Below are 107846 nucleotides of genomic sequence, written 5' to 3'. Positions count from 1 at the left end.
AACCACTGGATGGATTTTGTTGATTGATGTACCAAATTAAAGATAAATAAAATAGAAGAGTAACCACGGGAACCAAGGTCAAGCGGTAATCAAAAGAATGTAATCCAGGGACAATGACATGGAAAACAGACAAACACAACAAAGAACATAAAGTAACTAAAATCATACATACAAAGTAACAAAAGCATATGAGCAACTCGGACTCCACTAAAAACTGGGAGCATGGACCAGGTGCAAAATGGCAACATGTATTTTTTTTTTTTTATTAATTGTAAATATGAGGAAGAAAGTTAATGTTTTACTGTTCATATTTAGGACTTTTTCGACATATGACAATAGAAATTCAGTTTTTTAAAGGTTCATAACGGTTAATTTGTCTCATTGAGTGTTTGTGAAAACTATTGCATCTATTGAAATAAAATTAATATCACAGAAAAAGAAAAATTCAGCTGACCGACCATGGCTTTTTTAATGAATTAGCTAAGACAATTTGTAAAATAATGATAAAATAAATGTACTTGTGTCCAGAAAAAGGACAAGATTAAAATTTACGTTTTAAAATCAGCTGTTAACAATTGTTTCTTCCTGTTGGTTTAACATTTTGAACTTACTACCAACTTATAGATAAAAAAAATCTTCTTTGAAAATTACTTATTTTTTTTACATAATTGTGCGCTTCCTCAGCATTTTCATCATTACTTTTCATTTTTGCTTTATTTTTTCTATATGTGATATAACTAAACGCCTAAACATATCTTTTTGGTATGCTCAAAATTAAACACATCGACATGTCAGTAAAGTGTTACTCAAGACTATCATCAAGCTCTATTTGAATAACCGTTATTTTACTGTAGATAACTGGATATTTATATATATAAAAAAACATTTTAATAAAATGTTAGAAAATTGAGGTTTAACAAATATGGTCATTTACAGTAAGCATAACTTACAGTTGCGATCACTTCTAACCTCTCTTCGGTTCTGTCAGGTTTGCTGCAATAGAACAGTTCTAAACTGTCAGAAACTGCTCTGACCCACGACATATCTTGTCGGCGTCGGTCAGGGCTTTGGACAAACTCTGTCATAATCTGTCATGTGTCCTGACACCCACCTAACAGGAACTGTTCTAGGTAGAACAGATACGTGGATTTGAGGAGTTCCTTACATATTCTGACATTTTCGTGATTCCGAAAAAAAATGCACAGCACCTGAATCCCGATTCGTACGACGGGAAGAAATCCTTGCTTTGTTTAAACTTGATTTTTTTCCCCAACTTTTATGTATGGCATGCAGTAAAAAAAGCTTTTCGTATTTTCTTTTTACGACCTAGGACAGTTTCTGTCAGGAATGTCAGAATCTGTCAGGATTTCTGTTCTGCATGTATGGCATGCAGTACCAACAAAAACCATTGCCTGGCGTACGTGCTAAACCCCGACTTTAAAGAACATGGACAGAATTCTTTTGGTTGCAGATCTAGATACCGGTATGATACAGAGTACCTTATATATTGAAAATTTGAAACAGTTTACACAGAAATTTTAGATCTTAATGAAACTTTAAAGTGTTTACACTCATACATGTACACTTTGGAAGAATATGACATTTCTGAAGAATTTTGACTGATGTATATATATATACATTTTTGAATTGTAACTTAAATATATAAGTCACCCACATCAGGGGTATGACAGCTAAAAAAACTTTTCGTATTTTCTTTTTTACGACCCAGGACAATTTCTGTCAGGACTGTCAGGATCTGTCAGGATTTCTGTTCTATCTGTTTTCGTAGAATAGTTTTCCTGACAGATTCTGACACAAGTTAAGAGAGGTTAGAAGTGATGGTAACTGTATGTTATGGATGCTTTGACTTTACTTCGTAGTTCTAACTTGTTATGACATTCAAGGAAAGGCTGAAGTATGTTTTTTTCGATGCAAATTTGGTCGCTCTTTTAGCTCATAATATATAATTTATAAATTAACTTTATTTTCAATTTTGTTAACAAACGTAATGATGTCCAAGTCAAAAATACAATAGTGATAAAAAAAAATGTCCATGTATTTGTAAAGAAAAATTCTTAGGGTTTTAAGCAAGAAGTGTGTTACTTCTGAAGTTTAATTTTTATGAACATAATCATTACAATATACACATTATCATAACTTAGGAAAATAAAAGAGCGAGCAAACATGAAACAAACACGAAACAATACAAAAAAGAAAAAAAATGCATAACCAAAAATGATAAAAAAAATAAAACTAAAATAATTTTTCTAACAACAAAGCCCAACAATCCTTGTCTATATTTTTTCTCATTGCTAACACTTAATGAACGCTTTCAAAAAATGTATATTGAACCAGTTTTCAAACATTGTTATTCCTAGTTTAAAAAATCACTATTGTTGTGAGATGAAAACTGAAATCAAAATATGGATTCTTTTCTTTAATTTGCAAAACTTTTTTTGTTATCATTACCAGAAAGTAAACCGTTTGTTTGTTTCAATCCTTGTTATTATTTGTTCAGATTTGCTTTTCTAACTTGGTCACATAGAACATTTATGACATTGTCGTTCATATTTAGGATACAAAAGTATTACAGCATATGTAATACGTTATACAGTTCAATCATCTTAAGAAAAAATTAACAGGTTGTTATAAAGTAAGAATATTTAACATTGTCATTGGTGGTTAATCGGTCTCATTTACATTGTTCTAAGCTAATTTATGTTTTATACTATAACGCTATCACTACATATTAAAAAAACACCGGTTCAGGTACACAACACTCACTAGTCCAAGCTGTTTAAAGCAAATATTAAATTAGTCGAATTCACCAAACCCCGTGATTTTTTTATCGTCTGTAACGTTTATAAGATTCTACCATTTATCTTCTAAGACACATTAAAACTAGTGTTTTGTTTCCATATCGAACAAAGAAATTTAATGAAAAAAAAATCAGATGGCATGTATAACCTTCAATTTGTTAGATTTTTTAGTGTTATCTTTTTTTTCAAAAAAACTTTGTATGTTAACATGAACCACCAGAAGTTGTTAATTCCTGGCTTAATGTGTTTGTACTAGAAGTGTTTATCCTTATATGTTAAAATAATGCTTTTGTATAACAATAAACGATTTCCAGAGAGGAAAAAGATTGCTGTTGACGTTGATGACCGGTGATAATCGTTTAGTTGGTAAAAAATAACTTCTACGAATTCTTAAGACACAAAATCTATGGTTTAAAATGTATCAAATAATTACAAAACATCATCATGATTTATAAAATTAGTTTCCTTTTCTAATTAGAAGTCTATATTGAAGCAATTGATTGAATAATAAAAAGAAAACATTAATTTTTAGCAATCAATTCTAGCGTCTCATTGTTGAACGGACAGACATACATATATTTTATATTCATAAACCATAAATACAATGGTACAGAGACATTGCATAAACAAACAATACAAACAAACAAACAAACAAACAAGACAAGACAAGTCAATACAAGACACACACACACACACACACACTCCCACTTTACTTCACATACTCATTTACTTCTTAAGGTAGTTAAAATGTAAGCCTGAAAAAAAAATGTTTTTGTGATGCATTTTATAAATCTATATAGTTTTGCCGAGCCTTTTCTTTTTTGGGAAGACATAATTTGTTAGTATTTTAAGATGTAGGTCGTGTTGACAGGACTTATTTCGATTTGCAATTTGTGTTTCTGAAAGAGCAAAGAGTGAATAAAGCCATGTTTTCAAGAATTGTCAAATAATTTTCAAATTTGAATTTTGTTTTAAATAACATATAATTTACCGCTTAAGGGGAATTTCTGACCATAGCATCACACTCTTGAGTAAATTGGTCTTTCACATATATGAGTAATTAGCATCGTCCAATGCCTTCTTTACATGTTTTAACCAGGAAAACTCATGTTTTACATATATGATTTAAATCAGACTTCAATAGAAAATACCCGAAACTTTATCTTCTTCCATTTAATAGACGCGCCCAAAAGGATGCCATTTTTACTTTTTTATCAACATTATGCCAAGTTCATCCTGTATCATGTAGTTGGGTGCTGATGACTTTAATTTGAGTAAGAGTGTGCAAAACCTTTGTTGAATCTTTTCTAGGCATGATATTGATTTGCTAAAACTCAATATTTCAGCTTCATATATTAAAATAGGTTTAACAATTTATTTTGAAAAGGTTGAATTTAGACGCAAGTGGCAAATTATGCGTTCAGCCTCGTTTTGGAACTCATACATTGCTTTTCTATCCGTTTTTTCCTGCTTTTAATAGCTTTATTGAAGTTTCCCTTCCTGTTTAATAAAGGTCCATTGAAAATGAACTTATTCACAATTTCCAAATCTGTTCCATTCAAATGTTTAGATTCTTGACTCGGTCTACTGCATAAGAAAATCGTATTTTTGTTTTTTTATATTCACTGTTAGCCTCCAGTTTTCACGTTTCCTGTAAGCCTGTGGTGGACTCTGTCATCAGGACAGTATTGTCGGCATACAAGAGAAAAATAAGTTTAAGAACATATCTAGTTTGTCGTTAAGGTAATTTGAAATAGTATCTAGGCATGATAAATGTGCATGTTTCAAGAAGGTTGAGAAAATGTGCAAACATTTTCACCTTTTCTGACACCAATATTACACTGGAAATAATCACTAGCCATTGTTACATATAATAGAAGATTTTACATTTGTATATATTGAGAATAACATTATACATTTTACCATTTGTATGGCTAAGTTATATCTGGTACCAAAGTACATCTCTCCATACCGTATCGAAAGCCTTTTTCAAAATATATAAAGGCATAAAATCTGTTTTTTTTCCTTTTTGCTTGAAGAATTTCAAAAATGGAAAAAATGAATAAACTGTTTATAGTTGAGTATGATTTTCTGAATTTTTATATCCATCCTGGTTTCCATTTGATTTTCGTACAAAATATTGTTTTTGTTTGAGATAGTGTATTTTATCGTTCCACAACAGAAAAATGATGGTATTTTGTGATGTTAACGTTACATTGTAGATTGTTCTGATTATTTGATCCACGACGATAAGTATGCTGATTAAATCAATCGTTGTGTCCATTGTCTGTTGTAGATTGCTTCCATTTACAGCAAAGCTCGATCAGTTCTTTATGCTTCAATTATTATTTGTACCTTATATACAAATGTTGTATTTTTCTTTAAACTGAAGTCAATATATATATATAAACTGATTCATGCTACAATTCAGAAGTTATATTTTCTATTTAAAATCATAATCAATTATGGGACTATCCAAGAATGTTATCTAACGTTGGAAATAATGAATTTTAAAACTGGATCATTTTGCATGCTTCGTCGTAAGAAGGGGGCGGTGGCTCGAGATTATCATACAAAGGTGCATCATTATTTCTTGATAAATTGCGATTTTCTCTCACATCATAACTATATGCTTGAGATCCACGATGTTGAGTCAAATGAGTATTCATTCTAATACCTGAACCTAATGCATGCATATTGCTTGGGTGCATAGTATCAGTGTTTCGCGAGCTGGTGTGCATCGATGTGTTAGTTCTCACGTTTGTCTGACTGTTTTGTGATGAGTAATAAGGTTCTGTTCGAGAGGTGCTATATGGCAAAAGTATCCTTGTTTGGTACTGCTCCACAGAGGAAGATCTAAATGGGACATCTTGATGGTGAGTTGTTATCGGCTCTGATTCTAGCTCTCGTTCTTCTAAAAAAAAGGTATATCTAAGTGAACTATTAAAGATTAAAACTAATTGACCAAAGTAGATTATAGGTGTCTTATTCATATAAAAAATAATGAGAAAAAACAAACAACAAAAAACCACAAAAAACACAATCTTAATAATGGTCGTGATAAATTTCCAAATGTTTTCCATAACTCTACTTAAAACGCATGTTATATTTGACACACGCTTGCATAACCCAAAAACAGGTGCATTACACACAGTGAGCAACGCTATGTGTATTATTGAGATCTCAGTAAAAGTTGCTGAAGCGGGAATCATTTGAATATTTTATTTGTTTGAAGACATACCAGTAGCACAAACAAACCTTTTGAATTCTACTTGCACTTTTTACGACCTTTCATCAAATTATGTTTGATATGTATATCAATATATAACAATTGTTTAATTCCTTAAATCATTTGCATAATTTGTGAAATGCGTAACGGGTAATTGTAAATATTCATTGGGAGTAGAACACGAAGGCTAGGCGCAGGGGAAAGGAGATGGGGCAAACGGCAATTTGGCGTGGCGAATGGGGTAAAGGAGGTGGGGGAAACGGGCAATGAAGGCCTTGGAATATGGCAATGGAGTTTGGAAATAATGGAAGTCAGGATAGGCAGAGACATATTTTCGTTAATTTGTCCTTAGGATAAGACAATTGAGGTGGTGGAATTTTGTTCACAATTTTGTTCTTTGCGTATGATAGTAAATAAAAATCAAATTAGGCATTTTACCTTACAATATTATAAGAAGATATTCCGCGGGGTATAGCTTGTTAGACCATTCTTTTGGAAGAGTAATCAAGGGAACCAAGGTTACAGCGGTAATCAAAAGAATGTAATCCAGGGACAAAGACCAGACATGGAAAACAGACATACACAACAAAGAACATAAAGTAACTAAAATCATACATACAAAGTAACGAAAGTAAATGAGCAACTTGGACTCCACTAAAAACTGGGAGCATGGACCAGGTGCACCGGTAGGGTAAGCGTCCTCTGCTTTTCTAGAAACACCCGCCGAGTTTGGAGGCATGTTTGGGCACAATATTAAAGCTTGATGCATCTCGCCCTGATTCAAAATTGTAAATAATTGTTTTAGAAAGCGTAGACTATAAACAAACATCAAAACACTTGAACAATAAATATGTTGTTCTACTCATGATCAATTTAATAATTCAAGTAATAAATTCATGTAAATGTAACTGCAATAAAATACTTTTCAGTATTGAAGCATTTTACAAGCAACATCATAAGATGGTGGAGGTAGTTCATGTGTTTGATTGGTTGCTACGGCATCCCTCTCACTGTCTGTTGGTTCTAAATGAGAAATACTAATATTAGACCTATAGCCTCCTTGGTTTTGACTACCCCTTGTCATAATGGGAATATCAATCATGTCTCTTGAACTTGAACCATGATTTGATGAGTAAATTCTATCTGTATTCAAACTTAGTGAGAGTTCAACTGAATTTGGCGATAATCTCCTGTAATAACCTCCGCTGCTTCTACAATTACGGTCACGATTATTTCGTACATTCAGTGATAAATTAAGTGATGTCGGGGATTGATGTCCATAGTAACGGTTGGCATGTGATGGAGAGTTGTAATGAGCATGATTATTTTGTAAACGTCTTGTTGAATGGTCATCCGCGTTTCTGGCATCATTATTTTGTTGGCGTTGGGGGTACCCCTCATTTTCTGATTCATCTACAATATGAAAATATATTTACGTCCCCTCTTTTTTTACATTCATATATTTATTTTATTTGAAAAAAGGTAAAAACTTTACCAGCGAGAGAATGTAGTCTCTACGTAATCGGCTAAATTAATTGTAATTTGAGAAAATAACATCAAATAGGTCAATCGCCATCGAAACATTTCTTTAAAATGATAGTTAACGCAAATTCCTTTTCAGATATAATGTAAAAATATAAAGCCTCCATAGCAAAAAAAATTAGGATTATGCGAAATCTACTTTTATCATTTGATAATGATTTAAAAAGTTTGAGTAGACAATGCAGACATTTGCTTATTGTTCATGAGTATGTATTTTAAAAAAACCAATGATATTAAGTTCTCTACACATGTTGAGGTAAAAACAATATACTTTGCCTTTCAACAAATTCTAATGAAAATGTAATCTTTTAGGATTTTAAGAAATCTACTTTTATCATTTTATAACGATTTAAAAAGTATAAGTAGACAATGCAGACATTTGTTTACTATCGTCAACTCTTCATATAACCAATACAGTTATGACCCCCCCCCGGATGAAAATAATCTAATAAACAAACAAACAAACACCTTCCACCCCCAACCATCTTAAAGTTAAAACAAAATTTGTTCTAGAAAGAGTTTTCGTCCATGGAATGTAAAAAATAACAATCGACTAAACATACAAACAAAAAAAAAAACAAAAAACAAAGAAATAAATGAAACCGCTTTTCCCGGTGATTTTCTTTAGTTCTAAAACAATGTGGTGATTTTTTGATAAGCATGCAATACATCGATTTCGTAGCCAGCAATATTTTTATCGACATTAATCGTTAACTTTAATCAAATGTGTATTGAAAGCAATTTTCATTAAATGCTGTATTAGCTAGAAAACGATATCGTGCTTATCAAAATGTCATATGTCATCAACACGTGCCAGGTTAGAAAACTAATCTTCTGGTTACAGACTGATTGATAAAATTACATTAAAGATGAATTTTCAGTTCTTAAAAGTACTGTATATAAAAGCTTCTCCTAGCATGACATTGCCCGTATGCAGGTTGTAAATACATCATAGATACATTGCTGGATGACAAAAAATAAGATTCAATATAACTATTCAGCATTGACGATTGTGAATACAAATTTAAATAAATTAATCTATACCTATATTATGTGAGTTGCCAGTACAGAGACAATAGCAAACAGCACAAACACCAATTACTACAGCTACAGTTACAAACAATGGAATAAGTCCTCTCTGCAGAGTTTCATGTAATGAATAATCATTAGACATTATATCGTAGGCATCTTATTCTGGTTTTCTGCTGTAACAACATGTCCACAAGTATACATTTTTCATGTTTATTTTTTTACTCTGAATAAAGAAGAAAAATAAAGTATAGGTATTATTATATATAGTGTAATTGCATATGTTAAAAACTATACTAATAAAACGAGTACGTGAAGTAAATATTAAGAAAATATGATGCAGGATGACAATAAGTAGTTTAACAAATTGAAGGAAAATAAAAAACAAAACAAGACAAAAAAAAAAAAAAAAAAAAAAAACAACAAAAAAAAACAACAAAAAAACAACAACAAAAAACAACAAAAAAACAAAAACAAAAACAAAAAACATGATAAGTAGCCGTGGCTAACAATTAATGAAGTGTTAAGAAATATTTTTTATTGAACCAAATAAACGAGTGCATGAAGTAAATGTCGCGAAAATAAAATCAGGATGACAATATGTAGTTTAACATATTGAAGGTAAATGAAATAAATTCTTAAATTTATCAGGTTCTTGTCTGAATACAAAAAGGCAAACATTCCTTATTGACAAATTTTGACACCTAATATCAAAGGTTTTCGTGACAAAGTTTTTTTTTTTCATTACCCTAATTGCTATATTAAAAAATAATTTGTTGAAGAGTAATCAAGGGAACCAAGATTATAGAGGTAATCAAAAGAATGTAATCCAGGGACAAAGACCCGACATAGAAAACAGACATACACAACAAAGAACATAAAATAAATAAAATCATACATACAAAGTAACAAAAGCAAATGAGCAACTCGGACTCTACTGAAAACTGGGAGCATGGACCAGGTGCATCGGCAGGGTAAGCGTCCTCTGCTTTTCTAGAAACACCCACCGAGTTGCTCGTCAAAAGTCAAGTCCGGGGTAGACAAACGAGGAAAGGAAAACTATGACCCGTTGAATAAATCAGTTTTCATGGTGCAGATGGATACACCATAACGATCCACGAGTTCATGATGACGACCATATAACTTCTGTAGTGATGACTTCAATCTTGTAGCAACATAACCCTGTTACAGAAGCCTATTTGTTAGAGTTCTAGTGCGATACAAAAAGTCTGCGTAGTTTCGGCAAGCTCTGGTATAACGTACGAGTTTTGATATGAACACTCCATACGCAGGTGCTAAAAGGATGTTGCCACAGAAGAAAGTTGACAATTCTGAATGAAAAGTCATCACGTTTGCCGTAAAGTTTGGTCAATAGTTTTCCTTTACCATCGATTTCTAAGTGTAGGTCAAGATATGATGCTGACTTCACAGTGTCTGTAGTATCCTTTATCTCAAGTTCTTTTGGGTAGATGCGATGTATCAAATCCCCGAAATTAGGATTGTTTAAAGATAATACGTCATCTATATAGCGGAAACTGAGATTAAAGATCTATCCAAACGATATTCTTTCTTTCTGATCAGATCAGCTATATGTGAGCAGAATTAATAGCCATATCATAAGACATACCCAATACTAAAAATAAAAGATTACACGGGACACACCTAGGTAAGACAAACTTCTTCCTTTAGTAGTATGTATGAACAAAACATTAAAACTTGATAAAACCTGTTCTGATTGTAGTGTGTTAATGATTATTTGGCACAGCGTTGGCTTTTTATTTAGAATAAATTACCACAGAAAACTTGGACTTTCTTATCTATCCTTATCTCCTTCATATGCTCACATAATTACCCGGAAACGAGATAGTATTAAACATTATGCGACCATAAATAATACCTTATTTTAGTTCTTGTGTTTAAATTACATAATTGCACCTGAAAAGCACAGTTAATCTAGCCATGATTTGTCTGGTTACATGCATTACTTATACATCATATTTTATTTTAATCATCGACAGACCTTTTAAAAAAATATTGCAATAGGTAATAGCTTTAAAGTATGAATACACGCACTTGTTTTGTGTTCAACTATATCACTCTCTTTACACCCACACGAACTCTCTTGACATAAGCGTACATTATTCTCAGCTTCATTAACATATGGACCGAAGACATAGTGCTGTACTCTTAACTTTTATAAATAAGTTGACCAAGATGTATGTTACAACAATATGTGTCGCGAGTATGCTGACCTTCACAGGATAAATCCTTATTACAAAATCAATATAGTAAAACACTACTCACCTCGATCTGTCTGTTTAGTGTATGATAAACATGAGAATCAATACGTATTTCTGAATTAAAGAAAGGGCAGATAATCATAGTCTGGTAGAGGTTTTAAAAACAAATTCTGACATAGTTCCACAGTATGAGTTACATACTTAATTTGTGGACCAAGTGTGAAATATATATATTGTAATTATCAATATTGTGGTTTTTTTATGTGTACTGTATTTGTGAAAACATGTTATAAATGTGTTCTCTGTAAAGACAAAAAAATAAGGGAAAAAATTACTGTATTTAACTGTGTGAAGTATTTCTGGAATGTAAACGTGCTACAATATAAGTTTTTTGTTATTTTTTTAACCCCGTTGCCATGGTAATTATCAAATAAATTAAGTGTCATTCCATGCCTTTATAAGTTCTGTTACAAATGAAACCATTGATGAATTGAAAAATAGTGAAAACTTTTAATCTTCAAATGCTATAACATTTCCATTTTGTAATTGTTCTGTCTACGTAGAAACCATTTATGAATTTACTTATACTTAACTTCTCTAAAAATCAGTGGTCAAAGAGAGTCCATAAGTAACTTTAAAAAAATTGGCATGTTTTTTGCACTTCATGGCTGCTATTTTAATTGAATATTAATTAGTAAGTAAACGCAAACTGTAAGCGTAAATAAGTAATTCGCTTAAATGTTTTAAAATATATAAATATTAACTTTATAAAATAAGAGTATGGAAGGGGAAATCCGCCATAAATATGTTCACGCGTTTCTTTTAACTATGTTACTTGCTTATTTGTCCTCTGTATTTTATTTCTTTGTTAATCGAAGATTGTTTAAAAGTTAATTCGTGAAATGCATTTTTTAGCACTGTAACTTGCAGTTTGTATGTATCTTTCTTTGCTGTATGTCGTTTCTTTTTCTGTAACGTTTTTCTGCTACATTTCAACAGTTATAAATTTTTAAAATACTTCTTCGACACAGTTACAAAGAACGCACTAACATTTGACGAATAAACATGTTATTCATGAGTGATTTTTCACCGAAAGATCGAGGGATTGGTATAAACACAGGACAGGCCATTTCCGGTACATTTTTGTCTATAACTTTTGTTTTATTTAATGGCATTCAAGAATTGGAAATGATATCTGAAGAAGAGTAAAAGTGTTTTTTTGGTATTTCAAATTGATTTACAGTTAAATTCAAAATCTTGACACGACTAAATTTTCATTAATCAACATAATTAGGCTTAAAACTTTAATATATATATTTTATGAAGATTAATGTAGATAAAATAGAATTTGGAGGTATTTTTCTATATAGAATCTTAATCAGTCTCACAACAGTAGTTTTTTGAGCGGAAATCTTGTCAGGTCGAACTACATATAAATGTTCTTTGTAATCTGACTAAATTGGATTCACGAACTCTAATCACCACTAACTGGCTCGTAAAACTTTCACACCTTGTTAATCTGATTCATAATTAATCATGCAAGTAAATCGATTTTGGACCAATTCGATGGACTCTATGATCCATACTATGGTATAACAAAAAAAATTATCAGAGAGCTATAATGTTGTTTTGAAACAAGAGTATGGATGGCAGGAACCTGCCTGTTAATTTGCTTGTTCTCGGTTACCACTTTTTATAAAACTTTGAAAACTATGAGATTCTTAGAGGCTTATCTAGCACAGGTAAATACATGTATCACCTAAAACGAGTTTTCTAGAGCAGCTATTTCGAGTGACGAATTAGTTATTCCTAAAAGAAATATTGCACCTGCGACATAATAGAATACATAAAAAAGAGCCTCAAATCTATGAATGGTCTTCATTAAATCAAGCGAAGCATGAGTTGGGGGATGCAAAATGGCATATAAGGCTGAGGAAAATTTATCAGACACATCGCACGTACAGGAAAAAGTTGTCTCTCCTCCCAGAATCATCAATTCCCTCTAGCAGTAAGTAGTCAACATGCACATGCAAGGTATGTAATAGACAATAACCTAATCACTCATGTACCCACTCAGTGTGCCTTTATTGTTCAAGGTAGAAGTGGTAAGTATTGTGTCACAACAGTTCCCAATGAATCATGTCATCTACAATAACATGCTTCCATATCCTAAAAGCGGAACTCCGCAGAGGGTATGAACCTGTTGAAAAAATAACCGTTGTTAGTCTTCACTCACCAGCAAATACAGTAGAAAGAGAACACATAAATCTACTCCGGTATCAAGAAAAAAATTACAATTTAATTTAGAGACAATCCAAGATGATGACACTCTGAATGAAACACGTACATGTATAGATGTCAGTCCAGAATTACCACATTCTTAACGTAACCTACATATGAAAGAAGAAAATTCGATTACAACGAAAAACATATCCAGGCAGACATTTTAACACAAAGCATACCTTGAGTAGGAACTTTAAGACATGTATTCAATTTCAACAAAACAGTTTCCACAGAAATCGGGTACTTAAGACACTTGCCTGGCACTAATGTTTGCCTTGAAAAACAAAAGTGGTCATCGCACAGAAAATTTGAAAAAGTGTCAAGCAAATCAGCTCAAATGCATTATACAGGTAAGCACCATTGGGTAACATTAGTCCAAACAGATAACGAGAAAAAACTGGTTTATGTTTTAGATAGTTTATTTGATAAATTGACAGTTTCTCAGGAAATCCAGTTATCACAACATGAAGACAAATATATGAGAGACCATTTGATTGCATGTTTGGAAAAGAAAGAGTTATGGATGTTTCCTGAATCACCAATGGGTCAAGTAGGTATAGTAAAATCAAAAACTGCAACTGTAGAAATGAATTGTAATTGTGGTAAGGCCCATGGTATTTAGTACATGGTAAGTTGTGACTATAAAAAATGGAGTTAAGAGGTGTAGTGTTTGGAGACACAAATCTTGTGCAGATCAATGCTATGTATATATATCTATATACATAAATTTAGAGAACTACCATTGAGACAACATCTTTGTAATTTGTCGCCTAAGTTTACATAAATTACTATAAACAGAAGGTGGTGAGCTATTCATCAAAGCTTTAAATTTAATGATATTTGGTCTTTTAACAAATTTTTCAGCGAGGAGGATTTCTTGTGTCACTATCAAACGTTGTGCACTTAAACAAATAATGGAACTTATCCCCTAATATCTCCCGAATTACATAAATGAAATTTTCTATTTTCTCTACTAATATTTTGCAAACGCCTACTTTCAATGGGAAGGTTCTAAATCTACAAAGAGTAATAATATTTTTTTCATCTAAAATTCTGAAATAATTTTCAATTCCTAAATCTTCTTTGTACAATCTATAATTTAGAGATTCAGGTGAGTTTTTCACTTTTGGACTCCATGACTGTTGAAATTGGTCTAAAAGGCTTTGCTTAATTGTCAAAAATATCCAAGATTCATTATATTCGTGTTGTTTATTCCAAACAAAAGACAAACCACACTCATCCAGTATTGATTTAATCTTTTCCGGAATATTCTATCGCCATATTTTTAAGAGCAAAGTTAAATAAAGTTGCAGGTAGCTTTTCAGATTTTCCAGTAACTGGTTTATGCCAAAAGTTAATGACCCTCGGTTTAATTTTTATTCCAATGGATATCTGCCTAGTATATGGTTCGATTTGCCTTTTCTACGTTTGCCTTTTTCGCTTTTGAAAAGCTACCTGTTATGACAACAATATTCTTAAATAATAGAAACTATCAACCGCATCAAGAGATACATCATTGAACATTAAAACTTTAGACTTCTTGCCTTTTGACAAAAAAAATTATTTTGCTAACATTAACTTTAAGTTTCCACAATGTGCAGTAGTCATAAAGTGCATCAAGTTGTTTTTGTAGATCGGATTCTGATTCTGATAATAACACCATGTCGTCGGAAAATAATACAGTGAAAAGATGTTAAAACTTAGAGAGTTCAGTTTCAATTTCTTCTGTTAAAAGATTCAGTCCATGAATGTTACGGTTCTTGAAAAAGTCTTCTAAATCATTGACATATATTGAAAAGAGTACAGGGATAAGTATTCTTCTTGTCTGACTCATATGTTACAAGGAAAGAAATCGGAATATTCGTTCCCATTAATCAAATACTCTAGACTTTATATTATTGATGCTGAACCTGAAAAAAAAAAACCGGTATAGCACTTACTTAAATAGCAGTTCGCCTAAAGATCATGCAGTCAGTGATTTATCGATGTCCGATGTTTTATCCAAATTGACTTTAAATCAGTTGGAAAAACACTAAATGAAAAAAATGTCACCAAGACATCACAATTTGAATGTTATTTTATGTATCTAATGGTGTAAATTTGTCAAACTACATAATTATATTAGTGAAGTATGTCTTAAAGAAAACAATTTACAATAAAGTACAAAGCAATTTTACTGGTTTAGATCTGGTTACCATAGCAACCAAAATTCTTAATTTTTGACATTTTGAAATATACGAAAATAGGCTTTGTTCAGACCCGTTTGCCAGCACTAGATAGGAGATATTATCCAAATGTTTGCAAGAATGTGTAACAAGACCTCTCCACTGAAACTTATCAAAAATAAAAATATGTAACTTATCTGCTCATCTGTACCCAAAATCACCACCCATAAAGACTTTTATTCTTCTTAACGCTTTTCATACTAACATTGCCCAGACCACAATTTTTTTTGTCTTTTGACCTAGACTTCTAATATTTGGTCTGTTGGTATATCCTTTCAGGGCAGAGTGTAGCGTACCAGAGAAGGTGACATTTGACCTTGACCTTTAACCTGAAGGTCAAATCACATTCCAATTTTGGAATTTTACGATACATAATTTTCTCTGTGCCAATACTTTTTTGGTCTTTGATATATGATCTTTGGCATTTAAGTATATCATACCAAGGCAGAGAGTAATGTTTTAGGTAGATGACCTTTTACCTTGATATCTGACCCAAATGTCAAATAACATAAAAATTATGGCAAAATACCATACAAATGTTTGTCTTGGCCATAACGTTTTTTTTTGTCTTTTTACCCAGATTTATGATATTTAGTATGTCAGTAAATCTCAGTAAGGTACAGAGTAATGTTTTCGATAGGAAGACCTTTGACCTTGACTTCTGACTCCAAGGTCAAATGACAAACAAAAGTTTGGCTAAATACCATACAAAATTTTGTCTAGGTCAGAATTATTTTGTCTTTTTACTTAGACATTTGATATTTGGTATAGGGCTATATTTTATTAAGGCGAGGCGTCACGTACTACAGTGGTTGACATTTGAACTTGACCTTTGACCTCATGGACAAATAACATACCAAATTTTAACTAAGTGTTAATGAGGACGAATGTCGCATGACTGATACTAATTTTTTTTAATTTCTGTATGTTGACAGAATTCAATTAGACCCCAGAAAAATATTTCTTGTTTTTATTGATCTTCTCTTGACATGATATCCCATTTCCATTTTTTGAGCTCATGTATTACTGAAATGCATATCTCCTTATCAAAATGTCCCAGCTAAAAAAATGAACATGTAGATTCTTTTTTTATAGAACATTTCAAAATCTTTTATAATTGTGTTATTTAAACATATTGTCAAAATACTGTGACTTACTCAACATGGCATTTGGTGGCAGACATTTAGATAAGAACTATTGGAAATTCAATATTTATAACTATATTATAGAAATATTATAAATGGATAACGAGAGGCTCAAGAGAGACTGAATCGCTCACCTGGTTTCCATTTGCTTATTAGAAAATATTGACAAAAAGACAGGCTAAGTTAAAATTAACTGAATAGTCAAATGCAGGAAATGCTTTTAGTAGCATTTTATGACCTGAACCAGAATTTTGCTGCAGGCAACTGTTTTTGAATTATTTTCACAAAACTGTCTTCCGACCCCTGTGTTCTGATTTTTTAGTATACACAGCCATAAATATTTAAGGATTAAAAATATCAAGTCATTTCGATCACAAATACACGAAAGAACTCGTATGCTTTATTTCCATTAAATGATCTTAAATGGTTTTAGAGAAGAAGATTTTCAAAGTTGTATATGTACATGCGAAAAAAAAAAAAGAATTGTTTCAGGAACCATAACTCTTATATTAATATACGAAGGAGTAATCAAGGAAACCAAGGTTATAGCGGTAATCAAAAGAAGGTAATCCAGGGACAAAGACCCGACATGGAAAACAGACATACATAACAAAGAACATAAAGTTACTAAAATCATACATACAAAGTAACAAAAGTAAATGAGCAACTCGGACTCCACTAAAAACTGGGAGCATGGACCAGGCGCACCGGCAGGGTAAACGTCATTTCGAAAATTTTGGAATTGGTCTGTCTTATGATGCTGAACAATATTACCGTACAAATTTTAAGTTATTTGCAAAAACTGCCTTCTAACTCGTATGTTCTACTTTTAGTAACGGCGGCCATGTTTTTCACGGATTAAAAGTACCAACAGTCATATTGTGTGGGATACCCTAAGTAACAAATACATCAAACAATAAACAGACACTGTTTATGTTCCGTTAATCTTTTATAACATGATGTCACTTTGATTAATTGGTAACACAAATTACCTCAATAACAAAAAGGAATGCATATATGTATATTAATGCTATAGGTCTAATTATGTCGATAAGATGTTTTACCCCGAAAAAAGTTCGTCCTGTCAAGATTATGGATTTATCTCTATATTAATTTCAAATTTCTATACATTAAAATGAGTAGCACAATTAAAAGCTTTAAGACAGACTTCATTAAATTTCAAATATTTTATATTTTGTTACCATACCCCCTAAAAAATGCACAAATTACGTAAGAGAATATATTTCCCCTTTAACCTTCTCAAAATTAAATATTTTTTATATCAAAATATACCGTTTAATACAGGCTTTACGAATATGTAAAACTTTTTTGACAAACAATTATCACTTAGAGAAAAAATAACATTGTTTGTTCCCACATCCGATACCAAATTGAAGATTTCCTGAAAAAAATTGCGATGAAAAGGGGGACATGTTCATTATTCATAAAATGTGTCATTTAAGTCAAATAATGTTTGCTTGTTCTTAAAGTTTATACTAACAAGTACATTTTGATATAACATTTAAATCATTTAAAAGCACTTTTATTCTCCTTTAATTTCTTTTTATTGTCATTAAATAAAACAAAAGCCAAAGAATGTAACGGAAAATGCCTGTCTGTTTTTTTAACCAACTCCTCGATCTTTCGGTAATAAATCACTCATGAGTAACATGTTTATTCTTCATTCGTCAAATGTTAGTGCGTTCTTTGTAACTGTGTCGATCGTGTCGATTTTAAATGAAACGTGTTTTAATTTATATATAACCTGTATAAATCATTGATTTAAGACTTTCAACAAAGAAAGATATTGAAAAACTCCGACTTTCAGGGTTAGAAGAAGTATTTTACAAATTACTAATTGTAGAAATGTAAAAGAAAGATGTTACAGAAAAAGAAACAACATTAAGCAAAGAAAGATACTTACAAACTGCAAGTTACAGCGCTAAAAAATACATTTCACGAATTGACATTTAAGAAATCTTCGATTAACAAAGAGAGAAAATACAGAGAACAAATGAGCAAGTAACAAAGTTAAAAGAAAGGCGTGAACATATTTATGGCGGGTATCCCCTTCCATATAAGAGAAAATAAGTCAAATGGTATTTTTCCATTTTTGAGAAAAAAACGACATTGAATATAATAAACCACGAAAAAAGACAAATAAAAAAAAACCCAAACAAACAAACAAACAATAAAAAAAAGACAAAACAAACACAAAAAAACAAAACAAAAACAAAAGAAAAAACCGAAAGTATAAATTTTTAAATTTTAAATTTTTAATCTATGCCCCAAACTTTTAATCTTTAAATAATATTTCATTTTAATCAAAAGATAAATTGTAAGTATAAAGACGGAATATACATATAAATACAAAGCAAATAAATTTCTTGGTGAAAGTCAAGGTCAGTTCACGATGAAATTGCATGTTTATAAAAACGTAATTTATGACATACACCTTTTGACCTTTTATGTGCAATTCGATGGGTGTTTCTAGAAAAGCAGAGGACGGTTACCTTACCGGTGCACCTGGTCCATGCTCCCAGTTTTTATTGGAGTCCGAGTTGCTCATTTGCTTTTTTACTTTGTATGTATGATATTAGTTACGTTATGTTCTTTGTTGTGTATGTCTGTTTTCCATGTCTGGTCTTTGTTCCATGATTACTTTGTTTTGATTACCCTTATAACCTTGGTTCTCTTGATTACTCTTTGGAATGACCTTGAAAATGAAAATCTAGTTTTTTTATGTTCTTTTGAATTATTCTGCAGTTAAATTTTTATCCGTCAACCTAAAATGTTCATGAGTATAAATGAAATAACCTTTTGAAGAAAAACACCTGAAATTGTTGTTTTCAAGAAAACAAATTACCATGGTTAGCATAGTTTTCTCCTCTTATTTTTTTCAAAATAAAAAGAATAACACATCTCTAGTTTTTTAATTTACTTCTATTGTGCAGGCACAGTTCTTCTAACCACTTTGAAAGAATACCATTTGTACGGGTACAATTTTGTACTGTTTGATATTGAAAATTACATAAAACAAGATTTTGAAAATGAAGAAAGGGACTTTATTTGGATACTATAGTAAATACTTTCAATTCTCTGTGAAAATATTGACACGACTACATATAAAGACTGGCTATATCATTATTATGGAGATGCCAAAATCTCTAGAAGATACGTTTATAATGTTATTTAATTAATAAATTAATTGAATATTATATTATTAAATTCCTACAAAAATTGTTATTGTTTAATATACAATATTAAAAATAGCCTGGAACGGAACGCAATTGCAACAATACTGCATACAAAGTTTACAAATAAAGAAAAATATACATTCTATAAAAAATACTCAAGTTAAACACCCCACTAATGAAAACAGAACCATCATTCTGTATGAGACTGTCCGTCATTCGTTATTACATCGAATCAGAAATATTGCCAATCAGAATCAGACGTGGAGTCTCTCATCAGCAATTGATATCATTGAGCAATTAAAAAAAAACCATTTAGTTATAAAGATTTATTTTGTCGTCACATACACAGCTATAGATTATTTATATAATATAATTATTAATCGCATAAAAAAACCAAATAGCAACAATTACATTTTCAGGAAAATAGATTACATTTTAAATCACTTCAACCGGAAAGAGGAGTGTTCATACGTTCATATGGGAAATAATAAGTTGTACTAAACCATATGCAGATACTTCAAAGTTATATACTGATAATCATATAGCTGAGAGACGTCTAGTTTGTTACCCCGAGATGATGAACAACAACATAGAAATGATTGGGTACAGAATCGTAGTAATTTTGGCATTACAACTACAAATATATATATATATACATCAGCTGAGTTTCATAAATCTATTAGACATGTGATAGAGCAGAATATTACCCTATTATTGAACCAATCAAAATTCCGCAAATTGACATTAAGTATAGTACATCTAATACCATACATTCATCACAGAAAATACAGGTCTCATGCCAAAGAGAAAAGAGAATAATTATAAATTGTATAGGTAACAATGCTACCGGTGCACCTGGTCCATGCTCCCAGATTTTAGTGGAGTCCGAGTTGCTCATTTGCTTCTGTTACTTTGTATGTATGATTGTAGTTACTTTATGTTCTTTGTTGTGTATGTCTGTTTACCATGTCGGGTCTATGTCCCTGGATTACATTCTTTTGATCAACGCTATAACCTTGGTTTCCTTGATTACTCTTTCCTACAGGCTGAATAGATATTTGTCTACCTATATGCCTATCTTCTTTCATTTGTCTCACGGAAAAAAGTAATCATGTAAAGGAGTGAAATCTATTTCTCTGTGCTTTTGACGTTTATCTGCTTAGAGATGGCTAGATGTAACGCAATTTCACACCATGGACGAACATGTTGTGATTGGTTGTTGCGTGATAATGACGTATTGTGTGTTATGATTTGACGAAAGCGACACGTGTATTATGTTGTTCACTTGTGTATAAAACTTCTGCTAAATACGAGCGGGCTGTGATCCGTAGTTGGGGGAAAATCGTGCGCACAAACCTTTGGACAAACGGAAGGAAGTTCAGACCATGCTCACAATATTCCTTGTGATATGAAAGTAGAGTATGTGGTATAACAAAAGCAAAAGACTGATGAATAATTACATACTTGAAAACTTATTTAGAATATACAATGACCAAACGTTAAAAGAAATTAATCATTTAGACCGATCGTTTTCGTGTTTTTGTAAATACAGATAGTTTCTCATTTCACCCTCACTGCTTGCGTGCATGTAGAATCTTATTCTACATGTACGAACAATTCAAAATGTTTTTTTCTTCAGTTGAGACATATATTTGTTTAGAAAAGTCGAAGCTTTTCTGAACTAATGTTATACATTCCTGTAAAAAGTAATAGTAAACTGTTCATCGCAAAATGAAAATTTAATATGGGGCATCATTTTTATTCTGAAAGCGCCCTTCCTTGCATGACACAAAGGAACGTGTATTCATAGTATTTAAAATAAAAACAACAAACATTGAAACAAACAAATAAATACATAAACAAACCAAACCGGTGAAATCGGTGAAAATATAATGTCCAATTCTATGGAATCGTTATTAAAACATATGATGTTGAAACATAACTTGAATAATATGTTTATAATGAGATGATTTCTGTATCAATAACTCATTGTTACGCGGTAATGTGGTTTTCGTATTGAAGTAAGTATTAACTCTGTGGGACATATCCAATCATGAATATGTCATTCAACCTTAGTGTCTTCCTTATATTCATATAATTGAAAGTGGCTCTCGTTACTCCCAAAATGTTACCCTTATCTTGGTGTCATGTATAATATATTAATTTGTGCATACTTCGTCATATGATGGCAGTGGATGACACAAATTTCTATAAGTATCTTCTCCTTGTAATACTGTACCTGTCTTTGTATTATCATTTATTGAAGTTAATTGCGAATTTTTATTGTTCTGTCATGTTTGTGTGGTAACTAGGGTATAAGGAGGAGTAGCAGATAGTACATTTGTACTGTCGTTTGAGACTTGTAGAAACTCTATTGATTGTGATCTTGTCTCCTCTCGTAGTGTTCGTAATCTGCGTGTCCCTCTCTGTTGAAAATTATTTCGTTCCTCTGAAAAAGTATGAAATAATAGCTGGAGAAATGAAAAGAAGATTTGGAAAATACACTGATATATACAAAATATTCAGCTTCAGAAATGTTTTATACACACTATCGTAGATAGAATAGTAACGTATACTTAATTCGAAAACAATTGCTGTGTTATTTCATTTCAATCATAATCAAAAATCATAAACTTGTGTTTAGACACCTACTATTAGATCGTTTAATAACGAGCAGAAATGCAAGGTATTGTACCTACAATGGCGGCCATCATATAAACCACGGTCAAATTTGTTTCCGTGTTTTCAGAGTCATAATCATTGCTACTGAACCAGATAGACCAATTGAAATTCCAATCTAAAATGATAAATAAAGAGTTGCTTTCTTCTGCTTGAAACAAAGCATACAAACAAAAATGAAAACAACAAATAAAAACTGCTCTATCAGCTTCACGCCAATATGCACTTTATATAATGTAATTTATCAGTCGAAGTAAAAAAATAGAAACAAAAAATCTTTTTTATGATGCGAATTGTAAGATTTTTTTTTAAATTCTATTTCAATCAAATGCGATTAGCAGTGTTACTAAAGAATGTTTTTTTTTTTTTTTGTCTTAGCCTTTTATCGAATATTTTCATTTGTCCAAGAGTAATCAAGGGAACCAAGAATCTGGCTGAAATTAAATAATGTAATCCTGGGACAAAGACCAGACATGGAAAGTAGACATACACAACAAAGAACATAAAATAACCAAAATAATACGTACAAGTGTGTTAAATAGACATTAATCATTAATTAGATAAATACATTCATTGATTGCAGAATCGTTGTTTAATATCTTGTGGCAGATATTTTATGTACTTCCGGAAGGTGTGATCAACTGAACGGCCTCTGTTGTAATTTGACAAGCAGAGCTCATGTAATACAGTAGTGGATTCTAATTATGCTATAATGAAGAAATAGAAGTCATATATTTGTTGCACAAAAATCGGAATCTTTCAAAAATCCAAATTTATACTGACAAGGCCCTTACCTTGAGTAGTTGTGGCTTTATTTCGTTGTGGGCAAACATTTGAATAATCCTGTGTCCCATTCGTTATTATACAGAACATCTGTGAACACTGGTCATACTTATATAATTCCAATCATCATTAATGCCAAAAATGAATTTTACTTTGCGTCCTACTACTTCTCAAGGAAGACACAATAATCTGTAATTACATTCTGTTTTGTCTGAAAAGAAATAAATCAATACAGTTTTGATAAGTGTTCCCTTTACTTTACTTTGCGCTTGTTGTTTTTTTTATGAATCCTTTAAATGTTGCTTTAAATTAATATTCAGCCGTTGACGTTAGGATTTAAAACATTGAATGTTTATAGGGTTCATTTGGTTAGTATGCCCAAAAATCAATAAACATATAGATCTAGGTCAAACTCACGTTTGGTTTTCGTGAGTTCAAGTAGTAAATGTAGCTATTTGCCGATTAAAAAGAAGAGGTAGATATACGAGAAAGGATATAGTGAACTTAGCAAAATGCAGAGTTATGATTTAAGTGTGAATATCAATCACTTAACATGCTAAGTTCCATCTTCTGTGAAAGGGTTTGACCATACAATAGTTATACATGCATTTTATTTACCAATACTCTATGATTGTCATTGTCAACAGAAACTTGACAGTTTTCAGGATACGTGTCTAACCTACGATTTGTTTTAACACATAACTGTAAAGACTCCCTTATTTCAAATTCAATGATCGGCACTTAAGACATCGGTTTATAATTATGTATGTATGTATATATATATATATATATATATATATATATATATATATATATATATATATATATATATATATATATATATATATATATGTGTGTATATATATATATATATATATATACAACGTCTCAGAATGTGACGACTCTATTCGCTACACTGCTCCATCGGATCAAATTGATAAAGGGTAGATAATGTAAACGTATAGAAATGTCTGAAAAATCGATGTTGGAACTGCCATATTTGCAAATGTTAGTCGTTCCCTCGGCGGGATTCGAACTCGTACCGCTGTATATATACTATACTAACCATTACTCTACGTTGTTCAATGTCAACAGCAACTTGACAGTTTTCTGTATATCTATATCCAAACGGGTCAAACATACGATGCGTTTTAATACATAACTGAGCAGACGTCTTCACATTAAATTCTTTGGGCATTTGTAAATGTCCATTTCGTTGGTGAAATTCATGTTTTCATTGTCACATACTGTTTCAGCGGAAAAATGATTCTACTAAAATAGATTATGATCTAGTGTACATTGTCATTCGATTTTATATGGACTCATCTAGTGGTTAGATATAGTGTATCTTGTATGACTAATTCTCGATTAGATGTTTTTGTTTTTTCACTTGTTGCTGTATTAGGTAAACACATTCGCAAACTTACAAATATTTATTTATAAATAAATAGACATCTTTCTTAGTTCAAATATTCTCATTTTACCGGAAGCGCCACATGTTATGTTGCATTTGCTTTTATAAGTTTTCTCTTAGTTCAGCAAGTTCATCGCATTTTAAGTGATACAACAACATGTTGATGTAACATATGAATATTACATAAGGACGAAAACATAAGGACTTACAGGACGGCTTTTTTCCTAAGTAGTATCCATGATTTTGTTTAAAGCAGAAGTGACATTTCTTGTACCACAAATGAACTGAAACATTTCTCTCCATAACATTGTCACTTTTTAACCCATTAGTATTCCCCTTAAGTCTGAATTGTAGAAAAAATGTGTCCAGAGGCATCATACCTCTCCATGATAGTTTGGTCCGACAAGAAAGAGTCTGAAATTTATTAACCATATATTATATGTTACGTGTATCATATTACAGCTACAATCAAATATCTTTTGGGCTGTACATAATTTATTACCAGAATACGAATATCGCAATACACATCAAATTAAATAGCACGAAGCAAGCTATTCAGTCGATGTAAAAATGCCCTCTTTACCATGATAATAGATATGATTCCGGTTGTCACCCTACCGGTGCACCTGGTCCATGCTCCCAATTGTTAGTGGAGTAAGAGTTGCTCGTTTGCTTTTGTTACTTTGTATGTATGCTTTTAGTAACTTTATGTTCTTTGTTGTGTATGTCTGTTTTCCATGTCTGGTCTATGTCCCTAGATTACTTTCTTTTGATTACCGCTATAACCTTGGTTCCCTTGATAACTGATTACTATATCACTAAGTTTTTGTCATGTTATAAATTTGTTTGTTAAACCTCCCCTTTTTACATGCACTAACGCTTTGATCTACTTCAATGAACATTTACTTTAACACTGTCGTTTTTATTTGTTTTTATTGTTTCCTTTATTAGTTTATTTTCACTTGGTGGACCACTATGTATATCTAAATCAATGTCACATGAGTCCTGGCCATCATCCTCTAGTTTTACTATCATATCATTTTTCCTGTTACTGATATAGGTACCAGCTTTGTTTTTAGTGCAAAATGAAGTAAACGTTTACCTTTGTGATCTTCTATTGAACTGGTTGATAAAACAACTCGAAACGCTTGTTCGCTTGGTAAGGTTTTCACGCAGTCAAAGCAGCTGATTGGAAAGTATTGTAAAACTAAAACATATTGAAAAATACAAAAGAAATTACATTTGTTTACTAATATGCTTATCTGCTAAGGTATTAAGCAGGAGTCTTTATAACAGTCAGACGGTTGGTGATTTATGCATATCAATACCACCTAAGTCACTTGTATTTCTAATTCAGAAACAGTTGCATACCACAGATCCAATCTAAGTTTTTTATTCGGTTGTTGCGAAATAAAATATCTTGCTCAATAAATATATATTTTAGTCAGAGGTGAATGTGAAGTTTGCAAATGTCTAACGAAAGAAGTCGCAGTAATACCGAAAGTACAAACAAAAGGACAAAATAAAGCCGAGAAAATCCATAGGACCTTAGACAAATAAGATCTTTTAAATATATACATACACAATCATGAAAGCATTTTGGGAGTTGATCGAAAATATGCCACTACGTATAGAGTTTCTCAGGGTAACATTATGCAATGATTCAACCAACACCTTTATGAAATAAAAGCAATGTAACTACCTAAATACTTCAAATCCTATAAATTTGAGATTTAGTGATTAAACTAGTGTTGTACAGTTATTATTTATTAAGATACCAATACAACAATACAAATATGTCGACACGACAATAAATAGATTACTGGAAATCAATCATACCTTGTAGTTTCATTATAGACCGAACGTATAAGCGAAGCATATCAAGAGGTTATCGACACAATATTAAAAACTTAATGTCATGTTATATGACATCACTTAATCTTTAATAGAATTTACGGAAGCAGTAATGGCAACCATCACCATCAAATTAATATTAGCCTGAAAACAAATATATAAAATAATTTAATTAATCGTCCATCATATTGTTTGTTTGATGTGAATGGTCAAATATGTTTTTGTATGGTCATTTGAGTTATATTTTCCATATTGTTTGTTTGATGTGAATAGTCAAATATGTTTTTGTTTGTACTTTTTAGTTACCTTTTTCATATTGTTTGACCTAATGTTGCAATAGAAGGTGACTTTTTTCATTATTAATTTAACCTCAAGACCACCTGATAAACGGTATACAATATGGTGGAAATAATTTCACGATGATTGTATCAAAAAGAGGGTTGTGCATTTTTCAGTTCATTTTGGCTACTCTAGACAAGGTCCAAATTTATTCATAAGCTGACCACATCTGACCAGCTGAATTTATATAAGTTTTTTTCCTGATATTTAAAAAAATACTAACTTACTATCGAAATATTCGGAAATTGTCAAAAATGATTTTAAAAAATTGTTAGCATCAACCAATGTTTCAATTTCTGTTTCCACCACGCTTGTATAATCTATGTATTCATTGCTTAACCTAGTGCTGCGTTATTATTGGAACAGTCATGACTGCTTAGAACTCGTATTTATATATGTATATTAGCGTAAATAACAAATCGAGCTTTGTTAGAGGATTTAGTTTGAGATGTGTTTTGCTACTGTCAAATGTTCTTTTTTTTTTAATTAAAATAAAATTTCTTTTTGCCAAGTTGTTTGTTTATTTCTGTTTGCTTTGTTGTTTGTTTTAAAAACATGTGTCGCCAAGTTCAAGTAGTACCGGGTAGACCCACATTTCATTCAAGAGAAACATATTTGGAGTTATATCTTATATTATTCGTATCGCAACGTATCGATTTTCTCCATTGCCACTCATTTTGATGTGATTCAAATGAAAAAAAAACATCGTTTCGCCAAATCCTTTGATCTTAATTTCTGCTATATAGATGACGTATTATTTGTCAACAATCCTGGTTTCGGGGATTATTTTAATCGCATCTATCCCAAAGAGCTTGAAATAAAGGTCACTGCAGACATTATGAAGTCAGCATCATATCATATCCAATATTTAGATATCGATGGCAAAGTAAAACATATTATAAAACCATATGTAAATTCGATGACTTTTCATTCTCGATGACTTATTTCAATTCCCCTTTCATCTGTTGTAGCATCCTTTCAGTACCTGTGTATTGTGTTATCATATTTTAACTCATACGTTATGCCAGAACTTAACATAACCATGCAAACTATTTGTACCGTGCTCAACTTCTTACACATAGGCATATAGAACAGAGACAGTTTCCTGCAAGATTGAAGTAATCACCACAAAAGTTTTATAGTCGTCACCGCGTACTCGTGGATCGTTACAACTGATCAAACTGCACCATGAGAACCGATTTTTTTCTCGGTGTCATAGTTTTCATTTCCTCTTTCTACTACTCTGAATTTGACATTTTATGAGCAAACATGGCGAGCACCGAGGACACTTACCATACCGATGCACATGATCCTTGCTTTTAGTTTTTAGTTAAGTCAGAGTTGCTTATTTTGCTTTATTTGTACGTTTTATTTAGGTTATTTCTTGGTCTCTGTTAGGTGCATCTGTTTTCCATGTCTGCTTTTTATCCTTAGATTATAGTCTTTTGGTTCCCTTGATTACTCTTCAAGACTCCCTTGATAACAGCTGCTGACTCCGTTGAGAAATATACAGTGCTTCGAGAATCTGAATGAATGTTTTTGATGTATATTTGATTGCTTTCAATTAAGGTTGTGTTGTCATCTTGCCATCTAGTTTATTTATATATCAAAGTTAGCATACTTTAAAACATGGTCTATTCTACATTTTGGCATATCCTTGCCGGACTTGGTCTGATCTCAATTTTTGCGTGGAAAGGTCAGAATATAGAATTGGCCCGGCATGGAAATTTTAATAACTATTTTTCTTTTGCTATTCATAAACGGTGATTTTTAGACAGAAATTAAATCCTGTTGGGCATCAATTGTTACGCTATTTATACTTTTTTATGTTCTATTTTAATGTTTCATGTCAAAATTAACACCTATGTGAACTAAGTATTTGATTGGTATGCATAAGTTTGTTTTAATTGCCGGAAAACAAAACTTTAAAAGTTTCGAAATGTGTTTTGGTTGTTCTAGCAAGTTTAATTGTATTTTATCATATTTTCCCTTTGAACCGAGTTATTGGCAATTTAATTTGTTCTACAGACATCTGTCGGCACTAAGTTCAGTTACAATTATAATTCTACCCTTAACCTTATCCAGACTTATGAGTAACTCTATGACATATCAAATAGGTCATTACAAAACTAAATAGTTATAACTTTCAATTATTCAATGATAAGATCAAAATATAATAAAATGACCGTAAGAAGTGAAAAGTACTCAAGTCAAAAATAGCATCTACTGAGAGAATTTTAATACGGCTATGCTAAAATTGAGGCGTAACCAAGCAAATTCAGGGCCACACTCAAGGCAAACCAAAATCGAAGCCAGATTATGTTTTAGAGTATGACATTAGAGTTCTGATATTTTATCATGATGTACACATCTTGTGTGATTATAGTTTCAATACATTTGTTTGTTGTGTTAAAGTAATGTGTACGTATGTGAATGGACACGGCTGATGTAAGGGATTCCATATGGTTAGCTGGTGTGTTGAAAAACAAGTAATTTAACCAATTTAGACAGCCATTTATTGCCAATACATGGTTTGTCCTATATTTGTATGAAATTAATAAAAAATTGTATGTTTTCAAAAGCATTTTGACCTTGATAAAACATTTTAAAGTTACTGGGTGGAATGTTTTGTGGCCTGTATGGAAATGATGATTCGATTGTTTTTTTAAGAAACAAGTCATAGAATTTGGATCTTCATATGTATTTTCTAATCTTGATACTGAGAAATAATACAGCATACAGAAATTCTAAATATTTTAAATGATTGATATATTATGATTTTGTGCTTAGAGTCTTCAATAATAAAAATTTAATTTCCTTTATATAATTCATACAATGCTATCATGAAGCTTAGTTGTTGGAATATACTCATACCTGTTATGTTTCAAACAATACACGGCACTTATTAGAAAATCATTAATGAATAACATTAGCGAAGTAACTCAGTATAAGCAAACACATTACCGTGATGTTCCGTGGTTAGCGTAAGTGTAGTCGGTTGATGATATAGCACCAGATGTCACTCAAATTCTGATTGTGAAATGCACATAATACTGTGTACATGATTGATTTTATCGATTATCATTATATGAATATATATATCACAATGAACTCGGCTAATAAAATTGATCGCTGTTTCGATGGCAAATTGCGAATGAACTGGATGCATTGTAAGTTTTTTTCCACTATGCGAGGTTTAATTAAGTATGATTCATAATTATATTCTATAAAAAACATCCTGTAGGATATTTTTACTCTTCGAAAAGCTACTTGTCTATTTGTTTACGAATGTAAACCTAAAACTCGGTTATGAAATAAATTTCACTTTTGTTTAATTTACGAGTTGAAGAATTGGATACCACACATTGAATAATGATTTTAGTTACTGTATGTTCTTTGTTGTGTATGTCTGTGGTCCATGTCTGGTCTTTGTCCCTGGGTTACATTCTTTTGATTACCGCTATAATTTTGGTTCCCTTGATTACTTTTTCACATTTTTAAAATTATTATCATTAACACTCCCGAGAAATAAATGTTTTTCCCAAACGTGGAACCGTTGTGGAAGGTTCTTTAGTGGTAAGATAGTTTGTAACATCAACGTGTTTATGATGCTTAGCATAGTCAAGTGGAGAAGGCTGCAATCCATGAGATGGAGTATAATTGGTAGATAGATGCATTTCCTCTACTAAATATTTCACGACTGACAAATTTCCATATCCAGCGGCAAAATGTAAAGGTGATAATTGTCCTGGTATTTTTTTTATAAATGCTTGTGGACATTTTTTACATACTATATCTAAAAGTTCACACAAGCCTAATCTGCATAACCAATGTACTGGAGACGAAAACTGAAGACAAACGTCTAGTGATGACGAATTAGCAAATGAAGTAGTCGGTATTTTTTCCATTAATGTCATTACTTGTTCTGAATCGAGTTTGTCAAGTTCCTTGCCAAATGTGCTAACAAATTTATGATCTTCAAATGACGGATTTTTAAAAACATCTGATATCTTTCCATCTCTGAGATCGTCAATTAATCTTTTGGCAAATTTTTCTTTGTAGTTGTTTGTTACCACAATGACACTCGCATTAGTTGGGTCTTTTGAAGACACACTTCTAACAAATTCTGCTATAAATGTAGAGCTTGCATATTCTAAAATAATATTTAGGTTTTTTGGACCATAAAATCTAACAACTGATTTGGTAATTACGTCATTCAGAATACTATACTCAGATTCCGTTGGATACATTTTGAAATAAGTTCCAACTAGTTCAGCAAAACTTTTTTGATGTTTATTGATGTCATAAGAATCACATTTTAGGCCACAAGAATTCAGTATTGCAATAATCATTCTCTTACTTCTCTTTTTCTCTTCTACTAATAAACACGGTTCCTCTAAACACACGGATGATAGTTCGTTGATATCAAATATGCCGTCGAACAATACGGTTAAGATTAAGCAGCTGTACTGATAATTGAAATCGTTGCGTAGAGCCTGTATTCCTTTTCTATATAAATCATTCAGATCAGTTTCTTCTTTCATCTCTTTCATTATATCATCTGTTTGTTTGTTTGCTATAAGATTACACCAAATGAGAAAATGTGGTAGAACACTTTCATTCATTATTTTTTCATCAAAACTTTCGTCATCTTTGATCTGACCCTTATTTTTATGTTTTTGGAGAATATGTTTCTTATCGTCTGGTGAAAGGTTATACTCTTCATTTGATAGATCAACCACGCTTCGTTTATCTCCAAACATTGTTTGGCAAAGTCTGATTTCAAACATTTTGTACAGACGTGTACTTAAAGTCATTATAAATTTTGTGTTGTTATTTTTAAACGTCGACTCTATACTTTTTGAAAGCTGTTCCCACTGCTCTAAATCCTTTTCGATGTCTTGGTTTCCTAATGGTTTATCTATAACAAACACTTGTCTACGAGATACCTTCAATCTTTCATTTACTTCATTAGAGAGATTTAAGAAAAACAGTTCATAACCTTGTTGTTCAAATTTGAAACCAATGTGTGCAGCAGTAACAGATTTTCCACAACTTTGAGGTCCAAATATCAAAAGCGAAACAAAGTCTTGTTTTTCGATTTCCTTCCATATCTCTTTGCTACTGGTAGTTTCATGGTAAAGCGCCGTATCAATATCTAACCAATGCTTTCTTCTGTTCTCCTGCCGACCTAAAATGCAAACAAAAACAAATAACAAAACAAAAACAGAAACAGAAACAGAAAACAAAAAACACACACAAAAAAATCTCATGTTTTTCAACTAAACTGTCTTTCGGTTTCTTTATTGGGACAATAGATATGTTTGCTTTTCATAATTCGAAGAGAAAGCCTTGCAATTCGATTAAAACTGAAATTGATTTTAATGCATTCTTATTTCATACACGCGACTAACTTGATGACATATAAAAGAGTAATCAAGAGAATCAAGGTTATAGCCGTTATAAAAAGAATATAATCCATAGACAAAGACCAGACATGGAAAACAGACATACACAATAAAGAACATAAAGTAACTAAAAACATATATACAAAGTAAAACAAGCAAATGAGCAACACGGACTCCACTAAAAATGGGAGCATGGACCAGGTGCTGCGGTAGGGTAAGCGAAAAACGAAGTACCAATAATTTCGAAGTATCTTTTTTCAAAGGACCTTTCCATCAAATATACAATGCCGGTCGCGATTAACAGGGATTAAAACACCAACAAAAATCATTAAAGGCAAATGGAAGTAGTATTTACATGAACAAGTTAGGTATTCTCCATGTAAAACGTTTATAGATCAAACTATTTATTACTTATCTCACATAACAAAATACGTGTTATATAAAAATCCATTGAACTTTAACATGAACTATTCAGAATTTCAATCTATTTTTTTTTACAAAGAAACCAAAAATAAAACAATATACATATATATTTTTTAGTAAAGCAACGATTTGTCCTCTTGAACATCTGTATGTCCAAAGTATTGTCTAATTATTAAGTGAAAAAGAAAAAAAATGTAAGCATTTAAAGTCAACAAAACACTTACGCCGAAATTCGGGTAACTCCGTTTGATGTTTCGATGATGTATCTAAAGGAATAACGAAAAGGAGATAACAACAAACATTAAATAATAAAATTCGCTAATATATTATTAAATTACAGAAAATCAAAACTCATATCTTACTAGGTCTATCAAAAATACAATTTATGATTTTTGGGGGGGAGGGCTGGCTTAGAACGACATAACAGGTAAGATATTACCCATTTATAAATGTCTCCGACCTATGAAGCACACATGTTGGGAACATCTATAATTTATTATCCATTTACTAACCGATGATGTCAATTGCCAACCCGTCTCAATAACAACATATCTTTATTTAATTCAGTACAGACAAATTACCTTTGAAAACATCTGTATTTTACGTCCTACACAACGGAGTAGTTGTACTAAATAAGATGACGAGTACACTTACCACCCGATATGGTCCAATTCTTGTTGGCTTTTTTTACCTTTAAGTCCACTATATCTATAAATAAATTATAAAGTGGTATTATTTTGACCAAGTAGACACTTTGAAAAATTACATCGGAAGCAAAAGAAGAAATTCTTCTTAAATTATTGCCAGAATGATAGCGGTCCTCTGATAAAAATAGAATTATCCCCGCAATGGCCCTAAATATTTAAATATAATATCACGGAAAACTGGCACAAGCAACTCCTTAAAACGTTGTGGTTAAGGAGAAAAGCTAATAGAAATCAAAGGGATGCCAGGAGTTTGAATCACTAACCTGGTTCATGTTGTGCCTTTAATGGCTTCCAACAAGGAGTCCTTTTACAATTTTGACCCTTAAAGCCTTTTGTGAACCTTATCATAAAGATCATTTCATCAATTGAAAATTTTTCTCATCTAATATCGTTTTTTAAGAATTTAAGAATTATCAAGGAAACCAAGGTGCTTGCGAAAATCAAAAGAATGTAATCTAGGGACAAAAACCAAACATCAAAGAACATAAAATTACAAAAATAATACGAACATACAACAAATGTCATGAACCAGGTGCTTTTCAAGGGAAATAACTCTAACAATGAGTTGTCTGACAATTTTTAGTCCAAAACAAACCTTAATAGGCTTAATCATAAGGAACATTATTAGTTGAAAGTTTTTCCTATCTCTTGCAGTTTTTAGATTTTGGCCAAAAATTGCAATAAAGTCATAGTTCGCCTTTAAAGGACAATAACTATGATAAGGAGTCATACGACAATTTAGACCCAATGTAGGAATTATCATTTCATCAATTGAAAGTTGCTTTTATCTATTATAGTTTTCAACACATTGGCCGAAAATTGCAAAAAAAACAAAAACAAAACAAAACCCAATTTGGACTTTCGAGAGCAATACCTCTAACAAGGAATCGTCTTATAATTTTGACCCAATACAGACTTTTGCAGACCTTATAATCAGGATTATTTCATCATTGAAGTTTTTTTTCTATCTATCTATCTATCTATCTATCTATCTATCTATCTATCTATCTATCTATCTATCTATCTATCTATCTACTAACTCTAGACAACTAAGCAACATCCGACAACTTTGACCCGAAATGAGACTTCTGTAGAACTTGTCAAGCTGATTTTTTTTCCAAATATCTCTTATATTTGTTTTAGATATATGTAGAAATTTGTGACTTGCCCACTGTGGTCTATAAATATCAACGGCGTCCATGTTTTATGCTTGATCTTTATAATCTGTAGAATTTTGTGACCATGTTTGGTAATAATCCACTTAACCACCGAGTGATTTCAGTGAGGAAGATTTTTAAAGAAAACGTAATGACGGACAGACGACGTACGATGACCACGGAGACTACGGCGCTACCCCGACGACGACGACGACGGTGGCCTAATAATGACATGACCTCAGATGACCATTCAGGTCAGGTGATCCAGAAAGTACAGGTAAAAGATAATTTTAGAACAAATAGGACAGTCTTCTGTCTTGTGCATACAATGTCGTATTTGGAAACGAGAAATTTTTTATATGAAAAGTTACGATTGTTATTTTGGCACACAGCTATTAAAATCTATTCATTTTTTGCATGCACTAAGATGATGTTTTCAATTTATGCTTGAACCAAGGAAAGTTTTACTGCTAGCTCTACTGTAAATTCTTTTTAACAACAATATATAAAAGTGAAAATACACAACATTATGATTTTTTACCAATGATGTAAATTCTTATTTCAAACTTGTCTATTCTCGTCATCGATGTTTAATATAAAACAATAATTTGACCGCTCTTAATATAATAAACAAAAATGGTTCATACTGGTCTCCGTTAACTTGAAGATTTCCTAGTTTAGCCAATTTTGACAATTAAATGAAACAATAAGTTTTGATGTAATGATATAGTCAAAATATCTTAACGAATGTTTTATTTTTCATGTTCTTTGGATCGATTAGTTATAATCTCAGTTAGTATTTCTTTTTAAAAGAAAGTATTTTAATTAAAAATGTCATACAGTAGAATGCTCTACTAAACGGTGAGTTCACAGGGAAGAATTTATAGTTATCGATAAATGAATATCGTATCGAAGCATCAAATTAGGAGAACAAATAAGACAGAACATTTCCTGGTTATTAACAAAAACCATGAACACCGGAGACAGACGATCAGCATGCACACTGTAGTATACTAAAGAGATGAAATATAAAACATATCACAAAAAGCATTTGCAATATGAACTGCAACACATATTTGGGAATATCACCAAGTGCTCTGGACGTGTCAGTATATCACCTAAAACTAGATAAACATGTCTTCTACTTCCCTGTTGTTTTGTATAGAAGCATTGGTGAGTTACATCACGCAAAATTGTCTTTAGCATATCCTGTCTTATTTGACAGGATTCTCGTTCACTATTAATATCAGTTCATTATTCACACGCACGACATTAACGTATTACACGCGAGTTGTACTCTATAGACTGGAGATATTAGTATTTCGCCAATAGAGAGTTGGGCGTTAACAATTGTACAGATTGTAGAGTAAAGGTCATCCTGCTAGCCGTTGAGTTTCGGTTCAAAAGGTCCCGTGTCATAAGCATATAGGTTAAGGTCGAGGTAAGAAGTAAGAAACAGAAGAAGGTGGTAAGTGTAACAGACAATAAAACTCTTGTAGTTCTTTGAATTAATTAGAATTTACATCTGATTCACGCCTTTGTAGAATAAGTACCTCTTAAGTCCATCTGAACTTTGAGTCCTAAGTTTACAAAGAGATTTAGTTGTGCATCTGATAGACCCAGCAATATACCCCTGTTTGTAAGGACATTTTGTTGAATTATGTAATCGAATTTATCATGCAGAACAATCTTTAGCATGCCATGTGGAAGAAGACATATCCACACTTTTTACACTGTTTTAAAGGGCAAGGCAAACACATACTCTTTAAGGTATTTATGAATCTTGAGCTGTAGACTCTCACAGTATCAATTGTGTCAATCTTTCACTGCTGTGAGTATAGTAGCAAGGGTATTATACAGGTATTTATTCGTGCATTTGGAAGATCTTGAAATAGACTTGGGTTTATTCCGGCACTTTTATACAAATTATAGACGCGAGAGTCATATTTTAATCCTCTAATGTAACGCCAACTATGCTTGTCTTAGGAAAAGTCTTAGCAAACATGTTGCTTGCCAAGAGAATGTTCAAGACCCATTTCCATTTATATTACTTTTATTGCTTCCCTCCTCTTCTTCCTTTTCTGAACAATATTTCATGTCTCTATTTTTTTTCGAATATTTGTAAAATATGAATCATTTATAAATTTCAAAAACCAGAAAATGCTTATCCTTTCGACCCATTTGGGATCATCACCGATTTTACGTAAGAATCATGTTGCTCGTTTTGTAGTGTGTCCTCCTCAGGTTTTCACGTGTAGCTCATTTTGTTCAACTGGGTTCTTATTTTTAAATTTCGGGTGTTGTCTAGCCCGAAAATTTCTATCCCCGATAGCGCCTTTGTTACTAAGATTTCTTATTTATTATAATTTCTTCTTAAAACCTTTGTGAAAAGAAAGTTTATACATACGTAACGTACATTTTGACGATAGCCCGAGTAGGGAATACAGTTGTCGTGATGATGCTTTTTTTTACAATATTCCTCACTTATACACCTCGGGCACTCTTTGCATCCGCTGGAGTATAAATTCAGTAAGATGCATACTCAGATAAAAAAAAAGGATCAAAGGAAAAGATACTTTCATTGATACATACAATATTTACACACAAACCTTTATAGAGTTCCTCATTTTCATTCCTCTTTTCAACTTCAATAGTGTTATCTAATAAAAATACGAGTTTACCTTTACGTAATAGGAAGTATTTCAAATATATATTATAATGCAATTAAGGCAAATAAAATGGGTATTCAATCTAAATTTTGAAAAAAATGTACAAAAAACACCACTATTCCACTGTTATGATGCGATGACTTTGTCAGTTAGTAAGGCAATATTATTTTTAAAAATATGTTATTCCTAATTTTGTTTCGAAACCCATTAAAATATGGAGTTGTTAACACCAGAACATATTAATAACACAAGTTTGTTGTTCTTAATATGTAACTATATTTTCTTACTCGATAGATAACTGATAATTGGTACTTTTATTGAGTTTGTCATCTCAGTGACTGGTTAGAAGTGATCTATATTTTACAGCTGGACACTAGCTATCACTTAGCACAAATGAGTCATAATCAACTGTAAAATGCAAGTCACATTTCACTGGAAAACTAGCTGAGGATCAATTAAGGGAACAATTGAAACCCCGGCTATCCTCATGCAGGATTAGGAAACCGCGACCAAAACATATATATAAAGTCTCTAATTTGGCGATGCTTCGATAAAGAACGATAACGTCTCGCCCTTTGATGACTTATACTTTCCCATCTTGCAATCTCACAGAAATCAGATGTTGTAAAGGAAATCGAAATATAAATAGGCGTCATAGAAAACAGAACGCAATATTATTAAATGTAATAGGAATGACTCTACATATTGTTTTACAGAGTATAGAAGTAAGTTGCAGATGGCTTGCTGTGTAAATGATGCCTCTTTATAGATATCCGACATTAAAGAACTTACCATTTCCAGAATTAGTTTCTGAACAAGGTACAGGATTTGTAAATTTACGATTTGTGCGTGCAACGTGAGGATCTCCTATAAAGTAGATTGATTGCATGAGAGCACAAATTCAAAAACAAAGAGGTAAAAACATGATCACGTGTATGACAAAAATTATAACTTGCAATCACATGGAAGAGAATAAAAACATGAATATGCCTCATTCATTGCTAATCCTAACTGACTTAGATCGACTCTATTATGTTTGGAATTTACTTCCTTTATTTATATTTTAGCCGTGTTAAGTCTCGGTGTCTATGTCATTCAGTTCCCTGTTAGCTAGCTTCCAGGTGCTATGACATGGTAGATAAATCACTTTTGTCTTGAAGATTTCCATCTATGTTTTTAATTCTGTGATAGATAAAGGTATGAGAAAGTCGATGATGAATAATGATCTCTATTTGAATCATGCTGTATCATTACCTGAACACTTTCCTACAGTAACATGCACAAGAACACATTTCAGTGATAAGGGTATGTTTTATATTACACCTTTTCAGTCATTACAACATGAAAGTAATGTATGCAGTGCATATAATTCTCATGTATTGTTTCTATTGGAATGTAAACCAATGTTTCATCATAACATTTGACTTCACATTTATAGAGAGAGAAAAAAAAAACGACCACAGGAGCCTTTGGCCCACAATGCATACTAGATCTTCTGGAAGAGCAAAAACAGCAGAGCTAATCTCCTCTTTAGATTTACATATTTTCCTTGAATGTATATTACCATACCATCCATTGTTGTTCCACGGTTATTTGATTTCCTTGTTTCCACTTCTAGTGTTTCACTTATAGAGTCCGAGTCTTTATATCTTAGTTGTCCTATAAAGAGTAATCAAGGGAACCAAGATTATAGCGGTAATCAAACGAATGCAATCCAGGGACAAAGACTAGACATGGAAAACTGACATACACAGCAAAGAACATTAAGTAACTAAAATCATACATACAAAGTAACAAAAGTAAATGAGCAACTCGGACTCCACTAAAAACTGGGAGCATGGACCAGGTGCACCGGTAGGGTAAGCGTCCTCTGCTATTCTAGAAACACCCGCCGAGTTGCTCATAAAAAGTCAAGTCCGGGGTAGACAAACGAGGAAAGAAAAACTATGACCCATTGAATAAATCAGTTTTCATGATGCTGATGGATACACCATAACGATCCATGAGTTCATGATGACGACCATAAAACTTCTGTAGTCTTGTAGCAACATAACTCTGTTCCAGAAGCCTATTTGTTAGAGTTCTAGCGCGATATAAAAAGTCTTCATTTTTTTCAACCTTATGTACAATTCTATCGTAAAACACAGAACATAAAGTAACTAAAATCATACATACAAAATAAAAAAAAAGCAAATGAGCAAAAAATATCTTAATCTTAGAGTCAAGTATATTCACCGTTTTTGACATTCGTTGCTCCTTCTTTATCTGTCTTTATGGTTTCATTCGTTATTTCTTTGTCATCTGTCTTTATGGTTTCATTCGCTATTTCTTCCTCATATGTCTGCATAGTTTCATTCTCTGCTCCGTCCTCATATATCTGTATGGTTTCATTCGTTGCCCCTTTCTCATCTCTCTGTGTGGTTTCATTCGTTGCTCCTTCCTCATTTGTCTGTAAGGTTATATTCGTTGCTCCTTCCTCATCTGTCTGTGTGGTTTCATTTGTTGCTCCTTCCCCATCTGTCTGTAGGATTTTAACTAAAATCATACATACAAAGTAACAAAAGCAAATGAGCAAAAAATATTTTAATCTTAGAGTCAAGTATATTCACCGTTTTTGACATTCGTTGCTCCTTCTTTATCTGTCTTTATGGTTTCATTCGTTATTTCTTTGTCATCTGTCTTTATGGTTTCATTCGCTATTTCTTCCTCATATGTCTGCATAGTTTCATTCTCTGCTCCGTCCTCATATATCTGTATGGTTTCATTCGTTGCCCCTTTCTCATCAATCTGTATAGTTTCATACGTTGATCCTTCCTCATTTGTCTGTAAGGTTATATTCGTTGCTCCTTCCTCATCTGTCTGTGTGGTTTCATTTGTTGCTCCTTCCCCATCTGTCTGTAGGATTTTATTCGTTGCCCCTTCCTCATTTCTCTGTATGGTTTCATTTGTTGCTCCTTCCTCATCTGTCTGTATGGGTTCATTTGTTGCTCCTTCCCCATCTGTCTGTAGGATGTTATTCGTTGCCCCTTCCTCATTTCTCTGTATGGTTTCATTTGTTGCTTCGTCCTCATATATCTGTATGGTTTCATTCGTTGCCCCTTTCTCATCTCTCTGTGTGGTTTCATTCGTTGCTCCTTCATCCTCAATCTGTATAGTTTCATACGTTGATCCTTCCTCATTTGTCTGTGTGGTTTCATTTGTTGCTCCTTCCCCATCTGTATTACAAAATCGGAAATCGCTAAATTCCTTTTATTTCTCCTATCAGAACATGCCGGTGCCAGATTTCGGCGTCCCATATCAATAGTTGTAGTTTTGAGGACTGCTTGTATATTTTTAGGCTTGAATTTAGATGTTCTATGTATTTGAATATAATGCTATTGATAATAGGTTACACCTATAAACATGAGTACAGCATAGCGGAGATTTCAAGAGTGGTATTGTTGTATTTATGTCTGATCATTATTTGACAAGCTTCGTTTTACTGTGACGGGCACGTGTTAATGAAATAAAATGCTCTATCTGCCTCAGTCTAAGTTTTTACATAGGGACCGAGATAGCATGAGACTTGTGTTCTGTTTAAATCTAAAGTAAAAATGATGTTTATTGTAGCAATCAGATAAACTTGTTTGCCTTACTTCAATTTTATATAATACTTTGTTTCTCACTTCCAAATTATCCCAATTCCTTGAATTTCATAAATACACAGTGCATCTTAATAAGTTTTGGAATAGAAATTAATACTTGAAAATTAAATTATTTATCGAAAAATCCTAATTTTCATCGATTAAAACTTAAGTATAAACACTTGAATTATTTAATTGAAGATGAAACATGCATTGCACATAAAGCAGTTTTAAGTAATGTGAATTTCTATGACGAAATAAAACCTCGGGAAGGAATGTGTTTCTAAACGCAATATATTTTACGATACGATATTTGATATGTAAACGCTTCTTGTCACTAGAAAAAAAAAGAAACATTTTAGAAGGTTAACAGTGTCAGTTTGGCTTAAAAGTATATATATATATATATATATATATATATATATATATATATATATATATATATATATATATATATATTCATGTATTGCAAATCATTATAAATATTGACTTACCAAACCTTGTAAGAATTAATCAATACAGGAATGCGGTTAAATATCAGCCAGGCTGAAGGTGTTATTGCATTATTTACAACATCAGAATTAAGAAATAAAGACATGATTTCCATTTTTGTGTTTGTTTGGTTATATAAGCTACAATCGTATTCAAACTGAATAACTCTGCCATAGTTATCATCAGTATAACATTTAATAATATAATTCTAAATATCTCCGGTTAAATTCCGGTTTCCCATTTTGATTTGAAAGTTTAGTATTATTCGTTTAGCATGCATAAGAAAAGTAATAAAAGTTAATCATTAAAACATTGACAGAACATTTACAGAATAGATATACTGGATCTTGAATCTGTGAATATTCTTCTTAAAACATAGAGCACTGACAGTTTTTTTGTTCTGAACACTATTGAGGTAGAAATATATAAAATGTATTTAACACTCCATTCTCCCTTTTGTTCTGATAACCTTTCTGATCAGCCAGTCAGAACTCATCTTTCATGACTATGAAAGCATAATTCATTGGGACAAACAAGGATTTTAAAAAAGTAGAATGAAGTGTTGTAGGATGATACATGCAGTGGCTGAATGGAACAATTTACAGATCTAGTTAAATACGAATGAATAACTTCTTAATCTTACATTTATAATCTTTTATTTCTTTTTTCCAAAACAGTACCAGGATGAAAGTCATTATACCTAAAACTAATAGATACAATTAAGTAAATAACAGGTTTTGCTTTACGTTATATAAACTTGAATGTAATTTCATGATTATAATATAATTTCATTAAGATGAAATACATTGACACTTTATTGTTTAATATCCTGCAAAAGTTTTGAGATTTACTACTGTCATATTTTGGATGTTTGTCATGTGGCAATCATTGTTAAGTATAAAGTAGTGTAATCGATTTGATCCATCGTTTTTCGCTTGAATCCAGTGAATCAATTTTTATAATAGACATGTCAACTTTAACCAAAACGATATACTTTAAATTCAAAATATTTTTTACGTTATTTTATTAATTCATTTGTATCAAAAACATCAGAATGTGAATTGTATTGATATACCGATGTAACAATTTCGAATAAATAATTATACGTTTTCTATGTACCGTTATTTTGTACTTTTTGATGAAAAATACAGTGATTCTTTAGTCACGGAACTGTCAATTATTCTCTTAAATTACTTCAAATGTTTCTTATTGCATAACGATAAATGGTGATCCATTTGCTTATTAAAAAAATAACAGGAAAGTTTTACCTATAAAGAATAATATTGTAACAACAAGACCCGCGTTGTACACATAATGGGTAATTCTCTGAGTTGCTGAGTCTGAAAACAAAAGCGTCATATGCAAAATAAAGTAATGAAAGTTGTGAAGTAGTCTAAATACCCGTGTGTATAAATAATAAAAAAAGTAAAATAAATAGTCACACTAAAAACTGAAACTCAATATAATGCAGATAAAACGTGTTGATAACGGATATGAGTCTTAATTCTTAATTACTAACGACATTAACAGTGTACTTAATTACCAAATGATTCTCTGGAAAGGTATTACCTGTCTACTTAATTACTAAATGATTCTCAAGTAAGGCATTATCTGTCTAGTTAATTATTTCAAAGAGCTGCTGCTTTAGTAATTAATGTCATTAAAAAGTTAATATTTCTTAGTATTATCTTGAGTAGATAATGATGTATTTAATCTATTTTTAATTGTGAATATTGTATCAATAAACCTTCCCCGTGATACTTCAAGTAACATTATACAATTTGCTTTATTTGACTTACTATGTTGATGTAGACGGGTAATGTTAGGTCGTTCGACAGCTTTGTTGATGTCTTCAAATATGGAATAGATTAAATAGCGTAAGTGTGCAAAATTACAGAGTAATTCTAATTTATTTTAGTGAATACTATTTCAGCAGATATCCCGGCGGAGGATAATATTCCGCATTCTACTATGTGCAAAAGTTCCTATATAGTAACGGATATGTCCTACTGTGCATATATGAGTTAACACAAAGGAACCAAGATTCCAGCGAAAAGCAAATTAATTTATACCAAAGATTAAGACTTGACAGGGAAATTAGAAACATACAATTAAGAACAAGAAATAATCAAAATAACACATATTTATAGTAGTAAATGAGCAACCAAAACTCCACGAAAAAGGATGGAGCATGGAGCTAGTTTTCTGATGGGATAAAGGTCCTTTTTTTTAGAAACACCCGCCGAGTTGCACATAAAATTTCACGTTTGGGGAAGACGAAAGAGAGAAGGAAAACTGCGCATAAATGGAAAACTTTGCACGATGATTAGATCGGTTCTCAGGATGTAGATGGGTACACTATCACGATCCACGGCTTTATGATGACAACCATAACACATCTTCAGTGATGACTATGACATTACAGCAAAATAAGTCTGTTCCAGAAGCATAATTGTAAGACGTCCAGTAAGGTACAAAGCCAAGGTTGGGCGAAAAGATGAATAGAGTACATAATTCTTACTCTGCTAGTACATAGCCTTTAAATTACCAAGACTTTTACAGTGCCTCCCCGTGATAATGCACGTTAACTAAAATATCCCACGACTACATGTTAAACATGTAAGAGATCTGGGTGTAGCAAGGACCCAGAGTTGCAGTGTGTAGGACCAGCGGCTGGTGGACACACTCTGGTTTTCACTTACCTTGGCCCAGCTTCGGGTCAAATAAACTCACTGCCTTGTGAAAGAGTTTGGATCATCAAATGCTATAGAAGTAAATCTAAACAGAAAACCCGGGTAGAAGAACCTTGTTAGCAGTGGCTGTCTTTCCAAGGACGGGAAGGATTTACCTTGGGAATAAAAGCAGGTCCTCCGAACTCAGGGGGTTAAACATAGGGCTAACGACCGTATCTCGGAAAAATATATATGTTACAGAAAAAGAAGCAGTCAACAAAATTAAAATGGTGACCGCACGTCAAAGAAGTAGTCCAGCTAGGCAATTGACGCTGTATGGTGAAATCCAATCCTAGAAGAAGCAGAGCTGTATGTCCTTTGACACGGAAGCCAAATTAAGAGGGAACATGGAGCGTATGAACAATGAGCGAATCAGGAAAATGTGCCAACTAAAGATACTGGTTATATCGAGACAGGATTGACAGGTTACACAACGCTTTCAACAGTCAAAATCAGCTCATATAATCTGAAAACAGAGGTCAGAATACGCATATAGAAGATGTGTAGGGGTTATTATGACACCAAAACGCACAAAAATTATAATGACCAAATCATCTTAGCAATCCGGACAAAAGTGGTAAATTAACATTAACTGCATCAAGAACGAGGATGTCATGAAGGAAGAATGTATTGTAGAAAAGCACGAGCGAGAAAAGAGCAGAGAAAATTTGTTATTCTGATAGTTGACGTCAATGCTAATATCGGAAATGTTAACACACAATGAGTATAAAAACAAGATAAGCCATCATGAAGTTGGAACTAAGTTATCGGTGGGACAGTTTATTCCTACAAAGAGATCCACAAAACAACATGGGCATCTCCTGTCAAGGTGATCAAAACCAGATTGACCATATCTACTTCAACACCAAGTTTAGTAACATGTAGTAAAACATGACACATATGCTGCTTCAGACCGCTGTTTGGATGTTGGAAAGTTTCAGATTAAGCTTAGAAAACATGACGAAGACATAGTGAGGCTGAATTCAATGTGGATCTATTACAGATAAGGCTACATTACAAAATAATTAACAGAGGTTCATTGCTACACCTTTGATCGTAAGGCAGATAGGTATAGTTCTATAGAAGACAAATGAAATATGACAAAGGAGACTTTCATGACACCTTTGAAGGAAAGTATTGGAAGAAAGAAGAAAAAAAACAAGCCATGAATAAAACAATCGACACTAGAAACAATGTTATTTGTCCGTTAAAGATCAGAGATAGATTTAGTGGAGGGTACATGGAAATGCATTAAGCGGTCAATAGGCTTGATTTTAAGAAGGCGTTCATTGGTATAGACAGAGGCTATAGAAGATCAAAATGAATTATGGAATATCAGACAAGTTTATCCCAGTTGTCAAGGCCACCTTTGATGGAATGATATTCAGAGTATTACATGGAGGATAGGTGACAGAATATTTTTAATTCCTGGTCATTACAAGAGTTAGACAAGACTACATATTGTCATATTCGTGAACATCGATATGGCGGTGGGTGATCTTTTGTACGGTGAGTACTTCTGCACCTTGTTTCATACGTTATGCCAGAGCTTGCCGAAACTACGCAGACTCTTTGTATCGCGCTAGAACTCTGACAAATAGGCTTCTGGAACAGGGTTATGTTGCTGTCATCACTACAGAAGTTTTATGGTCGTCATCATGAACTCGTGGACCGTTATGGTGTATCCATCTGCACCATGAAAACTGATGTATTCAACGGGTCATAGTTTTCCTTTCCTCGTTTGTCTACTGCGAACTTGACTTTTTATGGGCAACTCGGCGGGTGTTTCTAGAAAAGCAGAGGACGCTTACCCTACCGGTGCACCTGGTCCATGCTCCCAGTTTTTAGTGGAGTTCGAGTTGCTCATTTGCTTTTGTTACTTTGTATGTATGATTTCAGTTACTGTATGTTCTTTGTTGTATATGTCGGTCTTCCATGTCTGGTCTTTGTCCCTGGATTAAATTCATTTAATTACCGCTTTAAACTTGGTTCCCTTCATTATTCTTTCACCTCTATCATTTGCAGTGATTGAATGTGAATTTGTTTGAAGATGAATGCTATACCTATTCATAAAAATGATACAGTATTATTACCAAATTTGCATTATATTGCTTACCAATTTGAATTGTTTCATTTGCAAAGCAAGTGCAATCTTCCTCTGAAGGTGTACAATATATTGTATTCATTGGCTTATAAAGCAACTGAAAACCTTTCGTACTATCACAGATGCACGTAACATCTTTAGATCCTGTTCCGTTTCCATACTTAATCTGCCCTTCGTCATTACATTTTGACTTAATATTCACACAGGTACTACTTCCATTTGTCCAAAAGTTAAACGGTTGGAATCGATCTTCACGACAGTAATCAGCATCGATATCGCCGTGCCATATAAGCTTTAAACCTGGAAATTTATTGGATAACTGAACAAAATCAAATGGATTATGATATATATATATATATCAAAACATGATATTTTTTGCATTCTAATAGACTTCTACAAACAAAATTTGTAATTTATTACAGACAAGAAACTAGAGGTTTTCTATATATATATACACACACACACACATACATATATATATATATATATATATATATATATAAATATAATATATATATATATATATATATATGGTCTAAAGGAATCTGCCAACCAGCAAAGTTAATGGGTATCGGATCGTCCAGTCATCACGATGCAGCACAAACAAAAATAATTATATAAGTCTAAAGGGTTGTACAACGATACCGATAAAGATGTTAACACACTATAATAAAGTATATAATGGGCAAAATATTCCTGTATCAATTTGATCCGATGGAGCAGTGTAGCGTTTGGAGTCGTCACATTCTGAGACGTTCTATAATATTGATTTGTTGTGACATGTATCATTAATTTGATCCTCTATCCTATATAATAACACCTAGATGAACTGTCCCGTACTACCATACATCGTGTACTAAGTTATAGCCCTAGATTAATCCTACGAAGAGGAATGACCCAGCCAGCGAAAGCTATATTTTTATATAGCCTAGCCGGCCGAGTGGTCTAGGGCGTTGGACTTAGTGCAGGCCGTGTTGCCATAGATGTCACAGCAGTACGAGTTCGAGTCCCGCTTCGCAAATTTGACAGTTCTAACATCGTTGGGAATTTTTCAGACCCTTCTATAAGTTTACCCTATCTTCCCTGTATCAATTTGATCCGATGGAGCAGTGTAGCGATTGGAGTCGTCACATTCTGAGACGTTATATATGTATATATATATATATATATATATATATATATATATATATATATAAATTTACAGTATTTCGAAAAACTAAAACAGTGAGGCTTCATTCCTTGTATTACACGTGGTAATATCTCTCAGTGACAGACTTGGCTGCCTATTTTCGTTAGTTTCAGTTTTAAGTACTTTATAGTACTTCAAGTATATAACATTTTATTGAACTGAGTTCTTATATATTTGATTGTAATTGCCGCTGATGAAATCTTACTCCTTTAAACGCGGGCTCAGCATATCGAAATATTGTAGTATATGTAATTGTATGGTACTTGTTTCGGTATTTCAATACCCATCATATTAATTTGTATCCACATAAGCATATTTATTGCATTAATGCACTAAAATAAAGTACCTTTCCGATAAACCACTGGTTTGCGGCATAGTTCAGTATTTGACGTGGATGACTCATTAAATAGACACATGTAGTGATCTCCCAAATTACAATTGTTGAAACTATCTGATCTTAGACGCCATTGAGATGGAGAGGGGCATATCAATGGATATGATTCTACTGTGTTGAACAGGTAAATCTGAAATCATAAAAAAACACTCAAGATAACTTTCGTTATCTTCAAAACATTATACAATGTATGACAATACACAAATGATGTATGTTTTCAGTATAGTTTCAAAGGCAAGCCCTAAGTTGTAAGACGTGTAGAAGTAAACGAAATTTCTTTAAACTGATGATTAATTATTTATTATTTGTTGAATTGCTTATTAAAATGGTGTGTCAGATAAAAACGTTTAGTTCTGTGCTCCGAGGATTCCACTACAGTCTAGGGCATTTCCGATTGTAATGTTTTCAGTTATAATTTTATCTGTCGCTCTTTTCCAACTTTCCTAACTGCATTTTAACATGTCTAGTGTTAAGAAATGATTTTAAACTTGTGTTCCATAAAACAGGAAATTAAGTTTTAACAGTATATGTAAATGCCGTGAGGTCTTTAATTTTGAAACAAATGAATGTTTTAAGTAGGTCAAAGAGTAATCAAGGGAACCAAGGTTATAGCGGTAATCAAAAGAATGCAGTCCAGGGACAAAGACCAGACATGGAAAACAGACATACACAACAAAGAACACAAAGCAACTAAAATCATACATACAAAATAAAGAGTGCCAAACCTACATCAGTTTTAAAAGACAATGATGTAGTAAAAATATTGTCTACTATACATGACAAATATGTTGTCGTACCAGCAGAAAACATTGTTTTTGTCTGTAAAACGTTTTACATCCAATGTTTATTATCAGAGGTAGACGTATGAGCTAATAGCAGTAATAGGACCTATACTGCTACCACACTCTCCAAAGAAGAAATTGTGGAAAACCATAAATCAGTGCTATCCTCTTTTGGTCTCTCTACCAAGGACGATGACTGTGATTTACCGTCTATGTACTGGATTCCTAAACTCCACAAGAATCTAAACAAACAACGTTTCATAGCTGGATCTGCGAAATGTACCACCAAACCTCTTTCAAAACTTTTAACTTCTATATGCACAGCTGTCAAAGAGGGGTTGCAGTCCTTCAACAACTCTTGATACTCCCGTAGTGGTATTATTTCATGTGGATCCTACGAAATTCAACAGATTGTTTGGAGACAATCAGTTCAAGACTATTATCAGAACATAATAACATTAAACCCTATGATTTTTCAACACTGTATACTTCTATTCCACATACTCAGTTAAAATCCCGACTGATAAAAACATACATCGTTGTTTTTTCCAAAAAAGATGGTACACCTAGATATAAATATGTAGTTCTTGGTAGAGATATCGTATACTTTGTAAGAAATACATCCTAATCATCTTCCATTTATACAGAAGAAAATGTTTATAAAATGTTGGAATTTTTAATCGATAACATATTTGTCCAATGTGGTGGACGCGTTTTTCAACAGACGGTCGACATTCCAATGGGAACAAACTGTGCTCCTCTACTTGCTGACCTATTCCTTCAATCATATGAGGATGACTTTATAGCTGATCTGATCCGAAAGAAAAAACATCGTTTAGCTAGATCCTTTAATTTCAGTTTCCGTTATATAGATGGCGTATTATCTTTAAACAATCCTAGTGTTGGGGATGTTATACATCGCATCTACTCCAAAGAACTTGAAATAAAGGATAATACAGACACTGTGAGGTCAGCCTCATACCTTGACCTACACTTAGAAATCGATAGTAAAGAAAAACTATTGACCAAACTTTACGACAAACGTGATGACTTTTCATTCAAAATTGTCAACTTTCCTTTAATTTGTAGCAACATCCCTTCAGCACCTGCGTATGGAGTGGTTATAACACAACTCATACATTATTCCAGAGCTTGCGGAGACTACGCATACTTTTTGTATCGCGCTAGAACTCTAACAAATAGGCTTCTGGAGCAGTGTTATGTTGCTATAAGATTGAAGTCATCACTACAAAAGTTTTATGGTCATCGTCATGAACTCGTGGATAGTTACGGTGTATCCATCTGTGCAATGAAGACTGTTTTGTTCAATGTGTCATAGTTTTCCATTCCTCTTTCGTCTACCTCGAACTTGACTTTTTATGTGCAACTCGGCGGATGTTTCTTGAAAAGGAGAGGACGCTTACCCTACCGGTGCACCTGGTCCATGCGTCAAGTTTTAGTGGATTCCAAGTTGCTCATTTGCTTTTGTTACTTTGTATGTATGATTTTTGTTACTTTATGTTCTCCGTTTTGTATGTCGGTTTTCCATGTCTAGTCTTTATCCGTGGATTACATTCTTTTGATTACCGCTATAACCTTGGCTCCCTTAATTACTCTTATTTAATAGTTATATAGGCAAATGTGAAAACCTAGATTTAAAGTTTGAAAATCATTTGTTCTTGAAATATTTATGTTTTGATTACAATCTTGTTATTGGTTACAAATTGTTTACAAATTAGTGGGATTTGCCCTGTATTAGATATGTTAGCTTCATAATATATGCATTTGTAAACAATAACACATCCTTGAAAAGCAATAGATTGGCATATGAAATTTAATGTTTTTTATTTATCCTTTGTAAAATATAAGTGTTTCACTAAGTGTTGTCACATGTAGAATCCTGTATTCAAAAGTAGTGAGAAAAGTATCAGAGATTTAACAAGTGCATTATTCCTATAATGACTCAAACATAAAACCAAATGATAAGTTAATAAAATGTCCTTTTTTTTTTTTACCTGAACGGAATCTTATTATTTTTTTTGTTATAATGTTAATATTAGCTTCTGAAAATTGATAACTGAAGCTACCAATTTAAATCAGTATGTTTTTAATAGTTAAATATGTCAACTTACCCGAATCAGAAAAATAGTTTTGATTCCAAACATCTTCAACTATGTTATGAAGCTGCAATTACAATAACGACATGATTTAGGTGGATGTTTGTACGAGTTTAATGGAATCATTCACTGATAACTGCTATTTATTTAATCAAAAAATCTGAATAAGGAAGTAAAATAATACAGTGCCTTTTGATTTATTTTTATCATGTTTTATTTAGACGACGTATTGGGGTTTCTATTTGTTTTTTATGTTTGTTGGTATCATTTGTATTTAATTTTGTTTTAATTTGATTTTTATAATTTTTTATCACTGTTTCGAATAATTTTCAGTACACATTATTTGTCCGATATAAATTTGCCCACGTGGCACCTGTCATGATTTATTTTACAGTAAGTACATGTATTTATTGTTATCAGTTGAGTATATGTGCACCGTTCTCCCAACTGTAACTACTGTACTAAATGTTTACGTGTATATGTTAAAAAACAAGTGAAAACAACAACGTGTAACTCTACCATGGTTTATGATCGATAATGTATCAGTGAATGTAGTAGTAAATGAAAAGATAAATGATACACAATGGTTATAGAAATTCATCTAAAAAATTACCGTCATTTGTAACAAATAAATCTCATGTTAAAATCCATTTCAATCCATGTGTATAAACATTCATTCTAAATTTAAACAAATTTGACACACTTCCGGTGGATGATCAACGTAAAAGTGTTTCTTAATAGGCCAAAGTACGACAAGTGATATATAAATTAGACCCATCAAACTATAGAAGGAAATCAATTACCTCTAATCTAGGCAAACTTTTTAATAAAATTATTCATGAAAGATTGTATCAATTTATTGAATCCAATAAACTGATCGATAAAATCAAATTGGATTCAAACCGAAACCAAGAACTACTGACCACATTTTTACCTTAAAATCAATAATAGATAACTACAAAAGAAAGAAAAAGAAAGTCTTTGTCGCCTTTATAGGCTTTAAAAAGGCGTTTCGTACGATTCGGCGAGAGGGCTTCTTCTATATATTATCAAAACTTAAAGTCCGAATAAAAGTTTTGATATCATTTATTCTATGTATCAAAACACAAAATGCCAAATTAAATTCCCAAACGATTTCAGTCAATATTTACCCTCTAGTTGTAGAGCTAAACAAGATGATGTCCTCAGTCCGACCCTTTTTAATCTGTTTATAAATGGTATTTTTGATCAGCTTAAGAATGGGAACGCTGAACCAATATTAATTGGTAATTTAAAAATTGCATCAGTGATGTATGCAGATGATATTATTCTGCTGTCAGAAACAGAAAAAGGCCTGCAAAATGCACTTAACATTCTTAATGATTTTTGCATATCATGGAAACTCGAAGTAAACACACAAAAAAATCAGAAATAAAAATATTCAATTCAAATGGTAAAAGTTTTCTTAACCACTTCAGTATTGATAAAAATATGCTAGGAACAGTAAAATCTCACTGTTACCTGGGGATTACATTTAACTACAATGGTAATTTGAATCTATCAAAAATAACCTAATAGAGAAGGGAAGAAAGGCCTGGTTTAAAATAAAAAAAAAGTCATATCTATAGATGTTCCTTGTAATTTACTTAAAAAGTTATTTGACACTTTGGTAATATGGAAGTGAGGGCTGAGGAGCTAGAAAAACTTTCAGTGACTCTGACCCATATGAACACTTACATTTGAAATTCACAAAAAAAATCTTTGGAGTAAATACTAAAACTACAAACATTGTATGCTTATCAGACCTGAACAGAACATCTCTACATATAAACCATATCCTTAACTCCTCTGATACACTAGTCTACGAAATGTTCAGAGAAGTAAAAAAAACAAACTTGTGGATGCCCAATGTAAAAAATATACTAAATAAATTAGGGTTCTGTCATCTTAACTTACAACTTAATAACCTTCAATTTTATATCAAAAGAATCGAACAAAGACTACACGATCAGTTGAAGCAAACTATAATAGGCTCTCTAGCTACGAGTGTCATTTTCCCCTAAAATATTTATTCCGTCTAAAAGTCCCCCATATATTGATTTATGTAAATCTAAAATAAAAAGATCTATCATCAGTAAATTCACTAGAAATTGAAAAAGGTCGGTACAAAAACATAGAGAGAAAAAAACCTATTTGTAAATCATGCGATAGTGGGAACATAGAGGATGAATATCATTTCCTCTCGGTGTGCACCCACTACACACCGCAAATAAATCAATACAGAATGAAATTGGACAACCATAATTTTATTTCTTCATCAAAACCTCACCTCACACCAAGAGATATAGCATATATATTGAACAGTAGCTCTATAAAAATATTAAAAATAACTATCAAATTCATGATTGAATGTTTGAATTGAAGGTTAATTTAATTTAACAGAAATTATATTAATATAGAACGTTAAAACTATAGATCAATCTGTTTTGATCAGATTTACACCACTGACGCACCATGGTCATAAATTTAGTTTACATGTAATGTATATTACATTGTTCTGTTTTGCCATAACCGTTCACTGTAAATGTGTTTGTGCAAATTCAATTGTCTATTGTCTATTGTCTATATACTTTTATCATGAATTTTTAAATTTGTTTACTTATCTCGATGAGGTATTACTCTTTACCGTTTGACTCCTTTTCCCTTAGTAACTCTTTGTTGACACTTAAGGTCTATTAATAATAAATTTGTTACAGGGGTTTTTGTTTGTTGGGGTTTAACGTCCGAGCAGCAATATTTCAGCTATATTCAGACGATGAACATGGAAAGGATGATAAAATGAACATGAAATGATGATGAAATGAAAAAAAGGATGGGACACAAGGACAATAGGGTCGACAAATTTTGATTACCACTAGAAAAAGGGAGGGATGGGCAGCGTCGGGTAATTTAGCCTCCTGTGGCGGAGCGCAAAGGTTACCACTCTTATCGAAAACCACAGCAGGGTTCTTTAACGTGCGAGGAACGTGACATCTTTCCCAACTCGGTGCACCACTATAGTTTGCGGTCAGGTTTTCCGTATTATAGCCTGACAACCCCAACATGCAACATGCCCATTCCACCACCTGGGGCACACATCCCAGTTGCTCTTTGGGCAGAGCGCCTAACCCCCGTCTAGGTTTCTGAGCACTATTTAGTCGCCTTTTAAGACAAGCTTAGTGCTGCTGCAGGCCTATTCTTTTAACACCCGGACCTGCACGGGGCAATTTTTACAATAATACACTGGCTTATTTTTCTACAGTAATACACTGGCTTATTTTTCCAAAACTAATGTACCGTACCAAAATTTCCGAATTTGCCCTTATTTTCAATTACCATTGTGCTTTTGAATTAATACATTTTTTTACGATCGCGCTGTGCCATACCCCAACAGTAAGTACCACAAACCGACAAAACAATCCTCCTGTTATTTTCCCGACATTTGTTTTTGTTTTGCTTATGGTCCCTATTCCTATCTCTCGCTCTTTGAATTCTGAATTAGCTTTTGAGATATTTTTTTTCAATTTGAAGGCTTTTGAATTCGAAAATGAAAACCAGTTCGTATTTCGTTGAACTAGTCACCTATTCAATGCATTTGTCATTATATAATATCGTGGAAGTGCTTAAGGTATTACATGGTAATACAATAATATGATTTTATTAGTTGCATTATTTTTATGATGTCCGCACACAACGCTTTGTTATTTACTTTTTTTTAAAATATACATCAGAGGTTAAATGATGCTTTATTTAAGATGTGTTTCATCATTTTGTTCTTCTTTATATTAGATTCTGTCATTTAAAAAAATTATACATTTTTTAGATTTTTATATCTATTCTTTTCGTATAAGAATTTGAAGTATTTAAAGTGGGAGGCTCATTTTTAGATTTTGTTTTCTTTTAGTTGACTTTTTTTTAATTTTTCGTGAGACCAAGAATTATTCTTTTTAAAAATGACTAATCTATGATTTATTTTAGTTGTCTATTCATTGACACGTTTAGTTTACATTAACTTAGAAACGAAACAAAATATCAAAATATAAACTCTCTTCTTGAGACTGGACCCTCAGTTCAGTTCGCTACAAGGTCTGTATTGATTCTGCTTCAAGTTTGTAATGTTTCTTATCCGACTTTATATAAGAATAGTTTCATAAACGATCTATCTGTCACATTCACTCATTTTTTTAAAGTTCAGAAGTGACGTAACGATATTTTCTGATTAAAAAAAAATATACATTGTTAGCCTTTTGAAAATAATCTGTAAGAAGTTAGAATTGAATTGATGCTTCATTCATTAATTGTGTTGAACAAAAGGTCGCATCAAAATATTGAACAAAAGATACACATAAATTAATGTCTATAACATGAGACAAAACAGGTAGCAGGAAAGACACAAGGCAGGTTGTAAATTATTCCAATGTCTCTAGAATGATTATTTCAAGACTGAATACTCGTCACAGAGATACTGACTCTACACATGATTATCTCTGAAGTTTGTAACCACAGCAGAAGATGTTACGTCAAGACAGGTATAATTAATCAATGCATCTCCGAAAACAATTAGTAGATGCATCACAAGCAGCAAAACATTTTCAAGGAAGAAATAACAAACAATATATGTCCAAACAGTTCAAACCGATTGATTCAACAAACACTGAAAGCATGTCGGTCACTAAATATCGGCACAAATACTTAAACGTACTATTATGGACAATTCAAATATGTCAAAATCCGAAAATGTGAGATATTTCCTCGCTAGAGTTTATTTTTGAAAACGAGTATAGAAAAAGAGATATTTTCATTGGATGAAATATTCCATGTGACAAGGCATACAAAAATCTCTATTAGATCATGTTGTAACTCATTGTTTAAATTATTTGACGTGAAAGACGATAATTATATTTTTTGTCAGCTTTTTGCCTATATTTTGATGCCTATAGATAGAAATACATTTTCAATTGATGAGCCCCGTGCAGGTCCGGGTGTCAAAAGAATAGGCCTGTAGCAACGCTACGCTTGTTGTTAAAGGCGAATACTAAGTACTCAGAGTCCTGACCGGGGGCTAAAATGCTCTGCCCACAAAGCAACTTGGTTATGTGCCCGGGGTTTTCAGGTTATAATACGGAAGACCTGACCGCAAACCATAGTGGTGCACCGTGTTGGGAAAGATGCCACGCTCTTTGCACGTTAAAGAACCATGCTGTGGTATTCGATAGGAGTAGGAACCTTTGCGTTCCGCCACAGGAGGCTTAATTGCCCGACCATACCCATCCCTCCTTTTTTCTTGTGTCATTCAAAATTTGTCGACCATATTACATGTATCCTTGTGTCTCATCCCCTTTTTCATTGCATCATCATCATCATTTCATGTTCATTTCATCATCCATTTCATGTTCAATGCCTGAATATAGCTAAAATATTGCTACTCGTGCGTTGATCTCACACAATCAATCAATCAGTCAGTTGGTGAAATAATTATTAAGTTAAGTTTATAACCTTCACATGCAGAAATGCCGTTTTAAGCCAATATTGTACCGAGATGGATGTAGAAAGTGCAAACAGTAACAACACTTATTATTGTAGTACACTTTCAAAAGAAGAGATATGTAACAAACAATATTTTTCCTATCTATAAAAAATGGTGATCTTCTGTCCATGTATTGGATTCAAAATTCTACAAGAAATAAAAAAAATGAGGCTTCATATAGCTGGGTCTGCCAAAACGTACTGACTTTCCTCTTTCAAAACTACTATTTACCATACTAACATCAGTCAAAGATGATGTCCAGTCTCTTCACGACTCTTGTAGTAAATACTGTATTAAATCAGTCTCTTGACCTTTTATTGTAGTGTAAAAAAAGTCATTGGTATTGTATGTAATTTCAATTTGTATTATTTTCTAATGAAATCCAAATCTAAGTTAATACACAAGAAATCCTGGCAAGTATTGTACCAAGTTTTTACATAGTCAGAATGACGCATTTACCACTTCCAACTTTGGTTTTGATAAACGATTTAGTTAATTGTTTGCTATTAAACATTATATAAAGGCAATTGAATCATTTGATAAGTAATTATAGTTTCCTGAATGATGAGAAACTCTTCCCTAAATGAAACTACTAAGTGAAAACAATAAAGCAATGAAAATTGTATCTTTGTGTTATATCTTTACAACGCATTTCTTTACCGCAGGAGGAGCAGGATTGGACTGTCGCAACAGTGACAAGTATGTTTATCTAGATTTTTATAGGCCTTGAAATCATCATTTTATTACTCTAGAGTAAGGCTCCATGGGCATAATATCAAACGAGAAACATATACTTGTATGTATATTATTTTCTTATTGTTAGGTTCAACTTTGGTGTACATGTTTATTTATGACAAATGTAGGAAATATGAACAGAACAAAACAACGCTAAAAACATATCCACCAATAATAATGAAAATAATAATAACAATAATACAATAATATTAATAATAATAACAATTATAATTATCATTATAGTAATGTAATGATGACGATGATGGTGATGCTAATAAATAAAAATACGTAGTATAACTTCAAATACTTCTATGCATGGAGGTTTGTATCGATCAACTAAATAATTTAATCAACAATTTAAAATTCATTAAGTATAATACATTTCAGCCACCCAGTATGTTGCTTTCATTTGGAAGAAAACAATGGTACATGTGTCGGTACGTTTAGATATTTTACTAAGCTCTACTTAAATAGAATTGCTAATGTGTTCTTATGTTGCATACAAAAATAATATTAAAAAGAAACGAAAGTGAGTTCTTGATAACTTGACAAGATTTATCCCTAGTCAATGCTAATTTTATGTCCTGTCTGTTTTGAACGTTTCTGAATGTATGACCCACAGGACGAATGTTATACAGATCAGCAAATAAGACTGAACCAGCGTGTACAAAATATTTTAAAAATGGCATTTTCGTGGACGTGTTTCTTTATTTGAATTCTATCATAAATCCAATGTTTATTTAATCAGAGTGTAATAACGGTTATACATCAAGGTATGGAGTACCATGTTTTCCATGTCGTGATGAAACCTTTGGATTCAGATGTTTACAGACTTGTCATTGTTCACATTTAGAAAGGTAGGTATTGTTCATTCTTAAGGCTTTTAAACCATTCATTTTGAAATAGGTATCTGTCAGTCCCTTAAGATAAACATTTTCGGTATGATTTACTACATACATGCAACTTTCAGTTCGCAACTGATACCATAGCTGATCATAATCTGAATATCACGATATTTTTCCGGGCTGAGGGATGTTTTTCTAGAAGAAAATAAACTTGCGTTAACAGATATTACAGACATCTTTGAAGAATTTCAGTTCTGGTGACATGAAAATATACATACATCAAAAAAGTTAGACTGTCTGTCTTACTTAACCTTTTGATATATTTTAACCCTCATATAATATACTTATCGGATGAAGGCTCTAGGTAAAAGTCAATGTATACTTGGACTGAGTTTTACAAAAAGTATGAAAAAAAAATCATGAATATTTTGCAGATGCAATCATGTTAATGGATGTCAAACAGAGGAAGTAAATAGTACTACGGACATGTCATCGCCAGACAAAAACTTGGATTCAAATATAAACGGAACAACAAATTTTTCTGTTGACGAATTTTACTCACATTCGACAAAACCTGTCTTTAGAGATACAAAGGAATGTAAGTTAGTAATTTTGTTTGTTTGTTTGTTGGGGTTTAACGTCCGAGCAGCAATATTTCAGCTATATTCAGACAATGAACATGAAATGGATGATAAAATGAACATGAAATGATAAAAAAAGGATGGGTCACAAGGATAATAGGGTCGACAAATTTTGATTACCACTAGAAAAAGGGGGGATGGGTAAGGTCGGTCAATGTAGCCTCATGAGGCGGAGCGCAAAGGTTCCTACTCCTATCGAATACCACAGCAGAGTTCTTTAACGTGCGAGGAACGTGGCATCTTTCCCAACACGGTGCACCACTATGGTTTCCGGTCAGGTTTTCCGTATTATAGCCTGACAACCCCAGCATGTAACACGCCAGGGGTACCCCATTCCACCACCTGTGGCACACATCCCAGTTGCTCTGTGGGCAGAGCGCCTAGCCCCCGGCTAGGTTTCTGAGCACTATTTAGTCGCCTTATACGACAAGCTTAGCGCTGCTGCAGGCCTATTCTTTTAACACCCGGACCTGCACGGGGCTAGTAATTTTGACTCAGTTGTAAATATATAACTTTAATTGATTGAAAAAAATGATTAGTTGATTCATACATTATCGACACCAAATATCAAATTACTTAAATCTAGGTGTCTTAAGGCACTAGATATTTTAAAAATGGTGCCTAGTACCGATTGGGGTGCTGATACCTCAATTTTATTAAATTTATATAGATCTTTGGTTAGGTCTAAACTTGATGGATCTATTGTTTATGGTTCCGCCAAAAAATCTTACCTTAAAATTTTAGACGCTGTTCACCACCAGGGGTTGCGACTTTGCCTTGGTGCCTTCAGAACCTCTCCTATTGAGAGCCTTTATGCCGAGGCAAATGAACCCTCCCTTGGAGACAGACGTTTGAAATTAGGTCTTCAATATGTAAGTAAACTTATGGCCTACCCAGATAGCCCTGCCTACGACTGTGTCATTAATCCTGTTTATGTCGACATTTATCGAAAACATGAAAGCAAAACCCCTCCTTTTGGAATTCGAATAAAACCTCATTTGGAAGCAATTCATCTGGAGACCAATGCAGTGACACCTGTTGTTACTTCAAAATGCCCTCCATGGGAGCTTCCACACCCTTCTTTCATTTTTGATCTGCGTGAATATAAAAAGTCCGATACCAATCCTTTATTTTTACAACAAAAATTTTCTGAAATTAAAGCAAATTATCCAGTTTTTTTGACGGTGTATACAGATGGCTCAAAAGATGGCGATAGCGTTGCATGTGCTGCTGTCCATGGTGACAGAACTGTAACTGAACGGTTGCCATCAAGCGCTTCCATATTCACAGCTGAAGCTCGAGCCATATTGTTAGCACTTAAATTGATTACTCAATCTAATCTGTCACAGTTTATTATTTGTTCTGACTCTTTGAGCTGTCTTTTGGCAATTAAGAATCACAAACTAAAATACACTTTTATCTTACAAATTTTATATTTTATTCATCGACTTCGGGAATTCGATATAGAGATTGTTTTTCTCTGGGTACCCAGTCATGTTGGAATTCAGTTGTAGACAGGGTTGCCAAGAAGGCATTAAATGAAAGAATGAAGGACGTTAGTTTACCATACACCGATTTTAAACCTTTAATAAGGAAATATATTTTAAAGATGTGGCAGGACCGATGGGACGGCCTTGAACACAACAAACTCAATTCCATAAAACCCGATCTAGGCGTTCATCAATCCGGGTCGCGCAATCGCAAAGAGCAAGTGGTCATGACTAGATGCCGAATTGGACATTCTAGATTTACACATGGCCATTTGCTTGTTGGTGATCCTCTACCTGAGTGTATCCCATGTGATTGCCCTTTCTCTATCAAACATGTTCTTCTAGATTGTGTGGATTTTGCCAACATCAGGCAAAATTATTTTGACTGCGCCATATGTTTGATACGTTGAAGACCGTTTCATCTAAAATCATTATCGATTTCTTGCGGGACATCGGTTTATTTAATAAAATCTAAATTTGATACCTTCCTTGATTTTTCAATATTTTAAATGTTTTATCGAAGTTATGTTTCTATATGTATTTTATGTCTTAGGTTCACCTTTTATGTACCTTTTTATATGTAAATAGCTGCTTGTTTTAATTTCATTATTTTATGAAGAGACTTTGATCTTGCTTTTAATATTTCCATTTCATTCAATGTTCTTGCCGTGATATGGCCCTAGTCGCCGAAACGGCATTAAACTATAACAATCAATCAATCAATCTTTAGTGTAACACTTAGTTTTTAAACCATTATGTGTACTATTTCAATATAAAGACCACATGTAGAATATCAAAATAAACTATATGTTCTTTCAGAAATCGTGTGTCGAAATGGAAAGTAAAAAAAATAAAAGAAAGAAAAAAAAAACCAAAAGCAATATCAAAAAGTGTTTAAGAAAGATAATATACTAATAAGGCAACAAAGGCGGAAATTTGACACCTGATATAAATTAAACTTTAACAAAGCTCAAGTTTCATTTAGACTCACCCTTTACGTGCATATTATATCGTATAGTTAAAAAGATAAAAAAAAACTAAAATATAGGGACTGTATTGCATTTGAAAACGAAATGCCAACACTAATGTTGCATGTGACAAAAGTATTTATCGGATAGGAATTTTTTGTTGCAGTGCTTAAGTATATATTAATTGTTTGCTTATGAGTCTTTCCTGACTTGACTTTTTTATGAGCAATTCGGCGGGTGTTTCTAGAAAAGCAGATGACCTTACCCTACAGGTGCACCTGGTCCATGCTCCCAGTTTTTAGTTTAGTCTGAATTGCACATTTGCTTTGTTACTTTGTATGTATGACTTTACTTACTTTATGTTCTTTGTTGTGTATGTCTGTTTTCCATGTCTGGTCTTTGTCCCTGGATTACATTATTTTGATTACCGTTATAACCTTGGTTCCTTTGATTACTCTAATAAGTAAGTAGAAGGTAAGTGATTATTTTATTATACTGACCTGCGTTAACATATATAATAACTATGTTTCATCGAATAAGTGTAATGTATCAAACACCCGGCCGTTTGGACCTATAAATTATATTTAAATTATTCTATATAGATACAATAAGATAATTACAGATTGTCAGTAGAACATCTTTAACGTAAAAAAAAGAAAAGAAAAATAAAAAGAAGTTTAAAAACTAGAAATATTTAAAAAGTTTTCAAAGTTTTCACCCCGTGCAGGTCCGGGTGTTATAAGAATAGGCCTGCAGCAGCGCTAAGCTTGTCATATAAGGCGACTAAATAGTGCTCAGAAACCTAGCCGGGGGCTAGGCGCTCTGCCCACAGAGCAACTGGGATGTGTGCCCCAGGTGGTGGAATGGGGTACCCCTGGCGTGTTACATGCTGGGGTTGTCAGGCTATAATACGGAAAACCTGACCGCAAACCATAGTGGTGCACCGTGTTGGGAAAGATGCCACGTTCCTTGCACGTTGAAGAACCCTGCTGTGGTATTCGATAGGAGTAGGAACCACAGGAGGCTAAATTGCCCGACCTTACCCATCCCCCTTTTTCCAGTGGCAATCAAAATTTGTCGACCCTATTGTCCTTGTGTCCCATCCTTTTTTTTTTTATTTCATGTTCATTTTATCATCCATTTCATGTTCATCGTCTGAATATAGCTGAAATATTGCTGCTCGGACGTTAAACCCCAACAAACAAACAAACAAACATAAAAAGTTTTCAGTTGATCAATTACTTGTTTATGTGAGAACGTCTTAAATTGAAGCTAGGACAGTTAGCAATAGTGCTGGTGAATGTATATTAAAAGTAAAAATATCATGAAACATGTCATTTCGAATGTTATTTTAAAGATCACATTCACAATAGAGAACAGGTATCTGACTCTAAGGTCTGTTGTTTCACAGTTTTCATAGCCTATCCTCGATTTGTTTGCCAATAGAAAGTCCTGTCTCAATTCGGAGTGGTAAAATATCAAGGCGATATTTCTCTGATGATATTTATTTGGTTCTTATATTGCTGATCGCTGGTTATTCCTTCAAGCAAGTGAATTCATAAAGAAACTACGTTATATTGGATTTGTATTTTTATTGTTTTTTTGTTGTTTTTTTTTTCATTTTCTTTTCATGTTCAATTTTTTTCAGTTATTTCAACAAAAGACATCATGGTTTATGTATTATGTGTTGGGTTTGTAATTATTGTAAGAAAGGTTATCCGTAAATGTCGAAAGCGAGTAACCGAAAATCGAACTTCTGCTGACAACGTAATTGGTTCTCAGGAGCACGAAAGAGATAATCCCGTGATGAATGACTATCTGACAGTGTACGAAGAGATTGATGACAAAAATATGACTATGGATAATGGAGGAAACACAGAAAATAAAAGAGAAACTGAGGTTGATATGACTAATGAGGACTATATCGATTATATCCATATCATTCTCCGGAAATTTAACCAAATGATGGTATTAACATATCTTTTCTTTGCCAGGATAATAAAACAACTGAACCTGTTCAAAATGAGTTCAATTTGGTATCAAGTCAATGCGACGGTAATAAAATGCCATATAAATTTCTGGTAGGATCGTCTTGAAGGGATTTTTACGAGAACGAAGTTAGAACTTCCTTGAACCAAGAAACTACATTGGTCTTCGATACTTTATCATTACCTTGTTCGTCCAGCCCCTCTAGTTATGTAGATGTCTTAATGCGATCAGATAGTGATCAAAGTTCTCAAACTTTCATGTCACAAGAGATTCCACTTATATCGTAATTTAATAAGAAACAAAACAGCTTGACAATCACAGTAAAGACAATTGTTTTAAAATCCATTTGAAAAGATTATTAACTGAAATATTTTATTCTTTTAACTTGTATCTGTTAGGAAAGATAATACAAATGATTTTAATTTGTATGTAAACTCATTAATTTGTTATTGAACGACAATATAAAGGAAACATTGTATTTGCATATTTTATTTTCATGTATAATATTAATGCATATTTTGTCATGTTTGATTACGGCATTTACATTTCATTGAGCATAAAACTAAAATTTCGTTGCTCGATTACACAGACATAAGACGAAAATGCAAACAAAAACATCAATATACAAAAAATATCTCTAATCCATTTTACGAAATACAAGATTAATCTATGAAACTTGACCAAAAAAAAAAAAAAAATAGCTAAGGATCAACGCAGCAATTACCTTTTATTTATTTATTTATTTATTTATTTATTTTTCTTTTTTTATTGTGTGTTTTGTGTTTATTTTGTTTCGACTAACACGTGTAGATTATTTAGATAAAATCTAGAAGAAGATAACGGATTCAGAGCCCTAACAACATTTACTAGAAAAGGTGAAAATTTTGTTAAATCTTAATTTTGAAACGAATAAAGCAAATAACAGCCTAGACCCCTCTGTTACTATAGCTATATCACCACCTTTCCTGGGTCCGCCCCTGAGTCTCTGCAAAAAGAAGTCTTAATTCTCGTCTATTTGATTTAGTTTTGGAATAAGCACGAATTAAAGCCACTTTGGAATACTTTATGCATACATGTATTAAAATAAAATAATCAATCGGCATGTGTCTTTTAAATCCATAGCACAATATTTTAAAATTGTTCTTTTCAAATAGATAACTACAAATCCCAAGACTGTCTCATAAAAAAAAAACAAAAACGTGACAAACTCTGACTGTGTACATAGTAGCACTCCCTGCATTAGCCGGACACAACACGGGCAATCTGTGCTGCGGTAGTATTGCGGGGCTCTTGCAGCCAATTGCAGTAGCAATATGCTTAACTTCATAGAATATCGTGACAAAAACATCTAAAGATATTTGTTATGAAGTTTTACATTTAAAAACAAAATAGGAAACCTTAAGCACATCGAAACAATTGTCACATAGTAAAACATTTGTAAGTATCATTCATTTATACAACTCATTATCTATTCCACTCAGATTCTGGGACATGAAATAACTAATATAAATTTTATATACTTTTCATTTAAAAACAGACAGACACAGACATTTACATAATACAATACAGACAAAAACTGTAGTTGCAAAAACAGAAACTGATGAAGGAAGAAAAAAATATCTTGCATCCATAAATGATTAAAGTGATTAGTAAAAACATTTGGTAGAACGAACAATAGAAAGGTATATAGCAATTACTTAATATCAAAGTTGCTGTGATACGAAGCCATATAAAAAATAACGAGAATGCTTAAGGCTTTTCGATTGAATCCTCATCACTTGTTTTATAAAATATGTTTTACGGATTATGTATTTCTTCCAAAATTTCCCATTTAACATTATTCTCATATAATTTATTTTAAAAAAATTGGGGTTTTTTTTATTCTATCTCTTCGCCTTATTTTTAGTTGTAAATGTTCAAAATCGGAAGACAATCTATTCATGTGCAACAATGGATATAATTTCTCGCTAGAAAAAATGAAATTGGAACCAATTATCTATAAGAATGCACAACATTTCTTTTTTGTTGTTAAATCAATATTTTCTTTATTGAAGATCTGAATAAGCCATAAAGTGCATGCTGACTAAAACTGTTTTTTTTCAGTAGGACATGCCTATAAATAATGCAGAACATAATATTCCTTTTCATAACAAATAGTACAAAAGCTACAATATATTGCATCCATGTTTTGTGGCAATCTGTTTGTTGGCAGAATATAGTGTAAAAGTTTGAAATGAACATTTTTAAGTTTGATGTCATGTGTAGATCATTCTTTTTATTTCATTATAAACTACACTACAAATACGAATTATCTACAAATATTTTCTGTTTCTACTTCTCTGGTCTTTTCCCTTGGATTGCATTCGTTTGATTACCGCTGTAACCTTGATTCCCTTGATTATTATCTCAATACCTCTGACACACCAGAGTCATTAACCTCTACCGTATTCTTTATTAATGACGTCTTCATTTTTAAAATTTTTTTTTTTAAAATTATTTCCACAAATAGCAGTTATAATACAATGATATGTAATGAAATTTATATCAACATCATACTTTTTAAAACATCACGATATAATAACACCTTAACATCCTCAGCAAAAAAAATCTTCCACTTACGTTATACATGTACCTTTGATGAAATTGTTTTTTTTTAAATGACTTTATCGTTTTTTTTATGTTTGAATTATACCACACATACACGCCGTACATCTTTTTATCGTCATCAAAATTGATAGATGCATACTATGTTATCAGGTCTGTCCAAAACTGTGGTATAAAATATAGGTATTGTGCACCTTACGTGTAAATATTTGCCAATTTGAAATCATTATTTCCTGAAAGCATGGCATATATCATTGACAAGTTTAACTATTCATTGAATTTGCTTTGCATAAGCTTAAATGTCAGTCAGATGAAGTCCATCTTATATTTCACTTTAAAATGATACAATTTTTCTTATTTTTAAAGGTTTATCATCCCAAATAAAATAATTTTTTTTTCAACATCAATCAAATAATTTCCATCTGGTTTTGGCTGTAAGCTCAAAGGATACGTTAAATGGTGAACAACTAGGCTTTTGGCAAAAGTAAGTTTTGTATAAAGGGTAAGATCTATTTTCTGTCGTGTCTTAATGATATCGTCAATTTTTTTGTTCTTTCTCTGTTATTTCCTCAATGAAGTCATTTCTATGTCCGTCTGTTGGAATACACAAAATCTTAAACTTATTCATTGTTATTTTTATGCCTGTTGAAGAGTTTACATACTTCCATTTTGGAATTAATTCGGAGTTGTTTAAATTAACCTTCAATTCTCTTATATTTGAATATATGTTTAGTATATATAAAGTATTCGTAATTGAGACTTCAGACCCATTACATATTTTTGTGTGTCATCAGCATATTAGGACAATTTGATTTCCTAGTCAGGGTATTTGAATCCCCGATTGTTGTGTGATGTCGTAAAGTTATCCCCAGGATTTCTGCACATATTAAAAATGAGTAGGGCCATGTAGGGCAACTCTGTTGTACTTCCCTCAGTGTTTACATTCATAAACATGGTTATGGGTATTTCAAACATTTCTATACAGAAAAGGATGTATGCATTTGCTTAGAATATTTACAAAATACCAGTGGAACATGATTCTTCTGAGTTAGGACATGTTTGCCCATTGCTCATGATTGCAAAGACTCGTGTTTAATTTGTTTTATTTTCAGGACATTCTCATGTTATTCTAAACACAACAATATCGGTAAACCTGTGTTTCTTTTTCGGACATTGATCAAACGAAGTAAAGTATATGGAAATTACAAAAAGTGATCCAAATTGATCAGACTATTTTGGAAACAAATAAAATATCATTATTTCAAAGCATTTTTTTTCCAATAGAGAGGTCCATGTAGTTTGTTAATACACACGCTGAATGTGTCCACTGTCCTTAATCTTCACAAATATCTTTCCTTCATTGGACCATGTATTGTCAATGTTTGACTCATTATAAAGCTCATTCAGAAAGTTTTGGTTAGTTTGTGTGAGATCATCTTTGATGACGTACTGTGTCTCTTAAGGATTTACTTTTTCTGCAAGCTTCCAGTTTATGTTTTCTATGCATGAATCTCACTATTACTTGTCTATTTTGTCTATACTGCAATGGTCCAAGTCGATGAGAAATGTTCATGTCAGATTTATTAATGTTCATTCCTACAGTGTCTTTGAGAAAATCAATTTACCGCATCGACCATTTCATCGATAATTTTATTTCCCGTGTAATATTTAACACTATAGATCAGAAATGTGTTTTATTGAATTTAAAAAAAAATAAATCGATAAAAATGTTTAATAGGAATTAAAACATCCCATGTTGGTTGCTGGACGTAACAACTTGGACAACAAAATCATATTTGTTACTTTAAACGTGACATTCGAGAAAAAAAAAACATGCTTTACGATTGAAAATGATTCATACTTAAATAAAACTAATATCAGAGCAAACTCTGCGCAGATAGTTTAGTTGAAAATCGGCGACAAAAAGTGGAGTCTGTGAAGAAAACAAATGTTTCGTTCAACAATATTAAAAAGGGAAATATTAAAAAGAAATTAGATTATTTACTGAAATATATATGCCTGTATCCTGACAAAAAGAATAAAATAGCGAAACATAAACAAAATTATTTTCAACATGCATATATAGCTAAATAGCAATTACGATCTGGAACAGCCCTACTTATCCCAATTAGTGCCGATGTTTCCGTCAACCCAGACCCAACTAAGATTTCATGTGAAGTTTGCAGTGAAGGTTTTAAAAAGAACCACAGAGACATACTCTGTGAAGACTGTACTCTTCCGGTCCATTTAAATGCATATACTTGAAAAATTCTACAATTCGTTTTCCTTTTGGAGAACCTCAATTCAAGACTAATATTTTCAGAATTTTTTACCTGACTTAAAAACACGCCTAGACACAAATAAACAGTTTTTTGTAGAGATACCTCATAATTTGTAAAAAAAAATAAATCCAAATCATCTTCCAAATATACAGAAGAAGGTGTTTTTTTAATGCTTAAATGCTGGCCTTTTTGATCGACAATATATTTGTCCAGTGTGGTGGACGCGTTTTTCAACAGTCAGCATGCCGATGCTCCTATACTTGCTGACATATTCCTTCACTCTTATAAAGTTGACTTTATAGCCGATCTGATCCGAAAGAAAGAACACTGTTTAGCTAGATCTTTTAACCTCAGTTTCCGCTATATTGATGACGTATCATCGTTTAACAATCCTTGTTTCGAAGATTTGATACATCGTATCTTCCCCAAAGAACTTGAGATAAAGGATGCTACAGACTCCGTGAAGTCAGCCTCATTCCTTGATCTACACTTATATATCGATGGTAAAGGGAAACTATTGCCCAAACTCTACGACAAACGTGATGACTTTCATTCAGAATTGTCATTTTTCTTTTCATCTGTGGCAACATCCCTTCAACACCTGAGTATGGAGTTTTCACATCACAACTCTCACGTTATGCTAGAACTTGCCGTAGCTACGCAGACTTTTTGTATCGCGCTAGACTTCTTACAATGAGGCTCTTTGAACATGGTTTTGTTGTCTGATCTTTGTTCCTGGATTACATTCGTTTAATTTTGGCTAGAATCCTGATTCCCTTGATTACTCTTGAACAATTAGTCAGAAATAACAAAAAATGAATTTCCCTGCTATTATTCAAAATTTGGTAAAATTTGTGTTTTTTACCACAGTAGGAAGTGATAAAATAGACTGATATATACTCGGAATTATTTACCCAATTTGGTGTTAACGGCATGCAGTCATATCAATTAAGATGCCTTTCGTATTGTTAAATTCGTATTCACTCTCACTGTCGTATGAATTTTTTGAGTTAGCCTCCGAAAACTTGAAAATTGAGAAAACTGGTCAACAGTAGATAACAATGTCACACATAGTTGAAAATCATAGGCATTTGTTTTCTTTTTCTGTCGAATTAGACTAAAAACCGCGTGTCGTCTTACTATTAGCCTTAACTTGAAAACTAAAAGGTTTTTTTTTTAAATGTCCGCTACTCTACTAATTATTGCAGCTAGAGTCTTACACGATTTACTCACTTGCAATACAACGGGTACCACTGGCAGAGCAAACTATGCTTTTAATTCCGGAGTACCTGATGTCCATCCCGTTTTTAAATGGGGATTCACAATGCTAGTGCTATAGCTTTGTTTTTGATGTCTTGTTATTCTTTTTCTACATTTTCTGTATGTTAATGCTTTTATTATTATTTTGTTTCTTAATTGTGTATGTAGTTCATCTCTTTTTCTTGTTTTCACAATTATGCCAGGTATTGTGATGTCTATAAATTATTCTTTTGTTGACACTACGGTACTTGTTTATTAATTGATTGTCGATTACTTATGATTTGTGTTTTTTTTTTAATCTAAACTTTCTGATGGTCTTAATGTTAGATGCAAGACGTTAGTTTCAAGTCAGTTGTTCAGTTTTATTTAGTTCTAATGATTTTTTTTAGACAAAAATGTACACTTCTTCTTTTTATTTTATTTTTTTTTGTGTTCAAATACATTATCATATCGTGAAGTGAAAAAAAATGAATCAACTATTTTTCATACAAAAAATAGTTTCATTGACACGAACGTATTAATAACTACAGAAGAAAAAATCAAACACCTAGGTCACTGTACTATTTTGTTTCAAGAAAGAGGAATGTCAACTTTGGAAGGTATATTATGAACGAATCGAACGCAATCAAAAGCTCTCAAAGTTCTCTAAACCATCGTTTACATTATGTACAGTTTCGTTTTCGAGTTCCGAACAAGCTGCACATTCGTCTGCACATAATTTATCTGTGGTATCAGTAGCAATGTCGTTTGTCGTCGTCGATTCAAATGGCAACAATTGATTATCAAGCTCATTCTCAAAACCTTCGCGTTCTTGCGCAACGTACCTAGGAAACTTGTTTATTGATTGGAAATAACTACTATAATCACTTCCAGTTTCATCAATCTCAATTTCATCTAATTTACAATGACTAACCCTAATGTAAGCAGCTGTCAATTTTTCAACAAACTTCAATGTTAATTTATCACATGTTGGCATTCTGAATGTCTGATTCCCATTTCTATAATGTTTACAAATAATTGCCGCGATTTCAGAAAGTTTACCTTCAATATTTGATGGCGAAGCGTCAACGAGAATAGAAAGAGTATACTTGTACCTTTTCGACTGTGCCACTTGTTGTGGAGTTTCAGCACCATCTCCTTCAGTACTACTGTCATTTAACAACAGAATAGCAACTCTAGCAAACCTCTCAAGAATTATTTTGATTTCGTGACCACGCAGGCATCGTATGACATTAAAAAGACAGGTTCGCCTGTTCTCATCTGTTATATTAACTTCTGCACCATGATTGATCAATTTTGTTATAGTAGAAACTCTTGTATTTCTTGTATTACAACATGCCATGTGAAGTGCCGTGGACCCTTTTATATTTTTCGAATTAATATCAATGAGTTCTCCTCTCTTCATCATTATAACATGCACTTGCTTAGCAACAGTATAGTCATCCTCGTCTATCATAACTAAATGATGTAATAATGTGTTTCCGAGGTAGTCCGCTTGATTTATATTATCACATGATGTAAGTAATTTTAAAAATGTTGCTTGTCTTTCCAAAAACGAGCTCTTTATCAATACCAACAGAACATTGAGGCCTTTCTTGTTCCGAATACTAAAGTCAAAAGAAATGTTTTTAAAAATATCACATATTTTACCCATGATCATATCTGAAGCTTTGGACTGAACACATTCATGCAACGCAGTATTTCCTTCTTCATTTTGTAATGTCGGGTCCGACCCTTCTTCAATTAGAGTAGAGGCTACATAATAGTTGATATTGTTCATGCAAGAAATATGTAGTGGTGTATTTCCATGTCTATCTTTTTTGTTTATATCTATTCCTTCTTTACATAGATATTTTATAAGCATTGTAACTTGTTCCCTGTCTGTTGATATTGGTACCAGGCCAGCCATGTCATGCAAAATAAACCTTCTTTCTGAAAATTCTTCAACAAATTTACCTTTCTCTTCTAGGATCTTTAAAAGATCAGTAGTAAGGTGGCCATTGACAAAAACGTTTTTGAGAAATGTATTTCTGACTATGACTGTGTCTAATTTTTGCGTCAACAGTAAAACTGTCTTTCTTCTATTTGTTCTACATTTTGCTGCGTATTCTAAAGGGGATACATCACAAGCATCATGCGTGTCAATATCGGATTTTATAGATAGATATGTCTTACATAATTCCTCAGTTTCGTCGTCTGTGAGATGACTGCATCCACAGCACAAATGCAAAAAACTTTGTCCTTGATTATTGACAAATAATAGAAGATTTAACGCTGATTCATTATCATCTAAAATTTCACGGATTTCCTTGAATCTATTGGTTATTCCTGTCAATGCCGTCATGACTATACTGTTACCGCAGTAGTCCTTGTCATGACAAATAAATGAACAAGAAAATCGAAGCAAAAGAACCACCATGTTGACCACATTTTGCCGTTTTGATAAAAGCAATATTTGAATAATTGATAAATTTGAGTCATATTTCATATTTGCATCGGCACCATTATCCAAAAGAAATTCAGTTAGTGGTAAACTATACAATTCCGTGGCGGCAATGAACAGAGGTGTAAAATTTCTATTGTCTCTCGTGTTAACGTTGGTCTTTTCGGTTTTGTGCTCCTTCAATAGTGCTTCCAGATATCGTAGTTTCTCATTGTCACTTAAAGGACTCTCTAGGCATTCATGTAAAGGAAAAGATGATAACTCAATAATAAGACCTGCTTTTGGAAATTTATCTAGTAGATAATTTGTATACAACCTCCCGCTACTGTCACGTATACTTAAGTCTAACTTGTTTTTTAACAGAACTCTTGCAACAGAAAGTTTATGATCATCACTTGCATCCGATGAAATACACAGGTGTAACGGGGTGAGACCTTCGCTATTTCTTTTATTTACATCGGCTTTGGCTTTTAACAGTATTTCTAAGAGTTCTAAACTTTTAACACCAATAACCATATGTAAGGGGACCATTCCATCAGTTCCTCTATTATTTGGATTACAGCCTTTTTCTAGTAAGTAACGCACAAATTCTCCATCTTCAGGGCTTATATCATCGGGATTCATACTCATACGGCTAAGGAAAGCTTGTAATGCGTTATAGCCCCTATGGTCTTGAGAGTTGATATCTAACCCTACCTCCAAAAATGACCCACAAATCGATTTGCTTACATATGAGTAATCTATGAATTTAAAGAAAATGACACTCAGATCCCTACACTCAGTTTTGTCCAGCATTTCACAGTATAAGTCAAATTTGTAATTAGATATTTGTTTGAAACTACAACTAAATTCACGATTTCTTTCTTGCGAGAAAATATTGTCAATGGCCATACTTAACTCGAAAAGAGCAATGCAATTTATTTGATGTTTAGCAAATGATTTGAGAAGATCCCAAAATATCCACTTAGAATGTGGAATAACAGCGCCATGCATTAATAGGTATTTCACCATTCTCTTGTCTCCAGATTTTAGGGCTGCCTGTAAAGGACAGACGTGCTCATAATAAAAATCAGATGCCGCTTGATTGATTTGATTTTTGCACAACTCACACGCCTTGCAGTAAGATACGTCTGCGCCATATTTTATCATTTCAATTACAGTGTTTAACTGATTTTCGTGATAACATGCTCCTATCAATGACCTTGAAAGAAGCGATGGAATTAAATCGAACTCCTTTAAAGACCTAAGAAGCTCAAGTAATGTTTTTCTTAAGATTTCCTTCTGTAGAAAAACTGCCCAATACAAGACCCCTTCACCTTTAATGTTATCTTCGACCTCAAATAGTCGTGTTACGACACTCTTTTTTTCTTCATTACGCTCCCGACTCAATTTGTCGAGGGTAAGTACCAAAATCTGCGCAGCATTTTTAGTATCCCAAATTGAATGCGAACAAGCTAGTAACACATTTTCAGTCATGATTTCCTGTAAAAGTCTGTAAATGAGTATATCAACATCGTCAGGTGAGTAATTTGTATAACTGATATTTCCAAAAGGAATGTTCATATGTTTACTACATGTATGCATAGTATAAAGTGAAATGTAATTCAATGCAGATGATTTCAAAACATCATGAAGTAATTTATCGGATATCATTAAAAGGTTTGGATGGACGAACTGCACCGTATTTGAACGATCAATTTTAACAAACGGTCCCATTTGGAATTCTAAATGTCTTTCAATGTCGGCAATAGAGTCAACATTTAAATATTTCATTCTTTCCTTTGATATATCATTGAAAAGGTCTGTGTCTCTTATTAAATGCCCACGATGAATGGAAATAATGTGTGCTATACAAAGGTCAACGTTTGAAAGATGGGTTAAATTTTGAAAGCCAGAACTTAAGTATTTCATTGGTCTTTTGAAAAATGATATGTCATGAAGGGTGGCAAAATGGGATGCAAAAAGGTAAGCACACAGAGGAAATCCAATATTGTCGTTACATTCCGAGTAATATTTGATAGCATTATCGTAGTCGGTTACTGATTGAGTTATGCCATTTTGGTGTATGTGATATTCCAGTATTTTCAATAGGTCGGAGTGTCGCATGTCTTTGTCTATGTATTTCATTTCAGTGGAAAAGGGAAGACTTTCTGGAAGCACTGAAGCACGAGACGTCAATACTACGATTGTTCTTTTTCCTTGTTGCCTTTTCAATTTTTGACACTCCTTAAGTTTGCACATGCAGTTCTGCCATTCTTTTCGCTTGAAACTGCACGATATAGACCCAAAGGCGTCGTCAAAAATATACATAATGTCATTTTCTAAATCTTGTCCTGGTAATAACTCCATAGTTGTCGATACCCTATGTATCGTAAAACAGTGTTCGTATCTTTTGAGTAACTGGGAACAAATTGTGCTTTTTCCGGATCCTGGACTCCCCACAATAATCAATGTATCAGTTGTATTAAGTAGATGCATGATATCAGTTAATATTTCTGTTGAAATTCCATGTCCATTGTTTTCGTGAAACACAGAACCTAATAAAAGACAAAGATTAAAAAATAACATTTTAAAATGCGTGCATATCAATTTCACTCATCTTTAAATACTCGTTGGTCCATCAGCAATGACACTAACGCAGTGCTTTTTAAATACAAATAAAAGAAGTAAATTATCATATGCAGCTTTTAAATATTATTTCATGACATATTACGCCCCGTGCAGGTCCGGGTGTTAAACGAATAGGCCTGCAGCAGCGCTAAGTTTGTCGTATAAGGCGACTAAATAGTGCTCAGAACCCTAGCCGGGAGCTAGGCGCTCTGCCCACACAGCAACTGGGATGTGTGCCCCAGGTGGTGGAATGGGGTACCCTGGCGTGTTACATGCTGGGGTTGTCAGGCTATAATACGGAAAACCTGACCGCAAACCATAGTGGTGCACCGTGTTGGGAAAGATGCCACGTTCCTCGCACGTTAAAGAACCCTGCTGTGGTATTCGATAGGAGTAGGAACCTTTGCGCTCCGCCACAGGAGGCTAAATTGCCCGACCTTACCCATCCCCCCTTTTTCCAGTGGCAATCAAAATTTGTCGACCCTATTATCCTTGTGTCCCATCCTGTTTTTTTATTTCATGTTCATTTTATCATCCATTTCATGTTCATCGTCTGAATATAGCTGAAATATTGCTGCTCGGACGTTAAACCCCAACAAACAAACAAACAAATGATATATTACAGTACCTGTATGGCATAAACTTCCCATTTTATGGGGTATGGAGCAATGGTGAATGGGGAATGGGGCAATTGGGAATGGGAGATGGGCAGTGGGGAATGGGGCAATGGGGATGGGGCAATGGGCAATGGGGTATGGGGCAAGTGGGAAGAGTATTCCATAGAGGGACTGTACGTTTTTTTTACCTTAAACAGGAATGAGGGTTCCGACGAGTTTCCTTTGCAAAGTTATCTTTAGATAGAATTTACATGTATATCGAACCGGATGTATCACCCACTAAATTTGACGTTTACGAAATAGTAGGTAAGGGAACCAAGATTCTAGCGGAAATCAACAGAATGTAATCCAGGGACAAAGACCAGACATGAAAAACAGACACACACACAAGAAAAACACAAAATAACCAAATTTATACATAAATGAGAAATTCGGATCCCACCAAAAATTGGGAGCATGGACCAGGTGCATCGGTATGATAAGCGTCCTTTGCTTTTCTGAAGACACCCTCGGAGTCCAGTTTAGACGAAAGAGGAAAGAAAAATTATGACATGCTGAACAACTCAGTTTTCATGGCATAGATGGATACACCGTAACGATCCAACAGTTCATGTTGACAACCATGAAACTTCTGTAGTGATGACGAAGTATCTTTTTCTTGAACATGATGTAAACGCTGGTGGAGCAGAGCATGCTTACCTTCCTGAGGCAACAGAAACTAATTCCGTTTTTTGTGGGTGTAAGTATTGCAGGCGCGTTAGTTTGTTTATGTACATAGTTTATCAGATTATGGAGGTTTATCGTTCAATTTTAAACTGTTTACATTAACATTAATTTAAGAAGTTATTCAATGGGAATAAGTTAGACTGGCGGAAAGATTAGACTGGTGTCCCTCAAGGCTCTGTATTAAGGCCGAATTTTTTTTATAATATTTTTCTTTTGTTTTTGTTTTTGTTGCTTTTCACCACTGACATAGTGGATCGTTTTTATGCCTTTTCGAAGCTCTCTACTTATTTAACAAGTCTTTATTTAGAAATAGATGATCCCATAAAAGCCGAGGCACCAATAAATAATGGTCATAATGACGGCTAGCTAAATCTATCTAGTTGGAAGATCCCCAAATACGAGTTATAACAGTTTTGGCAGTAACAAAATGATAGCCGCTTGAAATTCATTCTTCAGCAGCGGCCATTTTGACAAAATTCCACGCGAACACATAAAGCCATTAAATCATGAACTTAAATGAAATGATATACCACATAAGGGATAAATTAAAATAGATGGCTTTTTACACGACAACATAAAATATGTTTAAAGAGACATGACTAAGTTTGTAATTTGATTGCAAAGGAAAGAATTAATGGCACTTTCTACACAGCCAAATGTGCCACATTTGATATTCATATGGTGCTCGATTCATATGATAATCATATTGTAATCATCTGAAAATCATATGATATCTTACATATGATAGTCCTATTATTATCCTATGATTCTTATATGTTAATTTTGGCTTGAAAACACATGAACATTAGTTTTGTGAAAAACATATGATTATCATATGGTGCTCGATTTATATGATACTCATATGGTGCAAACCATATGATTCTCATGTTTGGCACATTTGCCTGTGTAGAAAGTTGGTAAAATTAAAAGGGAGTGGCATTTGTTTTTAAAATTGTCACAGTGACAACGACATACAGATCTAGTGCTATCGTTTATATATGAAACATGAATGGATAAAAGTTACGATAAAACATTATGACTACTCAAAACAAAATGAGACAACTTGATTATTTGGATATTTACGTAGTAATTCTACTCTAAAAACTTACTCTACCGGTGTATCTGGTCCATACTCACAGTTTTTAGTGGGGTCCGAGTTGCTCATTTACTTTTGTTACTTTGTATGTATGATTTTAGTTACTTTATGTTCTTTGCTGTGTATGTCTGTTTTCCATGTCTGGTCTTTTTACTGGATTACATTCTTTTGATTACCGCTATACCCTTGGTTCCCTTGATTACTCTTAGTAATAAATCCCAAGAGATTTCGAGAAAAAAATCGTCTAATCATTAACCGATTGTATTGGATATTGACAATTGAAACTAGTGCATCCAACGCTTTATGAACACATAGTTTGATTTTATAACACTACCTGATTTGTCCTTTTTAATTTCTTCTCTATACAGCAGGAATAAACCAATGCAAATAAGACCTAAAGTAGACAAAATAAAGGGAATGTTATTGAAATAAAAAAAAATCATAGTCATTGCTTTTCCCGGTTCCTTTAGACGATCACGTATAGAGAATATTATTTGTATTATCGATGAAGCAACTAGATTATCTAGATAATGTTATTTGTTTCGTATTTTGTGTTTTCTTCTTTTATGTCATCTCCTATGATTTGTGATATCGGTCTTTTTATTTGATATCTACAAAACAATATAACAAATAGATGCAATATCAATAACAAGATTAAAAAAACACAATAACATTTGTTAAATTACCTAAAACGATAACTGATAGCATCGTACAAATACCAGCTATGGTGTTCCGATCAAATTTTGCATCTTAAAAGGAAAATTATATTGTATTTAAGACATTACAGATTGCTAGCAGTGGTATCGCATGCTTATGAAAAGTTATTTCTTGAAGTGAAAAGAACCTACACGATAAATTGTTAAGGAGTTGCAATATGATAACACATTAGATGTCTAGTTTCGAAACAGAAAAAGGTGAGTATTAAATGCTTTAATTCAACAGAATAGAATTGTCATGATACAACCATTGATAGCAAAATTTCGTTTTTCAGTTTTCAATTAATAAATTATTTGTTGTATACTGTTCGTTCACTTTTGAAGTACGCATTTAATGTCTGTGTGGTTTTTACGAATGGTTCCGAGGTGGTCCTTGATAACTTGATTAACCACAAGTTTTAAAATGAATATTTTATAATGATGTCATTCGAATAAAAGCATTGACATTTATAGGTTTGGCAGCAATAATGATAATAAATTTTGTTATTGCATCAATTACTATGGACAATTTTACATATGATAGTCCCGTATCTTAAATTAGTGGGATTTTCAAATTTTCTCAAGTGCAATCAGTTTAAGTGCATTTAAAAAAGTGTTGCATTCTTGAAGAAATTAGCATTGCAATATAACTAGCTAAAATTCCCAAACAATGCTTTGGTTCATAGATACAATATAAAATGTTGTGTTTACACTTCATGGCAAATAAACAAGTTTAAAACCCTTTGAGCATATTATTTACGTTTTTCTTTACTAATGAACAACCTATGTTGATGTGTTAATATTTTCAACTCAATTTGTGACTTACATTTGAGTGTGTACTTCCCAAGCAAGTCATGATGAGTCGGTTGTCTAAGAAATGAAAGAAACCAAATCAAAATTTCGATTTTCAACTTATAAAAAAGTTATGCATAAATATAAAAATGTTGATTTGTATACTCGGTAGAAAATAAATTAAATACATTTGTATTAATCCCTACAATCCGATGAAGATACGTGTGCTTTCTTTTCTTGAGTTTAAAGAGGAACTAAATAAAAAAGTAAAAATACTATAAATTGTGAAGCTGCTAAGCTACATAAATAAGAATAATAAATTAGGAAGCCACAATTCTTCGCGATTAGACTCCAAGTTGGTATACGTACGGAGGAAGGCTATGATTTTAGGACGTGTGCGTCGAGCGTTTGCCCACTTAGATTAGTGAAAATATGTGTTTGCATGAAATGTGGATTTTTCACGAATTCTACCTCAAATTTGTTTGGTTTGCAGCGTCTCTGTGATTATGGATCAAACAGCCTGTTTTGTTTACTCCAGTCACTCTTCCCGTTGGTCTAATTGTATAGATATATTAATTTACATATCGGAAAATAAAGTACTACAGCGGTGCGAAGCTTTTAAAGAGTTTGGTTGTTGTGTCAACGTTGTCTAGACGAAGGCAATAAAACGCAACATATTTTTAGCGCTGAATCGACGTTGAATCAATGTTGATAAACGTCTCAACCTTAACTCAACGTTGATTTTAACTTTGATTGAACCTCTGTGTATTGTCATACAAAAGTGTAGTCCTGTGCACAGATTAACTTATTTATTGACCCTCTTAATTTTACTGGGCTATTGTTACTTTGCGTGTTTCAAAAGGCTATATCACTCATGACAGACTAGATCGCGTGAACTTGTCTTGTCTGTCATAGAAAAATAACGAAAACGGTAACAAATTCTTCACCTTTTCACTCGTTCCGCAACACTCCACTCGTCAAACAGTCATCAAAGGAACCAAGGTTATAGCGGTAATCGAATGAACTTAATCCAGGGACAAAGATCAGACATGGAAAACAAACAAAAAGTAACCAAAACCATACATACAAAGCAACAAAAGCAAATGAGCAACTCGGACGCCACTAAAAAGTGGGAGCATGGACCAGGTGCGCCGGTAGTGTAAGTGTCTTCTGCTTTTCTGGAAACACGCGTCGAGTTGCTTATAAAAAGTCAAGTCCGGGGTAGACGAAAGATGAAAGGAAAACTGACACGTTGAACAAATCAGTTTTCATAGCGCAGATGGATACACCGTAACGATCCACGAGTTCATGATGACTACCATAAAACTTCTGTAGTGATGACTTCAATCTTGTAGCAACATAACCCTGTTCCAGTAGCCTATTTGTTAGAATTCTAGCGCGACACAAAAAGTCTGCGTAGTTTCGGCAAGCTCTGGCATAACGTATGAGTTGTGGTATGAACACTCAATACGCAGGTGACGAAGGGATATTGCCCCAGATGAAATGAAAGTTGAAAATTTTGAATGAAAAGTCATTACGTTTGTCGTAAATTTAGTTAATAGATTTCCCGTATATCGATCTCTAAGTGTAGATCAAGATATGAAGCTGACTTCACAGTGTCTGTAGTATCCTTTATCTCAAGTTCTTTGGGGTAGATGCGATGTATGAAATCATCCAAAATTAGAATTGCTTAAAGATAATACGTCATCTATATAGGGAAACTGAGATTAAAGGATATACCTAAACGATATGCTTTCTTCCGGATCATATCAGCTATAAAGTCAGCCTCATAAAGGTGAAGGAAAAGGTTAGCAAGTAGAGGAGCGGAATTTGTTCCCATTGGAATGCCGACCGTTTGTTAACAAAAGCGTCCACCACACTGGACAAATATATTGTCGATTAAAATTACCAGCATTTTGTAAACATCTTCTTCCGTATATTTGGAAGATGCTTTCTTACAAAGTATGAGGAATCTCTACCAAAAATTGTTTATTTGTATCTAGGTGTACCGTCTTCTTTTGGTAAAACAAGACGGAATTTCTCACAGTCTGTCTTCGAAGATGTTAAATATCTTTAATAGAGACTGGTGCATTTCTTTCGCTTTATAACCAAAAGCTGTTTAAGTACATTAAAAGTTACTGGGTAATTTGCATATAATATGTGTTCACCACGTGAGATTAACACCCCAAAATACCGTTATATAGTAACTAACCCTTAAGCCTTTGTAGAAGTTGAATATATTAACATACTTTATTATACAAATATGTTGACCTATGTACAAACAGTTGAATTAATTTTGTCATTGATACTCTGAACTTTACTGGACTACGTTTACTATACATGTTGCGATTGACTATTTTACCCATGACAGACGCGGTGGCGTGCCTTTGCTTGTCATGGGCTGTCCATCTATAAAAACAATGCCATGGAAGAACTTGTTTTTATTTCTATTATCGAAGTATTTTGTGCATTCGCCATTTAAGAAAATTCAGTTATTTGATTGTTCACTCCTACATGCTATTCGTAATTGATTGTTGTCCTCGACTGATTTTCTTTATCTGTATTCACCATTAATGAGGCGCTCCATGGAACATTCTCGTTCATATCCATAAACACCTCATATGTGTTTTCAGTTGGAACATTACCTTCTGTTTCACTTCCAGGAGTTTTATTGTCTAAATCCTTTTTCTCTAAAAATGCTTCAAGTCGTTCCTTATTACGCTTCCTGGATGCTCGATAGTTACTTTCCGTCTCCCTGTTACCATAGATATTTTCATTCTTCCAATTTGTTCATTTGGTGTCCAACTGAAATCTTTCTATCTTCACTGATAATATTTGGTAAGCAATTTAATGTCTTCGGGAGACAATGCCTTTTCTACGGACGGTGATGAGGGACATCGCGCAGTTTTATCTAATTTGTTGTAAATTGTTATTTTTATAACAAGTCAATCAATTATTTGAGCTAGTCGATAAATTGTTTTAACAAATTATTAAACTGTTATATCAAGACAGTATATTCATGCGCAGTTTTTTCTTAATTTGTTATAACAATTTATTATCTTGTTATAACAACTTATATAATTAGTACTTTAGCAAAAAAAACATGCCAATGCTGTAATATGTGATACACCCCAAAAACGGCTACACATTTTTATTTTTTGTTACTGAGTTGCTTTATATGTCTTTATGAACAAATTTGTAATCATTCACTCCAATCTGTCTGCTCTTGGGAGAGTATAAATGTTGTGAATCAAATGGTCTCTACTGTATTTTAGTAATATATTCTACATAATGTATATTAACAATGTTCCGATGATTGTTATTTTGTGTTTTCTGAAGCATTTTAAACAAAATATAAAATATAAAGAGGTAGGCTTTCCAATTATGTATCACATATTGCATAATTCTTAGTTTCTTAGTTTGATTTTAGTTACTTTATGTCCTTTGTTGTGTATGTCTGTTTTCGTGCGTGTCTGGTCTTTGTCCCTGGATTGCATTCTTTTGATTACCGCTATAACCTTGGTTCCTTCGATTACTCTTTGCCTACTGAAACTTACAATTAATGAAATAATGTCCAATTTGTCATTATATTTTGGATGGTAAATCCATTCCAAGAATAAAAGATAAATTAATTCAACTAAGATTTATTTCACTGCAACAAAACACGTCCGATATCTTGGGTGCGTTTGACTACCATCTACAGCATGAACATTAGCACATAATGTATTACTGGATGGCATTTTTCAAAGGACAACGCCCACACACAAGATTTACTTAAAAGGCAGTATCACCCGGTTAATGGAAGGTATAATATTAAATAGACTGGTTGGCCGGTAGGTCAATAGCGTTGGATTGCAGTAGCTGTACAAATTCGCAGCCACGGATCTATACCTTAGTTTCGATGTATCTGAGACTAAGATTATATATATATATATATATATATATATATATATATATATAAAGGTCTGAAAAATTCCCAACGATGTTAGAACTTTCTATACGTTTACATATCTTTCATGTATCAATTTGATCCGATGGAGCAGTGTAGCGAATAGAGTCGTATATATTACGATGTTTCCTCTGTTATTGTATTTTTTACAAAATATATCTATAATAATGATGACAATTCATGAGTTTAAACTTACTGCTAAACTGACTGCTAATGGTTCATCTTATCAGATATGAATATGACTAGAGCATATTTGAGTAACGTAGTAGATTAGCAAAACATTGTAGTCCGATAGAATCATAATGAAATTAGGCTATTTACTTACAACATGTTATTTTCACCAAGGCTTGATTTTTTATCTTTGGAAAGCTCTATTTTTCCGTTAGCTTGTACTTTCCCTGCCACAAAAAATAAAAGAACATTTTTTCAATACTGCTGACAATTATCCGTACTGAATAATGTTATATGTTTTTGAACAAAGATAAGCTGACAAAAGCAATCTTTGTGCAAAAAATAAATCAAAATAAATTATAGAATGAACAACACAAAAAAAAAAAACAGATACAAAGAAAAAATTAAAAGTTTAAATGTTGTTATCAATATATTGAACGAATAAATGTACAAAGAATTATATTGTTGAAAACAAATAAATAAACAGGAGAAGCGAGTTTTCAGATGGCATTAGTTACAACTTTCAAAAATTGTTGCATAAAAGTCAAAGGATAAAAAAAGAGATAACATACTTAAATTATACTAGAAAACTCTACAAATCGGTTATCTTTTATTTTGTTCTAAACTAATATCTTAGATCTTGCTCAATCTACTTTCGTATACCAGTTTCTAATATACTTACAACATGGCTTTATGAATCAATGTTTATGTTATCCTGGCTTCATTTGAAATTACAAGTTACTGGGGTTAATCATAAACTTCATTGCTCAAAACACTTAGAATATTTAACTATTTAGTCACATATACTTATAAAAAATTCGGGAAACATGGAAAGCTACTTGTTTGTGTTCAAATTGTCATACTCTAAACTTGGCCTTGTCTGGCTTCAATTATTTCCATGCAAGACCATAAGACATATAGCATATGTAGACTGAGAAAGCATCGTTTGTTTGGTGGCCATGGGTTAAACTAGTGCATTTGTTAATTCTCAACATATTTGTTCTTTTTCAATAGCATAAATGAAAACCAATTGATCGATTAATTCTAATAACTGAACTAATGCATTAATGAAACAAATCATGTTGGGTTATATTAGATATTCAAATTTGCAATATTATTTTTATTGATTCAGTTGTAACTGCTTATAATAATTTATAAAATGTGTCTTAGACATAGTAATGTGTCTGTCGATCTGTATCCAATAACATTCTACTGGAATGCCAAACAAGTCAAATGAAATAAAAAAAATAGCAGAATTTGACATTGTTAAATACGATTCCAAATCATATTCCGAAAACACCGAAGATGATGTTTTCGGAATGCTAGAATTTTTTATGGTTTGTTTCTTTGTTTGTTGGGGTTTAACGTCCGAGCAGCAATATTTCAGCTATATTCAGACGATGAACATGAAATGGACGATAAAATGAACATGAAATGAAAAAAAAAAAGGATGGGACACAAGGACAATAGGGTCGACAAATTTTGATTGCCACTGGAAAAAGGGGGGATGGGTAAGGTCGGGCAATTTAGCCTCCTGTGGCGGAGTGCAAAGGTTCCTACTCCTATCGAATACCACAGCAGGGTTCTTTAACGTGCAAGGAACGTGACATCTTTCCCAACACGGTGCACCACTATGGTTTGCGGTCAGGTTTTCCGTATTATAGCCTGACAACCCCAGCATGTAACACGCCAGGGATACCCCATTCCACCACCTGGGGCACACATCTCAGTTGCTCTGTGGGCAGAGCGCCTAGCCCCCGGCTAGGTTTCTGAGCACTATTTAGTCGCCTTATACGACAAACTTAGCGCTGCTGCAGGCCTATTCTTTTAACACCCGGACCTGCACGGGGCGAATTTTTTATGGACAACAAACTTTTCTACTGTGGTTAACGCAGTTTTCAATAGATGGTCGGAATTACAATGGGAACAAATTGTGCTCTGCTACACGATGACATATTCCTTTACTTTTATGTGACTGATTTTATAGCTGACCTAATCCAAAACAAGGAACATAGTTTAGCGAGATCCTTTGACCATATTTCCGCTATATAGATGACGTAGTGTCCTAAAACAATCATAGTTTTGTAGATTTTATACATCGCATCTACGTCCAAAAACTTGAATTAAAGAACACTATAGACACTATGAAGTCAATCTCATATCTTGACCTACACTTAGAGATCGATGGCAAATGAAATACCATGACTAAACCATACGACAAACCGATGACTTTCATTTTGTATTGTCAACTTCCCTTTCATCTGTGACAGGTGAAAAGAATAGGTCTGCAGCAGCGCTAAGCTTGTCGTAAAAGGCGACTAAATAGTACTCAGAACCCTAGCCGGGGGCTAGGGCGCTCTGCCGAGAAATAAACTGGGAAGTGTGCCCCAGGTGGTGGAATGGGGTACCCCCGGCGTGTTACATGCTGGGGTTGTCAGGCTATAATACGGAAAACCTGACCGCAAACCATAGTGGTGCATCGTGTTGGGAAAGATGCCACGTTCCTCGCACGTTAAAGAACCCTACTGTGGTATTCTCTCGGAGTAGGAACCATAGGGCTCGGCCACAGGAGGCTAAATTTCCCTACCTTGCCCATCCCCCTTTTTCCAGTGGCAATCAAAATTTGTCGACCCTGTTGTCCTTGTGACCCATCCTTTTTTTTTCGTTTCAGGTTCATTCTATCATCCATTTCATGCTCATTGTCTGAATATAGCTGAAATATTGCTGATCGGACGTTAAACCCCAACAAACAAACAAACATCGTTCATGATTTACCCATTGCATCCAAAATTTTCAAGTATAAAAGGCTATTGTAGAAGCTCGAGATTGAGGACTTCGAGGCTAAACCACCTGATTGTTTTTTTTAGAAAAAACTCTCCATTCAAATATGGTCCTTCCAGTCACGTGGTTACGGGATATTTGTCCATCATCGAAAACGAATCTCTGCGTAATATCATTTCTTAAGGTGACAAGTACCGTGAACCACGCTGCATAAATTGGAATTATAACTTTTAAGTTCTTATGGATGCCGGAGAGGACTACGCAAGAAAATGGATCAAACGAGAACAAGAAGACATTGATTCTCTATCAATATTAGTGGTTAAAGCCGTGAGGTCTTCAATTTTGAAACGAATGAATGTTTTAAGTGTGTCAATGAGTGCCAATACTACATCAGCTTTCAAAGACCCCTATGTAGCAAACACACTGTCTGCTACTGTGAAAGTACTTTAATTCGTGGATACCAACTTTTCTGGATTACGGAAAAAAAAACATATTCGTGGATTCTTGAATTCTTTTTTGGGTGTTGTGTATACACATCAATGGAAATCTTTTCGTTGGGAACCAAATTTCGTGTTTTGGCCTACTCACGAAAACCAAGAAAATTGGTACCCAACGAACAATTATAGTGCTTTCACAGTTTACATGACAAATATGTTGTCGTACAAGCAGACAAAGCCCAAAATAACATTGCTTTTGTCTGCAAAACGTTTTACACCCAATGTTTATTATCAGAGGTAGACGTAGAAAATAATAGCAGTTATAAGATCTAAACTGCTTCCACACTCTCCAACGATTGTGGAAAACCATGAATTTGTGCTATCCTCATTTGGTCTCTCTACCAAAGACGAGGATTGTGACTTGTCGCCTATGTACTGGATTCCTAAACTCAACAAGAATCCACACAAACAACGTTATATAACAGGATCTGCAAAATGTACCACTTAACCTCTTCCAAAACTTTTAACTACTATACTCACAGCTGACAAAGAGGGTATGCAGTCCTACCACACACTTGTTACTCCCGTAGTGGTATTAATTCAATGTGGATCCTAAAAAATTCGAAAGATCTTCGGAAGACTATCAGTTCAATGCTATTATCAAAATATAATAGCATTAAAACCTATGATTTTTCAACACTGTATACGTCTATTCCCCATGCTCAGTTGAAATCCCGACTCAAAAACATTATACATGGTACACCTAGATACAGGTATATAGTACTTGGTAGAGATTCCCCATACTTTGTAAGAAATACTACCAAATCATCTTCAGAAGAAGATGTCTACAAAGTGCTGGAATTTTTAATCGACAACATATTTGTCCAGTGTGGTGGACGCTTTTTTCAACAAACGGTCGGCATTCCAATGGGAACAAAATGTAAGGGTAAGAAAAACTATTGAATAAACTTTACGACAAACGTGATGACTTTTCACTCAGAATTGTCAACTTTCCTTTGATATGTGGCAACATCCCTTTAGCAGCTGCGTATGGAGTGTTCATATCACAACTCATACGTTATGCCATAGCTGACCGAAATTACGCAGACTTTTTGTATCGCTAGATTTCTGACCAGTAGGCTTCTAAAACAGGGTTATGTTCCTACAAGACTGAAGTCATCACAACAGTAGTGTTATGGTTGTCATCGTGAACTCGTCGATCGTTACGGTGCATCCATCTGCGCCATGAAACCTGATTTGTGCAACCTGTCATAGTTTTCCTTTTCCTCTTTCTACTACCCCGAACTTGACATTTTATGAGCAACTCGACGGGTGTTTCTAGAAAACAGAGGACGCTTACCCTACCAGTGCACCTGGTCCATACTCCGAGTTCATAGTGGAGTCCGAGTTGCTCATTAGCTTCTGTAACTTTGTATGTATTATTTTAGTAACTTCATGTTCTTTGTTGTATATGTCTGTTTTCCATGTCTGGTCTTTGTCCTTGGATTACGGATTACATTTTTTATTAGCGTTAAAACCTTGGTTCCCTTGATTACTCTTATACACTTTGTTTATTAAAACAAAAGAAATGAGGTGAACTTAAATCCAGAGGCGTTAAGAGCCTAATCGCTGGTATGAGTTACATTCTATTTTAATAATGGCGGCTATGTTTCTCACAGATAAAAAAATCCCATAAACGATTATGTGCAGAACATCTTAAGGAACAACCATAACAAGATTTATTGAATTTTGAACATTTGACCGAAGGTAAATCTCATAATGCTGGATAGTTTTATCCCTTGACAGAATTTGGCTTAACCTAAGGATATATGCAAACTTCTGTCTGACCCTTGTGTTCCATTTAAGTAATTGCAGCTGTTTTTCTTTATGCATAAAAAATCCCAACAACAGTTGTAGGCAGAATATCCTAAAGAGTTATATCAATTTGGTTTTAATTGGTCCAGTAGTGTCAGAATAGAATTTTTTTTCCAAATTGTACGAAAGGCCAGGTGAGCTTAACAGAATAAAAAGAACGAATCTGAAAATTTCCGTTGTTCTCACGAACATCTTCAGGCTCCTGATTTTAATGAATTTTGTAATTGTAATATTTTATCAAGTTCTTGGTGATTACAATTATGTTATGGAAATTTGTAACGAGTCACATTTGGAAACCCATGTAGCGTCTGTTTTTCCTGCAACAACTAGAAACCTATTTTAAGCTAATTGCTTATATGATTCGTATGATATACATACGTCTTTTTCCGCATGTTTACGAATGTAAAGTGAACTTTTTTTTATCTTTACGGATTGTTAAATCATAAAAAAGAACAGCGATACCTTATTTCTTACCGATTGTAGTAGTTCGAAACAAATATGCATTGTAACATGTGCAATCCTCTTCTGAAGGTATACAAGCGTTTTCATTCTTTGGTGTGTAAATAAACTTATAACCTTTGGTGTTATTACAGCTGCATCTAGCATCCTTAGAACCAGATCCACCGTCATATAGAAGCTGACCCTCTTCATTACACGCTGACTTTATATATATACAAGAACTACTTCCATTTGTCCAAAAATTAATTGGCTGAAACCGTTCAGTGGAACAGTCACTACTGTCTATATCATTTCGCCACATTAGTTTCATACCTGAAATAAAGCGGACTTATAACAAGAACATATTTAAATAGTACTGTAAAGTTGAAAAAGATATTACTTTCCGTAAATCTGTTCCTGAATGACAGCCTTTACCAGTTTCAACAAAAATGTTGTTTTCAATGTGTTAAAACGCCTAACGGATCTCTAGCTAATGCGCATGCACACAACTTAACTTGAAAGAGCTATCTTTTTAAACATCAAACAATATAGCTTTAGTCAGGCAGAACGTACATGGACGTAATTAGTTTGCCATTATGAATATATAGTTTTATTTTAACACTTATGACAAAAAGGGATCTTGACCTTGTCTTATAAAGACCAACAAAAGTCATTACCTTGCAATATAATGAGGGTAATCAAGTCGGTAGTAATATGGCTGACACGATTGAAAAACAATTTTGCAAAAGAAAACACTTAGGACAAAACAAAATCAATCATTTAAACAGGTGTCAAGGTGTACTGAAATTGATACAAGATATGCAATAAAAATGGGGTATTTTTAATTCCTTGTGGAGATTGCAGGGAACTTGACCAACAGCCAATAAACAATCTAAGTCAGTAGCAATGTCTGCCTAAGGATTGTAACACGATGTCACACGAAGAACTCACGAAATCGACATGTACATGTTTTGTTTTGTTTTGTTTTTGTTTTTGTTTTTTTTTTTTTTTTGGGGGGGGGGGGGGGGGCGTTTTTGTTGTTTTTTACTGTTTAGCCATAAAAGGGTTACATGATGATGAGCAGGTAACAAATAAGTTATGTGCACGAGCTCCCATTTTATGATGTTCTGTACGACCGGTCAAAGGCTAACTTAATTGCTCCGGTGATTTTACGAAACAAAGACGACAGTTAAACAATTTAAAAAAAATATCCTCACAATAGCCTGACGATTAGGAAATAAACTATTGATTGGAAACAAGAAATTGAACCCTCAAATAATCTTTTGACAGATTTTTGGGCATGCCAACAATTTTTTAATCACTCACAAAGTTACTTCTGGAGTATACAAAATCAACCAGTGTACATACAATGTCTCCATGAATGGCTCGATTATTTTACGATTAGATCTGAGCTTAAACATTTCCATCGCAATGTAAATCCATCATGGTGTCAACTTCGGGACAGTGAAACGCTAGAGACGAGGAAAGTGGTGAAAGCTTCACGTCATTTGCTAGTATCAAGTCATACAAGTCTGAAAATGGGCCTGACATCTTATATTAAAATTTTCACTGTCCACGTTGAAAAGACATAAAACACTTAAAACCACATGACATTGTCAAAGCATAAAACGATACTTAGTTTTAAGATAGGCATTTCAAAATGAAGCAATATTACACTTTTCAAATAAAGAAGCCGATAAACTTGGTTTTTACACATTATTTGATCTTTAAAACATGTTACATGTACATGTAGTACTCGTGCAAGATTACGCACTGTTAGTAGCAAGAGAAATAAAATCAAAGTCTGAAGCCTTCAAAGTCGTTAATCGTCAAATATTCACTGTCACTGATTTTTGCTATACTTTCAACATCCGAAATGGTACAAATACGCTATGCTCTAAGATCGCGTGACTTCCGCTAAAATCTTGGTTTCCTTGATATTATTGCGTAGTTTTTCGTAATGGCTGTATATAGATATCGGTGTCCTGATAACATACATACACACATCTTTTTATATAGCCTAGCTGGCCGAGTGGTCTAGGGCGCTGGACTTTGTGCAGGCGTTGTTGCTATAGATGTCACAGCGGTACGAGTTCGAGTCCCGCGGAAGGAAGGACCAAAAATTTGCATCGCATATTTGACAGTTCTAACATCGTTGGGAATTTTTCAGACCCTTTATAACGCATAAACATGTGTAATATGTGTTTTTAAAAAGGTACATGTACGTTGATATTGACCAGGGAACCAGTTTATGAACCAGATTAAGCAGCTGGTAATGCATATTCATAAATATCTGGGCGTGCTAATGTATATGACCTTTTTCAAACAGAAAAAAATAAATTTGCATACCTCTATTTGTCGACTTGAACATCATAATTCAACCAGTAATTTTTATACATAATGGTTGAATTGGTTATTTGAATATGAATAACAGTGGTACATTGTACATGTGTGAATTTTATTAAAAATGATGGGGAAGATCATCTACGAATGGTGTGATGCCATGTACGGACTGATAATGATATGATAAGGGTCATTCATCTACTCTTAAAAAACTGAACTTAAAGCTGCATTAGCTGTCACTTTCGCAAATTTCTGTGTTTTGAATTATTTCTACTAAATTGAACTTTTCCTGTAAAATTTCATTTAATATTCACACATAAAATGCATAAAATATGTGTCTATATATTTATTGTCTTGCAAGGCAAAAAAATCGATCTAGATAAATTCGTATGCATCTGACTTCTGGTGACCTTACCCCGCGCATATGCTGTAAGGGTCGCGTTTTTAAAAAACAAATCTGGTTGCAAAGCCAAAGTGGCATCCAATAGCAGGAAGACTGACGGACTGAAGCCGTAAAAAAGTTTGAATATATTACGCAATGATCCTTTTGAAATATAATGTGGCTCAAATATGATCATTATTTATTTGAAAACTAATCCAGAAATTGATGAAAAGAAATGAAAACAAGACACGTGCTTACCTGTGCATCCGTTAAATCGCCGACCACTAAACGGCAGTGACTTATTGTTTTTACTGTGTTTTTTCTTATTATTTTTATACTTATCATTATTTTAATTCTCCTGTCATAAAAATTGTTCGAAGTGCCCGCCCTTTTTCTAAAAAATGGTTTCTCCGATTTAGATGAAACCTTTTTACAAACTTAGAAGGATAATGAACTCGGAAAAGAAAATTCCAGATGTTTCTTTTCAAAATGGAGGCCGGACTAATGGTACCCATTTTTTACAACAGTTTATCTCATACATCTCAAAAACTGCTGATTAGAAGTTTCCAAATTTGGTATATACATGTATAAATGTATATTAAGCACAATGGTAAAAACAAATAAAAAAAAATCGCGTGCGTCTCGGTCGCCATTTACAGAATGGCCGTGAACGCGGTTGAAAATTAAAATTTGCCCGATTTTAATGAAAAATGATATCTAGGTTCTTTGAGCCGTCCAAATTAATAATCTGCGATTTAATCGGCAATTTGAGCTTCGTATGGGCCTCCCAAGCGGTCGAAAATTTTAATTTGTCCGATTTTGATGAACATTAATATCTAGGTTCTTAAAGTCATCCCGATTAAGAATCTGCGGCTCAGTCGATAATTTAACTACGTATCGATTAGATGTTGAAATTTGCTATCCAGGATCTTTTGGCTGCCTCGATTAGTAATAAGCAGTTCAACATGTTTCTCAAAAGACAGACCAGGAAACGGGAGGCGACTTCTACACATTTCGTGGAAATGTAAATTTTAATTGTAATTTTTTTACTAAGGTTAAAATTTTCAAACCAATGTGAATGTCCTGTCGGCAATCTCCGAAAGTAATGGCGAAAAATAATAAGATCAGAGCTATCGACCTTCTCTGATTAAAAAAACCGTTGTTGTCACAATATTCTGTAGCTATCATCGACATTTATTGCTTCAATTGAAAAACTACAAACGTATTTCATTGAATCAGAAAAATTCAGTAGAATCAAAACTGATCAAATTTGGTAGCCGATGCAGTTTTAACTTTAAGTTCAGATATAAAACATCATCCATCAAACTAATTTCAGACTTTCTGAGCTTTATTGGTCATGTTTTCGCATAAAATAGCAATTGCAGAGGTATGAATTGTCAAGAAAATATTTTTTATACATATAAAGTTATTAAGATACTAAATAATTCCCGCGGTACGCAGTATAGCGGGAATTTATTGTCCTATCGGTATATAGAATGTCCTAGGCGTATGAATTTTTGGCGGTAAAAATTGTAGTGGTAAATATAAGGGTTTGTTTGTTGGGGTTTGACGTCCGAGCAGCAATATTTCAGCTATATTCAGACTATGAACATGAAATTGATGATAAAATGAACATGAAATGATGATGAAATGAAAAAGGGATGGGACACAAGGACAATGGGGTCGACAATTTTTGATTGCCACTGGAAATAGGGAGAGGTGGGCAGGGTCGGGCAATTTAGCCTCCTGTGGCGGAGCCCTATGGTTCCTACTCCGGGAGAATACCACAGTAGTGTTCTTTAACGTGTGAGGAACGTGGCATCTTTCCCAACACGGTGCACCACTATGGTTTGCGGTCAGGTTTTCCGTATTATAGCCTGACAACCCCAGCATGTAACACGCCAGGGGTACCCCATTCCACCATCTGGGGCACACATCCCAGTTGTTCTGTGGGCAGAGCGCCCTAGCCCCCGGCTAGGGTTCTGAGCACTATTTAGTCGCCGTGGTAAATATAAAGGAGCTATATGACTAATTCTAGACCCGCTTTCGTACTGTGTACATCTAATTTTTTCATTGGCATAAGAATGCTCAATTTAGCTGGATTGTTGGTCTTTATACATATGTTATGGCATGGCTATATGTAAACGTAATCGTATTTGGATTGTTTTGTTTAAATTAATTTTATAGGCGTAGTCTTCGAACTAAACTTTCTCAGTCGTCTTAAAATTTGTGTGTTAGATTGAGCATTTTTTATATGCTCAAGTGAGGTCCTACACTTAAGTTTCGCTTGGCACTGGCATTAACAAAAGGACACAGGTTTCCAGAAAAAAAATAATAACTGGTTTTTCCTGGTCGGCCACGAAACATGGCTTTGTTTGTTTTTGTTTTTGATGACAAGAGTATAGAGAATGTTTGTATATAATTATATGTTATAAATTTGCTTTGTAATTTTGAATTGAAAGCGGCAGCTCAGAAAAGATACGTACAGCAAGCTAGTCAGCAAAATTAAGCTTGTAGTTGAGTTATTTGTTCTATGAAATATAGTACGGGTTCAGGGTATATTAGTATAGAGAAGACGTGTACTACTTTTACCTACCCTTTTGAATAACCTTTGGTTCCAGGCATTTTTCAACAAATGATTTAGCAAATGAGTCGTACAGACACGTGTAGTTCACATAAAACATACATTTCTGTCGAGATCTAAGATTCCATTGAGCAGGAGAAGGACATACAAATTCATATGATTCCTCTGTATAAATTAGACTCCACTGCAATGAAATTAAAAAAGAAACAGGTTCACCATAAAAAAACCACATATCTTTGTAACATACAATATAGCTATAATAGTATTAGTCTTAATGAAAAAAACAAACATTGTGAATTCTATATAACTACTACCAATTGTGCGCCCCATATGTCAATTTTCACTTTATTTACTTTTAAATGTTCTAATGCAGACCAACCCGATATATTCAAAGATTCGCGTTCTGGTTTTCACTTGTCGGGTTCACATGTACTCCATACCCCGCCTTTCCAACCTCGCTTTAAAAGCGGGGAATATACAGTAACCGTGCTGCTAACCCTTAGTCGTTCGTCCGTTTTCCTTTATTCCACTCGGCCCTTTGCACCCTTTTATACCTCCGCAAACAAAGTTGGGGGTACAATGGAATCACCTTGTCTGCATGTCTGTCAATCAGTCTCTCTCTCTACATGTCTGGTAAGCGCAACACCTCCTAAACCGCACACTAGGTTTCATATAGATGTATTTTAAGAGGAAGGCTGGGTACCATTTGTAGATGTGCATGAAGGAATATACTAATTAATGTCGGATTACTCCAAAGATAGATGTCCAGCAAGCGTTTTACGTTTAAGCCGTTTGATGCTGAAGCATTCTCTAAGTGCGCTTGATTGCAGTATTTCTAGTTTGTACCAGTTTTCTATGCAACTAAATGTATTTAATTATGACAGCCACTTGATATTTTGATAGAAGCTGTGTATATGTATGCCTTATCGTGAGATACGATTTCAGACTGAAGAACAACTAATTTTCTGTTTGACGATTTCTTTTTATATTTCGACCATTTGGGTTACAAACTTGTTGTAGCAGTTTTTTGTGCAACTGCATTTCACGTTCACATGCTAATTTATTTAGTTTTGCCACCTTGTGGTTTTCTTGTTCTGAATGAAGCGACATTCACCTTTTGAACCTTTAGATTTTAATTTTTAAAAATCTAAAACATTTTCTTTGCAACTTCTTAAAAAAATTACAACTCACCTGGAATGAAAACGTAACTTTTTGTTTGGTAAATTCGGCCAATTGGACACCGACCACCATATAATTAATATCTATCTTGATCCCCGTGCAGGTCCGGGTGTTTAAAAGAATAGGCCTGCAGCAGCGCTAAGCTTGTCGTAAAAGGCGACAAATTGTTCTCAGAAACCTAGCCGGGGGTTAGGCGCTCTGCCCACAAAGCAACTGGGATGTGTGCCCCAGGTGGTGGAATGGGGTACCCCTGGCATGTTACATGCTGGGGTTGTCTGGCTATAATACGGAAAACCTGACCGCAAACCATAGTGGTGCACCGTGTTGGGAAAGATGCCACGTTCCTCGCACGTTAAAGAACCCTGCTGTGGTATTCGATAGGAGTAGGAACCTTTGCGCTCCGCCACAGGAGGCTAAATTGCCCGACCTTACCCATCCCCCTTTTTCTAGTGGCAATCAAAATTTGTCGACCCTGTTGTCCTTGTGACCCATCCTTTTTTTTATCATTTCATGTTCATTTGATCATCCATTTCATGTTCATTGTCTGAATATAGCTGAAATATTGCTGCTCGGACGTTAAACCCCAACAAACAAACAAACAAACAAGATAAAGATATATTGTTTAAACTTGTTTTTTTTATTCCAGATAAGTAGTATTTTTTAAATTAAAATTTGAATGTTAAACAGTTGTGAGAAAATTTATATTTAGATATTTTTCAAGCGTTTTAACTTGCAGTTGATTACTGATCTAAATAGAATCTCCTTATTAGCGAATGTCAATTAGTTGTTATTTGTGTTTGTGTATCAATGTGAATGTTTACTTTACTTTTGTGTGTTTAGTTATAACAATTTATTCGATCATCGTTTCAATAACTTACTCTCAAAACAAACTGTCACGGTTCGTGTGCATTTATTGGCAACACGTTTTAGCTTTGATCTAAGAATCATCTCTTATTTTGAAAACAGCCACAAGGTTACATTTCATTTATAGAAATGTATGTAACCGTAAATTTGGCAGTTAAAGGTTATATTAAGCGAATAAGCTGTACTTGTGTAATACTATTCAGTAGCTAAATACCAGCGAAGATTATTGAGCATAACTTGAATTTCACTTACACTACGCACAGTGCATTTATTCACTTACCTTTTTCCGAAGATTAAATCTTCGTTATATATGTTTTGTGTAGTTATGTCTTTTTAGAAACAGTTTCAATTTAACCTTTATCTAGAATCGTTAATCATGTTTATACATTGTGGTTTCTATGGCAACCGTGTAAGTAACATGTAGTAAAAGTAGAAACAATTTCAATTTAACCTTTATCTAAAATCGTTAATCATGTTTATACATTGTGGTTTCTATGGCAACCGTGTAAGTAACATGTAGTAAAAGTAGCCCCTTGTTTAAAGAAATAAATCACGGAAACTCCATTTTATCATTGTTTTACCATGAGCTAGTCATTTATGTTTCATTGTTTTACCCCGAGCGATAATTAAGTCCCCAATTTAGCCTATTACATGTATGAGACATTGTCACATTGCTTTGATTCACTTTATAGTGTACAACGGCCGCCATACCATCAACATATATTTTAATAAAGTATACAAGTGTGGACACAGACTGGTATTGCCCGAGGGACAAGTATGGACGCAGACTGGTATTGCCCAAAGAGCAAATTTAAAAATACAAACGTTTTAATATTGATTTGTTGTGACATGCATCAATAATTTGATCTTCTATCCTACATTATAACACCTAGATGAACTGTCCCGTACTACTATGCATCGTGTACTAAGTTACAACCCTAGATAAATCCTGCGAGGAAGAATGACCCGGCCAGCGAAAGCTATATTTTTTATATAGCCTAGCTGGTCGAGTGGTCTAGGGCGCTGGACTTCGTGCAGGCGGTGCTGCCATAAATATCACAGCGGTACGACAGGGGCGTAGCTGTCTTGAAATAATATGCACGCAGGGTCGGGAAGCGACCCTGCCCACCTCGAAGAGGTGACCTTACGGCAGGGGGTCTGGGGGCCGCTTATGGCCCCTAGAAGCTCTAGGGTAAATAGCACAAAATCCTGCATTCTCGCCATTTTCTGGGACTAAAAAGTACTGCTGGAATAACCATTTTTAAAAGAAATTTCTCTATTTTTGAAGGACAGTGAGATTGACGGAAAATGTAATTACTTTAGAATGTTACCAAAAGTCTTCAGGGCCCTATATAAGAAGAAGACTATCTCAAAGTACAAATAAAGTTTCTAAGCGTGATTAATAAGACATACGCTAATTTTGTAATTTTATTAGATATTACTTGGTTTATTAGAACTGTCCAAATCCCGCTCTTGTGTCTCGGCGGAAAGAAACTTCTCCATCACTATGTCTAAATTTACCGTGTAGATGCATCAACGCAAGTGCTACATGCTAATCTGTCATTGTTTATCGTAGATCGTACGTAAGTCTTCAGTCTTCCAAGTACGCTTAACGATCCTTGTAAGCATTATACAAAAGATTGTCTCAATGGATGGATACAGGGCAGGATCAACTGTGTCTAGTGTTTCAAAAAGTGTATTGGGCATCTGGTTCCGGGGCGTTATTGACCAGCTTGTACGCCAACGGGCGGTCTTTCTCTTAAATTCATCGAAGTCACAAGTAAGGTCCATTCGATAGGATCTCGATTAATGTCATAATTTGCTCATCTATAAGCTTGTTTACACACAAGATATTGAGCATAAAAGCAATTTTCGGATTTGATAGAACGAGACTCTAATTCCATGATCATATGATCGATAAACGGGTAGTACAAAGAAACTTTCCAGTACTGTTTCGGTGTTTTTGCAGGGTGATTCGCCCTTGTAGTTTGCCGTGTACATCCCCTTGGCATACCCTCAACTATGTCCAGCGGTTCAGACATATCCAGAGCCGTCTGATACAATGCGTCCCAATCTGTGTTATCCGTACGTTCTCCACGTAATAGCTCAATGACGGTTTTGCTCTCTCTTTTGTTGCCTCTGCCAAAATTTCGACAAGTAGACGGTGCTCTGCAAAATATGCTCCGACACAACAAGAGCAATCACAAATTCGAACCTTGATATCAATGCCAAGTATTGACCTGCCTTATCATCTCCTAGGCCTTGTAGGTTTTCCAGTGCATGAACGAACACTGGAAAGATGTCTTGAAAGTAGAGTGCGTCGGCCCGACTCGTCCAACGTGTGTCGCATAGTGTGCGAAATTTGGTTCGTTTGTCCATGTTGTTTTTTTGTAGCTACATCTGCATCCAGTTCTTCGTAAAATGCTTGAAGTTTCCTCGACGGATATTCGAATGCAACCGTCGTAGACCTGTGCTCTCATTTTCATAATATCGATACCAGCATTGTTAAGAGTTCGAATCAAGAGTTAGACCAAATGTTCACCGGTAGTACTCTTTGTCGTTACAAAGTCAAGAAAATCTTCCTTGATCGATATTTTATGATCGATATCGTCCCTTACGAAGTAGCGGAGACAGACTGAAACCTGTTCACGAGTAGATGTATCGGTTGTTTCATCTGCGATTAATGTAAAAACAAACTAACTTTTGTTGCAACTTTCGACTATCCATGTGCGAATTTATCTCCAATAATGTTGATAACTTCATTTTTGATATCAGGCGATGTATACTTAGCCCTACTACTACTATTCTGTAAATGGTCTGTCAGAATATTATTGCCGCGTGCCTTAGCATGTGAGATGGCCATGAAATTACTAAGCTCGGGTGTATGTCAGCGTATTACAATATTTTGCCTTCTGCAAAGCAACAAGAACTTGACAATTTTTTTGCACTTGAGCCTTCTTAAACTATGATAGCTTATGAATGATGGCTTCATCAGCGGAATCTTGCGAATTTATTCGTACGGAGTCATCTGCCATTGCCTGGTATTTGAAGTGATGTGATCCAACTCTGGTATGGCGCTTTACAAAGCAAGACAAATTCGACCAATCTAGCTGTTACTTATTAAGGAATAATTTAATTCTCTTTCGCTGCTATTCGGCCAAAAATTACGCGCGGTTAAGAGTAAAGTAATAGCTGCTGCAAGATGTACATTTAAATAAAAAGATTGGAAATCATGCCGACCCAAATGTTTCTTTACTTTCAAAACATAAAATATAGTTGCATGTGAACGGCTTTTCTTAATAAATATTGATCGAACACTCTCGTAGCCAAAACGTGGAAGATATTGAGCTTCATGTATATTTTTCTCGATATCCATTTTACAGTAGTGGATAAGCAATTGGTGCTTTCAATGTTATGGGCACAGGCTAGAACAAACAGACAGACGGATGTTTTTGTCATTTACTTTTTAGTTTAGTTTGTTGGACTGCGGCCATAATTCACAAGCGTTTTTGGATTTTTCAGCTCCAGCTTGGTGATTTACCACGTTTTGAAATACAATTCTATTTTGTTTGTTAGACATTTCAGAGAAGCAAAATGTGTGTGACGGACAGACGGGACAAAAAGATGTCTCACTGGTACAAAGCGGTAAAAAACATAATTGAAATGACATATTCTTATATTACTTTTACATTGTACATTGGAAATCAACTCAATGAATATATAAAAAAGTCTACCTTGGTGAGAAAACAATATTGTTCACATCTTTCCATTCTGTTAGTAATATCATCTTTACCTCGGTCAAATTTAACTGGGAGTCTTGTAGATTTGAAATATCTGGGTAAGGTGGCTCAGGGACAACAGCTTTGCTAAATGATGCAGCCGCTACAGAGCACTTATGTATGATGAATGGAATTGCAATGTTGCAGAATATACATCATCAAGAAGAGATTGATAGAATTTTTTTTCTCCGATGTGCACGCGCGTGTTGGCGTATGGGGATCTACGCGCCTGCTGGGAATTTTCAGACCTACATATATATACCAAAAGAACTTTAAGGCTAAATCCATCGGTACTACTGACTCACACTTCAAAATCAATATTTCAACTAAATCTTGTTTCAAACAATTGTATCTATTTCTAAATAATCACATATATTTGTAGCCTGAAAATTGTTTCCTTTGACAAAATTTCATCCGAATAAAATATATCAAGAGGCACCGACAATATCATCTGGTTTCAGAACCAACATAACATAGATGAACATTCAGCACTTCACAACACTATCATTAACTTTTATTCAGAATCTTTATTTGCATATATATAGACAGTTAATGGAAGAGGTTGGAATTCCATTCTTTCATACCCCAAACCAAGTCAGAAAAAAGCTTGTCAGACAATCTCTAGCACTACTGGCCTAAAAATGCTTCCGATCACCCTACTGACCCTCCTTCAGACCCCCTACCCCAATTTTTTTTATTTAGAATTTTGAAGACAAAAAAAATGTAAAAATTCTGTCGATTGTCATTCAGAAAAAAGAAAAAAATTGAAAACACACATGCCATGAGTGTGATGGGGGTGGGTGGTCGACATGTTGTTTGTGTTCATGTATGGACTTTTGTCGTTATCTTACCTGCAGAAAGAAAATCAAATGAAATTTGCTGTTTAACCTGTAAAATATTAAGTATTTATTGAATATTAGGCAAATCAATGTAGTATTCAATTTGTTAGTCTTCTCAAGTATGAATGATTGCTAAAATAATTTATCCCTACGTTTGACAACTGAAAACGAAACTAGAATATAAATGATGAATCAGTGTCTTAATTTCTTGGGTCATTATTGTATATTTATAACAAAAGTAAAGTATAAAGAAAGTACACTTACATTGACATTTCTTTTCCATATATGCATTTCCAACAACTTAAAGAAACCTTAAATATCAGTAAACGTACGCTTCCGGTACAATAATCGAGCTGTTTTTATTTTGACAGGTATGAATTTGTCTTTCCATTATTTATCTTTGTGCACAGTGAAGCGATATAACCAATTGAATTGTGTATTTAAGGTATTTAAAATCTGCTGAATCCTTACAAGTGTAACTTTTTTTATCACATAAAACCTGTCTTGATTAGCTTATGAGTATCTTTTATCTTCATTATTCTTCTATTGTAGAGGAATAAATAGTAATTAATGCAGTTTGACCGTTATGTTCTATTTTTAATAAAGACGGCCGTGTTGTTGTGCAAGATACCCTAAGGAACAATTATGCAAACTTGTAAAAAAATTTGTCTAATGGTTTCAGAGAGGAAGATTTTTAAAGCTGTACACGTGAAAAACGACGAAACAAAGATGTTTCAAGGGCCACTGGGCGATAAGTCATTTTGAAAATTTCGCCATAGATCCGTTTCCTGATGTTGAGCAATATTACTCTTCATCAGAATTTTGCTAAATTCAACGTTGTTTTAGGTTATATGCAAAAAAATGTATGTCTCTTATGTTCAATTTTTCGAAACAGCGACCACGTTTTCGACATTTCCGAAATTTCAAACGGACGGGTCATTTTATGCAGAGTACGCTAAGGAACAATCTAAGTGAGTTTCATTTAATTCTAAAAAAGCTTCAGAGATGAAGAACATTTTCACCAAAATTTAGCCCCGTGCAGGTCCGGGTGTTAAAAGAATAGGCCTGCAGCAGCGCTAAGCTTGTCGTAAAAGGCGACTAAATAGTGCTCAGAAACCTAGCCGGGGGCTAGGCGCTCTGCCCACAGAGCAACTGGGACATGTGCCCTAGGTGGTGGAATGGGGTACCCCTGGCGTGTTACATGCTGGGGTTGTCAGGCTATAATACGGAAAACCTGACCGCAAACCATAGTGGTGCACCGTGTTGGGAAAGACGCCACGTTCCTCGCACGTTCAAGAACCCTGCTGTGGTATTCGATAGGAGTAGGAACCTTTGCGCTCCGCCACAGGAGGCTAAATTGCCCGACTTTACCAATCTCCCCTTTTTCCAGTGGCAATCAAAATTTGTCGACCCTATTATCCTTGTGTCCCATCCTTTTTTTTTCATTTCATGTTCATTTTATCATACATTTCATGTTCATCGTCTGAATATAGCTGAAATATTGCTGCTCGGACGTTAAACCCCAACAAACAAACAAACAAACACCAAAATTTGACCACAGATAAATCTCATCATGCTGAACAATTAAATTCTGTCAGAACTTTGTTCAACGTTACGATTTTGGAAATATATGCGCAAAACTGTTTTTAGTAACGGCGGCCATGTTTTCAACGGATCAAAAATCGAAGCAAACTATTTGTACAGGATATCATAACAAACAATCGTGCCAAGTTTCATCCAAATGCACTCAGTGGTTTTAGAGGAGAAGATTTTTGAAAGTAATAATATAAGTAGTATACTAGGAGTTCTAACCTTAGTATTTCTCGGGTGGAGCACCCCAATGCACATGCGCATGACGTCACATCCGGTGATCACAGACCGGAAGTCAAACACTGGGTAGCCGTATACGTAGAAGCCAATTCGAGAGGACAATACTACGACCCGACGGGAAGACCACCCTTTCAACAGGCCTACCTGAATTTTGTGAACAAACATTGCAATAGTTGGGCGTACAACGCAGTACGAGTACAAGAAGATTCCATTGTGTGGACAGCATTGTATAGTTTACCTCATACATAGATGTACATGACGACCCATGGCGCACGTGACTAGGGCCCTGGATGACCCCGAAGAAGCTACAGATATAGTTGTCGATTTTGGCAATAAAATACCAGGTGCACCGGAAGGATAAGCGTCCTCTGCTTTTCTAGAAACACCCGCTGAGTAGCTCATTAAAAGTCAAATTCGGCGTAGTTGAAAGAGGAAAGGAAAACTATGACACACTGAGCAGTTTTCATGATGACGACCATAAAATGTCTGTAGTGATGATTGTTTGTTTGTTTGTTGGGGTTTAACGTCCGAGCAGCAATATTTCAGCTATATTCAGACGATGAACATGAAATTGATGATAACATGAACATGAAATGATAAAATGAAATAGGGATGGGACACAAGGACAATGGGGTCGAAAATCTTTGATTGCCACTGGAAATAGGGAGAGGTGGGTAGAGTCGGGCAATTCAGCCTCCTGTTGCGGAGCCCCATGGTTCCTACCCCGGGAGAATACCACAGTAGGGTTCTTTAACGTGCGAGGAACGTGGCGTCTTTCCCAACACGGTGCACCACTATGGTTTGCGGTCAGGTTTTCCGTATTATAGCCTTACAACCCCAGCATGTAACACGCTAGGGGTACGCCATTCGACGACCTGGGGCACACATCCCAGTAGCTCTGTGGGCAGAGCGGCCTAGCCCCCGGCTAGGGTTCTGAGCACTATTTAGTCGCCTTTTACGACAAGCTTAGCTGCAGGCCTATTCTTTTTACACCCGGACCTGCACGGGTCGAATTCCAGATGAGAACCAAACTTTCAAAGATAAGTCTTAATTATATAAAAGGTAAGTGCTTTATTTTTTTAAACGTTAACGTCTGCCCAAATTTTTTTGAGACGGTAAGTTCTATTTTGTTTTCCATTTTAAACCGCTTCCTTTTTTTATATAATATCGTATCATTTTTTTTTAATCGTTAACGTCAGTCCAATGTTTTCAATGTGAAATTATTAGAAAGTAAGTGTCTAAACCGGTTCATTTTATTTTTTCAGCTATCACAAAGTTGAATCGGATAGTTTTATTCCGAAGAAGGTAAGCTCTATTTTTCAAAAGAGTATTTCACAACGTTCATAAACATCTGTTTTACGATTATTGATTTTCGAATGAGTGACAACACCAACAATTGTTTTCCATTCTAAACCGCTGCATTTTTTTTATCTATCTATATTTTTTTTTTCGTTAACGTCAGTCCAATGTTTTCAACGTTCATTTATAAGAAAATAAGTGTCTAAACCGCTTCATTTTTTTCAGCTACCACAAAGTTGAATCGGATCGTATTATATCAACGAAGGTAAGCTCTAATTTTTACAAGAGTATTTCACAACGTTCATAAACATCTGTTTTACGATTATTGATTGATTGTTGGGGTTTAACGTCCGAGCAACAATATTTCAGCTATATTCAGACGATGAGCATGAAATGGATGATAAAATGAACATGAAATGATGATGAAATGAAACAAGGGATGGGACACAAGGACAGTAGGGTCCACAAATTTTGATTGCCACTAGAAAAAGGGAGGGATGGGTAAGGTCGGGCAATTTAGCGTCCTGTGGCGGAGCCCTATGGTTCCTACTCCGGGAGAATACCACAGTAGGGTTCTTTAACGTGCGAGGAACGTGGCATCTTTCCCAACACGGTGCACCACTATGGTTTGCGGTCAGGTTTTCCGTATTATAGCCTTACAACCCCAGCATGTAACATGCCAGGGGTACACATCCCAGTTGCTCTGTGGGCAGAGCGCCCTAGCCGACGGCTAGGGTTCTGAGCACTATTTAGTCGCCTTTTACGACAAGCTTAGCGCTGCTGCAGGCCTATTCTTTTGACACCCGGACCTGCACCACTATGGTTTGCGGTCAGGTTTTCCGTATTATAGTCTGACAACCCCAGCATGTAACACGCCAGGGGTACCCCATTCCACCACCTGGGGCAAGAATAGGCCTGCAGCAGCAAAAAGCTTATTGTAAAAGGCGACTACATAGTGCTAAGAAATCTAGCCGGGGGCTAGGCGCTCTGCCAAAAGAGCAACTGGGATGTGTGCCCCGGGTGGTGGAATGGGGTATCTCTGTCGTGTTACATGCTGGGGTTGTCGGGTTACAATACGGATTGATTGATTGATTGTTGAGGTTTAACGTCCGAGCAGCAATATTTCAGCTATATTCAGACGATGAACATGTTTGTTGGGGTTTAACGTCCGAGCAGCAATATTTCAGCTATATTCAGACGATGAACATGTTTGTTGGGGTTTAACGTCCGAGCAGCAATATTTCAGCTATATTCAGACAATGAACATGAAATGGATGATAAAATGAACATGAAATGATGAAATAAAAAACGGGATGAGACACAAGGACAGTAGGGTCGACAAATTTTGATTGCCACTAGAAAAAGGAAGGGATGGGTAAGGTCGGACAATTTAGCTTCCTGTGGCGGAGCGCAAAGGTTCCTACTCCTATCGAATACAAAAGCAGGGTTCTTTAACGTGCGAGGAACGTGGCATCTTTCCCAACACGGTGCACCACTATGGTTTGCGGTCTGGTTTTTCGTATTATAGCCTGATAACCCCAGCATGTAACATGCCAGGGGTACCCCATTCCACCACCTGGGGCACACATCCCAGTTGCTCTGTGGGCAGAGCGCCTAGCCCCCGGCTAGGTTTCTGAGCACTATTTAGTCGCCTTTTACGAAAAGTTTAACGCTGCTGTAGGCCTATTCTTTTGACACCCGGACCTGCACGGGGCGTTACATTACGGAAAACCTGACCGTAAACCATAGCGATGCACCGTGTTGGGAAGGATGTCACGTTCCCCGCACGTTAAAGAACCCTGCTGTGGTATTCGATTCATTTTGTAGGAGTAGGAACCTTTGCGCTCCGCCAAAGGAGGCTAAATTGCCCGACCCTACCCATCTTTTTCTTTTTCTTGTGGCAATAAAAATTTTGTTTGTTTGTTTGTTTGTTGGAGTTTAACGCCCGAGCTGCAATTTTTCAGCTATATTTAGGCGATGAACATGATTGATTGATGGTTGGGGTTTAACGTCCGAGCAGTAATATTTCAGCTATATTCAGACGATGAACATGAAATGGATGATAAAATGAACATGAAATGATGATGAAATGAAAAATGTTTGTTTGTTTCGTGGGGTTTAACGTCCGAGCAGCAATATTTCAGCTATATTCAGACGATGAACATGAAATGATGATGTAAATGAAAATGGGATGGGACACAAGGACAATGGGGGCGACAAATTTAGATTGCCACTGGAAATAGGGAGAGGTGGGTAGGGTCGGGCAATTTAGCCTCCTATGGCGGAGCCCTATGGTTCCTACTCCGGGAGAATAGCACAGTAGGGTTCTTTAAAGTGCGAGGAACGTGGCATTTTCCCAACACGGTGCACCACTATGGTTGGCGGTCAGGTTTTCCGTATTATAGCCTGACAACCCCAGCATGTAACACGCCAGGGGTACCCCATTCTACCACCTGGGGCACACATCCCAGTTGCTCTGTGGGCAGAGCGCCCTAGCCACCGGCTAGGGTTTTGAGCACTATTTAGCCGCCTTTTACGACAAGCTTAGCGCTGCTGCAGGCCTATTCTTTTAACACCCGGACCTGCACGGGGCTTCAGGCGCTTGAAAATTCTTGTTCTCATGTCAGACCATTCGGTATTTTTTGTAATTTCAGGCGCTTGAAATTACAAAAATACCGAAAGGTCTGACATGAGAAAAAGAAACAAAGGCGATCTACAAATCTGAAGGATTTGTTTTGGCATGTTTGGAAGTTTTGATACTTTCAGACATTTATAGTTCTTTTTTAAATATTGAGCAATTAACTGATTCCTGATAATTTGGATTTTTTTTCTATTTAATTGTTTTAGCAATTGTAATTTTCTATATCTATGTATAAATATATGTAATCAAAATCAAATTTTAATGTCTATCAATCGTTTCCTGTAAAACAACCAAATTCTTCCTGCATTTATGATATACACGAGTCGCTTATAAAAATAGCCTTATGGCAAAGATGCAATAATGCTTTTACCCAAGTTGTGTTATATTTTTTTGCTTTGTACGATTCGTGTTGATTCTGCCAGAGAAGTAGGATTAAATTGTAAAAGCGATAACAAGTATGTTAGTTTTCTTTTATAATTAATTGTTCTTTCTCGTGTATGTACTTCTATATATGAGAATGTATTTTATTTACTCTTTACCACTAAATACGGTTGATCAATTTATATCAATTCGAAATATTTTGTTCAAGTATGCCTTAAATTAAGCTAAAATGATTCATTATAATGTCAAAACAAATATAATCTTTTGGTATTAACACGAGTATATCCCAACTATCATTATTATGATTTGTATTTCAGTGAACCCATTTGTTGCTTTCACTACATGTACGATGAGAGAAGAAAGTCTTGCCTTGGTAATATAAGACAAGAAACATACACATATATTTAAATTTTATCAATAGAAGACAAATGAAATTCTTAGTATTTGTCTTAAGAGTTTCGACGTAGAATTTAACAACCCTTTGGCCTATTTTCGGTTTTTGATTAGTGTAATTGACAAGTACATGTAGCATTACAACTAATGTCGAATTTGTATGGTGATGATTTTGATTATAAGATATAAGACAAATCACTCGTTATATGACCACACGAATAAATGTTGGTCGCTCCCTCAGCGGGATTTGAACCCCTCCTCTGCTCTGACATGTATGGCAACATCACCTGTACTAAGTCCAAACGCTATAGACCACTCGACAAACTAGGTTATACAATATAATTTTCAATAACCGAGTGATACTTCCTCGTAAGATCCCGATGTTCACACTATAGTTTTACGAGGAAGTATATATATATATATTTATAGAAGGGTCTAAAAAATTCCCAACGATCTCAGAACTGTAAAATTTGCAAAGCAATGTTTTGATCGCCCCTCCGCGAGAATCGAGCTCGTACCGCTGTTACATCCACGGCAACAGTAGCGAATAGCAAAGTCACATTCTGAGACGATTGTATAATATTGATTTGTGACATGTACCGTTAATTTGAACCTCTATCCTACATCACAACACCTAGATGAGCTGTTCCGTACTACCATACATCGTATAATAAGTAATAACCCTAGATTAGTCCTACGAAGAGGAATGACCCGGCCAGTGAAAGCTATATTTTATATAGCCTAGCTGGCCGAGTGGTTTAGGGCGCTCGATTTTGAGCGGCGTTGTTTCCATAGATGTCACAGCGTTACAAGTTCGGGGCCCGCGGAGGCAACGACCAAAAATTTGCTAAATGCAAATTTGACAATTCTAACATTGTTGGGGATTTTTCAAACCCTTCTATAAGTTTACATCATCTTCCCTGTATCCATTTGATCCGATGGAGCAGTGTAGCGTATAGAGTCGTTACATTCTGAGACTTTAAGGCACTGAAGAAGGTCATTTGTTGAAAGTGTTAAGCAAATACATATAATAAAAATTGAATTTAAACACATATATTCCCGTCACGAAATTTCTTCTAGGGACGGAACAAATATTTATACGAATGCAAACATGAAATGCAAAAGTGCCAATTTAATATATTGTATTAAATGCCCGAACTGCAAGGAGATATATATATCGGCCAGACCGGAAATGCATTATCGGAACGAATGAGGGTACACCGTCAACAAGTCAGAGATTCCACATACAGACAAATACCGCTGAGTGCACACATTGAAACTTGTGGCTGTGAAAAAAATTTTATTTTTCCATTTGATAAAATGAAATCTCCGAGAGACACTTAAAGGGAGTTGAAAGAACGAAAGTTTATTGCAAAATTTAAACCTATCTTAAACGGACGTTAAATTTAATTTTTATTATATGTATTAGCTTACACTTTCAGTTTCGTTTTAACTCTATTTATAACGTTGAATCTATTTATAACGTTACTAAGTCGTTCTATATCTGTAACGTCACTGAAACATTACTTTTACTCGAATTCACTTCAGCCTGTTTGCAGTTTTTTTAGATTATTTTTTTATTACTCAAAAGTTCCTTTAAAAAACTTGCCATTTTATATATGTCGTTCTGTACTGCAATTCTCATACAATTATTTCTCGTTCTGACCTCCGGCCCCGTGCAGGTTCGGGTGTTGAAAGAATAGGCCTGCAGCAGCGCTAACCTTGTCGTAAAAGGCGACTAAATAGTGCTCAAAACCCTAGCCGGGGG

At 34.0% G+C, this 107846-nt stretch overlaps 6 protein-coding genes across 21 annotated transcripts in view; 2 read left to right on the top strand and 4 right to left on the bottom strand.

Annotated features, from left to right (window-relative positions):
• Positions 1–3212: 3212 nt before the first annotated feature.
• On the bottom strand, positions 3213–11955 carry LOC148609083 (uncharacterized). Of its 5 annotated transcripts, XM_088596031.1 has the most exons (5): positions 11910–11927; positions 10924–10973; positions 8635–8845; positions 6971–7461; positions 4154–5733 (listed from the first exon to the last, which is right to left on the bottom strand). In XM_088596031.1, exons 3-4 carry the CDS (start codon positions 8762–8764, stop codon positions 6974–6976), a joined length of 618 nt encoding a protein of 205 aa, XP_088452157.1. In that variant the 5' UTR covers positions 8765–8845; positions 10924–10973; positions 11910–11927; the 3' UTR covers positions 4154–5733; positions 6971–6973. The 5 variants fall into 5 exon arrangements, with proteins under 5 accessions (XP_088452160.1, XP_088452157.1, XP_088452155.1 ...); XM_088596034.1 differs by lacking the exon at positions 6971–7461 and having other exon boundaries at positions 3213–5733; positions 11910–11955; XM_088596029.1 differs by lacking the exon at positions 4154–5733 and having other exon boundaries at positions 6898–7461.
• An 8068-nt stretch (positions 11956–20023) lies between these two features.
• Positions 20024–24442, bottom strand: LOC148609082 (uncharacterized). 3 transcript variants are annotated; one of them, XR_015914735.1, is made up of 4 exons: positions 24238–24435; positions 23183–23382; positions 22362–22506; positions 20024–22158 (listed from the first exon to the last, which is right to left on the bottom strand). XR_015914735.1 is itself a non-coding variant. In XM_088542200.1 (4 exons), exons 2-4 carry the CDS (start codon positions 23259–23261, stop codon positions 22081–22083), a joined length of 255 nt encoding a protein of 84 aa, XP_088398326.1. In that variant the 5' UTR covers positions 23262–23382; positions 24238–24442; the 3' UTR covers positions 20024–22080. The 3 variants fall into 3 exon arrangements, 2 of the variants coding, with proteins under 2 accessions (XP_088398326.1, XP_088398324.1); XM_088542200.1 differs by having other exon boundaries at positions 22409–22506; positions 24238–24442; XM_088542198.1 differs by having other exon boundaries at positions 22405–22506.
• A 4940-nt stretch (positions 24443–29382) lies between these two features.
• Positions 29383–51294, bottom strand: LOC148609081 (uncharacterized). Of its 4 annotated transcripts, XM_088596304.1 has the most exons (14): positions 51189–51294; positions 50591–50642; positions 47629–47806; positions 46106–46393; positions 43057–43107; positions 42526–42597; positions 41901–41963; positions 39378–39677; positions 38712–38801; positions 37935–38009; positions 37083–37133; positions 33264–33317; positions 32834–32875; positions 29384–31969 (listed from the first exon to the last, which is right to left on the bottom strand). In XM_088596304.1, exons 2-14 carry the CDS (start codon positions 50621–50623, stop codon positions 30291–30293), a joined length of 2976 nt encoding a protein of 991 aa, XP_088452430.1. In that variant the 5' UTR covers positions 50624–50642; positions 51189–51294; the 3' UTR covers positions 29384–30290. The 4 variants fall into 4 exon arrangements, with proteins under 4 accessions (XP_088452433.1, XP_088452432.1, XP_088452430.1 ...); XM_088596307.1 differs by lacking the exon at positions 33264–33317 and having other exon boundaries at positions 29383–31969; XM_088596306.1 differs by lacking the exon at positions 37083–37133 and having other exon boundaries at positions 29383–31969.
• LOC148609080 (uncharacterized) lies at positions 50939–63480 on the top strand. Of its 4 annotated transcripts, none has more exons than XM_088596310.1 (5): positions 50939–50968; positions 56786–56819; positions 57604–57712; positions 58135–58298; positions 62448–63479. In XM_088596310.1, exons 1-5 carry the CDS (start codon positions 50954–50956, stop codon positions 62882–62884), a joined length of 759 nt encoding a protein of 252 aa, XP_088452436.1. In that variant the 5' UTR covers positions 50939–50953; the 3' UTR covers positions 62885–63479. The 4 variants fall into 4 exon arrangements, with proteins under 4 accessions (XP_088452436.1, XP_088452435.1, XP_088452434.1 ...); XM_088596309.1 differs by lacking the exon at positions 50939–50968 and adding an exon at positions 50987–51024 and having other exon boundaries at positions 62448–63480; XM_088596308.1 differs by lacking the exon at positions 50939–50968 and adding an exon at positions 57243–57292 and having other exon boundaries at positions 56635–56819; positions 62448–63478.
• A 5442-nt stretch (positions 63481–68922) lies between these two features.
• On the bottom strand, positions 68923–99930 carry LOC148609079 (uncharacterized). Of its 4 annotated transcripts, XM_088540656.1 has the most exons (10): positions 99799–99930; positions 99547–99583; positions 92886–93057; positions 87601–87897; positions 82188–82260; positions 78385–78468; positions 77948–77991; positions 77113–77175; positions 76761–76820; positions 68923–73914 (listed from the first exon to the last, which is right to left on the bottom strand). In XM_088540656.1, the coding sequence occupies exons 1-10, from the start codon at positions 99804–99806 to the stop codon at positions 69560–69562; spliced, it is 5193 nt and encodes a 1730-aa protein (XP_088396782.1). In that variant the 5' UTR covers positions 99807–99930; the 3' UTR covers positions 68923–69559. The 4 variants fall into 4 exon arrangements, with proteins under 4 accessions (XP_088396782.1, XP_088396783.1, XP_088396784.1 ...); XM_088540657.1 differs by lacking the exon at positions 78385–78468 and having other exon boundaries at positions 68924–73914; XM_088540658.1 differs by lacking the exon at positions 78385–78468 and having other exon boundaries at positions 68924–73914; positions 87703–87897.
• Positions 99931–105617: 5687 nt separating this feature from the next.
• LOC148609078 (uncharacterized) overlaps positions 105618–107846 on the top strand; it is a 9257-nt gene continuing 7028 nt past the window's right edge. Inside the window, exons 1-2 of the mRNA XM_088542127.1 lie at positions 105618–105759; positions 106003–106058. Of these exons, the coding sequence (XP_088398253.1) occupies positions 105665–105759; positions 106003–106058 (151 nt within the window). The 5' untranslated portion in view covers positions 105618–105664. The remainder of the gene's footprint in view (positions 105760–106002; positions 106059–107846) is intronic.

This window comes from Perna viridis, chromosome 8 (genome assembly GCF_037379345.1).
Source record: "Perna viridis isolate PV_CMFRI_1.1 ecotype Kerala chromosome 8, ASM3737934v1, whole genome shotgun sequence".
NCBI lineage: Eukaryota > Metazoa > Mollusca > Bivalvia > Mytilida > Mytilidae > Perna > Perna viridis.
Note: the sequence above shows the minus strand (reverse complement) of the source record. Positions and strands in the feature narration are given on the sequence as shown.

Excerpts from the sequence above, each read along its gene's own strand:
- LOC148609083 (XM_088596031.1), bottom strand. The coding sequence starts at position 8,764 with ATGTCTAATGATTATTCATTACATGAAACTCTGCAGAGAGGACTTATT. Across the intron at positions 7,462-8,634 it reads TGGCAACTCACATAATATAG|ATGAATCAGAAAATGAGGGG; the intron begins GTATAGATTAAT and ends TTCATATTGTAG.
- LOC148609082 (XM_088542198.1), bottom strand. The coding sequence starts at position 23,261 with ATGTTCTGTATAATAACGAATGGGACACAGGATTATTCAAATGTTTGC. Across the intron at positions 22,507-23,182 it reads TAAAGCCACAACTACTCAAG|ATTGGAATTTCAATTGGTCT; the intron begins GTAAGGGCCTTG and ends TTATCATTTTAG. Across the intron at positions 22,159-22,404 it reads TATGATGGCCGCCATTGTAG|AGGAACGAAATAATTTTCAA; the intron begins GTACAATACCTT and ends ATACTTTTTCAG.
- LOC148609081 (XM_088596304.1), bottom strand. The coding sequence starts at position 50,623 with ATGTTTGGAATCAAAACTATTTTTCTGATTCGG. Across the intron at positions 46,394-47,628 it reads ACCAGTGGTTTATCGGAAAG|GTTTAAAGCTTATATGGCAC; the intron begins GTACTTTATTTT and ends ATAAATTTCCAG. Across the intron at positions 38,010-38,711 it reads CCGTGGAACAACAATGGATG|GAGATCCTCACGTTGCACGC; the intron begins GTATGGTAATAT and ends TCTACTTTATAG.
- LOC148609080 (XM_088596308.1), top strand. The coding sequence starts at position 56,704 with ATGAAACTACTAAGTGAAAACAATAAAGCAATGAAAATTGTATCTTTG. Across the intron at positions 56,820-57,242 it reads GACTGTCGCAACAGTGACAA|CCACCCAGTATGTTGCTTTC; the intron begins GTATGTTTATCT and ends AATACATTTCAG. Across the intron at positions 58,299-62,447 it reads CTTTAGAGATACAAAGGAAT|TTATTTCAACAAAAGACATC; the intron begins GTAAGTTAGTAA and ends AATTTTTTTCAG.
- LOC148609079 (XM_088540656.1), bottom strand. Across the intron at positions 82,261-87,600 it reads GTTTCGAACTACTACAATCG|GGAAAGTACAAGCTAACGGA; the intron begins GTAAGAAATAAG and ends TTTTTGTGGCAG. Across the intron at positions 73,915-76,760 it reads AATTAAAAAGGACAAATCAG|GTTCTGTGTTTCACGAAAAC; the intron begins GTAGTGTTATAA and ends GTCTTTTATTAG.